Source organism: Malania oleifera, chromosome 8, assembly GCF_029873635.1.
Source record: "Malania oleifera isolate guangnan ecotype guangnan chromosome 8, ASM2987363v1, whole genome shotgun sequence".
Classification (NCBI taxonomy): Eukaryota; Viridiplantae; Streptophyta; class Magnoliopsida; order Santalales; family Ximeniaceae; genus Malania; species Malania oleifera.
This window is the reverse complement of record NC_080424.1, coordinates 86,314,615-86,458,793: the sequence shown is the minus strand read 5'-3', so window position 1 is coordinate 86,458,793 and position 144,179 is coordinate 86,314,615. Positions and strand designations below refer to the sequence as shown.

At 36.3% G+C, this 144,179-nt stretch overlaps 5 protein-coding genes across 8 annotated transcripts; 2 read left to right on the top strand and 3 right to left on the bottom strand.

The window, feature by feature from the left end:
* The first annotated feature begins 40,418 nt into the window (after positions 1-40,418).
* LOC131162793 (uncharacterized) lies at positions 40,419-40,904 on the top strand. The gene has a single exon (XM_058119392.1). The coding sequence runs from the start codon at positions 40,419-40,421 to the stop codon at positions 40,902-40,904; it is 486 nt and encodes a 161-aa protein (XP_057975375.1).
* Positions 40,905-54,832: 13,928 nt separating this feature from the next.
* LOC131161331 (cold-regulated protein 27) lies at positions 54,833-61,417 on the bottom strand. Its single transcript, XM_058117026.1, has 5 exons — positions 61,036-61,417; positions 60,009-60,209; positions 59,607-59,904; positions 55,521-55,633; positions 54,833-55,413 (listed from the first exon to the last, which is right to left on the bottom strand). Exons 1-5 carry the CDS (start codon positions 61,138-61,140, stop codon positions 55,324-55,326), a joined length of 807 nt encoding a protein of 268 aa, XP_057973009.1. The 5' UTR covers positions 61,141-61,417; the 3' UTR covers positions 54,833-55,323.
* Positions 61,418-63,089: 1,672 nt separating this feature from the next.
* On the bottom strand, positions 63,090-107,164 carry LOC131161330 (uncharacterized). Of its 4 annotated transcripts, none has more exons than XM_058117022.1 (13): positions 106,966-107,164; positions 106,526-106,803; positions 104,688-104,862; positions 103,789-103,872; positions 97,731-97,972; positions 96,386-96,614; positions 96,036-96,200; positions 95,824-95,955; positions 95,448-95,561; positions 85,038-85,088; positions 77,370-77,448; positions 75,199-75,255; positions 63,090-63,734 (listed from the first exon to the last, which is right to left on the bottom strand). In XM_058117022.1, the coding sequence occupies exons 2-13, from the start codon at positions 106,708-106,710 to the stop codon at positions 63,676-63,678; spliced, it is 1,572 nt and encodes a 523-aa protein (XP_057973005.1). In that variant the 5' UTR covers positions 106,711-106,803; positions 106,966-107,164; the 3' UTR covers positions 63,090-63,675. The 4 variants fall into 4 exon arrangements, with proteins under 4 accessions (XP_057973005.1, XP_057973008.1, XP_057973006.1 ...); XM_058117025.1 differs by having other exon boundaries at positions 63,090-63,360; positions 106,966-107,103; XM_058117023.1 differs by having other exon boundaries at positions 106,526-107,133.
* Positions 107,165-107,192: 28 nt separating this feature from the next.
* Positions 107,193-117,128, top strand: LOC131162792 (uncharacterized). Its single transcript, XM_058119391.1, has 6 exons — positions 107,193-107,269; positions 110,943-111,088; positions 111,173-111,651; positions 111,850-111,961; positions 115,789-116,064; positions 116,164-117,128. The coding sequence occupies exons 1-6, from the start codon at positions 107,193-107,195 to the stop codon at positions 117,126-117,128; spliced, it is 2,055 nt and encodes a 684-aa protein (XP_057975374.1).
* Positions 117,129-135,090: 17,962 nt separating this feature from the next.
* LOC131162791 (uncharacterized mitochondrial protein AtMg00810-like) lies at positions 135,091-135,582 on the bottom strand. The gene has a single exon (XM_058119390.1). It carries the CDS (start codon positions 135,580-135,582, stop codon positions 135,091-135,093), a length of 492 nt encoding a protein of 163 aa, XP_057975373.1.
* Positions 135,583-144,179: the final 8,597 nt, after the last annotated feature.

Sequence of the window (144,179 nt, the reverse complement as noted above, 5' to 3'; positions counted from 1 at the left end):
TTTATCAATATAAAATTAATAAATAACATAAACATTAAAATATTGAATTAAATTTACAAAATTTAATGATAATTTACAAAATTACTAATAAATTATGAAAATTAAATTATTGAAATAAATGAAATAATCTAAACTATAATAAGCTAATAAGTAGTAAATTACTTAAATTTATTTAATTACTAGACTATAATGATTAGGTGTTAAATTATTTAAAAATTTTAAAAGAAAATTATTTGAATGTTATTCTACAATTTTAAAAGAAAAATATTTTGATGCTAAATCAAGATAAATTAATAACTAAGATAAATATTAAATTGTTAAATTAAAATTACAAAATTAAAGAAAAATTTTACAAAATTACTATTAAATAATAAATTTTGGAAATTAAATTATTCAAATAAATGAAACAATTTATACTATAATAAGCTAATAAATAATAAATTACTATAATTTTATTTAGTTACTAAACTTACTATTTACTATTTACAAGAAATTTAAGATTAAGAGGGTAAATGGGAAAGGTTAGTAGGGAAAATGTATCTAAGGAGGGGCAATCTTGTAAATATATTGGGAAGAAGGGAGAATGGGAGATTTTAAGCAAATAAAAAAAAAAGAATATAAGTAACTTAAAACTTAAAATTTAAAACATTAAACCAGGCAACCAACTTTGCCTTTTTTCTTCTTTTTTTTTTTGTTGCTACTCGTGGACTCGTCTCGAGTCTCTCGGCTTGGTCATGTTGTGTTCACAACTCTGTGATAGGGAGATTGCAGCAATGGGAGGAGGTGCTCCTACTTGCTGCCACTTGGGAGATGGAGGTGGAGGGTGAAACCGAAGGCTAGAGGGAGAGGGTCGAAGGGTCGGAGTACTAGAGGGGAGCTGAAGGCTAGGGCTTTTCGGAGTTCAAAGGTGGAGGCAAGAGGCATCTGAACTCTATAGTTTTTTTTTTTTTTTTTTTGAAGTTTGAAGGTGGAAGATGGAAGAAGAAGAAGCCTTTTGTCAAGGACCTTGAGATATGTATCCTAATGCATGTTACAAGCTAATTTATAATATATATAATTTTTTTTGCATTATTGTGTAGATATTTTCATTGGTAACTGGTAGGGTCTTCAGCCACTTGATGAATTTATGGAATTGCTGGCTTGCATTTGCAGACCATCTCTGCAAGATCATTTTTTTCTTCGTCATGACTCAAGTAGTGAACTGAGATTTGACTCAAATCTCTCTAGTCTCCACTGCATACTAACGAGTTGCACAAAAAGAGCCAACAAATCACGTGGGATAAAACAAAACAAAGGTAGAGAACAATTTCCCTCTCTAATTTTATTTTTTCCCCCCTGATTTCCAAAAAATTTTAGAAGAACAATAGAAATTTTTGAAATTTCGTTTGAAATTCAAAATTTAAGTCCATGCTTATAGGATATCTTATGTTAAAATGTAAAAGTAATGTATTTAAATTTTATATTAAAGGTCTCGTATTCAAATCTTAAAAAGGGCAGTGGTAGAAACAATAATGAAAAAGACGATTTTGGATGAAAGGTCACATTTGCAATAGTTTCAATGGTGTTTTGAATACAAACTATTAACCTTAAGGTTTCATTAACTTGATTTTAATGATAATAAGTTATTTGGCATTAATAGTTTTGTGCCTAAATTATTTTTTATAGGATTAAGTCATTGAAGTTGAAGATATGAGAGAAGACTTAAAGGTGTAATGTGCTTTATGTGTAATGTGTTATATTGCAAGTAAAAATGTGGAGGTGGATCCTATTATTGTGTCTGAAGATAAGGAGATTGGAAAGGAGGTAAAGTTAGTTGTGGATAAAGGAAAACAGGCTTTAGAGGAGGGTAGTCCTCACCTGGTCCTCATTGACGAGGGACTACATGCGGGTGGGTCTAGCAACAATTCTCTGGAAATTGGGAAGAGCGAGATGGTACAACTTGAATGGCAAAGAGAGTGTAACACATTGGTGATGGATGAAGGTAGTAAGGGAGGAAAAGAAATCCCAGGGATTGTGTTGTGCATCAGTCAAGTGGAAAAGCGCAGGGTGAAGAGATACTTGGAAAGAATATGGTGATCGAGGAAGGGGAGATTGTTGAACCTACTTCTGACATAAGAGATACGAGGTTGGACCTTGAACAATTTTAGCTTGATCAGGAGAATGAGAGTAAAATACATGGTCTGGCTTTTGACAAATGCTATGATTCAGAAGGTGCTCCATTATTAGTACCTGACTCAAATTTTTCAGAGAAAGCAGCCTTAATATTGCCTGATGAGTTGTGGATGATACCACCACCACCATAAGAACCTGAATTTCCTGCAGCGCCCCAAACCTGATGGGCCCGGAGTGCTATCCTATCTACACATATCTCTGATACCATACAGTAGTAATCCGTAATCTCGCATTGGGTACCGGGTACACCTGTCCATATCTCAAATAAAACATGCAGCGAAAACATCTACATAAACTCCGAATACAATACCAGAGTTCTAGAACCATCATATCACATATACACATGTCTCCCTGGAGACCAAATGATACTACAGCCCAAGGTAACACAAAACATATCCATATACATATACATACTAGTGTCTCACTAGCACTATCTTCAAACCCCACTAACTAATCCTGCCTGGAGCTCTCTAAGTTCGACTCCCTAGATTTCCTTAAATGTTAAAAGATTATAGGAGTGAGACACCTCTCAGTAAGATGGAATAGATTATTGTCAGTGTGTGGCAACATGAGTTGTGGTGTAGCACAACTTATAACCTTTAAATAATTAACTTTAACTGGTAAATCATGTAAATTCGTTCTCATATATACATATATATTTGGAAACATACATGCTTTTCTACACAAACATACTTTATCATAATAGATTTCTCTGTGTATGTAAATCATCTGATATATCTATACATACATAAAACTTTCCTTGGGACATTCATATATCTCGTAATGTAATAATCTCACATGATCAAGTTGTGCAGCCCGTAGACCGGACTTAGCAATGGCTGACCTACCACACTAAGTCAAACATCAAATCTGTAAGTACGATTGCCCACCCAGCCTGATTCGGACCCACCCTACTCTTTGCAACAATTCACGGGCCCGCCCCAAGGGGTATCCTGCTCTCCACAACACTTCACGGGCCAATCGACTATCCATCACCAACACTCTATCTACGAAGTGTGGTTGCACTAACTGATCTATAAACCTAGCTTGGTCTGAACCTGTAGTGATTCCAAAAAAAAAAATTTAAATTAATTAAATAATAATTATTTTTAATTAAATTATATATATATATACATATATATATAAAAGTAATCCTGAAGCATCTCAATGCTTCATGAAGTTATTTCCTAAGAAGGATGAAGGATGCCATCTCTCTCTCTCTCTCCTCGATTTTCTCGGCCAAACGGGCGCCGATTGAAAAACAGAAGATACCTCTAGGTTCCATTCTCCATTATCGACATTTTTACTAGAGTGGATTTGTCATAAAAGTGATGTAGGCACCACTTCTGGGGTAAGATAACCCTCTCTCTCTCTCTCTCTCTCTCTCTCTCTCTCTCTCTCTCTCTCTCTCTCTCTCCTCAATTCCTCTTTAAATCTTTAGCCGAATTGACGATCGGACACCACCATGGGGTCCTAACTCTGATCCTCATCATTTTAATCAGACCAGATTTTTAATTTGGGTTTCCTAGGCACCACTCCAAGGGTAGGGTAGGATAGTGAAATTATATCTGTTAATTATTTTTAAAGTTTAATTAACTATTGGGAGTGTGTAGGCTTAGGAAATATTAAAATAGTTATTATTCTAGGAGTTGAATTGATTAATTTGAGGGAAATGTGGTTTCAGGATTTTGAGATCCAAGTGCCGCAGGTGTGGATTTAGGGTTTTAGGCAGGCTTCTCAGTATGGAGGTAAGGAAAATAAATTATAACAGTTATTTTTGGAAATTACTAGTTTAATAAATATGTGGAAAAAAGAATATGATACTTTGCCTGTGATTATTATGATACGAATATCAAGTTAAATTGTGTGGCATATGATTTATACTGGAAATGTATTTGAAATTGGGTTATGTGATTTGCATTAAGAATAATGAGACTATGATATATATATATATATATATATATATATTGAAATGTTTCATGTAGAAATAAAGATAAGGGAAAACCCAGTTATGTTTTATATATTGAATTGTGATGATATGAGATTTGAAATAATGAAAATGATGAATTGTGACATACCAATGTGTATTTTACTGGAAAGGGTTGGAATATGACATGTATATATAGGAATATTTTCTATGATAAATAAGAAAATAAGAAATATTGATATGTTTTATTGAGAAATGTTGAAATACGTGAAATGAGATATATACTATTATGAGAATGGAATGTGTACCGAAAGGATGAGAATGAAACAAAAAATGATGAGAATATTACTGATGTGATGAAATGAATGAATATACTAAAATGAGAATATTGAAATGTGAATACTAAAATGCGAATACTGAATTGTGAAAATGAGTTCCTACTGATCCCGATGGGGAGGTATGCTCAGTATGGAAATTATGTGTGTGTAGTTCTTACTGATGCCGATGGGGAGGTATGCTCAGTATGGAAATTGTGTGGGTGATGTTCCTACTGATGCTGTTGGGGAGGTATGTTCAATATGGGAACCATATTATGAAGTTCCTACTGATGCCGTTAAGAAGGAATGCTCAGTATGGAAAGTAAGTATGTGTTGAGAGTTAAAATTAGGTGATCTGTTGTATTATGTAAAGTACATATATGTGGATTTACGTATACATGGATATTTATTGAGTTAGAACACATTCTTGAGAATGAAAACTATTGAATATGCATTTGAGAAATGAAAGCTTATGAAATTTATAGAGTATGAATATAAGAAAGGAAAGAGTGTGAGTTTAATAACATAAATAATTTGGGTGAAGTAAAACTCTCCACCTGAGGGCTTGCTGAGTAAGGTGAGTGCCCTTATAAGTATTAATTGTAACCGCACCCGAGTTAATTGGGTAAGGTTACAAACGATATCAGAGCAAAGGGACGCTACATGTATGGGCGTGTAATCTCCCCTATCCTTGGGAACTTTCGCTGATAAATATGGGTTGCATGTGTATGAATTCGAGAAATGGAATAAAAGCTTATAAAAGTTTATATTTTATATCTATATGATTAAAAACACATATCGGTAATCGGTATATTATGATATAACTAAACTGATACTGCAACACACTGTAAATAATTTATTTTGTCTTATTGAGAGTTATCTCACCCAAATATCTAAACTTTTCAGGGAATCGAGATAGACCAGTAGATAGAGCTCCGAGATAGAGGGGAGCTAGTACCCTGATGACAAGGTAAGTGTTTTGAGTTGGAGAGTGTGTTTTGTGAAATCCACTAAAGTATTTTGTGTAGTTGTGGAGATGTATATATGTATGTACATATACATAGTACTCTGGTATTTGTATTCAAAATGGTATGTAAATATTGACTTCCACTGTTAGGAATGTGTATATATAATGAACTGATTACCCGGTATCCCACTCGGGTCGGGTCTTGTTGATATGGTATCTGAGTTTGTGACGTGACAGATAATTGTTTGTTGTTGTTGACTATTAAATATTAAAAAATGGTATGAAAATCAGGGTGTCACAGAACCCATCCTGCTCTCCACAACACTTCTTGGACCGGACACAGGGGGTTACACTATCTTATCTTGCTAGCTAGCTATGGTACCATGCTCTGATCATAATTAGTCCATCAGGGTTCTGATATCATATAGTACAATTTATAATATAATTGTTAACGTGATCTCATTTCATACTCATTATTTCATAAATCTGTGTAAATCATGTTTTCACAGTCACATCATATCATAACTCTCTTGGTATAAAATCGGCATAACATATCTTAACTTAACTTAAAGCCGTCATTTCACAACTATGCATAATTCTTTCATATCATGAATTCTATATAAATTTTATCATATAATAAATTCTGAAAATAAATCTATAATTTAGTAAATCATGTATAAATCTGTCATATCATAATTTTTTGTATAATCTATCATATCAAAATTCTGAAATAACTCTGTCATAATTTCATTACTTATGTCACAAAATTTGAGTAATATTTCATTATATAATAATATGCCTGGAAAACTATTTTATTCTGCTAAAAATATTGGTATAAACTTTCCTAGGGTTAACCCAAATTCAAATACTAGGTTTTTTTTTTCCCAAAACATACATACAATAAATTTCAAAATCTATCATTTCCCTATGCCTAAATACCCAGAAAAATCATATATACTATTCTTGTAATCTAATACTATAATTGAAACGGTTAAATTACTAAAAATGACTGACATAATCTATTCCCCTTACCTGGTTCCTGGAGTGGTGCCTAGAATCCCCAAACTACCAATCTGTTTCGGTTAAAATGACAAGGAACATTACTAGGCCTTAGAAATGATGTCTGATTGTGATTTTGGTTGAAGATTGGAGAGAAATTGAAGAGGGAGAGAGAGAGAGAGAGAGAGAGAGAGAGAGAGAGAGAGAGAGAGAGAGAGAGAGAAGAAGAAGAAGAAGAAGAAGAATTTAATTTTCTTACAAAAATGAGCTTAAACCCTTCATATATAAGTTGTTGCCCAAACAAAACCATCGACGGTTTTCCTAAAACCGTCAAAGGTTTGGTTTTTAACCAACCCAATTTTTACCGTTTTATCCTTACCGAGCCTCGGTAACTCAAAACCGTTGACGGTTTTCTCAAAGCTCACCAAACTGTTGACGTTTTGGTCTTACACCAAACCGATCTCCCCTTTTTCTGTATTATTTTTATTATTATCGTTTTTCTGGGTCTCTACATCCTCCGCTTCTTATATAAATTTCATCCTCGAAATTTGCTACTAACACTTATACCACTTTTGGAAAATTCACTGAAATTTTATTAATTGCCATCACTTGTAGCGGAGGAATACAGTGGTTACATAAACGACTCTGGGAGATTACAATAACCAAATTAAAACTCTCCCAAAACCACTTAACATAAAAATCATCACTGTAATGCCCTAACCTGGTTCTGCCAGGGAGCATTGCGTCTCTCCTCCTCCACCTAGACCATACAACAGTGGGGTAGACCTTATCAGACTAATGACTAGCCCCACAAACCAACACGTGTCCTTTTCAGTGTGTTTTGTCCTCACTCACACACTTCCTGAGAAAACTTCTCAGGTGGTCACCCATCCCAAGATTGCTCCAAGCCAAGCATGCTTAACTATGGAGTTCTTATGGGAAAGCTTCCGAAAAAAAAAGGTGCACCTTGTTGATATGGGTAGTAACATCTAATCTTTAAAGTATTTCATCCATAGGGTATCACATTCTCCCCTACTTATAGAACGCAACGTCCTCATTGCGAACCCACATTTCCAAACCTAGGCGATGTGAATCTCTTCACACTTCCGGCTGGGTGTTGGCTCTGATACCATTTGTAACGCCCCAACCTGGGTCTGCCATGGAGCACTGCGTCTCTCCTCCTCCACCTGGACCATACAACAGTGGGGTAGACCTTATCGGACTAATGACTGGCCCCACAAACCAACACGTGTCCTTTTCAGTGTGTTTTGTCCTCACTCACACACTTCCTGAGAAAACTTCCCAGGTAGTCACCCATCCCAAGATTGCTCCAAGCCAAGCATGCTTAACTATGGAGTTCTTATGGGAAAGCTCCTAAAAAGAAAGGTGCACCTTGTTGATATGGGTAGTAACATCTAATCTTTTAAGTCTTTCATCCATGGGGTATCACAATCACATTTAGATTTACAATCAATTGCACACAACTACTTAACCTGCACAAAACTTGCTTACATACAAACAAATACTTACCTGAAATATTACATTATTTGTCTAACTAGGGGCCTCGCTAACAAGTGTGGGTACCTCTGGCGCATTTCCTCCTCTAGTTCCCATGAAACTTCCTCAATTGCATGATTATGCCAAAGCACTTTTACCAGCGGAATCTTCTTGATGCGTAATTCCTGCTCTTTATGGTCTAAGATCCAAACCGGCACTTCATCATAAGATAGAGTATTTCTGAGCTCCAAGGACTCGTAGCTTATCACATGGGAAGGATCTGGGATGTACTTTTTCAACATAGATACATGGAACACATCATGGATCCTAGATGGTGCCGGGGGTAACGCTAACCAGTAGGCAACTAGACTGATTCTTTCCAGTATCTCAAACGACCCAATATACCAAAGGCTTAGCTTACCCTTCTGAGTTGTTTTAATTCTTTCCTGAATAAGTCAGATTTTCTTAGAAGTCTGTTATACAATTTCTAGCCCAAGAATTTGCCTTTCACCAACTTCGTCCTAGTATAGTAGAGTTCGGTACCTCCGACCGTATAATGCTTCATACGGTGCCATTTCAATACTGGCATGGTAGTTATTATTATAAGCAAACTCCACCAGTGTCAGATACTAGATCCAACTGCTCCCAAAGTCCAGCACACAGGCTCGTAACATATCTTTCAGTACCTAGATTGTCCTCTCTGTCTGTCCAACAATTTGGGGGTGGAAAACTGTACTAAATGTCAACTAGGATCCCAAGGCTCTCTGTAAACTCTTCCAGAACTGAGACGTGAACCGTGGGTCCCATTCTGATACAATAGATATTGGCACACCATGAAGTCTAACTACCTCCTGGATGTACAATTATGTCATTTTGTTCATGGAGTAGTTAACCCTAATTGGAAGGAAGTGGGCAATCTTTGTCAGCCGATCAACTACTACCCTCACGGTATTTTGCCCATGCAGTGCTAGTGGCAACCCTATGACGAAGTCCTTGGTGATATGCTCCCACTTCCATTCGAGAATGTGAAGTGGTTTCAATGGTCTTGCCAGTCTCTGATGCTCCACCTTTACTTACTGACTTGTCAAGCACTACTCTACATACCAAGCAATTTCTCTTTTCATATCACTCCACCAAAAGGATTTTCGCAGATCCCTATACATTTTAGTACTTCTTGGATGCATTGTATAAAGGGAACGGTGTGCCTCTTCCAGAATAGTTATTTTAATTTCAACATCATCAGGTACACATAGTTTGATACGAAACCTTAAAGCTCCATCATCTAAGATATTAAAATCTGTCTCTAGCCAGCTCTGTACTTTATCCACAATCTTTACTAATTATGCATCATTCATATTAGCAGTCTTAATCCTTTCCAGTAAAGTGGGCTGAACTACTAAACTCGTAAGGAATGCTTGATGGCTTCCTCCTACCAATTCCACACCAAGACTTTCTAGATCCATCTTGATTTGATGTTGGGTTACCATTGCTGATACTGAGGCATTCCCTGACATCCGGCTCACGGCATCGGCTACCATATTAGCTTTCCCTAGGTGGTAATTGATGGTTAATCATAGTCTTTTATTAGTTCCAGCCATCTCCTCTGTCTCATATTTAGTTCCTTCTATGTGAAAAGGTACTTAAGACTTTTGTGATATGTGAATATCTCACATCTTTCACCATATAAATAGTGCCACCAAATTTTCAACACAAAAACCATTGCATCCAATTCCCAATCATGCGTAGGGTAGTTCTTCTCATACTCCTTAAGTTGCCGAGAAGCATAAGCCACAACTTTTCCTTGTTGCATCAAAACACACCTTAGCCCTTTCTGTGGTGCATCACTATAAATCACAAATCCACCCTCTCCTAATGGAATAGTCAGAACTGGGGCAGTGACGAGGCGTTGTTTTAATTCCTAAAAATTCTACTCACAGTCATCAATCCATTCATACCTCACATTCTTCCTCATCAGCCGTGTTAGAGGACCTAATAATTTAGAAAATCCTTCCACAAACTGGCGATAGTACCCTACCAGACCCAAGAAACTTCTAACCTCCTAAACATTTTTCGGTCTCACCCATTTCACATGATGATACTCATCTCGAAGATCAATCTTAGAATGGACCCGTGTTTCCTAAAGTTGGTCAAATAAATCATCAGTGTGGGGAAGCAAGTATTTATTCTTAATTGTCACTTTATTTATCTCATGATAGTTGATACATATTCTCATCAACTCATCCTTCTTTTTAACAAACAATATCGGAGCTCCCCAAGGTGGCACGCTGGGCCCGATAAATCCCTTGTCTAATAATTCCTGCAACTGATCTTTTCATTCTTTCAACTCTGTTGGACCCATTCTGTAAGGAGCCTTAGAAAGCGGTGTCGTCCCTAGGAGTAGATCAATAATAAATTCAATCTCACGGTCTAGAGGCAACCCAGGTAAATCCTCTAGAAACACATCAGAGAATTCTCTTACAACTGGAATATTCTGAAACTTTAACCCTTCCTCTGGGACTTCCTTTATACAAGCTAAATACCCCTGGCATCCCTCCAGGAATAGCTTCCTTGCTTGTAGAGCTAATAAAATCTGTGGGGAAGAATTCACACTCGACCCAACAACCCTGTACTCTTACTCCCCAGGAAGTCTGAATACCACCCCATTTTTTATAACAATCAATATTGGCATAGTTGGCGGCTAGCCAGTCCATTCCAGGAGGTCTGAATACCACCTCTTTTTTTTTTTTTTTATAATAATCAATATTGGCATAGTTGGCGGCTAACCGGTCCATTCCAAAAATCATGTTGAACCCATGCATGTCGAATACCACTAGATTGAAAGGTAGAATTCTTCCTTGAATACCCACTGGAAAATCTCTAAGCACTTTTTTGCATTTTACTACTATTCCTGTCGGTGTGACAACAGATAACTCGGCGTCTAACAATTGAGTTTCTACCCCCACATAGTTGGATATATCCCTGAGATATAAATGAATGATTTGCACATAAATCAAACAACACCACAAATTTATTTAAAAACATAAAAAATTGTACTTGTCACCATGCCTCCAGCCGCCTCTATGTCTCCCTAGATTAGTGTATAAACCCGCGCCTGGGCGGTGTTCCTCTGGTGGCTACCTTAGGGTGCTTGGTCATTTCCCCTAAATTGTCTCAGAGCAGGCACAGTACTCAGGAATGTACAACATTCTCATGCTATATAACCAAGTATACCACACTGATAGCAGGCATTCATCCCAATTTGACATTCCCCCACATGTCTTTTGTTACATCTGGGGCAGGTAGGGTATGCTTGATTGCCATGGTACACTTGTCTTCCTATCTCCTGTCTCTGGCCCCCACTATTTATATCTCTCCTCCAAGGGCCCCAACTAGTACTTGCTTGAAAACCAGGAGGCGCGGGCCTCTTCCTTTGACTCTGCACCCTAGCGCCTCTCTGTAAGCTAGGCTCGATCACTGTAGCTTTATCTACCAATTCTAAAAACTTTTGGACCTGGAAAGCCACTACGTGTTCATAAAGTCCCTGCCTTATGCCTCCCTCAAATCTTCTCGCCTTCTTCTCCTCATCTAACACCATATAAGGGGCAAAAAGGGATAGCTCCACAAATTTAATTGCATATTGCTGGACTGTAAGGTACCCCTGGGTCAAATTCAAAAATTCCCCTACCTTTGCATTCTTAGTGGTAGTAGGAAAGTATCTATCAAAGAGGATTTCTTTAAAACCTTTCCATGTTAGAGCTGCAAGTTTTGGCCTTTGTTCTTCTAATAGTTTCACTGACCTTCACCGGCGCTTAGCCTCCCTAGTCATGTTAAAAGTAGCAAATAAGACTTTCTATTCCTCAATGCAAGGAAGAACTGCCAATATTTCTTCAATCTTATGGACCCAGTTTTTTGCAACAAATTTGTAATAACCCAAGAAATTAATCAAGGTCTCATCGACGAACATAGGGGATTCATCAACGAGGGTACATAAGGATCTCGTCGACGAGGTCACGTCTCGTTGACAAGAAGATACCGAGAGGGGGTTTTTGGCAGTCTGAAAATCATCGCCGAGGAGTTCAGGTTCGTTGACAAAATTCTTTAGGGACTCGTCGACGAGATGACGTGTATTGTCAACGAATCCGGCGCTATAAGTACATTTAAAAATGGATTTTCAGCACAAAAATAGCGTAAAACCCTTTCTCTCTCTTGGATTTTCATCCCTCTCCCCTTCTCTTTAGAAATTCAGCTTCGTTCTTCACTTGATTGATGATTTGAAGCTACCATGTCACTCTTGGGAAGATTCTTTCCAAATCTGCTAGAGTGGATCGTTGGCAGAGTCAACTTGAATTTCATCCCAAATTTAGGGTAAGGTATTTTATTCAATATTTGGTGTTCCAGCAGTTGTAGGAAATGTAGTAGTTAAAGAAATAATGATATTTTTAATCTAAGGGATGTTGTTTTCAGGGTGTTGAGTAGGGAACCCTGCGGGTGTAGGACCAGTCACAGTAAGGGACTTTAGTAAGAATCAGGTACGGGAAATATGTTATGCTAGTTAAATAGAGATTTTTACCACTATAATAAAGTATATGTTCATGGGTTTTCAGAGCAGGAATTTATACAACTTATAAATTATGTTTACTGAATTTTAATTGTGGCATGAGAATATTGATATAGTATAGAATTATATACAACTTCTTACAGAATCATGTTTTCCAATATTAATGCAGAAAGATGTTTTATAGTATTTTCAAGATCATGTTTACAGTATAAACAAACAGGGAAATGCTTTTACAGTTTTTCATAGTACCATGATTATACAATTTTACAGAACCATGACATACTGATTTACAATTTATTTCAAAAATACAGTTGATACAGATACAGTTTATTGCAACATCATGGTTAATACAATTAATATAAAATCATGGTAAAATAGATAGATTGTATATAGAAATGTATTATATAGTATCAGACCCTGATGGACCAAATTCAGTTGGCATAGCACGGTACCGTAGTTATATTTAGTTCAGAGGGAAACCACATTACTCAGATAGCATGTGGTATTCAGAAGTCGATCGTGTCTATGTTGTGGATAGACTCCCCTTCAGATAAGGGTTGAGCGGGCCGATCTGACTGTCGGAGTTCAGTTGACTTACCCTAGTCGGCCAGCCAGGTTAGGTCTCGCCTACGGCCCGCACAACCCTGTCATGAGGGGTTAAATCATGACATACAACTATCCATCTAGGGAAGTTTCCTTAGTTATTATGAGTATAAACAGATTTACAGAAACAGTGAATGTATCTTCGTATATTAGAAGTATTATGAATAAGAAATTTATAAAGACAGATATGTTAAGCAACGTAGATAGAAGCTATTTTGTATGTATTTTTACCCATATTCTCAGATTCAGTTATTCATGGTATAATTAAATCAGATATTCACATAAATGTAACTCATTTGCCATGCACTAGTAATAACATATTTCATCTTACTGGGCGTGGTCTCATCCTAGTGATTTAATATTTTTCAGGTGAACCAGTTAGGTGAGCAGATCAGGCTCACGGATAGAGGGGGCTACTGTACTGCCCCATCAGTAGGGTGAGTATTTTGAGTGGTTATTTTGTATAGCCCTAGTTTTAGTTGAGAGTATTTTTGGGGAATGGTTGTGTAAGTACAGTTTGGAGAAATCTTATACTCTGGTATTGTAAATATATATATATATATATATATATATATATATATCTGTGTGTGTGTGTGTGTGTGTGTGTGTGTGGATATGTTTTTACGTATATGGCTTCTCGCTGCTTAGGTTGATGGTTTGATTTAAATTAAAAGGTATCAGAGTAGTAGAATCTCATGGTATATATTATAACTATAAAAAAAAAAAAAAAAAGATCAGATTGTTACAGTTTGGTATCAGTGCCTAGGTTGCTAGGTTCTATGAACTTTAGAGTGTAGCGGAAGCAATACCAAAGTATAGGAAAGGATTTGAGGTTGTTCTGTAATCTGGGTACAGGATTTCCATGGTGGTTTCTATGTCTTTCTCGAGGTGACGATTTCAAGAAAGCCATAGTAAACTATTTTTGGGTCGTGTGTCTGGGTTACAGGATTTGATTTTGAAGTTTAGTATGAGGGAAGACAATTAGGTGTGAATATGGGATTTCAGTTAAATGGATTAGTATAGGTTTGCATAGGAGATAAGGTCTTTAAAGGGTGATCCTTGTTTTTCAGGATGAATCCAAGAAGCAGTGGCACGAACACTGGGGAAGATAGACCAAGACCTTCTAGTATAGGAGGTGGAGATACTGATGCAATATTGTGTAGTATCACCCAGTAGGTGATGGCTGAGATGGCCAGGAGCTCAGGGGAGCGTAGTTGCACGATCGAGCAGTTTACACGGATGAAGCCCCTATCTTTTGCTGGAGGAGATGACCCGATTATGGCTGAAAATTGGGTCCAGGATATTGAGGAGACGTTGGTTGTGCTTCCATGTACGGATGAACAAAAGGTGGTGTTTGCGGCGTGTAAATTGACAGGAGAGGCAAAGTTCTAGTGGAGATCAATGCAATTAATTGAGGAGCAGAGGCCGGTTCTAGTGCAGATGACGTGGGACTGATTCAAGGAGCTATTCTTCAACCGATATTTCACTGCTATTGTTCGGAGCGCGAAGGCAACAGAGTTTATGCACCTAGTACAGGGTCAGATGACGGTATCTCAGTATACAACTCGATTTATTGAGTTGTCATGATTTGCCCTACATTTAGCACCAAATGAAGAGAAAGAAGCAAGAAAGTTTGAAGAGGGTTTGAGGCAGAACTTGTTTGAGTAGGTGATTGGTTTTAGGGCTCAGACATTTGCGGAGGTCGTAGATAGGGCTGCGATTATTGAGAGTGGTATACAGAGAGGTATAGTAACTCAGAGTCAAAGAAAGAGACCTACGCCTCAGAATTTTCAGGCAGGGTCCAGTCGGGGGCCATGGAGAGGAGGTCGTGATAGGGGAGATCAAAGGTAGACGACAGGACCTTGTGAGAATCAGGGTATGCAAACCTACCCGATATGTCAGACATGTGGGAGACTGCATTTGGGGGAGTGCTGGGTAGGGAGAGATGTTTACTATCATTGTGGGAGACCCGGTGACATGGCACATGCATACCCAAGACCACCAGACCAGGTTCCAGCTCCCAGACCCTATCGGGGAGGATATTAGGCGCCTCGTGGAGGCCAACAGAGGAATGTGGCCCCGGTGAGGGTTTACGCTTTGACGTCGGGTGATGCTAAGACTGTCGCGGATGTGGTGGCAAGTACTTTTACTGTTCTATCACATCAAGTTATTATTTTATTTGATTCAGGTGCTACTCATTTATTTGTCTCTGCAACCTATGTCAAATTTTCTGGAAAGGAGACCAGTATTTAGACGTGGGATTGTCGGTAGCTACACCATCAGGGTTAGTGGTGCGTTGTCAAAGAATACTCAGGGGTTATCCCACTGAAATTCAGGGGAGAGTGTTACCAGTTGACCTGATTATATTAGATATGTGTGGGTTTGATGTATAACTGGGTATGAATTGGTTAGCAGTGAATCACGTAAGTATTGATTGTTATAAAAAAGAAGTAATTTTTAGACCCCCTGGCGAGCAAGAATTCAAATTTTTTGGTTCATGTGTACGTGCTTCGTCGTAGTTGGTATCATCCATGCAGACAAGCAGATTGCTCTTAGACGGAAGTCAGGGGTTTGTGGCTTTTATAAAGGAAGTGTCAGGAAATGAATCGAAACTTGACAGTACACCGGTAGTATGAGAATTTTTAGATGTTTTTCCAAAGGAGCTACCCAGGTTGCCTCTCGAACGCGAGGTGGATTTTGCTATAGATTTACCTCCAGGGACAGCGCCGATCTCTAAAATTCCTTACCATATGACTCCAGCTAAATTGGGAGAGCTAAAGGATCAGTTGTAAGACTTGCTAGATAAGGGATTTATATGACCTAGTGTATCGTCGTGAGGAGCTCCAGTGTTGTTCGTAAAGAAGAAAGACGGGTTTATGAGGATGTGTATTGATTACAGGGAGATAAACAAGGTAACTATTAAGAACAGATATCCTCTACCCCGTATAGACGATATATTTGATCAGCTCTAGGGTACACAAGTGTATTCCAAGATCGACCTCAGATCAGGTTATCATCAAGTGAGGTTAAAAGCAGGGGACGTTGCGAAGGCAGCCTTCAGGACCAGGTATGGGCACTATGAATTTCTCGTTACGCCATTTGGTTTGACGAATGCCCTAATTGTGTTCATGGACTTGATGAATATAGTCTTTCACCAGTGTTTAGATCAATTTGTAGTGGTTTTTATTGATGATATACTGGTTTACTTGAGGAGTTTTAAGGCTCATGAGGTGCATTTGAGACAAGTACTGCAGACGATCAAAGAGGAAAAACTCGATGCCAAGTTTAGCAAGTGTGAGTTCTAGCTTGAGAAGGTTGCGTTTTTGGGCCATGTGATCTCAAGAGATGGTATTTCAATGGATCCTAGCAAGATTGATTCGGTGGTGAATTGGGTCAGGTTGAAGAACGTACAGGAAGTTAGAAGTTTCTTGGGACTGACAAGTTATTATCGTCGTTTTTTTGAGGGGTTTTCAACCTTATTAGGACCTCTCACGCATTTAACCAGGAAAAATGCTAGATTTGTGTGGGATGAAGAATGCGAGCAGAGATTTCAGGAATTAAAGCAGCAGCTCATCACCGCACCAGTGCTGACGATTCCATCAGGAGGTGATGGTTATGTAATTTACAGTGACGCATCTTTGAAAGGGCTCGGTTGTATATTGATGAAGTATGGTAGGGTAGTAGCATATGTGTCCAGGCAGTTGAAAGAATATGAAAAGAACTACCCTACCCATGATCTGGAATTGGCTGCTGTGGTGCACACGCTGAAGATTTGGAGGCATTATTTGTATGGTGAGAGATATGAAATATTTTCTGATCATAAGAGTTTAAAGTATTTCTTTACGCAAAAAGAGTTGAATATGCGGCAAAGAAGATGGTCGGAACTTATCAAGGATTATGATTGCACCATCAACTACCACCCAAGTAAAGAAAATGTGATGGCTGATGCACTGAGTCGTAAATCAAGGGATATGGCACAGTTAGCAGTAGTAATACAACATCCAATTCAGATGGATTGGGAGAGACTTGGTGTGGAATTAGTGGAGGATGATCCTCAGGTATTTATAGATAGTCTAGTTATGCAGCCTACGCTATATGAAAAGATTAATGCCACTTAGGGTAATGATCCAAAATTAGCAAAAGTAATAGCTCGAGTACAGGATGGTCAGGGAGAGGAATTCAGCATTTCTGACGATGGGACTCTGAGATTCCGCACCAGATTGTGCGTGCCTGCAGATGATGATATTAGGATAACGATTCTAGAGGAGGCTCACAGATCTCTATACATAGTTCATCCATGTAGTACAAAAATGTATAGGGATCTAAGAGAGTATTTATGGTGGAGTGGTATGAAGAGAGAGATTGCAGAATTTGTGCAGCAGTGCTTGACGTGTCAGCAGGTTAAGACTGAACACTAGATGCCGGCTAGACAATTGCAGCCACTCTACATTCCTGAGTGGAAGTGGGACCACATATCCATGGATTTTGTTACTGGACTACCGCCAGCGCCGCATGGTCAGAATGCCATCTGGGTAGTGGTTGATTGGCTGACAAAAATAGCCCATTTTCTATCTATTAAAGTCGGCTACTCTATGAACAGATTGGAAGAAATGTACATTCAGGAGATTGTTCGACCCCATGGAGTACCGGTATCTATAGTTTTAGCCTGTGATCCACGCTTTACATCACGATTCTAGAAAAGCTTGCAGGAGGCTTTGGGGTCTCAGTTAGCATTCAGCACCGCTTTCCATCCTCAGACAGACAGTCAAACAGAGAGAATGATTTAGGTACTTGAGGATATGCTGTGAGCGTGTGTGTTAGATTTTGAGGGTAGCTGGACCCACTATTTGCCATTGGTGGAATTTGCCTACAACAACAACTATCAGGCTAGCATAGGCATTGCTCCTTATGAAGCGCTTTATGGTAGGAGATGTCGTTCTCCTATACTGGAGTGAGTTTGGTGAGAGGGGAGTTTTGGGGCCAGAAATAGTATAGCAGGCGTACGATAAAGTCCAACTTATTCAAGATAGAATCAGTGCAGCACAGAGTCGGCAGAAAAGCTATGCAGACACTCGCCGCCGAGAATTGAAATTTGAAGTGAGTGACCATGTATTTCTGAAAATAGCACCACTGAATGAAATCATGAGATTTAGGAAGAAGGGTAAGTTGAGCCCTAGGTTTATTGGTCCATTTGAGATACTTGAGAAAATTGGGCCAGTTGCCTATCAGCTAGCTTCACCACCCTCTCTATTCATAATTCTGACATATTTCATGTTTCTACAATAAGGAAATACGTTCCAGATCCTTCCCATATTATCAGCTATGCAAAATTAGAACTCAGTGATGTTTTAGCATATGAGGAAGCTCCAGTACAGATCTTGGATAGGAAAGAACAGGAATTGCGTAGTAAGAAGATACCACTAGTAAAGGTCATGATGAGGAATCACGGCTTCTTGGGAGCTTGAAGATGAGATCAGACAGAAATACCCCTACCTATTTAGTGGGATATAGCTATGATTTGTAAGCTAAAGCAATGGTAATTTTATTTTAACTTAGTCCATTGTAATTGTAATGTAGAGTATAAGATAGGTAGTATTTTTGGTTTTGGGAAAATTTTTATTTTATGATATAAATGTAATCTCCCAGAACTACCTATGTAACCACAGTATTCCTCCGCCATAAGTGAGGGCAGGTAATAAAATAAGTAAACCGTTTATCTTAAAGGATGAGGAATCATATGAATAGTAAATTTCGAGGAAGAAATTTTATAAGGAGAGGAGAATGTAATAAGCCAAGAAATTAATCGAGGTCTCGTCGATGAACACAGGGAATTCGTCGACAAGGGTACATGAGGATCTCGTCCGACGAGGGTACATGAGGATCTCGTCGACGAGAAGATACCGATTGGGGGGTTTTGGTAGTCTAAACATCGTCGCCGAAGAGTTCAGGTTCATCAACAAAATTCTTCAGGGACTCGTTGACGAGATGACGTGTCTTGTCGACGAATCCGGGGCTACAAGTACTCTTAAAAATGAATTTTCACCACAAAAACAGCGTAAAACCCTTTCTCTCTCTAGGATTTTCGTCCCTCTCCCCTTCTCTCTAGAAATTCGGCTCCGTTCTTTGCCAGATTGACGATCCGAAGCCGCCACGTCACTCCTGGGAAGATTCTTTCCAAATCTGTTGGAGTGGATCGTTGGCAGAGTCAACGTGAATTTCATCTCAAATTCAGGGTAAGGTCTCTTATTCAATATTTGGTGTTTCAGCAGTTGTAGGAAATGTAATAGTTGAAGAAATAATGATATTTTATTATGAGGGATGTTGTTTTTAGGGTGTTAGTGGGGAACTCTGCGGGTGTAGGACTAGTCACAGTAGGGGACTTTAGCAGGAATCAGGTAAAGGAAATATGTTATGCTAGTTAAATAAAGATTTTTACCAGTATAATATAGTATATGTTTATGGGTTTTTAGAGCAGGAATTTATACAGCTTATAAATTATGTTTAATGAATTTTAATTGTGTGGAGAATATTGATATAGTAAAGAATTATATACAGCATATAAAGTATATGTTCTTGTCGACGAATGTGGGGCTACAAGTACTCTTAAAAATGGATTTTCACCTCAAAAACGACGTAAAACCCTTTCTCTCTCTAGGATTTTCGTCCCTCTCCCCTTCTCTCTAGAAATTCGGCTCCGTTCTTCGCCAAATTGATGATCCGAAGCCGCCATGTCACTCCTAGGAAGATTCTCTCCAAATCTTCTGGAGTGGATCGTTGGCAGAGTCAACGTGAATTTCATCTCAAATTCAGGGTAAGGTCTTTTATTTAATATTTGGTGTTCCAGCAATTGTAGGAAATGTAGCAGTTGAAGAAATAATGATATTTTATTCTGAGGGATGTTGTTTTCAGGGTGTTAATGGGGAACCCTGCGGGTGTAGGACTAGTCACAGTATGGGACTTTAGCAGGAATCAGGTAAAGGAAATATGTTATGCTAGTTAAATAAAGATTTTTACCAGTATAATATAGTATATGTTCATGGGTTTTTAGAGCAGGAATTTATACAGCTTATAAATTATGTTTAATGAATTTTAATTGTGTGGCATGAGAATATTGATATAGTAAAGAATTATATACAACTTCTTACAGAATCATGTTTTCCAGTATTTGTGCAAAAAGATGTTTTACAGTATTTTTTGGATCATGTTTACAGTATAAACAGACAGGGAAATACTTTTACAGTTTTCCATAGTACCATGATTATACAGTTTTACAGAATCATGACATACAGATTTACAGTTTATTTCAGAAATACAGTTGATACAGATACAGTTTATTATAACATCATGGTTAATACAGTTAATATAGAATCATGGTAAAATAGATAGATCGTATATAGAAATGTATTATATAGTATCAGACCCTGATGGATTAGATTCAGTTAGCAGAGCACGGTACCGTAGCTATATTTAGTTCAAAGTACAACCACATTACTCAAATAGTATGTGGTATTCAGAAGTCGATTGTGCCTATGTTGTGGACATGCTCCCCTTCAGATAAAGGTTAAGGGGGGTGATCTAACTGTCGGAGTTCAGTTGACTTTCCTGGTCGACCAACCATGTTAGGTCCCGCCTACGAACCGCACAACCCTGTCATGAGGGGTTAAATCATGACATACAGCTATCCATCCAAGGAAGTTTCCTCAGTTATTATAAGTATAAACATATTTACAGAAACAGTGAATGTATCTACGTATATTAGAAGTATTATGAATAGAAAAATTATAAAGACAGATATGTTAAGGAATGTAGATAGAAGCTATTTTGTATGTATTTTTACCTGTATTCTTAGATTCAGTTATTCATGATATAATTAAATCAGATATTCACGTAAATGCAACTCATTTGCCACACATTAGTAATAGCATATTTCGTCTTACTAAGTGTTGTCTCATCCCAGTGATTTAATATTTTTCAGGTGAACCAGTTAGGCGAGCAGGTCAGGCGCGTAGATAGAAAGGACTATTGTACTGCCCCATCAGTAAGGTGAGTATTTTGAGTGGTTATTTTGTATAGCCCTAGTTTCAGTTGAGAGTATTTTTGGGGAATGGTTGTGTAAGTACAGTTTGGAGAATACTCTGATACTCTGGTATTGTAAATATATATATATATATATATATATATATATATATGTGTGTGTGTGTGTGTGTGTGTGTGTGTGTGTGTGTGTGTGTGTGGATATGTTTTTATGTATATGGCTTCCCGCTTCTTAGGTTGATGGTTTGATTTAAATTAAAAGGTATCAGAGCAATAGAATCTCATGGTATCTATTATAAGTAAAGAAAAATCAAGTCGTTACAAAATGGGTCAGCCCCTCCTGAGAAAGTAGGGGGATGCATACGAGTAAACTGCTTTATAGTACATCCCTGGCCAACTGGGGAGGCAATCCTGCTCCCTAGAGTTTCTCGCAATCTCCCCCATAACTTATTGGGCTATACTACGCAATACTGCATTTGAATCACTGCCACCCATGCTGGAAGGTCCCTCATCGTTACCACCACCAACCTTTTCATTGCTACTCCCAGGGTCCATCCTAAAAATAGAACGGAAATAGTCTTAGAACCCTAACATCACAATATGACTAATGCATTTTTCTAACTAAGAACTATAAGGTATCCTCCAACAACCAATCAACTTAACATCCTTATTCCCAATTTAAAATCCAGTCTTGCTGCTCAGAAACAAAAACCGATGATATTTTGCCATAGCTTTCCTAAAACCGTTGTTTCAAGAAAACCACAGAAATGGTCACAAAATTCTGCCTCCAAGCTGTGAGACAAAACCTCAAATTCCTATCTTGTCTTCCAATATTGTCTTACTAAAATCCTGATCTACCCATTTTCCACCCTCATCAAGATCCATTCCTATACTCTGGTATTATTATCCACTGAAGTCTACAAAACCTAGCAACCTAGGCTCTGATACCACATTGTAGAGCCCCGAACCCGGTGGGCCCAGAGTGCTATCCTATCTACACATATCTCTGATACCATATTGTAGTAACTCATAATCCCGCAATGGGTACCGGGTACACCTGTCCATATCTCAAATAAAACATGCAGCGGAAACATCTACATAAACTCCGAATACAATACCAGTGTTCTAGAACCATCATATCATATATATACACATGTCTCCCTGGAGACCAAATGATACTACAACCCAAGGTAATACAAAACATATCCATATACATATACATATACATACTAGTGTCTCACCAGCACTATCTTCAAACCTCACTAACTAATCCTGCATGGAGCTCTCTAAGCTCGGCTCCTTGGATTTCCTGAAATGTTAAAAGATTACAGGAGTGAGACACCTCTCAGTAAGACGAAATAGATTATTGTCAATGTGTGGCAATATGAGTTTTGGTGTAGCATAACTTATAACCTTTAAATAATTAACTTTAACTGGTAAATCATGTAAATATGTTCTCATATGTACATATATATTTGTAAACATACATGTTTTCCTACATAAACATACTTTATCATAATGGATTTCTTTGTGCTCGTAAATCGTCTGATATATCTATAAATATATAAAACTTTTCTTGGGACTTTCATATATCTCGTCATGTAATAACCCCACATAACTAGGTTGTGCAGCCCGTAGGCTGGACTTAGCAATGGCTGGCCTACCACGCTAAGTAAAACATAAAACCTGTAAGTTCGATTGCTCACACAACCTAGTCCAGACCCAGCCTGCTCTTCGCAACACTTCGCGGGCCGGCCCAGGAGGTATCCTGCTCTCCGCAACACTTCACGAGCATATCAACTATGTATCACCAACACTCTATCTAAGAAGTGTTGTTGCACTGACTAATCTGTACACCCAGCCTGGTATGAACCCATCTTGCTCTCCGCAACACTTTTCGGGCCAGACACAGGGGGTTACACTGTATTATCTTGCTAGCTAGCTACGATACCATGCTCTAATCATAATTAGTCCATCAGGGTTCTGATATCATATAGTACAATTTATAATATAACTGTTAACGTGATCTCATTTCATACTCATTATTTCATAAATCTGTGTAAATCATGTTTTCATTGTCACATCATATTTGTCAAATCATAATCGGTATAAAATCATCATATCATAACTCTCTCGGCATAACATATCATAACTCGACTTAAAGCTGTCATTTCATAACTCTGCATAATTCTTTCATATCATGAATTCTGTATAAATTTTGTCATATCATGAATTCTGAAAAATAAATATGTAATTTTGTAAATCATGTATAAATCTATCATATCATAATTTTTTTGTATAAATCTATCATATCAAAATTTTGAAATAACTCTGTCATAATTTCATTACTCATGCCACACAATTTGAGTAAATATTTCATTATATAATAATTTGCGTGAAAATCTATTTTATTTTTCTGAAAATATCGGTATAAACTTTCCTAGGGTTTACCCAAATTCAAATACCAAGTTTTTTTCCCAAAACATACATATAATAAATTTCAAATCTGTCATTTCCATATGTCTGAATGCCCAAAAAATCATATATACTATTCTTGTAATCTAATACTATAATTTAAAAGGTTAAATTACTGAAAATGACCGACAATATCTACGCCCCTTACTTGGTTCCTAGAGTGGTGCCTAGGATCCCCAAACTACGAATCTACTCCAGCTAAATTGACGAGGATTTTTGCCAGGCCTTAGAAATTATGTCTGATTGTGATTTCTATTGAAGATTAGAGAGAAAATGAAGAGGGGGGGGGGGGAGAGATGATTTGAAAACCAAAGAGAGAGAGAGAGAGAGAGACAGAGAGAGAGAGAGAGAGAGAGAGAGAAGAATTTAATTTTCCTACAAAAATGAGCTTAAATCCTTTATATATAAGTTGTTGCCCAAACAAAATCATTGACAATTTTCTTGACACCGTCGACGGTTTGGTTTTAAACCAACTTGATTTTTACCATTTTATCTTTACTGGACCTCAGTAACTCAAAATCGTCAACAATTTTCTCATAGCTCACCAAACTGTTGAGAGTTTGGTCCTACACCAAACTGATCTCCCCTTTTTCAGTATTATTTTTATTATTATCATTTTTCGAGGTCTCTATATTTCCTCTATAAGACCCGTCAATATGTAGCTTCAACCAACCTATATGAGGCCTTTCCAAGACAACTTTTCAAGGAGTTCTAACCTTCTGAGTTATCATTTTCACTTGAAACTCTTCCAATAAATTCTTTTCAAAAGAAAGCATAGAACCCTTCACGTCTTCTACAATTTTAATGAGCCAAGACCTCACCGATAACTAGACTGCATTTCTCGACTCATACCTATGTTCCATGCAAACTTTACAACTTCTGAGCCAAAGTCTCCAAGAAATTATATGTTATGCCCTGAACTCGCCAGGTGGGGCGCGGGGTGTGATAAGACCATTCACCATCTCTGATACCATATCTAACATACACGCAGCAGAAATAATATATAACTACCTGAAATGAAATACCAGAGTACTATATATTTACAACCCAAAAGAGTATAATAAATTCTCCATATTACATCACCCAAGAAAAAAAATAAAAACATAAAGTATATACATAACTGATCTTCCCACCACTCAAAATTACCAAAAAACCAACCCTGCCCCGGAGCCTTCTAAGCTCGATCACTTGAAGAACCTGAAAATGATAATAATATGTCGAGGTGAGACACCTCTCAGTAAGGAAGAAATAACTATAATAGTGTGTGGCAGAAGAGTTTTAATATATATATATACAAAATATCTCATCAATTATTCAACAACATCTAGCAAGGCGCATAAAGACTGTAGTCAAACAAACAATCCAATATTTATAGCGAAAGTTCCCAAGGATTGGGAAGAATACATGCCTATACATCTACCTTCTCTTTGCTTTGATACCATTTGTAATTGTACCCTTTGATTTAGGCATGGCTACAGCTGATACCAATCAAGGCATTCACCTTTCACAGTAAGCCCTTGGGCGGAGAGATTTACTTTGCCATAAATATTCATGCAATTAAATTCAAATATCAGTATTCACACACAATCCAATATCCATCACATTCCACATCAATCATCCACATAGGACACAATACCTTCCATTGACAACCACATAGGATTCACATATCACATAGGATATCACTCACTTCATTCACACCCACACAGGATCCATGTCCACACAGGATACACAACTACATAGGTTACCATTCCACACACAACCCTGTTCATAGTAAATCGGTAAAACGAACTCCACATTCCACTACCAATGTTTTACCCCCTTTATATAAATGACCATACAACGACCTCCTCATACCACTGCCAATGTTATATGGTGATTTATATCAGGTACGATATAATGATATCCTCATACCACTGCCAACGCTATATCGCAATTTACATAAACCACATTACACATCCAAGACATTCACAACATTATTCACCACCAGGCAGTATTTAAAAGCAGACAGTATTCTCAATCAAGCAGCATTTGCAATCAAGCATTCTCAACTAAACATTATTCACAAGCAATAGTATTCTCAACCAACAGTTATTAACAATGTGACGACCTGCTTAATTTCAACATATTTTTTTTTCATAATATAATAAAAACATAATCCCAAAACTCAGCAGATCATAATCCACCTGAACCCGTGGGTACCAGGAATACATCAGAAACACAATGCAGAAGCCTAAACAGCAGAAAACATACAATCATACACATCTCATTATATTATATATCACAATACTAGAGTTTCTACAATCACTCTATATATATATGTACACAATACACAACCCAAAAGATATCTAGGGCCATCCCACAAAATACATCCAACCCTATCAAAACACTTACCCTTTTGGAAGGGCAGACCAACCGTACTAAATAAGCAGGGCTTTACCCGCTCTCCTATCAGGGGCTCCTGAAATGTTTATAAAATTCGGGGTGAGACACCTCTCAGTAAGGGAAATAAACTAATACTATTGTGTGGCAACATGAGTATTCTGTGTTATACATATACCATACAAAACATATTCAGTAAACTGTTATGTCAAATTTGGGAAACCATATATATCATCAAAGCATGACAGAACATACTACATTTTCATAAACATATATCATCTCATATAATAATAGTACAAAAACGTTCTTGGTAGGTTAGCTGACTGTTGTCATGTATTACCCCCACATGACTGGGTTGCGTGGCCCGAAGCCGGGACCGGACAGTGGTTGGCCGACCACTGCCAAGTCAAAAGTACAGTCTGTAAGTCTGATGGGTCTGCCAAACCTGGTCCGTACACCAAGGGTGCTCACACACTTTTTAAAAACCACATCGACTATCCAATCTCACACCACTCCGTTTAGCGGCATTAGCACAAATATCATGATCATGATGGCCATGGACACATAACAACGGTACCGTGCAAGTGCTAGCCTAGACCAAGCTAACCAGGTTCTAATATCATATAATATATACTGAAACTATGATACATGAATATTTCATATCCTTAATTATCAATTCAATCATATCATTTTGCATATATACGTATATCATGAACATCATCGGCTTGTACGCCGATATTTCACATTTTACCATAGCTCGGCCCGTACGCCAGTAAATCATATCCATAGCACAGCTCGTATGCTGGCAAATCATTCACATAACTCGGCCCGTACGCCAGCAAATCATATCCATAACATAGCCCGTACACTAGCAAATCATTCACATAGCTTGGCCCAAACACCGGCAAATCATACACATAGCACAGCCCGTACACTGGCAAATCATATCAAAATCTCGGCCCGTACACCGGTTTTCCATTATAAAAATCTGTATCATTAACACATTTCCAGAAAACAGTATTTCATATTAACTTCTAATCATGCCACACAAAACAGGTTTTTCGTATATTTAACATACTATTATTTTCAGTAGTATTTTCCAAATATAAATCATATATAAATATATTTATTTCCCTGAAATCAAATGCTATAATAATATACATACATTTCATAAAAGAACTAGCTTAGTTTATCCCCTTACCTGATTCCTAAAAAGCCTCTAAGAAAATCTGTCCCGCACTCGCAGGGTTCCCTACTCAACACCCAGGAAACAACATTCCCCATAACTAAAGTTCAGTATTTCTACACGTATTACGCTTTCTACAATTGTCAAAAATCCAAATATTAAATAGAAAGTCTTACCCTGGATTTGGGATGGTTTCCAACTCAGCCCCACCGATGATCCGCTCCGGCAAACTTGCAAAGAACTTTCCAAGGAACGTCGTGGTGGCTTCAGATCGTCGAACCGGTAGAAAATCAGCCCAAGATCTTAGAGAGAAGGATGAAAAATTGAAGGATGAGAGAGAGAGAGAGAGAGAGATTTTGCGCAGGAAAATGGGCTGAAAATCACGTTTAACCCTATTTATACTACGGGATTCATCGACGAGCCACATCACCTCGTTGACGAGTCCTGTAGAAAGTTCGTTGATGAACTTCAACCCTCGTTGATGAATTTTAGGTTTCCACAAATCCTATCTGTGTATCTTCTCGTCGACGAATCCTATCTTCGTCGACGAGCTCCTCTTATACCCTCGTCGACGAGTCCCCTGTGTTCGTCGACGAGGAGCTGAAAAATTCCTTAAGATTATCCCATCCAAAATGCAACGTTGTCGACTGCCTCCTTCTATTCCTGCTTCCATTTTCCTTTCTTCTTATTATTTAAATATCGTTATTCTTTGGGTCATTACAATCTCCCCTCCTTATAAAATTTTGTCCTCAAAATTTATTATTCTTGTAACTCATCATCCCTTAACAGGAAAAGGGTTTACTTATTTTATTACTTACCCTCACTTATGGCGGAGGAATACCATGGTTACATTCCGAGTCCTTGGAGATTACATATACAAAAGAAAATTTTTCCCAAAACTAAAATGCTACACTAATTAAACATTACATGTACCTACAAAAGAAATATTACCTAACTACTTAAGTTTCTTGAAATAGTTGTGCGTACTTCTGCTTCATCTGCTCCTCGGACTCCCAAGAAGCCTCTTCAACTGTATGATTCCTCCACAAAACTTTTACCTGAGGAATCTTTTTGTTACGTAACTCTTGTACTTTCCTATCCAGAATCTGTACTAGTACCTCCTCACATAGTAGTGAATCACTGAGCTCTAATTCACCATAACTGATGATATAAGAAGGATCTGGGACGTATCTCCTCAATATAGCAACATAGAATACGTCGTGGATCCTAGACAACATAGGTGGCAAAGCTAGCCTGTAGGCAACCGGTCCGATTTTCTTTAGAATATCAAATGGACCGATAAACCTAGGACTAAGTTTACCCTTCTTCCCAAATCGCATAACCCCTTTCAACGGAGCTATCTTCAAAAGCACATGATTACCAACATCAAATTCCAGATCCCTGCGGCGATTATCAGCATAACTTTTCTATCGGCTCTGAGCTACACTGATTCTATCTCTGATAAGTCGAACCTTATCACGCGCTTGCTGAACAAGCTCTGCCCCACTACCCGCCGCTCGCCCACTTTATCCCAAAATAAAGGAGAACGACATCTCCTACCATATAGAGCCTCAAACGGTGTCATGCTAATGCTGATCTGATAACTGTTATTATAAGCAAATTACACCAGTGGCATAAACTGAGTCCAACTACCCCCAAAATCCAATACACATGCTCGGAGCATATCCTCTAATGTCTGTATCATCTTCTCAATCTGCCCATCTGACTGAGGATGGAATGTCATGCTAAACGATAACTGAGACCCTAGTGCTTCCTGCAGACTTTTCAAAAAACATGATGTGAAATGTGGGTCTCGATCTGACACAATCGATACTGGCACCCTATGAGAACGAACTATCTCTTAAATGTAGATCTCTGCCAAACGGTTAAGGGACTGGCTGATCTTGATAGGTAAAAAGTGGGCAGTCTTAGTCAAACGATCAATAATCACCTAGATGGCATTCTGGCCATGTAACGCCGTCGGTAGTCCTGACACGAAGTCCATGGATATATGATCCCACTTCCACTCTGGGATAAATAATGGTTGCAACTGCCCTGTTGGTCTCTAGTGCTCAACCTTTACCTGCTAGCACGTTAAACACTACACTACATACTCGACAATCTCTCTCTTCATACCACTCCACCAGTACGACTCTCGCAGATCCCTGTACATCTTCGTATTGCCGGGATGAACTATATACAAAGATCTGTGAGCCTCCTCTAAAATGGTCCTTCTGATATCCACATTGGCAGGAACATATAATCTGGTATGGAATCGTAAAGTTCCGTCATCTGCAATACAAAATTCCTCCCCCTGACCACTCTGTACTCTGTTTATCACCTCTGTTAATTCTGGGTCTTCCTTCTGAGCGAATTTAATTCATTCTTGCAGAGTAAGCTGTACTACTAGGCCGAAAATACACACTGGAGGATCACTTTCTACCAACTCTATGTCGAGTCTCTCCAGATCCATCATGATCAGATACTAGATCTCCATAGTCGCCAACGTTGATTCCCTAGATTTCTTGCTCAACGCATTAGCTACCATGTTTGCTTTCCCTAGGTGATAACTAATGGTACAATCAAAATCCTTAGTTAGCTCCAACCACCTTCTCGGCCTTATACTCAATTCCTTTTGAGGGAAAAAGTACTACAAACTTTTATGGTTGGAGAAGATCTCACACCGCTCGCCGTACATGTAATGCCTCTAAATCTTCAAGGCGTGTAATACTATAGCCAATTCAAGATCATGTGTAGGGTAGTTCTTTTCATATTCTTTCTACTCCCTGGACACATACGCCACCACACTGCCATGCTACATCAATACACAACCAAGTCCCTTCAAGGACGCATCACTATAGATAGTATACCCCTCACCCCCAGATGGGATGATCAGTACTGGCACTGTGAGTAGCCTCTGCTTCAGTTCCTCAAAACTCTGCTCACAGTTGTCATCCCATTCAAATTTGGCATTCTTCCTAGTTAGTTGTGTCAAAGGCCCTGATAACGCTGAGAATCCCTCAACGAAACGACGGTAATAACCGGCTAACCCCAAGAAACTCCTAATCTCCTGGACATTCCTTGGTCTAGCCCAATTCACTGCGGCCTCAACCTTACTAGGATTCACAGAAATATCGTCTCCAGATACAATATGCCCCAAGAACACGACCTTCTCTAGCCAGAATTCACATTTACTGAATTTGGCATACAACTTCTTTTCCCGAAGCGTCTGCAGAACCAACCTCAAGTGTGTCTCATGCTCCTCATAGCTCCTCGAATAGACCAGTACATCATCAATAAAAACAACAACAAACTGGTCTAGATATGGATGAAAAATCCTATTCATCAAATCCATAAATATAGTAGGAGCATTCGTCAAACCAAATGGCATAACAAGAAACTCGTAATGCCCATACTTGGTCCTGAAGGCCATCTTCAAGACGTCTTCTGCTTTCACTTTCACTTGATGATAGCCGGACCTGAGGTCAATTTTTGAATACACCCGTGTACCCTGGAGCTAGTCAAACAAATCGTCAATACGGGGTAGAGGATACTTGTTCTTGATTATCACTTTATTAATCTCGCTATAGTCTATACATATCCTCATAGACCCGTCTTTCTTCTTCACAAATAGAACTGGAGCTCCCCACAGAGATACATTGCGTCGTATGAAGCCCTTATCAAGTAGATCTTGCAACTGATCCTTCAATTCTGCCAACTCCACTGGTGCCACCCGGTAAGGTACTTTAGAAATCGATGTTATACCTGGAAGTAGATCAATAGGGAAATCTGCCTCACGATCGGGCAGCAAGCCTGGTAACTCATCTGGGAAAACATCTGTAAATTCCTTTACTACAGGCGTGCTAGCAAGTTTCAATTCATTCTCTATTATCTCCTTCACAACTGCCACAAACCCTTGACAACCACTCAGTAGTAGTATCCTGGCCTGCATAGCTAAAACTAGCTGAGGCGGGGATTGCACCTGCGATCCAACAAACCTGAATTCCGCTTTTCCCAAAGGTCTGAATATTACTTCCCGTGCTCGACAATCTATGCTGGCAAAATTAGCTGTTAGCCAATCCATGCCAAATATAACATCAAACTCATGCATGTCTAGTACTATCAAATCAGCAAAGAAAGTCTTCCTTTGGATAACAACTGGACAACCTCGGAGTATTTTACTGCATCTTACTATAGATCTAGTCAGTGTAGACACTAACAGTTCGGTATTCAACAACTGTGTTTCTGCCCCATATAGTTTAACACACCCCGAAGACATGAACGAGTGCATAGCTCCTCAATCAAACAATGCAATAACTTTAAAAGAAAGTATAATAACCATACCTATCACCACGTCACTTGCTGTCTCAGCCTCACCCGACGTCAGAGTAAACACCCTAGCTGGAGCCCTAATCCTTTGCTGGCCCCCACGTGGCACCTGATAACCTCCCCGGTATGGTCTGGGAGCTGGAACTACATCTGGTGGGGTAGGACAGTCTCGCACCATATGCCCCGATCTACTATAGTGATAGCACACCACCTCTCCTACTCGACACTCTCCCTAGTGTCTCCTACCACAAGTCTGATAGACTGGAGGACCCTGCCATGCCTACACCTCGCATCCTCCCGTCTCCTGTTTCTGCCCTCTGCCATGGTTACCTCTCCTCCATTGATTCTGTCTAGGACCCTGCTGGTAGCCCGTAGATGCAGATCTCTTCCTCTGTCCCTGCTCCTCTACATCGAGACACTCACCAATCTATGCCAAGGCCACCCTGTCGACTAAATCAGCAAAGTCTTGGATCCGTAGCACCACCACCTACTTAAATATACTCCGCCTCAAGCCTCTCTCAAACTGCCTCGCCTTCTTCACTTCATCGGGGATAATGTACGAGGAAAAATGAGAGAGCTCGATGAAACGCGCCGCATAATGCTAGATGGATAGCTGTCCCTGCTTCAGACTCAGGAACTCTTCTTCTTTAGCCTCCCTAATAGTAGCTAGAAAATATCTATCGAAGAACAATTCTTTAAACCGGTCCTATGTCATGGCTATCGGAATCCCCTCTGCTACTCCAACAGTCTCACCGCAATCCACCACCTCTCGCCCTCTCCCGTCTGTCTATAGGTGGCAAAGAGGACCCTCTGTTCCTCAATACACTGCAACACAGCCAAGACTTTCTCGGTCTGCTACATCCAGTTCTCAACAGCTGCAGGATCAACTCCACCTGAGAAAGCCAGAGGATCCATCTTTGTAAACTTCTCTATGGTGCACCCATGTCCTGCAAATGGACCACCCTGCTCCCTCAAGCTCCTAGTGATCTCAGCCATAACCTGCTAAGCCACGCTACGTAATATCGCGTCAGAGTCGGTTTCAGCTGCACCTGATGGCCCTGCTCCCTCACTGCCACTTGCATGGGCACTACTTCCTCTTGGATCCATCCTGAAAACAACAAACTCAACTTAGAAATCCTATCCTTATAATTTACCTGCTTAACCTAGCCTCTTATCTCAACATTCCCAACTTATTTCTAATCCTCAGTCCTACATTCTAGGAACACAACCCAACAATAGCTTACTATGATTTTCCTGAAATCGTCACCCCAGGAAAAACACAGAAACTACCACGAAAGTCCTGTCTCTAGACTGTAGAACAAAACTTTAAATCATTTCCTATACTCTGGTATTGTTTCCGCTGCATTCTAAAGTCTACCTAACCTAGCAACCTAAGCTCTGATACCAAACTGTGACGACCTGCTTAATTTCCATATATATATTTTTTTCATAATATAATAAAAACATAATCCCGAAACTCAGCAGATCATAATCCACCTGGACCTGTAGGTACCAGGGATACATCAGAAACACAATGCGGAAGCCTAAGCAGAACGAAACATACAATCATACACATCTCATTATATCATATATCACAAAACTAGAGTTTCTACAATCACTATATATATATCTAAACAATACACAACCCAAAAGATATCTAGGGTCATCCCACAAAATACATCCGACCCTATCAAGACACTTACCCTTCTAGAAGGGCAGACCAACCGTACTAGATCAGTGGGGCTTTACCCGCTCTCTTATCAGGGGCTCCTGAAATGTTTATAAAATTTGAGGTGAGACACCTCTCAGTAAGGGAAATAAACTAATACTAGTGTGTGGCAACATGAGTATTCCGTGTTATACATATATCATACAAAACATATTCAATAAACTGTTATGTCAAATCTGGGAAAACATATATATCATCAAAGCATGACAGAACATACTGCATTTTTATAAACATATATCATCTCATATAATAATAATACAAAAATGTTCCTAGTAGGTTAGTTGGCTGTTGTCATGTATTACCCCCACACGACTGGGTTGTGTGGCCCGAAGGTGGGACCTGACAATGGTTGGCCGACCACTGCCAAGTCAAAAGTACAGTCTGTAAGTCTGATGGGTCTGCCAGACCTGGTCTGTACACCAAGGGCACTCACACACTTCTTAAAAACCACATCGACCATCCAATCTCACACCACTCCATACAGCGGCGTTAACACAAATATCATGATCATGATGACCATGGACACATAGCAATGGTACCGTGCAAGTACTAGCCTAGACCAAGCCAATCAGGTTCTGATATCATATAATATATACTGAAACTGTGATACATGAATATTTCATATCCTTAATTATCAAGTCAATCAAATCATTTTGCATATATACGTATATCATGAAAATCATTGGCTTGTACGCCGGTATTTCACATTTTACCATAGTTCGGCCCGTACGCCGGCAAATCATATCCATAGCCCAGCCCGTATACTGGCAAATCATATCAAAATCTCGGCCCATACGCCGATTTTCCATTATAAAAATCCGTATCATTAACACATTCCCAGAAAACAGTATTTCATATTAACTTCTACTCATGCCACACAAAACAGGTTTTTCGTATATTTAACATACCATCATTTTCAGCAGTATTTCCCAAATATAAATCTTATATAAATATATTTATTTCCCTGAAATCAAATGTTATAATAATATACATACATTTTCATAAAAGAACTAGCGTAGATTATCCCCTTACCTGATTCCTGAAAAGCCCCTAAGAAAATATGTCCCGCACCCGCAGGGTTCCCTACTCAACACCCTGGAAACAACATTCCCCATAACTAAAGTTTAGTATTTCTACGCGTGCTATGCTTTCTACAACTATCAAAAATCCAAATATTGAGTAGAAAGCCTTACCCTGGATTTGGGATGGTTTCCAACTCAGCCCCACCGACGATCCATTCCAGCAGACTTGCAGAGAACTTTTCCAAGAGTATCGTGGTGGCCAGATCGTTGAACTGGTAGAAAATCGACCTGAGATCTTAGAAAGAAGGAGGAGAAACTGAAGGATGAGAGAGAGAGAGAGAGAGAGAGAGAGAGAGATTCTGCGCAGGAAAATGGGCTAAAAATCACGTTTAATCCTATTTATACTGCGGGATTCATCGACGAGCCACATCACCTCGTCGACGAGTCCTGTAAAAAGTTCATCGACGAACTTCAACCCTCGTCAACGAATTTTAGATTTCCATAAATCCTCTCTCGATATCTTCTCGTCGAAGAATCTTGTCTTCGTCGACGAGCTCCTCTTATACCCTCGTCGATGAGTCCCCTGTGTTCGTCGACGAGGAACTGAAAATTTCCTCGGGATTATCCCATCCAAAATACAACGTCGTTGACAAACGCGAAGAGTTCGTCGACGAAGTTGACTGTCTCCTTCTATTCCTACTTCCATTTTCCTTTCTTCTTATTATTTAAATACCATTATTCTTCAGGTCGTTACAAACAACCAGTTAATTATAAAGGATTTTCTCATGCCACACAGTTTTTCCCATATATATATATATATATATATTAATCAAAACCTTTATTTTTCAATTGCTAAACTAGTCAGAAAATTATACTATAAATATACGACTTTTATACTCAAAGGTAGCTGGCTCAAATTAAAATAAAGTCTAGTATAATTTATTTCCTCTTACCTGTTCCTCGAAATTTTGCCTAAACCGAATGGAAAACAAGACCCTGTATTCCAAAAATCCTAACTTAGTCGGTTCAACCCTAGAATGCCTAATATTATAATATTTCCTAGCCCATACTATTAAATAATTAATAAATCTAAAAAATAACTCCCTTACCCTAGTTTTGGATTGGTGCCCAATAACTCCAAATCAAGATTCTACTCTGGTTAACTTGGAGAGAATCGCTCTAGGAACCTCGTGGTGGTTTCAGATCGTCGAATCGAGCTACAATAGGGACAAAAACGAAGAGAGAAGGTGGGTCGGCCGTAACCTGGAGAGAGAAAGTGAGGGAGAGGAAATTTTCACGAAAAGAAGGTGTTCTAGGACCATTTATAGGCTGGCATTTGTCAACGAGTCAAAAGGGTTCCTCGACAAACCAAAGAAGGACATTCGTCGATGAGAACATCAGGTTCATCGATGAATCAAATAAAACCTAAAATTTTCTTGGTCTCGAGATCTCCTCATCGACGAAGCCCTGCTATGCTGCCCTAAAATTTTCTTTTATTTAATTTCCCTTTCCTTTTTATTTATTTTTATTTTATTTTTTGGATTCAGGTTACTACATTATAGTAGGTAATAAATCGATGATCGTACCTTTTTGGGTTGATTGTTTGGCACATCTAAACCATCTACTTATTTTTACCCTCCAAGGTTCATCATCAAAGTTTAGAATTCCCAAGACAGACGCTGCTTTCGTCCAAACCATACTTGCGATGGAACCCGTACTCAGAACATGATTGAGAGATTCCTCATTTTTTCCATGTAGCAGTTACAACAAGAGATCATATCAACTCCTAATTTCCTCACTCTCTCGTCTATAGGAATACATTGGAACATGGCTTCACACATAGACATCAATACTTTCTTAGGTAGAAGTTTATGCTAGACCCACTCCATCCATGGGTACTGCTCCCCTTTAATTATTATCACCTCCCAAGTTGAGGCATTTGAAAATTTTCCATTATGGAAGGCTTCCAAATAAACACATCAGGCCCCAATTTGTGCTATATAGACGACAACAAAATCTCATCTATTTTGGTGACCCTTACCAAATCTTTCAGCATATCAGTATTTCAATTCTCTTACTCCCAGCAATCTTGAATCTTAAACTCAGGATGCTAAACCATGCGAGAACACTACGTAAGGGGATCACTACTCATGAACCACTTATCAAACCAAAAAGAATTTTTTCCTTCTCTAACCTTCGCATAAACATTCTCATAGACTTTTGGAAAGATTTTTAAGATTGTCTTCCAAAATTGAAAGCCTGTAGGAGTATAATTGATAGAAGTCATGTGACTTGATTTAACATATTTAGCCTTAAAGAAACAGGTCCAGTAACAAAGCGAGGCAATCCCAACGGGTTGTACCCATCGTGTAAGACTGAATTTATGAGCACAAAAATGATGGTGTGGAACATGCGAGGTATAGGTACGTCAAAGAAACGCTTGAGGAATTTGGTTAGGAAATGTTCGATTTATATGTTGGCTATTTCGAAACCGTTCATGCAGGAGGACTCTATGTTTCGTTTCGCTCAATTTTTAGATTTCCCTAACTATTGTTCGAATGAAGCAATGGGAGGTAAAGTGTGGGTAATTTGGAATGAGCATGATGATTTTGAAATAGTGAGTATGTTGAATCAAATGATCACAGGATGGGTGGTCTTAAATGGGACAAAAGTGCTTGTCCCCTGTATTTATGTGAAATGCTCCTTTTATAAGCATAGGGGTATTTGGAAAGATTTAGAAGCCCTACAAGTACGGCCACATCTTTGGCTTATTGTGGGGGATTTTAACATTATTCGGGAGGAAGGGGAACGAATTGAGGGCAGCCTAGATCTTTGGCTGCTATAGAGGAGTTTAATAATTGTTTAAACAATTGTGGTGTTGTTGATTTAAATATCATGGTGGGCATATGTCTTAGTTTAATGGGCATGTTGGTCCAACTAGGAGATGGGTGAAGCTTGACCGAGCTCTTGTGAATGTGTTTATTAATTGTTTTCAAACTGCTAGGCTGGAATACTTAGCGAAGAAGACGTCAGATCACAAACCTATGCTAATACACTTCTCAAATCTCTCGACAAGATATGAGCCACCTCTTTCAGGTATCAAAATATGTGGAGTTTCCATGAAAAGTTTTTACCTTTTGTACGTCATATTTGGATGGAACTAGTTCAGGTTTCGGGCATGTGTAAGTTGGTTGCTAAGCTCAAAAAGGTTAAAGTCGCTTTAAAAAGGTGGAATATAGAGGTCTTTGGCCGGGTGGATGTTAATATCAAGGATTTAGAGAATCGATTGATAGAGTTGGAGGAGCAGTTTCAAAGGGGATATAGTCAGGAGGTGGAGATAGACTTCCTGATTACAAAATGTAAACTGGATTATTGGAAAAAAAAAAAAAAGGAAACTCATGCTGCTCAGCCTGTGAAGAAGCGATGGTTGGTGGATTCGATGGTTAATTCTAAGGTCTTAGAGGATGGTACGGTTCTGGCATTCCCCAATGAGATTGTTGGAAATGTAGGAACCCGAACCAAGAAAAAGAAAAGAAAATAAATAAAAGAGAAGGAAAAACAAGAAAAGAATGGAGACGATTTGGTTCAGCACCAAACCGTCAATGGTTTGAGGCCATCTCAGAAAACTGTTGACAGTTACAAAAACAGAGACCATTTTTAGTGCCAAATCATCGACGGTTTCGTCAAGCTCAGGAAAATCGTCGACAGTTTCCCGTGGGCCAACTTGCCTATAAATGAACTTAGGTCATTTTTCATTCAAAATTTCAAAACCTCTCTCTCTCTCTCTCTCTCTCTCTCTCTCTCTCTCTCTCTCTCTCTCTCTCTCTCTCTCTCTCTCTCTCTCTATGCTAAAGTTTCAGTTCCCTCTCTCTCATGCGCGTCTCTCTCGCTCCTAAAGTCTCCGAAGGCTCTGACTAGCCCTTCGATCATCTCCCTTGTCTTTCTCGGTTTCCCGGCGACCTTCTCCTCGCTGTATTCAGGAATAGGGAAATTGTTCCAAGGAGCGGGATAAGGAATTTTTTCAGGATCAAGTAAGAGGAATAGATTATGTCAGCTTTTTCTTAAATTTGAACCAATTAAACTCGAGTATATGAACTCATGTATGTTATATATGATTTTTTGAATGATTCGGGTATATGAAAGTTAGAGTTTTGATTATTATTAATATTTGGGGAAAAACCAAAGTAAGTAGGGTTGATCATGTCTTTTTTCTTATAAAACCAGTATTTTGAGTTGAATAAAATTATGGAGATGGTCAAACCTAATTTTCAGTGAAAATATATTTTTCCCAGGAAGTTTAGTATATTATGTTTTATCGATCAAAAATTGTGTGGCATGAGGTTAATCCAATTTATTGTGTAAGTGAATTTGCATATTACTATGGTACTATTCAGTGAAAAAATGTGATTTAAACAGTTTTATGGAATTATTGGAAATATGATATGACGGCTACATGTCGGGGTTTGATGTGACGGCTATATGTCAAGTTTGATGTGATGGTTGTATATTGGGTTTGATATGACGGCTGTATGCCGGGATTTTGATATGACGGTTGAATTTTGAGTTTTGATATGACAGATCTTATATGAAAATGTGAACGTGATGGATGTTATACCGAATTATGAAATAAGATTTGTATTACATTTTTTATTACTTAAATTGCATTATATGGTTTAAGAATCCTGAGGACCAAATGTGTTGAGCATACGGTGTCGTTGCTAATGATTGAGATAGTGCAACCACACTATTTTGGATAGAAGTTGGTATTGAAAAGTCGATTTAGCCACAGAAGGGTTGTGTACCCCCCCCCCCTAGAGTCTAGATTAGGCTAGGTAGGCAAATCGGACTTGCAGACATGAGGTTTGACTTAGCCTGGTGGTAGGCCAGCCAAGGCTAGGTCTAGTCTTCAGACCACACAACCCGATCATGGGGGTTTATACATGATAATGTTGTATGTCCAAAAGGGGGTTTGTTCTACGCATATATGTGAATTTATGTAAGTGTGGTTAGTTATCGAACCGTTTTATATTATGAAAGAAATGTGTATTTTTAACTGTATAGGTGTGAGTTATACTGTACAAATGTCATATCTGTTAGATAAAGTAAATTAAAGAATGTGTTAAAGTTCACTAAAACTCATGTTAGCCACACATTGATACTAATATATTCCGTCTTACTAAGAAGTGTCTCACTCCAGTAAATATATAAATTTTTCAGGACCTACAGGAAATAGAGTCTAGGAGCTCCGAGGTGGGACTTAGACGATCTAGCCGAGAGTGGGCTTGGTAGGATACTATTTTGTTATGTTTAGTTGTTTTCAAACATTCTGGGTTGTATAATGTTTTGAGAAAATTTTAGTAAGACTGGTTGAGAGTAGTACTCTGGTATGTATGGTTGTATAAGTATATTTTGCTTTCGTTGGCTGTTTGTTTATATTAATCAGGGATGTTGATATTCTAGTATTAGAGTTCTACAGGGATATTTAAGGAATATTAGCACTCTGGGCCCCACTGGGTTCGGGGCGCTACAGTTGTGGTATCAGAGCTTAGGTTGCTAGGTTCTGCAGACTTTAGAGGATAATACTATCAGAGTATAGGAATGAGTGGTGATGAGAGTAGGAATGGGTAGCCTAGGTACAGTAAATTGGATCAGGTATAGGGTGGATAGTGAATCAGAGTACGTGAGAGGTTGGGGTTTTGTCTAGTAGCCTAGAGACAAAATTCCCTTGACGATCTTCTGTGGTTTTCTTAAGGCGACGGTCTCAGAAAAATCATGACAAACCATCGACGATTTTGTTTCTGAGCGATAAGGCTAACCCTTGGATTGGGAAGTTGGAGGTCAAATGATTTATTTGTGCGGGAAAAGTTTATCAGGGAAGGTATAAGTATTTAGTATGGGATGTAGGGGAACTTTATCGTTATAGCTAATTAGTTGTACAAGTAGTGTTCCGCTAATAAAATTCTAAGAAATATATTCTTTGCCCTACTTTCAGGATGGATCCTAAAGATAAGGATATTGATGCTGGAAGAGATAATAATGTGGAGGATTTTAGTGAGGAAGATATCGATGCCTCGACATTACTACGAGGTTTAGCCTGGTAGGTTAGGGCAGAGATGAAACAGGACTATAGAGGGTAGGGCTACCCACCTGCAAACCAGGGCTGCACCATCGAGCAGTTCACCCGTATAGATCCGTCGGCATTTGCAAGAGGAGCGGACCTGATCATGACGAAGGATTGGGTCCAGGATATTGAGGAACTTCTAGTTGTTCTACATTGCACCGATGAGCAGAGGGTGCAATACACTACTTTCAAGTTGATTGGGGAGGGTAAGCGGTGGTGGAGAGCAGTGAAGTTGGTGGAGGATCAAAGGTCGGGACCTTCAGTTACTACCTGGAGCTATTTCAGGGAGATTTTCTCTGACAGATATTTCCCCGCTTCCACTAAGGAAGCTAAGTCGAAGGAGTTCCTAAATTTGACTCAGTGGCACTTGACCGTACAACAATACAGGACCAAGTTTGTGGAGCTATCTCGTTTCACCCCCTACATGGTCTCAGACGAGCCTAGAAAGGCCTGGAGGTTTGAGAGAAGACTGAGACAGAGCATATATAAGCAAGTTGTGGTGTTTCAGGTCCAGAGTTCCTTAGAGCTAGTTAATAAGGCCACAATATTGGAGACCAGTCTGCAGAAGAGTGCGGAGATAGCGACTTAGAGGAAGAGGCCCTTACCTCTTGAGTTTCAGACGGGCACCAATCAGGGTACATGGAGGAGTCCTGGTGACTACGCGGGTCAGCAATAGGAGGTGGGACCTTGAGCTCCTCAGGGAACTTCGTCATGCCCTCCTTGTCCCAGGTGTCATCATAGGCATTGGGGGCAAGTGCCGAGTTAGAGCAGCTAGATGTTATTGATGTGGTAGACCTGGCCACATAGCACGAGATTGTTGTGCATGGCTTAGTGATGCACCTGCACCTCATCAGTTCCAGGGACACAATTAGGCACCCCTAGGTGGCCATCAGAGGGGCACCGCCCAGGTGTGAGTATATTCGCTTACGCTGAGAGATGTAGAGGACGCCGACGATGTGGTGACATGTACTTTTTTTATTTTTTTCACATAAAGTTATTGTGTTGTTTGATTTAGGAGCAACACATTCATTCGTAGCTCGAGAGTTCGTTAAATTGTGAGGGATAGAGGCTCAACCACTAGGCGTCGATTTATTAGTGGCTACACCGACAGGGACCGTAGTAATGTGTAGGAGGGTACTTAAAATTTTTTCAATCAGTATTCAGGGAAAGACGCTGCCTACTAATCTTGTAGTTCTCGACATGCACAGATTTAAGGTGATTCTAGGGATGGAATGGCTAGCTTCCGATTATGCTAGTATCGACGGCTACAATAAAGAGGTAGTGTTTAGACCTCCAACGGAGTAGAAGTATAGATTTATGGGGTCACGTGTGTGCACCTCGCCATCGATTCTGTCAGCCACGTGGGCTAAAAGGTTACTCTTGAATGGGTGTCAGGGGTACCTAGCTTGGGTAAGGAAACACCGAAGGGGGAAGTTACGCTAGAGAATACTCCGATAGTAAAGGAATTTCCTGATGTATTTTCGAAAGATTTGTCAAGATTACCTCCTGAGCTTGAGGTGGAGTTCGCTATTGATCTATCTCCAAGAACGACGCCAATCTCTAAGGCTTCATACAGAATGATTCCAGTCAAATTGAAAGAATTAAAGGAGCAATTATAGGAGTTTTTGGATAAAGGGTTGATCAGGCCCAATGTATCTCCATCGGGAGCTCCCGTGTTGTTTGTTAAGAAGAACGACGGCTCAATAAGAATGTACATCGACTATCAGAAGATAAATAAAGTGACGGTAAAGAAGAAGTACCCTCTACCGCGTATCGACGATCTATTTGACCAACTTCAGGGAACACAGGTCTTCTCAAAGATCGATCTCTGATTCGGGTACCATTAGGTGAGAGTTAAGTCAAAGGATGTACTAAAAATTGCTTTTCGGACCCGATATGGCCATTATGAATTTTTAGTTATGCCATTCGAACTGACAAATGCGCCTGCTACATTCATGGACCTGATGAATAGGGTCTTCCAACAGTATCTGGATCAGTTTGTAGTGGTGTTCATTGATGACATACTGGTCTATTCAAGAAGTCCTAAGGAGCATGAGACACATTTGAGGTTGGTACTTCAGTTACTCAGAGAAAGGAAACTTTATGATAAATTCAAGAAATGCAAATTTTGGTTGGAACAAGTTGCATTTCTGGAACATGTAGTATCTAGGGAAGGTGTTTTAGTGGACCCAAGCAAGATAGAGGTGGTAGTTGATTGGGCGAGACCGAAAAATGTGCGTGAGGTCAGAAGTTTCTTGGGTCTGGTATGATACTATCGCTGGTTCGTAGAGGAATTTTCTAGACTGTCAAGTCCTCTCACACGGAAAACGAGGAAGGATGTGAAGTTTGAGTGGACTGGTGAGTACGAGAAAAGCTTTCAGGAATTGAAACAGCGACTGGTCACTGCCCCATTTTTTACTATTGATTATGCGTCAAAGATGTGTAATTAAGTGTTTTAATTCATGTATTAAGGATTATATTTTTAATTAAATGCCTAATTATTCTCAATATTTTAACATTGTGTTCTATTTATAATATTTGGGTTTTATTGAGTAATTTACAAATTTTTGGTATTTTTTTTTTGCAGGGCAACGATTGGAAGCTAAAACCGACATTACTTCGTAATCTGGGCGTAACTTTCTCGTCCAAACTTCAATCGAGACAATTCAAAATACTATGAAAATCTGAGAAAGTTCTCTACAATTTTTGTATTTTGAGCTTTGAGAGGTATGGGCTTTAGAATGGTCAAAATCGGGCTTGTACGTTGTGGAACCAAAAAGAAAAAGAAAAAAGAAGAAACAAGAAACAAGAAAAGAAAATAAAAAAAAATGAAGTGGGTCGGGTCTTGATGTGGCCTGCCCATGCAAAGATCAAAATGGGGTTTGTCTTTTTGGAGGTGGCTTGCTGTACTAGGCATGACGTGAGTAGGTGTTGGAGGAGGGATTGAAAGGTAAAAAAAAAAAAAAGTGGAAGAATGAAAAGGAAATAAGGAAGGTAGCGTGCAAGCCCGAGTGTGTGTGTGTCTTGGGCACTGGCACACTGGCTAAAGGGGGGGGGGGGGGAATGAAAAGGTGAGTAGGGGGTTTTAATCAAAAAAAGGGAGCTAGGGTGAAAAAGGGAGCTAGGGTAAAAAAGTGGTGGTAGGGTTTTAATTAGTTTAGAGGGTTGGCTTTTTGGAGAGGGGGGGGGGGGGGGAGTAGTAGCCGCAACAGAGGGGGGAAGGAGTAGCCGCAGCCGAGGGGGTCTTCCCGCTTGTGGGGCAGCCGTTAAGGGAAACACACAACTCACACACGGCCACTCCATCTCCATTGCTCTCTCTCTCTCTCTCTCTCTCTTCTATTAATTAATTATTATTATTTATTTTCATTTTGTCATTCAATACATGTTTTAATATTTAGTTTTGGTTAATCTTTACATTGAACACTTTTTTTTGGAGTTAATGTTGAATTTAAATTTTTGTTTAAGTTAGTTGGTGCATTTATTTATTTCATTGTTAAAGAATTTTTTTTAGTTCACTCTCTCTCTCTCTCTCTCTCTCTCTCTCTCTCTCTCTTTGTGTTATTTTAATAATTGTTAGAGTATTGTTAAATTCAGTTTATCTTTTTTTGAATTTAATGTCATTGTTAAGTTTAAGTTCTGTTTAGGTTAATTGTAGTACTAGGTTTTACTCTTTCTCTCTTTCTTTTTGTTTAGAATCTTGCATACTTGTTGGGTTAATATTTACTATTAGAATCAGTTTGTTTTCCTTTATTAAATCTTGCTTGAGTTATATTATTTGTTAAGTTTACTTTGCTGCGTTTATTTAAAAATTAATGCTGAATTTAAATAATTGTTCAACTAGTGTGTTTAGCTTATTTTATTGTTAAAGGACTTTTGTTTAGATTAATTTTCTTGTTTGATTTTGTCGTAGTTTATTTGGATGGTTGAATGGATTGTACTAGGTTAGCTTAGTTAGTTTATTTGTTTAATTGCATGGTAGTTATTCTCCTGTTTATGCATGTTATGTTCTTGTTTTAGGTTTTAATCTTTTTAATGGTTGTTTTAGTCAACCATTATGTTGACTCTACGAGTCCAATCCATTTTTGATAATGACAAATCACTTGGTATTTAATCTGTGCATGCAGTTTGTGAACAGGAACTACAGGAACTATATTAAGCATGCATGGAAAGATAACGAATCATGGAAGCCTTCAAGTAAAGCTAATAAATCTTGGCAAGATCCGTGGAAATCAAAGAGTACAAGAATCAAGATGCAAGCAGCAAAGTTCAAGAACCACTTGGGAATGGGTATTTAGAACTCATCTACTTACATTTTCATATGATTTAATTTGAAACTCAACATAACTTAGAAAGACTTTAGGATTCATGCATTTCATATATATATATATCTTTTGGGGACATTCATGGACTTAGAAATGTTGTTAAAATCTTGAAAAAAGGTTTTATAAAAGAGCGAAGAAAGAAAGCAAAGCAGATTTTTAAGTTAGAAAGGAAAAATTGAGAAAAAAGGGCACTTCGGTAGCCTAAACTCAACTTCAGTCGCCTGAAGAATTTCTTTGGTTGCCTGAAGATTAAGTTCGGTAGCCTGAAGAATTAATGGGAAACACAGAACCTGGCTGAGGCACTTCGGTCGCCTGAACTGAGGACCTCAAGCGCCTGAACTTGCCATTTCAGGAGCCTGAACCCCACTTCGGTTGCCTGAAGTCACGGGAAAGTTTTAAAATCAGATTTTTATTAAAAGGACTCGGGAGCTTTTTTTTTTATCCAATGGTTGAGATCAATTCTAAAGGTAAGACACTATATATTTTAAATATCTAAACCCTGGAACTAGGTTAGACACACAAGAAAGAGAAGAACACACCTTGTTGGAAGAACATTGAAAATTTGCTCCTATTGCTATACGATTGCCTATACTTCAATCTCTAATCTTTGAGCTTGGGCAAATCAACTCAGATTCTCAAAGGGAACTTGTTTACTCAACTATACTTCAATCTAGTATTGAGATTTGATCTTTCAAGTTATTATTCTTAAGAACTTCTCATCTCATCTCATTACGTGCTCTTGATTATCATTAGAAAAGTTTTCATCTTGAGTGTGCATATTCGTATAAAAATTGATTTTTGAAAGGATCATTACTTGAGAGAGCTTAATTAACTTGGTTGATTGATTTTTGATTCAAGAGTATATAAATATACATATCTATCATTCATTGAGCTTATTATTGAAAAACCTATTTTGATTAAAAGGTTGATCTTGAAAGTACATATACATATACATAGTTATTCTAAACAAGATCATTACTTGATTTAAATTGTGTGGTTGATTGAAAGGTTTGATTCAAGTGTGCGTTTTCTAAAGGAACTACATTTTAGTTATATTAACTCTTGATTAAATCTCCTTGGTACTTATAACTATACCTTTTATTGAGGGATATTTTCTGAAAAATAATATACTCAGTTTGTGATTGAATACCTGAAATAAAACTTTGTGATTTTGATTGATTTAATATTCAAGACAAAGTTTTTGCTAACAAGTTCACTTCAAATATATTTGTGCATTTTTGTAAAGTGAACCAAGAACCCTAGTATACTCCAAAACATTTTTAATATATCTTTACTTGGGAGTTTTGGTTAAATAGGGATTTGGTTGTTGAAGTATATCATACATAAAACGATTGTATCGTTTTCATACATTCATGAGCTTCAAGTTATATCATATGTTAATATATTAGGAAATTGAATTGTACTCACAAGCTTTTGTTAGAAGCATTATTTTGAGTGTTATTTTTCAGATTCTATTGTATATACGTTTCGATGTGTGAACTGGTGTGTGAGGAGAGAGTTGTATCTCTTGTAAGTAGCGAAGTAGGAGGGAGTTGTGCCTCTTGTAAGCAGCGGATTGTAAGGGAAGCTCCGTCCCAATTTAAGGAGTAGGGATTTAATGAATCCTTAAGTGGTTGCTCAAGGCGAGGACGTAGGCCAAGTCGGCTGAACCTCGTAAAACTGTGTTTGTCTTCTCTCTTCCCTTTACTCTTTATTTTTTATATTGCATGCATAGGTTGGATAATCTTACACTTAAGGAATTGAGTAACAAGAATTTATTGGTAAATATATAAGAAGGGTTTAAGTGGTAAATAAGTGTCAAAGATTTTTTAAATACCCAATTCACCCCCCCCCCTCTTGGGATTACACCTAATTCAACACATTCCATCAGGAGATGGTGGATTTGTGATCTACAATGACGCGTCTCATAAAGGGCTCGGATGTGTATTGATACAACAAGGAAGGGTTATTGCATATGCTTCTCGACAGCTTAAGGAGTAAGAGAAGACTTATCCTACGCATGACTTGGATCTGGCAGCAGTGGTTTTTGCATTAAAGATCTGGAGACACTCCCTATATGGTGAAAGGTGCGAGATCTTCACAAATCATACAAGTCTTAAGTACATTTTCATACAGAAAAAGTTAAATATGAGACAAAGGAGACGGCTTGAGTTGATAAAGGATTATAACTGTACCATCAATTACCACCTAGGGAAAGCTAACGTGGTAGTTGATGTTTTAAGTCGGAAGTCAGTGAATGCGTCAGTCTCGGCAGTAGTAGCTCAACAGCAGATCAGGATGGATCTAGAAAGGCTTGGCATGGAATTTGTGGAAAGTAACCATGAGGGTTCATTACTAGTCTGGTTGTTCAACTAACCCTGCAGGAAAGAATTAAATTTGTTCAGATGAAAGACACAAAGTAAAGAATTAAATTTGTTCAAATGAAAGACACAAAGTTAATGAAAATTGTGGAAAAAGTAAAAAGTGGTTTAGGAACAGGTTTCAATATCTCAAACGACAGAGGTCTAAGGTTTTACACCCGGCTATGTGTACCTAAAGATCCAGAGATTAAAAGGATAATTCTAGAGATGGCTCATCGCTCTCTCTATACTGTACATCCAGGGAGCACAAAGATGTATAGGGATCTATGAGAATCCTTCTCGTGGAACAATATGAAGAAAGAGATTTTTTGGTTTGTGGAACAGTGTTTGACATGCCAACAAGTGAAAGCAGAGCATCAGAGGCCAGCGAGACCACTGCAACCACTTTGTATTCCTGAGTGGAAGTGAGAGCATACTCTATGGACTTCGTAATAGGGTTGCCTTCAGCATTGCGTGGAAAAAATTCTATATGGGTGATAGTGGATCGTCTGACTAAGACATTGCACTTTGTTCCTATTAAAGTCAATTACTCCATGAATAGGCTGACAGAACTATATATGCAGGATATAGTCTGACTTCATGGCATCCCAGTATCCATTGTATCCGATTGGGATCCACAGTTTACATCCCAGTTTTTGAGAAGTTTACAGAAGGCCTTGGAATCTCAACTGAATTTCAGTACCGCATTTCACCCGCAAACTGATGGACAATCAGAGAGAATGATTCAGATATTAGAGGATATGCTGCAGGCGTGCGTGCTAGATTTCGGCGATACAGCTTTTTCCACTTGTGGAGTTCGCCTATAATAATAGCTATCAAGCTAGTATCGAGATGGCACTATATGAAGCATTGCATGGCCAAAGGTGCCGATCTCCGCTATATTGGAATGAGGTTGGTGAACGATAGATTTTGGGACCGGAGCTTATTCAGCAAACTTCCGAGAATATCAAATTAAATAGGGATAGAATTAAGACAACTCAGAGTTGGTAGAGGAATTATGCTGATACTCGTTGACGAGACCTAGAATTTGGGATAGGAGATAGGATATTTCTAAGGATTGCTCCAATGAAGGGAGTTATGAGGTTTGGAAAGAAGGGTAAGCTAAGCCCTAAGTACATCGGGTCATTCGAGATACTGAAGAAGGTTGGTCCAATTGCTTACACGATAGCATTACCCCCAACTTTGTCTAAAATCCACAACGTTTTTCATGTATCGGTGTTAAGAAAGTACATCCCAGACCCTTCGCACGTGTTAAGTTATGAATTCCTGGAAATCAGAGACACCTTATCCTATGAGGAGATACCAGTTTAAATTTTAGATCGGAAGGAACAAGAACTTCGTACTAAAAAGATTCCGTTAGTAAAGGTGCTCTGGAGTAACCACGCAGTGGAAGAAGCTTCATGGGAGTTTGAAGAGGAAAAACATCAGAAGTACCCGCAGCTATTTAGCGAGACCCAACCCAAGGCAGGTAGGTACGACGGTTCAGGTAAGAATTTACTTGTATATATATATATATACTGTGTTTTGTGCAGGTTATCTAGTTAAGCGTGAGTGTTTGTAATCCATAGATTTTGGGTTTAGTGTTTGAGTGGTATTAGGAGAATTTTGTGATCTACTTGTAATCTCCCAAGTACCGTTATTGTAACCACGACATTCCTCCTCCATAAGTGAGGGTAATTAATAAATTTGGGATAGGGATGCCATGTGGGTGGCTACCGGCTCTTCTTAGAGTCGGATGATCGAATCGGTAATTCCAGGAGTGAATATAAGTATGAGTTAACAAATTTCGAGGACGAAATTTTTATAAAGGGGGGAGGATGTAGGAACCCGAACCAAAAAAATAAAATAAAATAAATAAAAAAGAAGGAAAAGCAAGGAATGAATGGAGATGGTTTGATTTAGCACCAAACTGTCGATGATTTGAGGCCATCTCAGAAAACTGTCGACGGTTACAACAATCGAGACCATTTTAAGTGCCAAACCATCGACGGTTTCATCAAGCTCAAGAAAATTGTCGACAGTTTCTCGCGGGCCAGCTTGCCTATAAATAGAACTTAGGTCATTTTTCATTCAAACTTTCAAAATCTCTCTCTCTCTCTCTCTCTCTCTCTCTCTCTCTCTCTCTCTCTCTCTGCTAGGGTTTTGGTTCCCTCTCTCTCCCGCGTGTCTCTCTCACTCCTAAAGTCTCCCGAGGCTCCGACTAGCTCTCCGATCATCTCCCTTGTCTTTCTCAGCTTGCCGGCGGCCTTCTCCTCGTCATATTCAAGAATCGGGGAATTGTTCTAGGGAGCGGGATAAGTAGTTTTTCAGAAACAAGTAAGGGGAATAGATTATGTCAACTTTTTCTTAAATTTGAACTAATTAAACTCAAGTATATGAACTCATGTATATTATATATGATTTTTTGAATGATTCAGACATATAAAAGTTAGAGTTTTGATTATTATTAATATTTGGGGAAAAAACCAAAGTGAGTAGGGTTGATCATTTCCTTTTTCTTATAAAACCAGTATTTTGAGTTGAATAAAATTATGGAGATGGTCAGACCTAATCTTCAACGAAAATATATTTTTCCCAAGTAGTTTAGTATATTATGTTTTATAAGTCAAAAATTGTGTGGCATGAGGTTAATCCAGTTTATTGTATAAGTGAATCTGCGTATTACTATGGTACTATTCAGTGAAAAATGTGATTTAAACAGTTTTATGGAATTATTGGAAATGTGATATGACAGCTGTATGTCGGGATTTAATATAACGGTTGTATGTCGAGTTTGATGTGACGGTTGTATGTTGGGTTTGACATGACAATTGTATGCTGGGGTTTTGATAAGATGGTTGAATGCCGAGTTTTGATATGACAGATCTTATGTGAAAATGTGAACGTGACAAGTGTTATACCGAATTATGAAAATGAGATTTGTATTATAGTTTTTATTACGTAAATTGCATTATATGGTTTAAGAACCCTAAGGACCAGATGTGTTGAGAGTACGGTACCATTGCTAATGATTGAGATAGTGCAACCACACTATTCTAGATAGAAGTGTTGGTATTGAAAATTCGATTTGGCCACAGAAGGGTTGTGTACCCCTCGGAGTCTAGATCAGGCTAGGTAGGCAAATCAGACTTGCATGCATGAGGTTTGACTTAGCCTGGTGGTAGGTCAGCTAGGGTTAGGTCCAGTTTTTTGACCGCACAACTCGATCATGGGGGTTTATACATGATGTTGTATGTCCAAAAGGGGATTTCTTCTACGCATATATGTGAATTTATGTAAATGTGGTTAGTTATCGAACTGTTTTATATTATAAAAGAAATATGTATTTTCAACTGTATAGGTATGAGTTATACTGTACAAATGTCATATCTGTCAGATAAAGTATATTAAAGAATGTGTTAAAGTTCACTAAAACTCATGTTAGCCACACACTGATACTAATCTATTCCGTCTTACTGAGAAGTGTCTCACCCCAGTAAATATATAAATTTTTTGGGACCTATAGGAAACCGAGTCTAGGAGCTCCGAGGCGGGACCTAGACGATCTAGCCGAGAGTGGGCTTAGTAGGATACTATTTTGTTATGTTTAGTTTATTTTTAACATTCTAGGTTGTATAATGTTTTGGGAAATTTTTAGTTAGATTGGTTTAGAGTAGTACTTTGGTATGTATGGTTGTATAAGTATATTTTTCTTCTGTTGGCAATATGTTTATATTAATCATAGATGTTGATATTGTGGTATTAGAGTTTTACGAGTATATTTATGGAATATTAGCACTTCGGGCCCCACTGGATTCGAGGCGCTATAGGAAAATTTCCTTCCGCAAAACCCGTCAAGCGTAATAACCCTTTTCTTCTGGAAATGTTGATCTTGTTGGATAAAAAGAGAGCTAATTTCTCCTTATTGATTAATTGGCCAGACCAACTTCCATACAGATCCAACGTGTTCAAAAGCATCTTTAAAGATCTCCTTTCCCTATTAGCAAAAACAAGCAAGTCATCCGCATATTATAGATGAGAGATTAAAGGAGCTCCCCTCGGAAGATAAAAATTTCCAATCTTACCTTCCTCAAAAAAAATTTTAATAATCTAGAAAGAATTTCTTCCATCAAAATAAATAAATATGGAGATAGTGGATCAACTTGCCGAAGGCCTGTTGAGACTTGAAGAAACCCTTATACATACCATTCATCATGATTGAAAACTAAGGTGCTTTAACACATTCTTCCATTAAGTTACAAACATGACTAGAGAAGCCAAAACCCTCCAGACGTAAATCAAAAATCTCCAATCAACCATTTCATAAGCCTTTGTCATATCCTCTTTAATACTACATTTCCCCCTTTACTCTTTCTATTGATTGAGTGAACCATTTCTTGTGCCAAAGTAATATTTTCAGAAATACTTCTACCTGGGAGAAAAGCTCCTTGCTCTAGAGAGATAATTTTATTCAGGCAATGCGTCAATCGACCTACAATAATTTTTGAAAAAATTTTGTATGCGACAAAACAAAGGCTAATTGGTCTAAACTTTTCAAAGCTTATTGGATCATTCACCTTAGGGATAAGAACAAAATATGAAGACATGAAAAATCTAGGTAGAGGCGCTCCACTTTAAAATTCCTTGGCAACTTCCAGCAAATCCTCTTTAACAAAGTCCCAACAAGATTTATAAAATCCATATCCAAAACCATCAGGTCCTAGACTACTATCTTTTGGGATAGAATTTAGAGTTGTTTTCAGCTCTATTTCTGAAGTATCTTTGACCAAATACTCATTTTCTTCATCAGATATCTCCCTAGAGATAATCGACTCTATAAAGAGTTGGGATATCAGAATATTTGTATTGGAAGTGACTCATAATTGGTAGTGGGTTGGCTCACATCTAGAATTTGTTCTTCCGGCTACTTATGGGACTTTTGGGAATTGATAGAGGAGGAGCTACAAGGCCTTGAGTTCTCTATAAAGCACCAATTTAGAAAAGGTAATCAAGTGGCGGATAACTTGGCTCGTCAAGGCGAGGGAGACAATACGAATAGATATTTTGTAGGTGATGTGCTGTCAAGTAAAATGAGAGGTCTAATTCGTATGGATAAGATGAGTATTCCAAACCTTCGTTTTTAAATGTCATCATTTGGTTCTCCTATGTTTTCCTTAGGTTTTTGTTTGCAGGTAATTGTCATCAGTTTGCAGGTTCTTTGTTTTTGTTTGTGTTTGTTTTGTTTTGATTTAAATTAAAAAAAAAAAAAGTAATGTGTCATATCTTAGATATTTCAAAGGATATGAATGTCAAACACTAAGACTTTAACGTGAAAAAACACACAAAATGAAAAGGTTGTTTTGGGCTGCCTTGCTAGGAACGATCGACTGGGCAGGAGGGGGGGGGGGTCGACTTGGGGGTGATTGACCAATCTTGGTAGAAAGCTTGAGTGGTCAACTAGCCCAAGTGAGAGGTTAACTAGTCCTACTTTTTAGTCACTCTAATAGTTTATTTTCCTCTCTGAGGGTTAGTGTCTAATCAACTGGCCTATGACACAAGTACATCGGTGTGAATAGAGAACCAACTTCAATAGTTTCTTTCCAACTTTACATATACACCCTCTTCAATTTGTATAACCTTACCTTGAGAGGAATGACATGTTGTAAGTTTTTTTTTTTTTTTTTTTGTAATTGGTTGTCTTATCTCCATACAATAATAATAATAATAATAATAATAATAATAATAATAATAATAATAATAATAAGGGGTTACAATTGATTTCCTTGGTCTCCAAATAAGAGGAATGGTCGAACCTTAAAGTGATTTGCCTTGAGGGAGTAGACTTAGGCCGGTTGTCGAACCACTAAAAAAAACAAAAAATAAAAAAAAATTGTATTTCTCTATCCTTACTTTCCTTAATTTTAATTGCTTTATTTGTTTTTTTAAAATTTATTTAAAATTATTTTGAATTTGGTAATCATGTAATTAATTTTCATTAAACCCAATTATCTATGCTTTCACTTTTGTATGATATTTCCATTTGTGTGTGATAAGGTCTAATCTAAGCAATAATACGGTTGACTATTATTTTGAATGCCAATAAACAATATTTGGGGGATTATCTATATTGACAACTGAGCTAATCTTAGCAAAACGTTTTCGAAATATTGTGCAACTGTTTGAAATGCTTCAAACAAAGCATTACAATTGAGATTATTTTGCAATTATCTATGAGCTTAGCTTGCAATGCTCCACCTTGTGCTCAATGTACCATTTATGCTTAGTTTCGCATGGAGAGACGTGTGTTTGTATTGTTTTTGTTGTGCTTATGGGCTTATAGTTTGCTTGGATCCTTCTAGGGTTTTGTTAGTTTCTTAAAGTAGCATTTTTTTTGGTATTTCTTGATTTAGTTTGCTTGTTTGGACTGGGAAGAGGCTTCTTTTCTTCTCCAAATATTTATAGTTGCTTTAATAAATAGATTAGTATTAAACTTCTGTGACATTAATTTTGAACTACAACAAATTCTACCACTTTATAAAGTCAATTTCCTTTTTATGATTGTCGACGAGAACAACAATAGTATGGTTGATTAATTTGTATTTGATTAATTATAAAAAATAGAAATAAAAAACCCCTTTGCCTCCATTTTGAGCTTCCCATCCGCACTTATTGCTAACATTTTTCTCTATTCCACCATTGTGCAGCCATAGAAATCATAAGATTTTCATATTTGTTATTATCTACTTAAAATCAATACCTTAAAACACCTAAATAACACATTATGCCAGAGATCTTCTCCTTGCTACTGGCATGAACAATTTGCTTAGAGTTAATAACTATGAATCAAGCTTAAAATCGATCATTTGCAAGTATAAAAAACTATGCCCATAAGATATCCACATAAAAGATAACATGGCTATTTTTCCCTTAGCGATTTGACTCATAATTCCTTTTAATGTATAACGACTGTTATCAATTCCACTTAAAAATAACTTTTGAAATGCTTTACCAAATAAAAATATTAATAAACTCTTACACATGTATCGTATACATCATCATTATATATTTAATGGATGTCACCACTAAAGGTACATATAACCACCAAATAAATAGAGATGATACACCTAACACAAATACAACACCGGACACCTAAAATTTTTACACTACCTATCTTGGTCATTTCAATAACACATTAAAAATTCCTACCTAATAGGCTATGTAGTCAATATAGTGGTGAGTCTCGTCACAAACCCAACCAGTATCAAAATTGATGAACTTGAATTCAAACTCTTATAATTTTATTTTTGGACTCAAACTCGATTTGAGCATATTATAGTATTAAACAAATGTAAAAAAAATGTAGCATACATTACTATAAATATTATCTCACTTATATAATATAAAAAATAATAAAATTACAAAAGTTGATTAGGCTTGATTAAGTTCTTATTACAAAACCCAAGTTCTACTTGTCAAACTATCAAGCATATCAAACTTGAATAGAACTAAATCAAATTCTAAAGCAAGTCAAACCTGAACAGCTCATGAAATGACTTGGCACACACTCATGGCCTTGGTCAACTATCATTTGTGTCAAATTTGTCGTGTGATTGTAATAATTTTTTAATAAGGATAGTTTTCACATACATAGTAAACATGCACATAAGAGTAAATCAACAATGATGTAATTTCAAGTATGCATCTCTTTACCAATATATAAATTAGTCACAAAGAGAGGATTTACGAGTTTTAGGTTAGAAGCCAATTATTACAGGCATGAGAAACTTTATAAAAGCAGCAAGCCAAAACATTTTGCATCCAATGAAGCAGTAAGCTAACACAACTCAAAAAAAAAAAAATGTATAAACACAAAGCACGGGTTACAAAGCTGAATTTTGGTTGAAGCATACAATTGAGAAAGCGGGCAAGAGGGATTGCAGAGATAACTAGCACGGCGCTAACTCAAGAGTAGCACCTGTCAAGATACAACAACATATCCTTCTGAGATACACCACCAAATATCCAAATATACAAAAAAAGGGGCAGATGACCAGTTGTCATCCGCACCGTGCAACCTTCCCCCGCCCCTCTCTCTCTCTCTCTCTCTCTCTCTCTCTCTCTCTCTCTCTCTCTCTCTCTCTCTCTCTCATCTGCCAGATAAACAAATTAGCATGGGAATGGAAAATAGCAAATTCTTCCGACTCGAGCTCCTTTTTTCTGTGAATACCACATTTTGAAGCCAGAAGATCTCTCTCTCTCTCCCTCTCTAAGGATTTACATCCCAGCTACCAGCTGTTGACTATTTATTCCTCGCAAATCCAGATGGCTAGCCATTGCTATGAAGCCTTTTTCTTCTGGATGAAGAACGATTCGCAGGAAGATCTTCTGTAACAAGAGGCTTGCTCAGAGGAACAACCTGATAGAACACAGTAAAGGATACCAGAAGCAAGCTTAGCACACTCGATTAATGTATGTTGGGGTATAATAAATTTATGGTACTAACAAAACAATCATACACATTACCTGATCGTCGCTAGATGCATCAGCAACCACCGCCTTTGCCCTTTTAGCGCTGCTTACACTGCCAAGCTTCTCTCCTTCAATATCTTCCCCAATAAAGTTCTGATCAGATGCCTCTGCAGTAGATAAAGGGTCCAAATACTTGAGCAGCTAAAATAACGTTACTCAGCCTCTCTCTCTCTCTCTCAGAGTCACACACACAAAAAAGAACACAAAAAAAATGTATATATTTAACAGGACAAAAAAAAAGAGAGAAAAAATAAGCACTATAAGGGAGGGACATAAAATGAAAAAGTTTGTCCCCAAGGCAAAAGGCAGCACCATCTCTATAAATGACTCAAAACCTAATTCTCCCATGCCCTATTGGACAACGATCTGCCACCCCAAGTCCATTTTCCTTGAGCCATCAATATGCTTGCTTCACACCTCAATTTGGACACATGGACTGCTTTGGAATATAGAATCATCGCAAGATGCAGATACTGCTTCCCAAAGAGAGGTGATCAAATACCACAAATAGGAAATTTGGCAGCATATAGAAATTTAGTGCATTTGTTGAAATGGTGCTGTGATGAAAAATGTTGAGCCAGGCTTGAGGTGAGCTGATGCAACATTTTTCTTTTCCCACTAGAGACTTGAGCATTAAAGGGGAAAGATGAGACATGTTTCACTAGTTTTCGGAGATCTTGTTGCCCACAACAGCATAATTTGCTAAAGAAGTAAAAATCTGGGTTTGTGTTAATCTGGGAGGGGAAACATACTTGCATATATATTGATGAAATTTTAGGTCAAGGAAGAAGAAGGAAGCAAACAGGCGATTGAATTTCATTTGAAGATTTAAAAATTATGGATTCTCTCTTAAATTACTAAATCTAGATATTTGAGGAGTTTTAATTAATCTTATTTTATTTGGTATTTTAAGTACTTCAGGGTTATTTTGTGACTAATGTTGGGTGCACAAGTAGTTTGTATGTTGTGCCATAATGGGAAAGTTATAAGATTTGAATTCAGACTCGTTTTCTTCCCTCTCTCTCTCCCTTATGCAACCCTCTCCCTCCTCTCCTTCTCCCTCCCTCGTTGTTCTTCTCTCCACCTGTGTCTCACTTAATTCTCTGTCTGCTTTTTCCTTTTCTTTTTGCTGTATCAATCTGAATGGGAAAAAACCCTTATTTCTAACTCCTTATGTTTCCCCTTTAGCCAACCTATGTAATCATTTTAGCATTTTCTTTTTCTAAAAAAATTGTGTCAATACTCACAATTCCATGCATGGTGGCTCAGAATATCTTCACTCAAAACTCCATCATACATCATACTTTTTTCATAAAAAAGATAAGAAAGAGAGTAGACAAACTAGGCAAGGATATGAGATTCCAAAAAAATCGAAAAAAATAAGCAAACAAACAAACAAAAACAAAAGCAAAAACAATTTAGAAAGTAAAAAATTAATATTAACCAAGAAAACCCTTCTTCAAGCCCTTCCCATCATAGTTCACCAACTGCTTCAAATTTGTTAATTCCTTCTTACCCGTCTTTACCTTAAATTTACCACCATCAAGCTGGACATTGTTTCCTCCACAATCATACAATCGTAAATTCAGTTTATCCAATAGAATATGAGTTTGAAAATGCTTCCCAGAAGTCTCTTCAACAGGTGTGGGTAAAATTTCATTGTTGCCCATTTGCTTATTAACTATACCATCATGTTGCATATTAACTTTACCATCATTTTCAAAACAAAAATAGTTATCCCCTCCAATCCTTCCAAAGGAGGCAGCAGATACATTAAATCCCTAAGATGATCAGATTATAGCCATGCTGACCCTGAGTCTCGACCAACAGCAAACCCCCATCACGTTCAAAACTGCTAATTTCTTCACTATCATTGTCCAAAACATCCCTCCACTTCTTTTTTTCCTTCCACATACGATCCCTCTTGCTAGAAACACCCTTCTGATTTCTGAACAATTGGATCTTCCACTATATTTAAATTTCCAACTAAGTCTCACTTAAGAGCTCTTCTAGTTTTCTCACCAGAATAATCTCTATCATCTTCAAACATTTTCCCCATTCCAAAGTCCATCTGCAATTCCTCTCAACAAGGATAAACATTCTGACTTCTATAATTAACATAATTAACGTCCTTAAAATATAATTTTCCTCCAAACCAACAAGTTTCGATGAACCTTTATCTCCAGCAAACAACCCACTGAATATCCTCTCTAGTAGAGAAGACTTTCCCCCTAGGAAAACATAGTCATCAACCAACCCAAAAATTGCTGCTTTTAACCTCTTGGCCACCATGGACCTGCTTCAAAGAGGTCATGTTCCATTTCATTAGATAGGTCCAAGAAAGTTTCTTTAAACTGAACATTGACCTGCGCAATAACCTGGCCCAACAATGATTTAAAGAGAGCACCCCCCCCCCCCCCCGGCGGCGGGGGCGGGGTTCTTATAAAAAGTTTGGCCCAGGTCCAAAGAAATCATCAAGGACCCAGGCCCACACCATCCAGCCTTCATCGCCCCATCTTCCATGAAGGATACCTTAACCGCCTCTAGAATCTTCGTAACCCTAACCATCTTCAGCTGGTCTTTGTTTACTCCCTGCAATGAAAGAGCAGAAACTTCCCCTTGCATCTTCCCCCCATGACAAACACAAACATGATTAGGACCTGAAAACACACCATCCTCTGATGCAGTATTTTTCCGGATCTTCCCTTCTCCTATGCCTCCAATTCTCCCTGAGACCACTTCGAGTCCAAGACTGATTATTACAAATCTTGCAGATCCCTTTGCCATCAGGACCAAGAAGACTAGACTTCACCATAGCACTAATTCCTCCCTGAATCAAATCCACCCACATAACCTTCATATCCCTCGGAAACAAAAACAGAAAATCTCCTACCCTCTTGAACCATGCCCGAACTCTAGAAATTTCCCCACACTCACTGCACAAACCATCATCCAATAAGTCACAACACTATGAAACCTTTGAAAACCCATACCTGAACTCCCAAGGATCAACAAAAATCCATTAGAGAATAATTTTATGGAACTTACCATTAACCTTACCCACCTATTGCACACCTGATTCTTCTCGAGAACAAACAAAGACAAGAACCTTCCCACTTTATCCCATCTCAAACTGAAGGTCTTCCCTTTGGTCTAGATTAAGCAAACCCCTGGACTCATAATCTAGAATAGACATGGTGCACCGCAAGAGATAATATAGGATACTAGAGTTAGGGCAAGCTTCATGAAAGAGTGAAGGAGAGTTTACTGCAAAAGAGAGCAATATGACCATTAAAAATGTGTTTCCCCATCATACATCATATTTCCATCCACCAACCCAGCTTTCCTCCTCCTCTTTTGCACTCTCAAAACCAAAAAAATGTGTGTGTGTGTGTGTGTGTGTGTGTGTGTGAGAGAGAGAGAGAGATAGAGATTACACTCTCTTTATATATAAAATAAAATTTTAAAAAAAAAGAGAGAAAAAACTTCAAGATGTTTTTTCAATTGTCAGTAGCAGTGAAATCAAAATTTCACAAGGGCTGAGTTGTACCAACTGTTACCATAAGAACAGAAAGATGATCTAACGAGTATATCAGCAGAGTTGTAATGTTTAACAAATAGACGCAAAACTAACATAAAGATCAGAAAGATTTTCTTTTCCTTTTTGGGTGTGATTGGAGTTGATCAGAATGATCTAAAATCTTTATAACTCTCCAAAAAAATGGCAAAAAAAATAGAGCTAAATAAGTTCACAAACAACAAGGTTCAGAGCAGCACACTGAATAGGACAAAAAAATAATACAAAGAAACAACATAAATTGTATTTCATGATTCTTTTGTTTTAAGAGTCACCCAAACAAAAAAAAAAATAGAAGTATAGTTCGCTAATAAAAAATGGAAGAAAGAAAGCACTAGTGAAGGTACGTTACTGTGTAGCATAAAAGGTGAGAAAGCATTGTAAATAAATACACACAGTATTTCAACCAGCTGAAAGCTGTAGTAAAATAACAGACTATAAACAAATATAGAAGCAGGAATGAGAGAAAGCAAAACACGAGACAAAGTGTTGCAAATAGCTACCTGTATTGCTGCCAGCTGAATCTTGATGGCATATATGCAAGCCACCCGCAGGATAGTACTTTGAAACAGCATCTAATCCACTGCATGACGCCTTTTCTTCTCTCAAGTTGATTGCTTGACTTTTGGATCCAGTTCTCTCTTGGCGAGCAGGAGATGTTCCAATTTGCTTACCAGAAGATTTAAAATGCTGGACCCACGAACATGCCCGAAGTGCACGAGACCCAATTGGTTTGTCATGTTGAGGTTCAGTTTTATCAACATTGATATTCTGCCAGGTGTCATCTCGAAGAACTTTAAGCTGGTAACAAAGATAACGAAGCAAAACAAGCAACAAAAGCATAAATTTCAAAGAACAAATAAAACAGGAAAGGCAGCAGATCAAACAAGAGATTAAGCTCAGACCTGGCCAGATGAGGTACGTGTGTTCAAATGAGTTTTCCGAGATGATTGTGGATCTACAGGCTTCATTCCTCCTGAGCGCCAACCGAAAAGATCAACAGAATTATATAATTGATCAACAAATGATGCTTCCATGGATTTTAGGTACAATCGGTGCTTCTCATCTGTCCATTCAGTAGGCAGGGGTTCTGTCAATCGAGAGCCCTGACATACAATTAAATACCATTATCATTATGAGAGTGACAAGGCCTTAAGAAAGCAGATATATTTGAGAACAAAAGGAAAGATATACACTAGTCCTTTCTAGTTGACACAGAACTGCAGCATCTTATAATGACCATGAACCAGTAGACAAAACCATTTTAGTGTACTTGCTCAAACACTTCTTCAATTGTTTCCTTGTTACAGGGGCTAACAAATTGGTATTTGGAAAATCAAGAAATGTAGATTGAAAGAGATTACGGATTGGAAAACAAAACAAAACAAACAAAATCAAACAGAACAAAGAACAAACAAGGGAAGTGAAAAGGGAGAAAGTGCAGAAGAGAATAACAATGGAATTTCACTAATAAAATAAAAGCCATAAATACCTCAACAATATGCCGGCAGATTCCTCCAGGATTTCTAAAATTCTATCGGAAAACACCGGCCCTTAACCATTCAATACAATAACTGGCAGAGGTGCGTTTTGGAACCCCAATATGGGGCCTCATGTTTTATCTGTGAAAACCATACAGTTCCTAGATTTGAGTTAATCTTTAGTAGTACAAACTTCATTCGGGATGATTCAAGTTTTCTCATCAATAGAGATATACCGCCAATCCGAAACAATTGATATTATTCTAAAGAATACCCCTCGAACTAAAAATGATATCATTAACTCAAGCTCAAAACATTAAAAAAAAAAAAAAGGTAAGGAAAAAAACTGCCCTAGCCTTCCACTAAACCGTAACCAAACCATCAATAAAAACGCAGAAAATAGCAAAGATGTAACGAAGAATGAAGAAAACGAAAGAAGAAGAGGAATTACCAAGCTCGAAGCCTCTTCCTGATCAACGAGCCCAGTAGAACAGTCACGCGTTCGCCCCGACTTCCACGAAGCCGTCCGCTTCTCCCTCTGTCTGAAATCATCCATATCGACGGCAGAATCTTCACCGGAGTTGGATAAAATTCGCCGGGGTTCAGACAAGAAACCCTCGATGCCGTGCTTGGCCTTCCTCAAAACGCAACAAGCGTAGACAATGCGAGAGAGAGTCTGAGAGAGAGAGAGAATAAGAAAAAAGAGTTTTCCAGCTGTCTGCTCTTTTCCACGTGTAAGGGGACCATCTCGGTGCCACGTCACCGTTTCTTTGATAGTTCGGCCGAGCCGCGAAAGATATTTTTTGGGTAACTGAAGAAATATCTATGGCGTCGTTAGTAACGAACAGATATTTATATTTCAGAGCTGAATCTGACCATTTTGAGATATTTTTGGGATATTTTTAGGATATTTAGGATAAAATAAGTGTTTATTTAAATATAAATTTATTTTTTTAATGCTTATAAAACATTTAATAATTTAAATTTAAAATATCACGGTTCAAAATTAACTATTCTATAGATAATTCAATATTTTGAAGATGATTATTTTATTAACTATGTATTAATAATTTTTAAAAATGAGGGAATAATTTAGATCTTTTAATTGTAATTAGAAAACATTGAAAATCTTTTATTGAATAAAAATATTTTTAAAAAGTTTTTAAATATGAAAATGTAAAGTGACGACATGATTTTTTTTGACTTAAATATTTTTCTTATCATTATGCCCATAAACTAATAAAACGAAAAAATTGACATCTTTCCCTCAAACTATTTATAATAATAATAATAAGTGTTTAAAAAATATTCATTAAAATTATTTTTTAAATAATATTCTCATAAATAAAATTACCATATTTAAAGTTAGAAATTATAACAAAATCAAAAACTATTTATTCAAATACTTTTTTAAAAAAAAAAAAATAAGAAGAGCTTTTGCACAAATTGTTTGTAGTGTATTAATTTTTTCTCCATCACTTTGGTCCTACAAAATTTGATTAATTATAAAAATAAAAAACATAAATATCTCATTCAAATAAAAATCAATCTATCAATACAACACAAAGCCAAATATCTTATGTCACATCACAATAGCTTTCTAATTGATTTTACCTTTACAGTAACACCAACAAATCCTTCTCACACCATCCATATCTTCTAAAATGGGATAATCCTTACGTCAGTACTTACTTTTGATTTTTTTTTTTTTTAAATGTGTATATATATATATATATATAGTTAAATATAATTACACATAAATATTTTATAATTGATAATTGATAATTAATTTATAGTCATTTATAAATCATTTTAACATCCTAAATCTCTACATAAACTATTATACTTTAATTAAAAAATACTATCACTTCATCATATTTAACTTGTGGCTTATAATTGTTCATAATAAATTATTCAAAAAAAAGGCAACATTAAAGACAGAAAAAAAGATATTAAATTTCAAAAACATATTAGTTGTAGAATTAATTAATATTAGTTTTAAAGAATGAAAATGAAATTGGGCGATACCCAATTAATAACACAAAGATCTCTTGCCCATGAATATCAAGAGGCTAATAAAGTGATTGATGGATACTCTATATTTGGGCAAGCGTTTGCATTCAGATTTTTTGCTTATCTAGCTAATGCTGTTATTCCTCACGTGTGTTGTTTTGTTTTTTCTGTTTTTTCAGGCATAGTCCCATTTGAAACGTGTTCAAAATAAGTACTTTTTTTATGAAAATATTTTCTAAGTATTTATACGATAAGTAATGCTTGGTTTACATTTAAATTAGTACTTTAAAAAAATACTTTTTAAAACCTACTTTTTAAAAGAAAAATAAGTGCCTACATATTTTTTTTTTTTTAAATTATCTAAAGAAATACTCATAATAAATTATCTCAAATAAATATACTTTCCTAGTCCCACCATTATCACCCAAACAAATGCCACATTAACATCTTTACGAACACAACCCAAGCCAGTATTCAATTTCAAACCTCAACTGGTACAAAATTATACTAATATTCTATTAAATTTCACACAAATCCAAATTTCACATCTTCACCTAAGTCTTTACATAAAGCAACAGGAGGAGCAGTTGTCTCACCAAACTTGATGGCCATGCTCTGCACATAAAGAGCACAATGAAAGCATCGCATAGATCATTAAACTGTCCAACTATCACCCATAGACGATTTGATACAGGTACAAGCAAGTTTTATTGCACTGGAAACGTGTAAAAGCTTGATGAGGAATCAATCTTTCATTCTCGTCCTGCAGGCAAAAAATGAGTGCTCATTGAACCTTTGGTTCTCGACTAATTATATTTGATATTCTTACCAAAAATTGACATAGAAATTGAATAGAACAGATTTCTGGCTTTTCATTAGGCGCTTATACATCACATATGTGGGGGAAAAAGGAACAAATAATAGTGGTCAAGAATCATATCAGCTCTTAAGCCAGCCTTTTATTCATCCATATACAGCAATGATTGCCAGGCGCAGCCTTCGATATAAGTTTCTTCCACAGATCATGTGCATGTCAATTGTCAACTTCCTTTAGAAGGCGACAAACGGAGGCTGAAACTCAAGTTTCCAGCTGATCATTATCCATATTCACAGTTTCTTCCTGCATGTCGAGGCGACCTATATTTGCAGCAAGAGTGGTAAGACGTCAACCCATGCACAAAAATATTGCAAGTGCAGGTTTCTATACAGTATTATACTTAATTCATACAGAACACAGTTGAATCTTTTAAAACTTGCAACAGTTTTTGGCCCCACTAAATAAATGCCAATATAGGTCGCCTCCCTCCCCATTAAGTCATTACAATTTGAGAAAAACAAAATTAAATTCCAAGTTGGTGGTCTAATATTATTTATATATCCGCACACACAAATATACATACATTTGTATATATATGGCTCCTTCATGTTACATGCTTTGTGAAAGTAGAAACGATTGAAATATATTTTTCTTCATTATATTGTTCTTCTGTACAATCTAATATATAATACGATTATCTATTCTAAACAAGGAAACAATTTCCTATTGCATAATATCAAATCCCCCGTAATTACCCACTTTCCTAATTTGTATTTTATTTACAAAGATATTCGGGATTGATATTTTAACACTCCCCCTCAAGTTGGATCATAAATATTAATCATCTCTAACTTGCTAATAAGATCATCAAAGCTCTGTCGTCACAACCCTTTAGTGAGGATATCTGCAGTTTGTTCATTGGTTGGCACATAAGTCATACATATAATTCCTTCTTCAATTTTTTCTTTGATGAAGTGTCTGTCTACCTCCACATGTTTAGTCCTGTCATGTTGGACCGGATTAAGAGAGATGCTAATAGCTGTCTTATTGTCACTGTAGAGTTTGATAGGAAGGTTCACTGGTACCCGTAATTCCTCCAATAATTTTCGTAACCACAATCCTTCACAAATCCCTTGAGCGACTGCCCTGAATTCTAGGGGTGAGCATAATTCGGTGAAAACCGAATTAACCGGCCGAAATTGGCCGGTTCGGTTAGGGTAAAAATCCTCGTTCGGTCAGTTCAGTTATAATTCTACAAAATTTGGGTTAATCGGTTTCGGTTCGGTTAAGGGTAAAAAAAATTTCGGTTAACCGATTAACCGAATTACTAATTAATTAGATTTTAAATATAATTTATGAATATAAATTTTGCTTATGCAAGTGCATTAAGGAGTTTAATTAACCTATTTGGATTCTTTGTTCTATGGTAAAATATTATTTTCATTAATAAAATTAATAAATAAGGTATTTAATTAAGTTGGATTTGGTTTTAAAAAAAAAATTATAATTGTATTATATTTCTAGCAATTAATTTTAAATAATTTCGGTTAAAATCGGTTAACCGAATTACCCAAATGGGCAATTCGGTCGGGGTTGGTTCGGTGTCCTTCGTCAATTCGGTCGGTTCGGTTAATGGTATTATTTAACCAAATTTTTCGATTAATTTGGTTAATTACCCAAATTTAACCAAACCGACCGTTTGCTCACCCCTACTGAATTCAGCTTCAGTACTACTACGAGCCACCACATTCTGTTTTTTGCTTCTCCAAGTTACAAGATTTCCTCAGACGAATGTATCATATCCTGTGGTGGACCTTCTATCTTCCACTGATCCTGCCCAATCTGCATCTATAAAAATCTCTACTTCCTTACTCACATTTCTTAAAGAAGAGTCCTCTTCCCGGGGATCCCTTGAGATATCTAAGGATCTTGTACACAGCATCTAAGTGAACTTCCTCTGGTGAATGCATGTGTTGACTTACTACACTGACTGCAAATGCAATGTCTGGTCTAGTATGTGATAGGTAGATCAGTTTGTCAATCAATCTCTGATACCTCTCCTTTTTTACTGGTTTTCCACAATCTTCAACCCTCTTTACTGTTTCTATCAGGGTTTCGCTAGATTTGCATCGTAGCATGCCAGTTTCAACTAGGAGGTCAGTAACATACTTTCGCTGAGAAACACTAATTCCCTTTTTCGTTCTTGCCACTTCCATGCCCAAAAAATACTGCATCTGTCCCAAGTCTTTAACTTCAAATTCAGTAGTCAGAACCTTCTTCAATCTCTCCATTTCTACAGTATCATCACCAGTAAGAATTATATCATCGACATACACTATTAGGATTGTTCTCTTACCTCCTTCAGACTGTTGGAAGAATAGTGTATGGTCAGATTGTCCTTGTCGATACCCTTGATTCTTTAGTACCTTTGCAAATCTATCGAACCACACTCTAGGAGATTGTTTGAGGCCATATAACGATTTCTTTAATTTACACTCTGTTTTCTTCACCTATTCTACTGAATCCTAGTGGTATAGTCATGTAAACTTCCTCTTCTAATTCTCCATTTAAGAAAACATTTTTAATATCAAGTTGTTGTAGTGGCCAATCTAAATTGGCTGCCAGGGACAAGAGAACCCGAACTGTATATAAGTTTGCCATTAGTGCAAATGTCTCAGTATAGTCAATATCGTAGATTTGTATAAAGCCTTTTGCAACAAGTCTGACTTTATATCTTTCAACTGTTCCATCAGATTTACATTTCACTGTGAAGACCCATTTACAACCCACTTGCTTCTTCCCTTTCGGTAGATCTGTCAACTACCAAGTTCCATTTTTTTCTAGGGCTCGCATTTCTTCCATGACTGCCTCTCTCCATTCTGGTGTTTCTAGAGCTTCCTGAATGTTTTTTGGCATTTTCATCCTGTCAAGATTAGAGACAAACACACGATATCCTGTAAACAAGCTTTTATAAGACATGTATTTGGACCAAGGGTATTGAGTACATGACCTGATTTGTTTTCTGATTGCAATAGATAAATTGATATCATCAGGTGCAGAATTATCAGAGGAAGACTCAATTACCAAATCAGGATAAGGCGAGGGCTCATGATAATTCGGAGCCATCACCGGTTCCAACGCTCTTGGTGCTTCAGGTATGAGATTCTCCCTCTCCTTTGTTTTCGGCTTTCTTGATTAAACCAGTATGTCTGCGTTGTCTCCTACATCTCCCCCTGAAGTTAAGTGTTCAGTTGTGTTTGGCAAGTCAGGAAGTAATGTAATGGAGGACTTAATGGAAGACTCAATAGATGGGTCAGGGAATGAAGTAACTGGAGTAACCGCAGATTCTGTAGTAAAAGGATCAAAGAACCGATCTTCACTCCATTTCTCCCCCTGAAGAGAGGGCTTTGGGAAGTAAGGAGTGGTTTCAAAGAAAGTGACATCAAGACTAACGAACAGTCGTTTTGAGACCGGATCATAGCATTTGTAGCCTTTTTGGGTAGGTGAATAACCAAGGAAGACACATTTAATGGCACGAGAATCCAGTTTATCGCGATGGTGTGCATGGACATGAACAAAGGCAGTACAACCAAAAATTTTCAGTGGGAGACTGGAAGGGAGTCGAGAGGTAGGAAAGTGTTCCTGAAATTTCTGAAGAGGGGTAACGAATGAGAGTGCTCGACTTGATATTCGATTAATGAGATGTGTGGCTGTTAAGATGGCATCGCCCCAAAAATAATGTTTCATGTGGGTAATAAACATTAATGCCCGGGCTACTTCAAGTATATGTCTATTTTTTCGTTCAGCAACCCTATTTTGCTTAGGGGTATCCACACAAGAACTTTGATGAACAATCCCATTATCTTGAAGATAAGTTCCTAAGATGGTATTAAAATATTCCGTACCATTATCAGTACGGAGGATCTGAATATGAGTCTGGAACTGTGTATGAATCATGGTATGAAAATTGATGAAAATGGAGCGGACTTCAGTTTTGTCTTTCAATAAGTAGACCCAACAAAGACGAGTATGGTCATCAATAAAGGTCACAAACCATTTTGTATTGGTGCGATTTAGGGAACGTGAGGGACCCCATACATCACTGTGAAACATAGCAAATGGGCGAGATGATTTGTATATGGATGATGGAAAAGAAGTACGACGATGTTTAGCAAGCTCACATACTTCACATTGAAACTCAGAAGCCATTTTATTTGAACAAAGAGAAGGAAACAAACGTTTTAAATAGTGGAAATTAGGATGACCCATCCATAAATGTCATAACAAAAGTTCACTATTTCTAGAAGTAGATGTAGAATCACAAATTGCAGTATTACATAGTTCACTCAAACTTGCCTCCTCAAAGTAGTAGAGTCCCTCATACGCTTTAGCAGTGCCAATCATCTTCCCCGATGATAGGTCCTGAAAAACACAATGAGAGGAAACAAATTTAGCGGAACAACTCGAAACTTTTGTTAACTGACTGATAGATAACAAATTGCACGATAACTTGGGGACATGTAAGACCGATTGTACAGTTAAGGAAGCAAATAAGCGAATACTTTCTTTTCCAGCAACTAGTGAGAGAGAGCCATCTGCAATTTTTACCCTCAAATTCCCGGCATATGGTGAGTAGGATGAAAAATATTGATAAGACTCATACGATCGGATGCACCCGAATCAATTATCCAAGGACATTTGTAACAAGATGTGGTTTTTAAAGCTGACAGATGATTACCTCAGTGAGCCAGGGAACCAGAGGAAGACTGACCCGATGTTTGCATTAATGAAATCATCTTATATAACTGATCCAGCTGTTTAGGACTGAATGCACTGCTGGAGGGGGTATTGTTGTTCTCTCCTTGTGATCTTTCAGTTGATCCGTTAGTGCTGGCCTGGTACCCACGATTTTTTTGGTATTGTCTCGGTTTCCAATATGCCGGTTTTCCATGAATCTCCCCGCAGGATTTTTTGAATGACCTATTTTTCGGCAATGTTCGCACCATATTTTTCCTCTTTGCGGTCGTTGACTAGGCCCCCCTGGGCCTTTTAATATAAGAGCTGAGGCATCTGGCCCAACGTGTAGCCCATCTAATTTTTGGGCGGATACAAGTACAGCCGGGTCCAGCCCAGCAGATTCATTTTGAGGCCGCAGCATCACCCGCCTTCTGTTCTCTTCCCTCCAAACCTCTGCGAAGACTTCTCGGGTTGAAGGGAGAGGTCACCGACCAAGGATCCGTCCCCTCATGTCATCGAGCTCTCGATTCAGGCCAGCAAGAAACTCAAAGACCCTCTCGTTTTCAAGCCTCCTTCGGTATTGAGTGCTATCGCCGGAGCACTCCCACTCCTCATTGATGCTCAGATCGAGCTCCTGCCAGAGATGACTCATCTCCATGAAATACTCGGTAACACCTCTCTCGCCTTGCCTCATCTGCCACAATCAGGTCTTGATGTCGAAGATTTGTGAGTAGCTTTCGACATCGGAGTACGTCTTACGTATAGCTTCCCAGACTTCCTTCGCAGTCGGCAAGAACAAGTAAATTTTTCCGATTGATGGTTGCATCGAGTCGACGAGCCAAGCCGTGACCATGGAGTTTTCGGACCTCCATCTTTGCAAGGCTACAGTGTCGGAAGGGTCTGGCTTCCTCCGCTCACTAGTAAGATATCCAAGCTTCCCTTTTCCCTCAATCACCAGTTTCATGGACTGAGTCCATTCATGGATATTTTTTCCGTTTAGTTTTTCCAATAAGAGTGGAAAAACTGTGTTATCCAGTACATTCATTCCCCCACCGGATGTAACCTCTGAGTCAACAGTGGTGTTTGCAGAGGAGGTAGAGCCTCTGCTGTTAGCCATCGTTTAGCTGGGTTTAAGAAACCCTAGCTCTAATACCATGAAAGAAGAAATTATTGAAATATATTTTTCTTCATTATATTGTTCTTCTGTACAATCCAATATATAATACGATTACCTATTCTAAACAAGGAAACAATTTCCTATTGAATAATATCAAATCCCCCATAATTACCCACTTTCCTAATTTGTATTTTATTTTCAAAGATATTCGAGATTGATATTTTAACACATTGAACGTGTTCTTTCATTTTACATGCATTGAACACCTATAAGGCTATAATCTCAGTGGTGCAAGATAACATATTGGTGTTAGCACACCTAGCTAGATGGAAACTGCCTAACCTACCTAATTATGTTCATCTAATTGAGGTTGCATGTATACCAGGTGCATGAAATATATGTATATTTATTTATATATACATGTGGAAGTTGTTTTTGACGCTGCAATTTGATGTTGTGATCACGTGTTGATATCTTGGGATAAACTGATCTTGTATACATCCCCCACAGTCTATCAGCAAACATAACTCTCCCCCATAAAACCAAATAACTTATCTACACTTCCCAGGCAAAATCAATGTGCAGAAATAAATGGAATGAATTTCTGAACTATTATGGCAAAGAACATATACATTTGGAGAAAATGCCTACAACGGTACCCTATTCAGCAAGTTATTGGCATTGACTCCATTAAGCACAACCAACCAGATAAAAGTGTTACTTTTTTGGGGACTTTGGCCTTCCATATAGTTTTATAAAGCAGAAAAGAAGAATTCGAGCGGATCCAGAATTCACAAAAGGATTTGCACAAATACACCCTCAAAGGATCCAAAGACCAAGAATGACTATCTACTCCCATTGAGAGATCTCTAAAAGAAGAAAGCCCATTCATCTCCCTACCATTGGGAGATTTCTGAAAATGAAAATCTCAAGAAGGCAAAGGACTGCCCAAATCAAGAGCAAAAGAAGACATAATGCTATTCTACCCTGAGCTAAAACAAGTGAGATGAGGAAAAGAGGTGAACAAAACAACATTCCCCAACCAAAGGTCTTTCTTAAAATGAATACAAGAACCCCCTCCCAACACATACTTATTATGGGGAATGAAGATGGGATAAATCTAAGAGATAGATCTCCACGGACCTTCTGAAGAACATCCAGATCCCAAATTGGTATCCCACCCAATCTCATTCAGCCCAAAATTACTTTTAATTACTCCATACCAAAGGGAAAAATCTTCTTAAGAGGAACTTCCAAAGCCATTTAGCCAGGAGAATAGTATTCTAGACACAAAATTCCCAAGACCCAACCTACCCTACCTCCAATTTCGACCTAAGCATGGCATCCCAACTCACCAAATGGTTCCTATTACCCCCAGCCCCAGACCAAAGAAAGTCCCGCAATTTTCTCAATCTTAATTGCAATCCCCATATGAATCTTAAAAACAGACCAATAAAACAACAGGATACAAGAATGGCAAGCTTGAATAGGAGAAGTTCTACTCCCAAGAGGAAAAAAGAGCCCCTTTCCAGCCATCGAGGTGCTTGGACACCCTCTCTGCAACTGGCTCCCAAAAGTTCATTATAGCAACAAGACCACTCTTCCCCAAGTTAATTTTAAGCCTAAAAACCCTCTCAAAAATATGGAGAAGACTCAAAAAAGCTCATAAAAGAACTATGGTCATCTAAAAAGAAAATGGTGTCATTAGCAAATTGAAGGTGCAGAAACACCTTCCCACTTCCAAACCTTTCACCAAACCCTCCATTGCCCTATCAACCATCCTAGTCAAAACATTGGCCACTACAACAAACAAAAAGGAAGAGTGGATCACCTTGTCTAGTGCCCCTCGAGGCACTAAACCAACATTTGAGTTTGCCATTCACTATAACCAAAAGAAAACAAACAACCCCTTATCCAATGACGCCATCTCTTTGCAAACCCCTTTCTCACAAAAATATTATCTAAGAAGTTCCAACTAACTTTGTCATAAGCTTTTGCAAAATCCAACTTAAAAAATGAACTCCTTTTTCTTTCTCCTCCAAGTGTCCTCTACTACCTCATTAGCAATCAAAGTGGCATCCACTATTGTCTACACTAAATGCATTTTGAGCCTTAGAAATGATTTTATCAAGCACCACACTCAACCTATTGGCTAATACTTTAGTGATAATCTTATGTAGGTTGGATACTAGACTAATAGGTCTGTAATCCGCAATCTTGATAAACCTGCTCTTCTTCAACACCAAAGTAATGAAAGTGGAATTAATACTCTTAATCAGAATCCCAACAACAACAACAACAAGCCTCAAGTCTCACTAGTTGGGGTTGACTGCATAAATCTTTTTCCCTTAATTCACCCGATTGAGAGCATTTTCCTCCTCTACTTCATTCCAGATTATTTTAGGTCTACCTCTAGCCCATTTAATACTAGAAACAATAACTAACTCACTCCTCCTCACAAGTGCGCTGCAAGGCCTAAATTTCAAATGCCCAAATCATCTATGCCGCCCCTTCGTTATCTTGTTATTGACTGGTGCTATGCCTAGTTTATTACGTATATTTTGTTTTTAAATTTATCTTTTATGTTATACCACTCATCCACGTTAGCATTTGCACTTCAGCAACTTTTACTTTTTGTACATGTTTTTTAGTTGCCCAACATTCTAATTCGTAAAGCATGGCTACCTTATAACTGTCTTATAAAACTTTCCTTCTAATTTAAGGGTATTTTATAATCACACAACATGCCTGACGCACTCCTCCATTTTACCCAACCTGGTTTAACTCTTAAGTATTACATCCTCTTCAATTTCCCCTTCCATTTGCATAATAGATCCAAGACATCAATATCTACTAGTGCTATTAATTTCTAAATTATCAAGTTTAATCTTTTCTCCAAGACTCTTCCTTACATTATTGAAATTACATTTCATGTATCCTGTCTTATTCCTACTTATCCTAAAATCTTTAGACTCTAAAACGGTTCTCCAAAGTTCTAACTTAGATTCCACACTATTGCTATTTTTATCAATCAAGATAATCACCTGCAAACAACATACACCAAGGGATCTCGTTTTAAATATTCCTAGTAAGTACATCAATCACTAAAGCGAAAGGATGAGGACTTTGTGATTGGAAATTCTCTAGATTCCCTTCCAATGAATAATGTGCGTAATCTACTTTTTTACCTCCCTCCATATTCCCTTGCCTCCCCCATAATTAATAGAAGAAAATAATTATTTGTATTATTTCTCACCATTCTTCTTCTTCCTTTTTTACGTTTTAGGACTCATCCCCACCCTCACCTTATGGTTTGCAAGACTCACTAGTTCCAAACCCAGGTCATCAAGGGGTTTTTTAGGGTCTCTGTAACTAAAACCAAAAGCAACTCTCCCACAAAGACCCTCCCTTCAGTAAAAAACATCAAAAGTAGGAATAGATTGATTAGTAAAGGGAAGGATATGTTTTCAGACTTAGAGATTCCTGAAACCACCATTAGAGAGCCCATCACTTCAACATTTTTTTCCCTCCCAAAGAAGAAGTACCCGTGGTGTCTATTAGATTAAGATCATACTTGGGAGGGCGGCCCCGAGGGGAGGGGGTGGTGCAAAGACCCCTTATCAATCAATTGTGAGCATTGTGCTTAATAAAGTCGTCACCCACTGTGCAAATTCAAAGATCATGTTAGGACAATCTTCTTTGAGTTGTTCCTCCATGAAGGCGTATCCAGAACTATAAGATCCTTAGCATTAGTATCTAATCCACCCTCTCATAGCTGACATAAAATCCTCCCCTTCAAGATCAAAACCAGCTCTGGACTGATCGACCAACAAGCCTTTCTCTGAATCACACAAACTGCTCATTTCAAGAACTGCACTTCCCTCCCTGCCATCCCCTTATTTACTCATAGTAAAACCACCCATACCCCACCCCCCCCCCCCCAACCTTCACAATCACCCTCACCACCAATACTACCCAACTCATCTTGTTTGGAGAGGCCCAAACCTTCTTCTTTGGGTATCTCTAACAACTCTAGCTTCTCTGTTTTGGATGGGCCTAGGGCTACCACCTTAATGGGGCTAATCTCCTTGTCCTTCACAACCCATTTCAGGACACACCTACATGTCCAATTTCACAAAAACCCATGACTAGATGGCTCAACCTTGCCAAAGCCTAGAAGCCCATATGATGGTCAGAATTTTGAATCAAAATTCCCTTTTCCAAAAGGGTGCAAGAGATAAGGGTATGGATTAGGAAAGATTTGCTCCCAATCCCAACGATAGCAAAAACGACCAGCTTCCTGGAGATCCTCTACCCAATTGCTGAAGCTTTTTTGAGTACATTGGCCAAAGAACACCTCAAAGAAAGCCTTTGAAAACACTCACCCTACCCCTCTGCACCTTAGACCTTTGGATGTTTGTGGATCCACAATCAGGACACTGCGAAATAGGGTTCCTGATGCCAACAACCAGATCATGCCCAATTCATAACTCCATTAGAGCCACGAGGAAAGTCGCAATCTTTAACTCTGGTCTCCCTTGGACATTCATAAGCTTTGTCTTATCCCTCCTTTGAGATCCTTCTCTAGGCACAAAAATCTGCCCCTCCCATTCAACAACACTTCCATGCTAACACATCCTCCCACTACTTTGAGAATCAGAGACAACCCCGACCCACCCCAAGACCTCGACTTCCAGCGCAAACCCCCCCCCCCCCCCCCAAAAAAAAAGAGATTTTAAAAAATAAACAACTCCTTCAACAGTATGAGGATACAAACCTTCCTACAATTCCCGAAACGCAAAACACAGATGAATCAAGGTGATCCACGTTAAATACCTTTTCTTAAACCTTAAAAGTGGAGTAAACACCCATACCACTCCAAAAACTCAAACCCACAAGAAAAAGTTCTGATTTGAATACTTCTAGTAAAGGAAATTGACTTGGGAGTCAAAAATATTGCAAAAATGGTCACAAGGAAGGACAAGAAAGGAATCGAGAATCTAGTGAAATGTAGTGACCGGAGAGGTTCATCACAATCTAGTTCTTCTTGCACTGCTCCTTTGCTTGGAATTTATGTAATAAGCATTTTGGTCTTTAGAGAGAAAGTAGGGTTTGTTCGGAGTTGGTGGAGGATCTGGTCGCTTCATTCTCTGGTTTTGTAGAAGGAAATATGCACATGCTCTGTGGATTTGTGCAGTTTTCGCAGTTTTGTGGAGTTCATGGTTGGAACAAAATGCTTATATGTTTATGGGAAAAAAATTAAATTCATATTTTTTAGAGGAGAAAATTATCTAGTCAAAGCCTACCTAATCAAACTACTCTTCCTAAAGATCAATTATTCATTTTTCTTACTTATATAATAAAATGGCAACGCCATAGGTTAAATTGGATTCTTGTTATTCAAAACTATACTAACTTGGGACAATGGCCTTCATAGATGTTCTAGTCATCAAGTTGCATGGTTGGGGGATAATAGTTCATTAAAATTATTAACACTTGGGTTTTGTCAAGTAAAGATGGCGGTCCTTGCTTTTTAGTTCACATTAATTAGCAGTGGTGATCCTATATTTGTGATGGATTAGTTAAGTTCCTATTATTAGTTAAATTCCTACTATTCAAATTAAATAAGTTAAAGGTGATGACCCATTCTAGGTTCCATACTTTTAAAATGCTGGCTTAACCTTGGGTTGCTTGAGAAGAAATCATAATCATTTTAGCCCAAAAATTCTCATTGCCCAAAATAACATTTTTTTTTTTTTTAGATTTTTTACAATCACAAATAAAGACAAGGAATTTTAAAACAAACAAGCTTCACACAACCAAATTTAGGACTGTGTCAAACAACTAAAATATATACATGACAAGGAGATGCTCAACCAAATCACAAAAAAGTTAAACATATTGAAATAACTGAATAAAGTTCACCATACCAAGCAAGGAAATCAGGGAGGGAGCCTTCAAAGATCCATTTGAACTCATGTCTGTGCCTGCAAACATCATCCCAATAAGTGTCTCTCATATATTATCTTCAAACTTTTTTTTTATATAGAGCGGCTATTCCACATTTTAATTTTTCAAAGCTAGTTTAATAAAGGGCAAAAGATACTGCCTCCCCTGAGGTTTGGCAAAAAGACAATGAACCCCCCCCCCCCAGGCGGAGGTTTCAAAACTTCCAGAGACCTCCCCTAAGGTTTTAAGATTTCCAAGGACCTCCCTTGAGGTTTGCCAAAAAGACACAAACCTCCCCTTATATCTTGCAAAAAGACAAGTTTTTTAAGGGAAGGCCTATGTCTTTTTGGCAAACCTTAGGGGAGGTTTGTGGCATTTTTGAAACCTCAAGGAAGCTCTATGGCATTCTTGAAACCTTAGGGGAAGTATCTGTCTTTTTGCCAAACCTCAAGGGAGGTGGGTGTCTTTCGCCCTTTAATAAAAGCTAAAGCCCATCTTATATATGGAAAATCCATAATAGGACACTCAATTTCAGACGAACTAACCATGTTGTAAACTCATTATTCTGGTAAATTCAGGAGTAAAAAGAATGAAACAGAATATAAGATATGAACCCAAATAGGAGGCAAAATATGAAATACAAAGCTAATGCTCAAATAGGAGGGAAGAGAGAACAAGAAAAAGAAAGCATGTGTTCTGCCACAAGTTTTGTTTGATCTCATTCCACAAAGCCAATTCAAATCATCAAAACGTGACAACTAAGCCTAAAGAAAGCATGCTTTGTGGGAAAACTTAGGAGAAACTTGAAATTATTAAAATCCTTTGTTCTAAGCCATGTTCAAAAAACAGCTCTCCATACATTTGGTTGTACTATGTAGGAATCAAATGGAATGAAATTAAATTTATCATTTTATGTTAGCATTATCTTCATTAAAATTTCAATTCAAATGTACTCCCAACCCATTCCATTCGGCAAAGTCAAACATGAAGCAGTTTGTGGGATGCTTCTCCTGTCTTCTTTTACAGGAAGCAAAATCAAATTTAAGTGATTGTGAATACTATCTCTATAACGTCAGTATTAATTGAACACATAGTAAAGCATGTTAGTGATCCACAATAGATTTTGCATCAGTTTTACATTTCAGTTTTCCGGTAGACAAGTCGCATCAACAGTTTCCACATCACCCATTCATACTGCAAGAGCCCTTTCACTGGCAAAATAATGCCTTAAAAACATTTGATTGCACTTTCCAATTCATGACAGACTACAAGTTACATCAGCATGCATTCTTGAGCATAAGGTCAAGAGGCCTTGCGCAGATAATCTAAATCTCATAGATGGCCTTAGATGTTCACCAAACTCTTTTCTGCATAATATCTTAGTCTCATAGATAATCTTAGGTGTCCAAGATTTTTCTCCATAAAGCTTTGTTAACTTCCCATCCTAACTTTGCCATATATCTGTACTTATTGATCAATACAACTTTTATAGGCCATTTGCATGAAAAGCAAATTTTAACTTTCTGTAAAATTTTATCAGGTTATAAGACAGCTATGAGCCCCACCTTTGACATTGGTTCCAAGCAGGTAGAGGCTCCTATGGGCACGACAGGAAAGGTTGCCGCAAATTGGTCAACAAAAAAAAGCGACAGCTGTGAGGTCAACTATTCTTTATGGCAGAAAATTACTGACATTTGAAAAAAAAAATTGTTAAAAAAATGATTCTGAGCAAAATGAGGTTGTTAAGAAGGATGAGGGATTCAAGAGAAACTACAATAATCCCAATTGACATTAAGATAAGAAAAATTCTATGGCTATAAGCATGAGGGAACTAATGAATGCATTGATGCATAAGAGTTATTTGATTTAAATGCAGTGCTGAGAGGAAATGATGAAGGCTACAAAAGTGTGATTGGAGAATGCACAAAAAGACACAATAGCTAAGGTTTTAACAAAAGATGTAAATTTAATAGTAGGGAATGGGGAAAAGAATTCCTGTAAGCAACCAAAAATGCCAAGATCAAGGCTTGAGTTCAAGTCGCAAATTGATTACACAGATATCTTTCATCTACCAAGTCTAATTTCACATAAAAACCAATATGACCCGTCATAAAATTAAAACATGGACCATCAAACTCTTAAAGCGGCATACCTGAAGTTCCAATTGAATTTAGGATGTCAGATTTCTTGAAAGTGTATCCCATGAAATTAGCATCTTTTGATGTCAACATCTGCAACAATAGGCATTTTTAAACTTATAGCTTGTAATTAATATGAATAAAGTAATGAAAAAAAATGAAATTAAAAAAAAAATACAGGCCTCAAAAAATTAAGTTTACACGAAATGACTGTGTTTGATGGATATTATGCATGGTCAAATTACTTCTTAACAAGGAAATGGATTCCCTGATAAAATTTTATAGGAAATAGTTATAGCTATGAGAAACAAAAATAACCAAGCCTTATTTTTCAGCAGAATATCCCTCCACCACATGGGAAGGGGGAAAAGAGTTCAAAAAGAAAAGCACAAAACTAAACAGAACAGAACTTCCTTTCATATCATTAAATATCCAAATCTCTATTCAAAATTTGAAAATCATACTTGATCAGAGAACTATGTTTGTGCAACCAAATTGTAGTTGTAATATAGCAATTGTTTTCCGATGATAAATAAGATGACAATCAAGTTCTTGGGTGAGGTTAGAAACAGATTTGCTTTTGTCGTGCATAGTTTCTTAACCCTCTTCTCCCAGTCAGTCTCAAGCCCACATAAAGAAGTGCTTTAGATAGCTGACACCAGTTAAAACTCGTCACATCTCCATGATATGGATGATTACCAATTATTAGCAGAAGCTATCAAAAATGTGGTGCACTACCATTTGTGAGTGTAGCAAAAAATGGACAAGGGCAGGCTAGATTAGTGCTTCGAACCAAAATGCTTTCCAGGCACCAAAGTATGGTTCAAATATGCAAGGTTTTTTCACACCACTCTGGACATAGGCAAATAAAGCAGTCCCAGGATATTACAGTTAGGTCAGCAACTTAAAACATAGGAAAATTACTCATAAAAGCATGGAAATAGTTGACACAATGATTAAAGGAAAATTTATTATAATTTTTCTTAAGAAATTAAAATGGATGGGGGGAAATTCAGAGTTTCTTAACCCTCTTCTCCCAGTCAGTCTCAAGCCCACATAAAGAAGTGCTTTAGTTTGCTGACACCAGTTAAAACTCATCACATCTCCATGATATGGATGATTACCAATTATTAGCAGAAGGTACCAAAAATGTGATGCACTCTACCATTTGAGTGTAGCAAAAAATGGACAAGGGCAGGCTAGATGCTGTCCAGGCACCAAGGTATCGTATCAAACATGCAAGGTTTTTTCACACCACTCTGGAAATGGGCAGATAAAGCAGTCCAGGATACTAGAGTTAGGTCAGCAACTTAGAACATAGGAACATTACTCATAAAAGCATGGAAATAGTTGACACAATGATTAAACAAAAAATTATTATAATTTTCCTTAAGAAACTAAAATGGATGGGGGGAAATTCAGAGAAATTGAAAATTCAGGATTTAAAAAATTGTAGACAATGTAAGGACAAGAGAATAAATACCATCAATGCATAATATTATCAGTGCATACGCTACACAAGGAAGCTCCGCAGAAAAATTTAAAAGTCAATTTTTGGAATATGTGGATAATAAGATAGAAATATCAGCAGGTAAGAAAATCTTTATAGGAGCATATTTAAATGGTCATGCATGAAAGGATAATAAAAATTATGAGAGGTTCCATGGAGGACATGGACATGGAGAAAAAATTGATTGTTGTGATGAAACCTTGGATTTTGTTGTCATATGGCCTTATACCAATGAATGTGTACTTTTTAGAAGAGACAAGAACACTTAACCACCTTTAAGAGTGGACAAAATAAAGTCAAATAATTTTTTCTTAACCAAGAAGGTAGATCAATTATCACACAAGGAATGTACAGTTAGCCTCACTGGAAGTTATACAAACAATGTGGAGTTCAGATATACTCATAAGAAAATAAAAGAGACAAAAGGGAAATAATATATCAATATAAGAGAACTAGGTGGTGAAACTTAGGGGAAATACCTTTAAAGATAAAATGGTAAGAGTGGCGAAAATAGAATAGACACAAATACCCTTTGGAATAATATTGTTAGGTCTATTAGGGATATAGAGAAAGAGGTTCTTGCTGAATCTAAAATGATAAAGAGATTCAGTGGTAGGATGAGAATGTTAAAAAAGCAGTTAAACAAGAAGAATTTGTTTAAGATATGGAAACAATGGGAAAATATAGAAACTGAAGCTAAACTTACCAAAAAATTAAAAAAAAAAAAAAAAAAAGGCATATTCAGACATGCCAGGGCTAGAGAAAGAAAGAGTAGAAACCTAGGCAATACCAAAAGTACTAAAAATGAGGACAATGGTGTGTTAATCAAAGAAGATATAAAAGAAAATTTGCGAATTTATTTTAGTTAGACATTTAGTGGAAACCAAAAACATAGAATTGATGCAAGGGGAAAAGACTAAAAATTTGAGATTGTCTGCAAACTTAAGTAGAAAGTTAAAGCTAGATTTGAAAAGATGGACTGTATTACATCCTTCTTTGAACAGAAATTCTCACAAGATAACTATTTTATTTAACAAAGTTACAAGTAGTATGAACTAAGAAAATTCCAAATGAATGAAGGCCAAGATCTTAAATAGCTACATGCAAAAGTAAAGGAGATATTCCAAATCGCAATAATTATCATGAAATTACACTCATGGGTCAAATAATGCAAAAAATCATGGGTCATAGAATTTGAGGAAAGGAAATTGAAGAAAGGCTACGGTTAACAATGAGGATGCCAATTGGTTTAATTATTGGGAGATGAGATGAACCACAAAGGCTACATATCTATTAAGAAGATTAAAAAAAAAGGGGGGGGGGGGAAGAAGAGGGATTTGCACATGTTTTTTATTCTCATAGAAAAAACCGACAAACGGCACAAGAAGCGAATAGGAAGTAGGTATATTAATCTCATGAAGGATATGTATGATGGGACGATGACTAGTGAAAAAGGCTACAAGGGATAGTTTAGGGATTTTTTAATCATAATGAGTTTACAACAATAGTTCTATGTAAAGTCCTTATCTTTTTTTTGATGTTCAACAGAGTATGTCATTTGAGGATATTGTCTTCGTAGATGAAAGTATAGATGGAGTAGAATCAAAGTTGGAATTATGGAAAGAAGCTTCACAATATAGAGGTTTCGAGATAAGTAGAAGTAAGACAAAATACAAGAAATGCAATTTTAGACAATCTAGGGGCGATAAGGCAAAAAATATTAAACTTGACGGTAAGAAATTCCTCATAGAAGTAGATTTTGATACTTTGGATCAATTATACAAGTCAACAACAAATTGAAGAAGATTCAATGCACAAGGTTAAAGCATTTTCAATGTGTTTGGTGTGTCGTGTGATTGTAGAATACCTTTAGGACTAAAGTAAAGTTGATGATTTAAGAAAGTTGATGCGTGACCAATGTCTAACAATTTAATTCTCAATTCCAAATCCAATCTAACTAAAAAATAATATATATATATATATATATATATAGGGGCCTTTTATAGGTTTGCAATGCTTGGATGATATGGAAGCTAAATTAAGAATTCTAAATAAATAAAATTTTAATTTCCTGATGATAATATCGTATAATCTTGAAGATATCATCCTAATAAAATACCACAAATTAAAAAATCAAAATGAAAAAAAAAACCCATGCTCCTACATCAACCCCCCCAAGTGACAAAACAAACTCAACCTTGAGTTAGGGTGGGCACACACTCTAATATTACCCTCTTCATCTTCATCCTACAAGATACTCAAGTGATTTCACAATATGATCATCAGTGGAGGTCTTGCTAGGTGTAGGCTCGATGTCTAGATTTGCAATAGTATCTACTATAACACAACTATAGCAATCAATTGTAAAGACCCACTTTGAATCAAGTGGCTTTGTAAGGGCAGAAGGTGGCTCATGTGGAACAAACATTCCTACAAGTTACAAGTACCTTTCCAATACTTGCTCTTTTTCTCAGCATTCCAAACAAAGGCAGCATCTTGATCCATTGATTTCCGTTCAATGCATATGCCACAACAGATGTCCCATGCTGAATGATGCATTTCTACTCATCTTTATCAAAAGAGCATCAAGCAATCAATTTGAAACTCAATTGTGTATGAATCAACATCTTTACCCGGTCGGGTCGAGGCACACAACTTGCAGTACATCTCTCACTCTTGATTTGAATGAAATACTTCCTCCATCTATGCCACATAATATTTTTCTCAGTAATTGGTGCTTGCCTCAATGCTGATGAACAAGGCGATGCCACCAAGTGCATGTCAGACCCGCTGACCGTCAGACAAAGAACAGTCATACCAACCTTTCTTTTGGGCAGACATTGTGATAGGTAAAGATGTTTTTGACTTGGATGAACCAATCAAATAATAGCTCTGAGTCGCCTCCTCTACAAAATTTAAGCAAAGCGACCCTAATTCCATAGCCCAGATTTCTAGAAACTTGTGGCAGAGTAAGCAAAGTATTCTGTACATGAACAACACTGAGACTGCTATCCATTTCCACTTTAAACAGCTCCCATTTGTTTTTGTCTTTTTGATTCCCACCACTAAAGGAGAAGAGAGTACGAATCATGGACTTGAACAGCATGAATTCTCAAGCCACTTCAGTCAGCTTCTTCAATCAAGGTGGATCACGGACTTGTCATCTTCCTCTTTGAGCCTTTGCAGGTTGACATGGCAAACACCAATCTTGGGTAGTCTGCAGCATGGATGCCGAGCAACCATCACTTTCCAACGAAGAAGATGATAGAAGAGGGTTGATGATTGGTGGCAAATCGATTTTGGCAAAGGCAAACTCTGGTAAAGCTGTCAAGGACAATGATGGAAACTTGCAACATTGGAGGCTTGCTTTTCGTTGATTTTAGGAGCACTAAGGAGTAAGGGCTTGTCCTTCTGGAGGTTGCAGACAGGCATTAGGTCTTGATTTTTTTCCTGGAAGAACCAATTCTTGCTAAACAAAGTGCATGTGTAAAAAAATTGCAGCCTCCTTCAAACAGAACCAGGGTCATCTTCTTCATTCATGGTGGATCATGGACTTGTCATCTTCCTATTCAACCCTTTGCAGGTTGACATGACAACACTCTATGGGAGCACACAGCATGATTGCTGCGAGCAACTACAATGGCTTCAAATGACGTTTATGCATAGGCAATGAGAAGCTAAAGGTGCTGCTCTTGCAGCAAAGATTGTTGGTGACCAAATAATGACAAGCTCACAAGCAGCTAGCATTTTCCAACAAAAGGGATGACAGAGGAGGGTTGAGGACGGAGTCAATTTCGGCAAAGTTAAACTCTGCTAAAGCTGTCAATGGCAATAATGGAAACTTGCAACAATGGAGGCTCACTTTCGTTGATTTTAGGAGTACTGAGGAGAGATGTCTAGTCCTTCTGGAGGTTGTTTCGTTGTGTTTTTCAATGTTTTAAAAGGCAAAGGCATAAGGCGAGGCGTTTTAACCCTTAAGAGGCAAAGTGTAAGCCTTAAGGCATTGGGGCGTAAACCTTTTGAGAATTTGTTTTTAAGATAAAAACATGTAAATAAATTATATATTTTTTAAAAATAAGGAAAAATTAAGAAAATCATAAATATAATGTAAAAAAAAAAAAATTATATATGCTTTGCAAACTACTTGTTAGCCATTTAAAAATTGCTAACTTGAATACATGACATAAATCATGACAAAAAATAGCTATACTATAACAAAGTTCAAACTATATACAACTCTCAGCTATTTTGAAAAGGTTGAGGTTTAAGAGTTTTAGAAATCAACTCATATTATGATATTCCTTTTACAAAAACATGTAGTTAAATTTTTTTACCAATTCCAACTTGAGAATCACACACCCAAAAATGCGTAAGCCTCAAACAAAAAGGGCCAAAAGGGATGCCTTTAATAAAAATGCGTAAGCCTCAACATGTAATGCATTAGCCTTTTTAAAATTTGGTATTTTTAAAATGAGCTTCAAGGCATTTTAGGCATATCTTGGCTTGAGGCGAGCCTCGATTGAGCCTGTTAAAACACTGGTATTTTTTATCTGAATTTCCCAGACCACATTAAGGAGATGTCTTATTCTCCTGGCTGTATATTCTCACTCTATCAATGAAATTCTTCTTTTACTATATAAAAAAAATTGATACAAATAAAATACTATAGATAAAAAAATTAAAATAAAATAAAATCCTCCTTTCTCCTACATCAGAAGTTCTATAGGACAAGTGGACAACTATAAGATCAGCTCCATTATATAGGTCAAAATGCTGGGAAACTAAGAAAAAACATATCCTAAAAGTAAAGGTTGAAAATATGAGAATGTTAAGACAGATGATGAGTATAATTCTAAAAGATAAAGTAAGAAATGGACACATTCATGGTAAGGATAGTAGTTTAGAAGATAAAATAAGGGAAAAGCAGTAAATTTGGTTTGGGCCCTTCAATGTTCACCAAATAATAGATGAGTAAGAGAGTGTGTTTTAGTTGATGTTAGAGATAGGGGAAAGGAAGGGTACACATTGAATAACTTGGACCAAAAATAGCAAAGATTTGGTAGCATTCCAACGTTGTAAAGATATTGCCCTCAATACGAAATCATGGAAAAGGATTTATCAATCTAGTGGGACACTGGACTTAAAGCTTGGTTGTTGTTGTTGCTATTGTTGGGGAAAAAACACACACACACACACACACAAAGCCCTGGAGCTGCATCTCCCATCGGATAATTTAGATCTTCAGTTTTTGGTATCTAGGTGCACAGGTGGGGGAGTGTTCTAGTAGGGTGATCAATATACATCTCCTGTTAAATAATTTAGATCTACAGTTTTTGGAATCTAGGTGCACAAGTGGGGGAGTTCTCTAGTAGCGTGATCAATATGCACCTACTAGGTCTAATTTGTACAGATGCAGATTATAGTGGATCATAGGCATGCTTATGTCATAATTTGCGCAAATGCAGACATGAAACAAGGTGCAAGATGTCTCAGACTCAATGCTCAAAAAATATTTTAAAAAAAAACAAGCAGATGACGGCAAGGACCCAGGGCACACAACACTCAATATGTAAATATACCACATATATCCTTTTTAACATTTATTTTAACACTGTGTATCCAAAAAACACTCCAATACAGAAGTATAAATTTTTCCTCTTCTTTTATTTATGTGAAGAAATTTTCAATACCTCACTTTTATTGTATAAGTAGCCAAGTTTACTATATTAACCCCTTTTTTTTCAGAGGTATATATTATATTGTGGTTGTTTTTCATGAATTTTAGAAAAAAACAAAAAATTTATTACAATATCATAATTTTATGTAAAATACATAGTGAAGTATGAACTAAGTGTTTGAGAACAATGTGATATTAAAAATATACTTAAAATTATGGATGCAATCTGGATACATGTCCAAGGAGAGAGTCGGTGACCAACATGGACATGGCAGCCTCATAGAAATATCCATGCAACGCATCTTATGGCACACCCTGACCATGCATTTAAGACTCATGAAATAATTATAACAAATCCAACATCAAAGAATCAAACAGAAGTTCTCATCTACAGTGCATCATCGATACAAGATTTGCCCAATATCTAGGTACACAAAAAACCTCAGTAACTTAGTGAACTTTCATAGCAGATCACTCAAAATGAACAGCCATTACCTTGCGCCAAGGCCCCACTTTTGGTATAGTACATGGTGGACCACCCTCTACCTGAAAATACCAAAATAAAAAATAAAAAAATCAAAGATCAAACCATTAATTAAAGGAAACTCTTACCAAATCTAAAGTAAAGAAGGGGCCAACAAATTTCAACAATTTACCCAAAAACCAAAAATACAACACTAAGATGCAAGGTTCTAGTAATTTAAGCACAAAATACACTAAATTCATCATCCTTCGTCAAGAAAACAGATAAAAAAGAGTAAATATGCAAGCATGTACAGCTGTTATAAATATCAACATCATAAGCTCAATAGAGAATTTTTATAACAGTATTTTCAATGGCAATGTCCAATTAAATAGCAAGCAAAATTCTCTTGAGTTCTCTGAGCATAATACAAATCTAACTCTGATGGTTCCTAGAAGTCATTCATCATTCAAATTGATTCCAAACACGCTCACCCTCTAAATTCAAGCAAAATACAACCACTTAAATTTTTACATTGTGATATTGGATATCAAATGACAATGTTGCATATAATTGTGTCAAGAAGAAATAAATTTTGTTGACCTCACAAGACTTAGAATCTTATTTTGATGATAACAAATCAAAGGGACTTAACAAATTTGGTTAAGTGAAGTTTCAGGACTCAAGTGTGTTGATAAAAGATTAAGATCAAGTGCTTGAAAAGTCTAAGGAAAGCTTGTACTTAAAGCTAGAAGAACTTGATGAAGTATGTACTTAAGTCAATGAGCTATGATATGTACTTAAGTCAATGAGCTATGAAAGAAGTCAAAGCAAATACATGAAGACATTGAAAGCAAAGCAAATACATGAAGACATTGAGAGCAAAGCAAATACATGAAGACTAAGTGATTAGAAAGTCATAGTCCTTAAGAAGTCTCATGTAAGTACTTCAAACAAGTCAATATGTCAGTCTTTAAGAAGTCTCATGTAAGTACTTCAAACAATTCAATATTGATGCATGAAGCTCTTAGGAATTAATATTGACTTAGAGACCTATGTTTGAAAACCTCGGAAAATATTTTCAAAAGTCTTAATTCAATATAACAAGTATAAAAGCTAAAAAGAGTTTTGGAAACAAAATTTTTAAAAGCATATGTTTTGCACGATCAAGCGACTGATGCTTCACCATTAGGCGACTGACATTTTATGCTGATGAAAATTAAACTGACAGAATAGAATCAGGCGACTGACCTCTCAAGATCAGGTGACTAACCTCATTTTGTGTTTGAAAATACGCTGTACTTAAAAGGCACAGGCGACTAACCCCAATACTTCAGTCGACTGACCTTCGTGATTTTAAATTTATAATAGCAAGGGAAAGTTTCCAAAATTTGATTGCTTGGCCCCCAAACTTTCATAAAACTTAGGAAATACTCCAAGTAACTTGGGCAACACGAAAATTTACTTTAATACTCTATAAATACATGTTATTCACATGAATTAATTACAACTAGCAAGCACATACGAATTGAAAATTTAGAATACTACTGCTGAAATTCTGCTAATGCATCGTTGTATCATTGCTGACAAAGCCATAGTTTTTTTGATTGTTTTCTACTGAGAAATTCAAAATTAAATCAGAATTCCGGTAACAATCATCTGAGCTTTATCTTTCTATATTGATTATTGATTGAAGTATATTGTTCTTAAATTGTACTAATCTGCTCTCGTTGAGAGTTTTACTTGTACGCAAGTTGTTTCTTGTTTCTCTTAATTGTTTGACGATTCAGGATTGTTGAATCGTTGCCTAACGAGATGGGGTATTCTTGTTATAGAAGAGATTTGTTTTTGTTTGACGATTTAGGGTTGTTAAATCGTTGGCTAACGAGAAGGAGAATTCTTGTCAAAGAGGGATCTCCACCTAATAAGGAGAGGTTGTAACTTTGCCTGGTAAGAAAGTTGGAAAGGAAAATCCTCACAGCGGTTGCTTGGGCAAGGACATAGGCCGTTGGCCGAACTTGTAAAAAATACGATCTTTATCTCTTCTCCCTACTCTCTTTAATTTACTGCAAGCATATAATTTGCGTGTATGATTATTTAACACTTGCTAAACATTGGCAAAGCTGAATTTTTTTATCCATATTTGATATCAGCAAAACTTTTTTGTTTGGTTGTTGATTGGATATTGAGAGCTTACCAAAATCCTAATCTTAATTGGTATTTGAATCAAGGAATTAATTGATTGATAATATTCTGAATATAGAAGTTCTTGAAATATACCTGAGACATATCTAGAGAGTCTGAATATCTCATTGAAGTTATATTACAGGGAAATTGAGATTAATCTTTGTTTAATACGCAGCTGATAGAAATCTTATGTGATTACTTCATCTATTTTACAAGACACTTCAGATTGGTTTATTGGGACTATTCATTGAAGTTATTATAATTGTTGAGAAGAAAAATTGATTCTGAAATTCGGTTATGTATTGAAGTATTGGATTTAAATACTAAATTGTTGAGTATCATAACTAAGTTTAATCTTGTAAAATAAGCTATTTTGTTAAATCAAAATTGCAGAGTTCTTAAGATAAAATTATGAAACTAATATTGTCTTTGATATATATTAAAAGGAAAATCTGATCTGAAATTGTTATCCATTGAAGCACTAAAAGTTGTATAAGCAATATCATCTTTTGTTGGTTAATATAAATAAAGTGGTTGATAAGAATTTAGTTGTTGATTTGAAAGTGTGATTGCAATTAGCTTAAACTGAAAAAGGGTTATACTTAAAGAGTTTATAAAGAAATTTTAAAAACTCAATTCACCCCCCCTCTTGGGAGTACACCATACTTTTCAATTGGTATCAGAGACAAGTTGTAGCAAATTTTAATCTAGAAGCTACATAAAGATTCCTATAGCACACCTAGGTGTATCTCCCTTTGCCGAGTGCCAATCCTCATCTAGACCACCCATCTTCTGCGGTGTAAATTACACTTTTTGAAAACAAAGGATGAGAATATACTTACAAACTATGGATTGGAAAGCATGGAAAGTAGTCACACATGGTGACCTCATCCCCACTAAAACCGTGGATAATAAAGAAATAACTAGGGAAGAAAAAGAGATGACCGATAACAATTTTAAGATGCTGCAAGTAAATTCAAGTGCTATGAATGCACTATATTGTGCTCTAGATGTTAATGAGTTCAATAGAATTATGGGATGCAAATCAACTAAAGAAATTTGAGATAAACTTGAAGTAACTTATGAAGGAACGGTTGATGTAAGAGATAGTAGAATCGATATACTCACTAGCGAGTATGAAGCATTTAGAATGAACCCTGAAGAAACCATCACTAGTATGTACACTAGGTTTACCCATATTAAAAACTCTCTTAATGCATTAGGGAAAAACTACTCTACCTATGAAATGATTCGAAAAATTCTTAGAGGACTTCCACCTATTTGGGAACCTAATGCTACTACAATAACGAAAGGAAAAAATTTGAAAAATACCTCCCTAAATGAATTAATAGGATCCCTACTCATATATGAAATAGCAATAAACAAAAGAACTAGAGGAAAATCTAAAGTCAAGGAATCCATCGCTTTTAAAACCTGAAATGAAAGTTAGTGATGAAGACAAAGAGACAATGGATGTAAATGATGTAGCCCTCATAACCAAGAGACTTGCAAAAAATCTTAGAAAGAAGAATAAAAGAAGATTCCGGGACTCCAAATCAGATAAAGAAGAAACAAATAAAAAGGAAACAAAGAATGAACATCCTACATGCTATAATTGCAAGAAAGTAGGTCACATAAAACCGGATTGTCCACAGCTTAAGAAGGATTCTAAGAAAAAAAAGAAAAAGACAATGAAGGCCACTACATGGGGCAATATAAGTTTCAGTAGTTCAAAAAGTGAATCAAGCGACCAAGAGATTGCTAACGCTTGCTTTATGGCTTGGGATGATGATGAAGAACAAAGTTCTTCATCCAAATATTTTGATGATTCATGCAATGAATCCTATTCATCCGATGAATCTTGTGATGAGAGTACGTCATCTTATGAAGAACTACAAAGTGAACTATTCAAGGTTCATAAGATTTTAATTAAAGTAACTAAACAATACTCTTTATTGAAAAATAAGAATGAAGCTGTAATGAAAGAATTGGAATCTAAAAAACTTGCTAAAAGAGAAATGAACTTAAAAATTAAGAGATCGGAAAGCAAAAATGAAAAGGTAATGAAAGAACTAAATGATCTAAAATCTCAAACTGATATTGAAAAAGGAAAGGATCTAGTCATTGATGAGCTTGAAAGCAAAATAAATCAGATGACCAAAGAACTAGTAAGGCTACAAGCTAACTGCAAAGGAATAAAAGATTCAGAAATTCTTTGCCTTGAAAAGAAAATTGAGGATCAAAATAAAATAATTTATAACTTTACTAGAGGAAAAGAAAACTTTGATAAAATGGTTGGAATACAAAGAATGTCTTTGGATAAAGAAGGCATAGGATTCAATGGAGTTGAGAACACAAAGAAAAAGAACCTCTACATGGGATACTTTGCAAAAGCCTCCAAAGACCATGCTAGCACCTCCTCAAATGCTTACACACACACCACATGTTTCCTATGTAAGAAGAAGAGACACATAAAGTTTGAATGTCCATTAAAGAGAAAGGGTGTGCAAACTAAACAGGTTTGGAGAGTAAAAGAAACATCACTTGTTAAACCATTAAAACCCAAGAAAGTATGGGTACCAAGATGAAAGCCTGGTTCACAAACCAAGGATTCCATAGATCTTAGGAATAGTCATTCCCTTTTTAAGAATTAAAGAAAGCTAAACTTGTACTAAAATAAAAAGGATGGGAATTCCTCCATAGCCTACAGAGTTTAAGGTGGTCAATTCAAATATAAGAAAAGATTTAGCGATGACTATAAGTGTGCTCAGATAGTAAATAATAGTTAAAATGTAAATTACAAATTGAAATGTCTACTATAATAGAGACTCTGAAAAGCCAAGTGAAATGAGGAATCTAATGCAAACTTAACTATGCATATCATGATAAATGATTCACTATATCAGCTATAGCTAAAGGAATGAGATAGCATAACCCAAAAAGTTCATCCCCCATGGACAAAAGTTAGAATAACCTTAGTTGAATTGTTAAAAGAAAGGTTATAAATACTTAAGGTTAAAAATCTAAGAGCACAGCATATGCTACTCTTTGCATAAACTTGAGATTTGGAAGATTAAGTTAAAAGAGTCTTAGTAATGTTGCAGATCCTAAGTTATTTTGAGACCTTGTTGTGTAATCAAAAGATTCAAAGTAAAAATTTGTAGTTCCGCTGGTTAAGAATTGAATAAAGAAATAGGATATACATACTTAAGCAAGTACAAGTGCAATGAAATTCTTTTTATGTACTTAAGTAGTCTTTCTAAGATGATATAACTGGGTAAATTAATGACTAGATCAGAAGCTGCTTCTAATAAATTAAGGAAGTTCACAAAGTAAATTAATACAAGAGTATTGACAAAGATTGATATGAGATATGATAATCTTAAAGATGAGTTTCTGAAATTATTGATGACTATTATATGAACATGGCATTGTTGGCCACAGTCAAAGGTTGGATTGCACAAGGCTTAACTTAAAAAGCATTAAATTCAAAGAGTCTTTTGCATCAACAGCTAGAGTCTGGAAAGAAATATGAAATTTCGGTATTCATATGCAAAAGAGAGAGAATCTGAAGTAATCTAGGCCTACTGCATAGTAGAGAAGTATTTTGAATAAGGAACAAGAATAAGTTTTTGAAGAAAGCAAGTCAAAAACATTGATGTATAGTCGACTAACATTTTACCCTCAGTCAATTGATTGCTCTTTGACTTACTAAACTTTTCAGCATCAGGTTCATCAGTCAACTAACTCTCTGAGCCTCAGTTGATTGACTCGCCACTGAGTTGTGAAATTTTAGGAAAATATAGAGGTTAGTCAACTGCCCTTTCGAGCATAGTCGATTGACACGCGGCTGCATTGATACCAACTAAAAGCCCAAATTTTTCCACCTCAGTCTACTAACCATATTTCTCCTCTCTTCAAAACCTTTCTCTCCCGACCACAAGTGTTCCTACACACAAAATCCTCCAAAAAGTTATTACTTAAAATATTTTGGCAAGAGTAGGATCACGCGATCATGTTTCATGTCTTGATTATTTTATACTATAATGCCTACTAAAGGGAAAGAAACTTGATTTGTCAAGTTTGATTCTTAAATGGATAATTTTGCAAGAAGAAGCACGTCGAGTGATTATCCCGTATGAAGGGATTCTAACTCTTATTTTTGAACACCTTGGTGTAGCTAGACCATCCACACTGTTATAAATCGAACCCTTTATGATTTGTTTTTCTCTACCACGATTAGACAAATGGGTTATGAAAAACATGACCAAAGGTGGTTTCCCAAAGAAGGTAGAAGGCAGAGACAAGCTCCTGCACAATCACCAGCTCTCTTCCCGTAGTTGACACTCCTTGTTTTATGGCTTATCAGCAAGAAATGGCTGCTTCATCTTCTTCCCATGGCAAGCTCAGGAGAAACTGATAAGGAAGAAGAAGACGAAGAGGATGATGATAAGGAAGGAACTAGATTTGATAAAAATGCAGATGCATAAATATTTTTCTTAAAACAAACACTAATCTAGGTTGAAATGTTTGACACTGCTATTTTGTCTTGCTTAGCTCTTTTATTTGTTTCTCTTGACCATCTTAGTTCGCATGCTGAATGATGGATGACCATGTTTTGATTGAAATATATGCTAGCTTATGGACCTTGTTATTGCGATTTAAATGCGAAACTTTTTGATCCTTAGTACCTTTGCATAATATTTTTTTTGTTTTATCCTTTTGTTGATATAAAAAGGGGGAGAAAATTTAGCAAAACTAAATGTAAGCAAACTGAGCATGAGCATGACTTGATAAAGTTAAAAGCATGATTGATAATTATAATTGCTAATGATGATTGATAATGATGATAGCTTCACATGATATTTACACTCATACTATACATGGTTTCATAGTTTGTATTTCAAGAATGAAATTCTGAATCTATTAAATATGAAATACATTTCATTCAGGGGGAGTTAGATTTGTTAAGTGATGATATAATGATTTATATTCATTAATGGAAATTATTGAAAATTCTAATATACAATTGTTCGTATTTTCTCATGCTATCTTGAGACTTATTGTCTATCTTTTTATGCATGATGAATGCAAAGTTCTGTTTTGTGTCTTCACTGGATCTATACTTTTGCTTATGATTGCTCATTGCCTTGGTATTTATATGTTTTTTTCTTGATATCTTACTCTTTTTTCTTTTTCTTTTTATTGATGTCAAAAGGGAGAGAATTTTAGGGCAAAAATTGAGCATGACACTACATACCTAAGCAAGTATATTGCTAACTATGAGCATGATATTGATCTTAAATTATGACATGACATGATATTGACATTGATTTCTATAAAATACACCGAGTTAATATGCATCCATGATATATGTACTTTTCAAATACTGTTGAGTTGATGCTTATTGCAAGGGGGCGCCTTTTTAAGGCTTACTCATTTTTACTCCTTGTTTGTCATCATCAAAAAATGGGAGATTGTTGGTCTCACAAGGCTTAGAATCTTATTTTGATGATAACAAATCAATGGGACTCTACATATTTGGTTAAGTGAAGTTTCAGGACTCTAGTGTGTTGATTAAAGATCAAGTTCAAGTGCTTGAAAAGTCAATTGAAAGCTTGTACTTAAAGCTAGAAGAACTTGATGAAGTATGTACTTAAGTCAATGAGCTATGAAAGAAGTCAAAGCAAATACATGAAGACATTGAGAGCAAAGCAAATACATGAAGACTTAGTGATTAGAAAGTCATAGTCCTTAAGAAATCTCATGTAAGTACTTCAAACAATTCAATATTGATGCATGAAGCTCTTAGGAATTAATATTGACTTAGAGACCTATGTTTGAAAACCTCAGAAAATATTTTCAAAAGTCTTAATTCAATATAACAAGTATAAAAGCTAAAAAGAGTTTTGGAAACAAAGTTTTTAAAAGCATATCTTTTGCAAGATCAGGCGACTGACATTTTATGCTAATGAAAATTAAACTGACAGAATAGAATCAGGCGACTGACCTCTTAGGATCAGGCGATTGACCCCATTTTGTGTTTGAAAATACGCTGTACTTAAAAGGCACAGGTGACTGACCCCGATATTTCAGTCAACTGACCTTCGTGGTTTTAAATTTATAACAGCAAGGAAAAGTTTCCAAAATTTGATTGCTTGGCCCCCAAACTTTCAGAAAACTTGGGAAATACTCTAAGTAACTTGGGCAACACAAAAATTTACTCTATTACTCTATAAATACATGTTATTCACATGAATTAATTACAACTAACAAGCACATATGAATTGAAAATTTAGAATACTACTGCTGAAATTTTGCTGAAGCATTGTTGTGCTATTGCTGACAAAGCCACGGTTTTTCTGATTGTTTTCTACTGCGAATTTCAAAATTAAATCAGAATTCCAGTAACAATCGTATGAGCTTCATCTTTCTATATTGATTATTGATTGAAGTATATTGTTCTTAAATTGTACTAATATGCTCTTGTTGAGAGTTTTACTTGTACGCAAGTTGTTTCTTGTTTCTCTTATTGTTTGACGATTCAGGATTGTTGAATCATTGCCTAACGAGATGGGGTATTCTTGTTAGAGAAGAGATTTGTTTTTGTTTGACGAATCAGGGTTGTTGAATCGTTGGCTAACGAGAAGGGGAATTCTTGTTAGAGAGGGATCTCCACCTAATAAGGAGAGATTGTAACTTTGTCTGGTAAGAAAGTTGGAAAGGAAAATCTTCACAGCGGTTGCTTGGGCAAGGACATAGGCTGCTGGCCGAATCTTGTAAAAAATACGGTCTTTAGATCTTCTCCCTGCTCTCTTTAATTTACTGCAAGCATATAATTTGCGTGTATGATTATTTAACACCTGCTAAATATTGGGAGTCGCTGAATTTTTTTATCCATATTTGATATTAGAAAAACTATTTTGTTTGGTTGTTGATTGGATATTGAGAGCTTACCAAAATCCTAATCTTAATTGGTATTTGAATCAAGGAATTAATTGATTGATAATATTTTGAAGATTGAAGTTCTTGAAATATACCAGAGACATATCTTGAGAATTTGAATATCTCATTGAAGTTATATTACAGTGAAATTGAGATCAATCTTTGTTTAATACGAAGCTGATAGAAATCTTATGTGATTACTTCATCTATTTTACAAGACACTTCAGATTGGTTTATTGGGACTATTCATTGAAGTTATTATTATTGTTGAGAAGAAAAATTGATTCTGAAATTTGGTTATGTATTGAAGTATTGAATTTAAATACTAAATTGCTGAGTATCATAACTAAGTTTAATCTTGTGAAATAAGCTATTCTGTTAAAGCAAAATTGCAGAGTTCTTAAGATAAAATTCTGAAACTAATATTGTCTTTGATATATATTAAAAGGAAAATCTGATCTGAAATTGTTATCCATTGAAGCACTAAAAGTTGTATAAGAAACATCATCTTTTGTTGGTTAATATAAATAAAGTGGTTGATAAGAATTCAGTTGTTGATTTGAAAGTGTGATTGCAATTAACTTAAACTGAAAAAGGGTTATACTTAAAGAGTTATAAAGAAATTTTAAAAACCCAATTCAACCCCCTCCCCTCGCTTGGGAGTACACCGTACTTTTCAAATTTAAATATTGGCTGCATTCTTTTTCCATTTTTTCGCCCATTCAGAGACAGGCTGTCAAATCCTTTCCTTGTTAGATTTCGAGAACAAATGTAAAATTAAGGTTTTGCTCGAGTGGGTAGATCATCATCATCCTTATCACCATCCACAACATGATACTTGCAGAGTTCTTATTAACAACAAACTTATGGAGATAGCTCACATTTATTTTAATGGCACACATTTCCCTATTTGATTTATTTTTTATATTTTTATCGTTTCTATGAGGAGCATTAGTTCTGTGATATGTTCATTCTGACATTGTTTCAGTTTCTGTATTGAATTTAAATAGTTAAAAATAATAATTAAAAGCTCTAACTTTCTAATATTCCCAAAATGCAGTCATGAGATGTAAAACTTTCTGAAGCACATCTTATCAGGCTTATCCTCGCAAAGAACGGATTGTAGAAGTTATCCAAATAAAGCCTTAGAATATTAGGGAAATATAGTATTGAATGGAAGAAAATGGTTAAACCAGATTCATGAAGCAAACTTAAAGTTTGGAGATGATATCATGCATCTTTCACATGTCCTTTTCACAAATCCAAACTATATATTCAAAGTAAGATGAATCAACAATGGGCATACTCACTTCAGTGAACTTCTCAAAATTCTGTGTGTCTAACTCCCCATTGACAGTAGGTTTGTAAGCAGCTTCCATTTCATATAGCATGTCCCACTGAATGCCTTTAAACCATGGATGTGCCTGAAATAATATATACTTACATGAGAACAATGACTAGCTAAAACCTAGAAAAATAAATAGATTAATGAGTTTCACTACAAATACATGGTGCAACAGACTGCATCTTGCGAGCTAATAAAGTGATATAAGAAGTAAAACTCTCCGCTAAATTTGTTACTCATGTTTGACACCAATTATCTCGTGAACAATTAGAAAACAGAACAGGAATACTGGTCTTTCATCTATTACTAGTTGTGGTAGTATTTCTAGGAAAGATAGCTACCTTTATTTCTTCTACACCTCTTGTCCCCGCCCTTTTTTCAACATCGCATAGCAAATTACAGATCAGATCCTTAGCCTCATCAGATATTTTTGGTTCCTCAGGGAATTTCAAGCATGTTTTCCAATTGACTATCTGATACAAAACAGAAAATTTGTCTGTACAGATGTAGGGAATACTGCTTAAATAACTTGAAATTGCAAACATGTTTTCACCTTGCGGCATGTCATCCTCGGATCTTCAGAACAAAAGGGAGGATAACCTATAAGCATCTCATACATGATTGCCCCCAATGACCACCAGTCACATTCCATTCCATAACCTCTTTTTAGCAACACTTCAGGAGCCATATAATCAAGAGTTCCAACAGTAGAATAAGCCTGCAGAAAATAGGTTTTTCTCGATAACTCACAACTGGTAGTAGTTACTGCCTAAGTAAGCACACATGAAAAATAAAAGACGTAGTAAATGACAACAATTCCACCTAGACAAGTTCATTTACACGATTTATTGGCAAACTGCAGCACACAACAGGGAAATTTGAGAAGGAAGATAAAGCTAATACCAATGCACGGCGATTACGCTTCCATTGTTGCAAACATTCTTTAGGCATTGACCAGGGGGCTCTGTCACAGCTTGAATTTTCTTCAGTCCCATTCAAGGATTGGCTCGTAAAATCTTCATTTTCCAGTAAAATGCTTGAATATTTATTGTCCAGGGTTTTACACAAGCCGAAATCAGAGAGCTTCAAATGTCCATTCTTGTCCAATATCAGGTTATCTGGTTTTATGTCCCTATAAATAAATAGAACCTCAATGTAAGAGAAATATTAAGTCTAATATGAATATATAGCGGTTGAAAGGACCCAGGTCATCTCTCTCACACAATCCACACTCATGTGTCTGTAGAAGATCTCATAGGCAGTGAGACAAATCACCCCACCCCCCCCCCCCCCCCCCCCCTCCAATTTTCTCTCCCATGTGAAAGTCTAATTGCCAGGAGGAATCCTCCTTTTTCCTCTAAATTTATTTAAATTTTTGCTCATGTTTCTTCATCATGGCATTCATCATATCAATGTTTTAAAGAGAAGAGGATGATCATTCAGTTGTTTGATATCAGAAAAAGAAGGCGGCACTATTACTTAATATAGTAGTGTAGATTAAAAGGGTTCAGGTACTATTTACTTGAGACAGAAAAGTCCTAGTGCTTCAACAAAGAAGCAACTGCTTAGTTTCCCACTCCAATGCAGCCAAATTAAAAAATAGCTTTTAAGGACTCTGCAGTGCCCAAATCAAGTGGCAAAAATTTGATGGAAAGATCACTGCAAAAGCACCACCATGATGTCCGTTTGGGAGGTAAAACAGTAGATAGTTATATGAATGTACAAGAACCATAGTTTTTTGTAGCAACTGATGAACTTCAAGCACTGCCATGTTTTTTAACTTTGTCATCCTCAGCATAGGTCGTTTTAAAGACATTTGTACCCCTCCACAAGTCGGATCACAACTAGCCAATCTGAGCTTCCGCCAGGTTGGAGCTGTTAGCAAAAAATATACCACACTTAAGCCCACCTCAGCGCTTCCTAGCCCAAGTTCAGGCTCAGAAATGGAGCTCTGAGCTAAGCCAGTAGGCACCTAATACAAAAAAAACCTTTATTCATCTCACCCCAAGAATAAATAAACTAGGTCGTCAAAATGTGACCTCGACTGGCAATGCATAAGTAGATGATCAGTTTAAAACTGTGACCCACACAACAGGAAAAGGCTGGGCATTAAATTACAACTTATATCGAAGGCCGTAATTAGAAATAATAAACAAAAACAAAAATATAGCATAGATCAGCAGTCTATGTATTTATATATGCACATTTATGTATGTGAAATCAGATTATATGATGATTATTGCAATACCTGTGAACATAGCTATGTTGGTGAATTGAATGAATAGCTAAAATGCTCTCCGCAATGTAAAATCGAGCAACATCTTCGGAAAGAATATCTCTTCTCATCAACAAAGTCATTATGTCACCACCAGGTAAATACTCCATGATAAGATACAAAAAAACAGAATCTTGGAATGAATAGAAAAGTTTTACAATGCACCGACTGTCAACCTCCACGAGCAAGTTTCTCTCAGAACGAACATGCTCAACCTGAAATAGTTTGGAAAAAGGAAAGCATAGGTATGATATTAATCATGATACCAAGAAGTGTAAGGAGTTAAAAAGAACTAAAAAAAGTGAGTAAGCACCAACAATGCATCAATTCATAATTCTTTTCAAGGCTTGAGCAATCGTTACATCGACATAATCTAAAAAACCATTCATACTGACAAAAAAAGAAAAGTAATATTCTGCAAATTTAAAATTCCCACACTATATAAATATGTAGTTCATTATGAAATCCAACTGACGCAAACTATGTCCTCAGTTGGTCCCACTAAAAGGATCCTGGGAAACCAGGTGGTCTAAGCTTTAGTGTCAATAGTCAAACCTGCACATTTGTGCTAGAAAACCTGAGACTTCATTGCACATGCATTCAACATATAAAATAGAGAAATTAATTGTTTAACATAACCTCCCTGCAAAACAGAAAGTAATTTACAATGTTTTTCATGGTTGAGGCTATGATTAGGCATTACTTACACAATTTTTATTTTATTTTTTGGTTTTGAATATACTTAGATGCATGACATGGACAGCAAGCATCGTTTTGATGTTTAGATGCTAATGTCAATAAAGAAATGTATCTGCATGCCATCATGGATTCAAGGGGCTTGGAAAATTAAGGTCTTCAGCCACCTACAGGACTGCTCATTTTAGAACAAGCTTGGCCCAGGCACACATAAAAACCCAAAGTTTACTCAAAAACTTTGCAACTTGTTCAAGGTCAGGGGCTATAATTGCGCCTTTGTGAGGCATCGCAGCCTTGCACCAAACTACACCTTTAATGACCCACAACCTACCTCATGCTTCATCTCATCCCTCGAGAAATGTGTTTAATTGATGGGAGCAAGGCCAGTTGGGGTGCAGAATTCCAAATACATCTCAAGTAGGCAAGACTGGGTTCATTTTGACTTTTGTTTTTTATATGTTATGGTGTTAAATGCATATCCTATGCATATAAACACAAAGTGTGTGCCCATCACCTATAAAATCAAGTCAAACGAACTGCCATCCTTAAGATGGACATATATATGCAAGCAGGGGAATTACCAATCTGCCAAGTTTGTGGCCAGGGCTCAGCCATTGTCAATCCAACTTTTTGAAAAGCAACCAGCACGTAAATGTGCACATGCAAAGGTTCTGGCCAAATAGAAAATTTGTTTATACTGACCAATCTCAAATTTAAATAATCTAATTATAAAAAGATTGAAGGTTTAGGTACCATGTCCTATCATGCAACCTATATTACAATGAATCAGGTACAGATATCAATCTATAAGTTAGACTAGCCAATTTTGCTTAAATTTTCCAAGTGCTTGTAGGAGTAACATGGGCTGTGTTCCATACCCTAATGCCCAAAATGGAATTCAAAGAAAAATAAAAGATCCAAGTGTCAAAAATGCAAAACAAATCAGCTCAACCCAGTTCAAATTACCCTTGTTTGTTTCCACTAAGCAGGGGGAAAGATTAAGCTCAAGTTACAGGTGTCTTGAATCAAAACAAGTTAAGACACCATGAAAAGAATAGTTATGAGACAAAGGGAATGCCCAGTTGATGGCTAAAAGGGGGTGCTTGTTTGCACTTAACAGCCCCTAAATTGAGGTAGAACTCTTAATGGCTCAAAATCAAGTGAACCGGACCTGTTTGACAATGTCTCTTAATGGCCGCTTAAACACCCCCCCCCCCCCACCTTTTTCTATGTGAATTTTTATCTAAATTGTTCAGAGCCTACTACTGGAAAAAATTGTCATCATTCCCATATTCATCTATGCTCCAGGTTTAGTTGGGTTTATGGGCTCCATGGGCTGGTGGAACTGAGGTTAGCCATCGTCCTCTTCTTCCTTGCCAACATCTGCCATAATGTCCAATCTGATCATTGAATTGCAACTTTCCATTTCAGCTTGTAAATCCTGTTAATATCTGTGTACAAATTTTTAAGCCTTCAATATAGATCTGTTGATTTGGAATCTCTATGCCTTGTCATTTGATTGGTGTGATTTCTCAACCATGAGAGTTTCAGAGATGTTGCTGGTGTTGAATTTTTGGACTCTCCCTCTCTCTCTCTCTCTCTCTCTCTCTCTCACATACACACATATCTCTGTGTGTATAAATAATCAAGACGAAGAGGAGACCTGGTAGTAGTTTGTTACATCTCCATATGCAGAAGGCACTGTCCCATGGGAGTTCTTTATAAAGCCCTGATAACAGTTTCTCTGCTAAACTTTGTTTTGAAACAAGCTCATTTGATAATTTTGTGCTTGCTTATTGAGAAACTGAAGGAAAAAGTATGGAAGAACACTTATGCCTTGACTTACAATTTGTGTTTTGTTATTTAGAATTTGAGAGACAAGTAAGGTCAATTATTTGCTTGTTTTATCTTAATTTGGGTTTGGTCACAAAGAAAATAAAAATTTTTTGGGCATTGAGCATTGTTTTGTCCTGAATAAAATGAAAGAAAAAAAGAAAAGATAACAAATGCAAATAGGTCTGTAACTTATCCCTTCTCCATCACATTTTAAATTTTATTGAGAGGTTGAAGCAGAAAATATAAAAATAGATGTTTAAACAGTTAAATAACCAAATGAAAGAAAACTAATTTAGAACTTGATTCATATCATTCAAGATTTAATTTTACCAAACAACCTCAAACAAATCATTTGGTTAGAGAGAAGTGGAGAGGAGCCGGGAAAAAAAAACAGAGTTTCTCTCAATTTCTCTCATTGGGTTCAGTTAAAATGAAGAGAAGAGAAAAGAAGGTGGAGGCAAAAAAAAAAAAAGGTGAATATTGAGTTACTCTTTTTCTTCCCCCAAAATGAGAGAGAAATGAAGAGCAACTACTCAAAAAGAACACCCTAAAGATAATTTTAAAAAGAAGCCCTGTGGAGGTATTCATGTAAAAGACAATAGACCTCCATTTCTTTTCCCATATTTCTCTCCAGTCTCTCTCTTATTCAACCAGAGAGAAACTGGTTTTCTTGTCTTCTCTTTTCTCCAAGTTACCAAACGGGCTGTAAGAGATAAGAGCAACTGTTTTTGTTATCTTGGTTTTCACCTCTCAGGAGAAAAAGAAGAGTTCTAAGGATGGTTGTACTGTTGGCACCACTAAAGTGAGGGAAGTCATAGTTGGCAAGATAAAAAGACTTTAAAATTCCTGATAACTTACAAGTGCACCCAATTGGTAGGAAGTCAGTCCAGATTTAGATCAAGCACTGGCAGGAACAAGTGGACCAAGGCCAGAGACGGGCTAACCTTAAATGAGTATAGGTAGAGAAAGAAAACAATGATGTCCTATTGAGGCATAGTGTCCAAGATATACTCTCAGGATGAAGAATGGCATGGAAAAAAGGGACTAGTCAGTTGAGAGGTATAACAATGCTGGCATGCAGGTAAGTAAATTTGGTGAAAAAAAAAAGGTGACGTTAGTTATGTTGAGGATCTTTTGAATGGGTTGAAGATGGATTCAATAAAAAAGGTTAGAGAGGAAAACTCTATTAAGGAGAAGAAGAAATTTGGTGATTGTTTGATGATGAGAATCTGTCAGAGTGGTTTTGCTTGCGGAGAGTTACTTATGAATGAGGTTAATGATCAAGTTGGGTATGGATCAGAGTTTTCTCATTTATTGAGTGAACTATTTGCCTCCATCTCTATTGGAGGGTTTAGAGGGTGTTTTTTCTTTTTCGAGGAAGATGAAAAGGCAAGGAAAGATAGACTAATTGAGCAGAATAAGGCTGGTATTTTGCCCACTCCTGATCCTGTCTGGGTGAACATAACGAGAAGAATATAGAGGCTCATGAATTGCTGGATAAGTTGGGTTTGTGGATACATGATCCGGGAGGCAAGTCCATTTGGATGGTGTACAAGTAAGGCGAAGAAGGAACAAGGGAAATTAGTGATTTTGCAACTTGTAACGCTCTATTAACTATGATGCAAAGGTCTGAAAAGGGGTTTTGATTAACAAATCTGCTTTAGTTTTCCTTTCCATGTTTCTTGTCCTCAATTGATTGTACCTCCTTTCTTAGTATATCTTATTTTTTATCTAAAAAAAATATTGACAAATAGATACAGTAGAAAGGTACATAATTCACCTATCATGGCCAAATTAATTGGAGTAAATTTAAGCCGAGCAAAGTTAACGTAACCTAATGGCCATGCAGCAAATATATTTGTAAATAAAATCATGCTCCAATGAAGCGCTTTATAAATAACACTTTCTACAAACATCCACTACCTCTCCTTCTGCTAAGGCATTCATTTCCACATTTCTGGGACCATGGCAAAGCTTCATTTGGCCTCTACATCCATCCACACCCCTTTTTTCGCTACTGTAGTAAGCCTATGGCCTTCACATATTTATATCTAGAAAATGTTGTCCTAAAAAAGTTCAATCTATACAAACTTACAGATCATGATTATCACAACAAAAAAATCAAAAATTTCTTTCATAAGTATTCTTTCCCAAGTCTCAACCAATATTTTTTTGCATAGATTCAGTGAAGGCGTCAACTGTCAAGTGTCAATTAAAATTTAAGGTCCTATCCTTTATCTGCTCTATGTTTGAAACCCTCATCAAAGTAGAATGTTTTTTATCTTTCTTTCAAGCATATTTAAGGTTCAGGGATTTTGCATTCTCTTCGGTGCAGAATCATCAAAGATCCAAAAAGAATACTTGTTAAAGCTTGATATACATTGTTGGCCCACAAACTAATAGCTTAAGTTTCTAGGAAAAGTAATAATCTGACATGGTATTAGAGCTGGTTAACAAGAGGTCCTGAGTCTCATCTTGTTGCCCGCATTTATTTTGTGGTGTTTAAAAAATTATTATATTCCATGTAATGGGTGTTATTTGTCACGTGTTTGCCTCTCCACATGCTGTCGGGCTGCATGTGCGGAGGAGTATTAAGCTTTTAGTCTTAGGTAAAGTGGTAATCTAACAATACTGTTTATTGTTCGTCTTAAATTTAGTTTAATCATTGTACTCCAAAGCATTCATTAATTGTCTGGTCAGTAGGGCTGGACAGGCTGATAACTCTTAACAAACTGGTTGCTTGGAGAAGGGTTTCAGACTAGAAATCATGTTTTTCTCAGTAGCACTACCACAAAGGAATTCTATGAGAAGGTTACTGCTGCTTTTCAGTCTCCAAGAATTTTTACTACCTGGGAGCAGGAATTTCCCTGGTTTTCTGCTCCTGGACAAAATCCAGCTGGTACCATCAGCAAGTTCACTTGGATGTTGGATCACTACAGTTATCATCCAGTCAAACTTTTTTGTTGATAGAGCAAGTTCCTGTCAACATTGAGGTTCTTTTTCATGAAATTGTGTTATATATTCAACGCAGACGTGCGGGAGTTAGAAGATATGACAGGTTGTTTGGCTAACTGATTATAAGGCCCCGCTAGCCTTTGTTTTGTATTCCCATTTCTGCTAATATATAATTCTACATTTTGCTATCAAAGAAAAAAGAGAATTTGAGGTTTCCTTCAAACCTTAGCTTTTTTAAATGCTTCTTTATATTTGTCTCCAATTCCCTTCATTTTTTCAGTACAAACATAACTATTGCAAGCCATTTGTAACTTCATATTCAGTAAATAATTAATAAAGTGAATCAATTCATACAAATTTTGCTTATAAAAAATGGATAAAAAATATATCTATTTTTCTTCCTTTGAGTAAGGCTAAAGCATAGAATTCCTTGAAACTATCAATGAAATTTCTGACATGAATAAGGAATTTAAGCAAGCCTCCCAAATTCAAAGGATTCCATTAACAAAGCAAAGGTATTTTTTAAAAATTTATAGGGCATCACCTGTCCACGGTTAAGCATCTCTGATTTCTTCAACTTTTTCATAGCAAAAATCTCCCCCGTACTTTTAGCACGACATAGCCATACCTGCACATGTTAACTAATCATATATGAATATCACTCGATAAAAAGAACAGTGAACGGACACAAGACATCTTTGAAATAGCAATTGCAATAAACTAATAAAGTCATAACAGACAAAATAATAACAGAAAAAACAGTATTTCATATGAAGATTGGGGCATCTTCTGGTTTAGGACACCATCTTTAAAAGGAAATGGAATCTAAATGGAAATAACTTTATTATCACTAACAGTACTTGCTCAAAACAACAACACTTCAACAAAGCAGAACTAAACATAGGCTTTGAAACATTATAGCCCAAATGTTTCATACAGCACTTCAGTGCCTGCCATGCAGCTGCAGATACATTAAATAGATTTGACAAAATCAACTTTTAAGTGAGGATCCCTTATTCAGTTGAGGATGAAGCAACTGCATAATTTAAATAATAATAAATAATAAATAAATAAATAAACCCACATGCCTTATGCATGTCCAATTTAAAAGTTCAGGTTCAATTGATTCAATATAACAATGAATCTTTCCTATTTCATAAGCTGATAATACTCAAGAAAAATGATTCAATTTAAATTGAATATGCTGTGCAGAAAGTCTCTGCTTGCCTATCAAGACTAAAATAGTTGCCAAATTAAATAAGTATTTTCAATTCAGTGAGTCCATTCCTTCATCGCCATGAAATTAAATAGTTGCCAAATTAAGTAATTTTATTAAGTCTATTCCTCCATACAATTTTACAAAAGAAATTTCACTGCAATTCATCAAAGGAAAATTCCCCAAATAATGCCAGAACAGGTCTCAATTACTAAATTTTTTTATACCTCACCAAATGCACCTTTGCCAATTATAGTTAATTGTTCAAAATCATCAATTCCAACTTTATGTCTCTGCAATCTCATATATTCAGTTTCTTTGCGCTCCAAATTTCGCAACATCATCTCTTGGTCCTCATTCGATATCTGAGCTTCCTGTGCCCTCCTCTGAAGTGTTCTGCGTCTGAAAAAGTGTAATAAGAAAATGTGTTACCACATAATTCCAAATTGGAAAATTTCTTTTTCGCGCTAATTTGCACTTGTGATAGAGGCTGTAAAAATTTTTTTGGGGGGGGGGGGGGGGGGGGGGGCTTAAACAGTGTAATAGGAAAATGTGTTACCACATAATTCCAAATTCAAAATTTTCTTTTTCGCGCTAATTTGAACTTGTGATAGCTTTCAAAACCAAGCCTTCAATGAGTGCTGGATACACACAAACATTTCTTCGTGTTTCATTGCATTTGCTGAGAAATGTAGGAAAAAATGGAACCAAAGAAAGCACAATAACTCCAGTCAACTAAGCTCACTACTGCTAGCAAGCTTATGGTCTGTTTGGTATCGTTGTTGTTTCCTGTTTTCTGTTTTTGTTTCTCTACAGTGAAAAATAGATTATAAAAACATATTTATTTTTGTTGTCAGTTTTCAATTTGTATTGCTGATTTTAAGTTGTTTGTCAAAAAACTGAAAATCAGATTTTATGATTTCTAGCTATTTTGGCAATTTGTTGCCAAAAATTTTAATATCCAGAAATTTTTTTTTTTTTGAATTAAATTATTCATTTTACACTTCTAAATAAAAATCAAAGTTAAATGATCATATAAATTTAAAATATAATTAAAATAAAAATACACAAATTTTAAAAAATAATAATAAAGTCAATTACAAAATACTTTTACTATTTTTCAATTGTCATGTCTAATAAAATTTTTATTGTAAAATAAATTTTGAAAGTAAAACAATTAAGTTAAATAATTATAATAAATTTTATTTTTATTATAGTAATTTTTTTAATGTGTATTATTTGTAATTTCATTATTTTAATCATATTTTTATAATATTTTGATTTAGAGATGAAAATGAGCATTTTTTTAATTGGATTTTTAATTTGTATTTTATAAATATTAACCAAACAGGTTGTTAATTTCTAGTTTTTAGATTTTGTGTCAGATTTTTTATTTTCGTTTCTCTAACTTTTTAGAGTGATACCAAACGGCCCTTAGTTAAGTCAATTTTTCCGAAACAAAATGACATAAAACTAAGATCAATAATTTCTATCTCTCTTCGCAAATTCTAATCAACAACAAAGAAAGAAGCCGTACTCTACCAGCCAGGCAATTAGAAATCAATATCAAAAAATTACATTGCTAAATCCAAAGGGCTTTGAGCGTACTTTACTTTCAAATCAATCATGCCACTGAACGATGCCCAACAGAATCAGGGGAAAACGGAGAAATATAAATATCACATCGAAAATAAATGCAGCAATAAACATACACTATACATAAACCAGGTGCACCAAAATAAAGAGAGGGGTAATCTAACCAGCTAGGTTATTAGACATCAATATTAATAAACTACATCTTTGAATCCTGCTTGAACACTCTCAGAAGAAACATGCTGATCAATCATGCCTATCAGAACCAGGGGGGGGAAGGAAATATAAAATGCATAAAGCTAGCAGCCAAACAGAAAAAACATACACCATAGATGCATCATGCACCAGGACCACGAGCACTTTTTATCGACATTAATAAAATTTCCACCGCTACTGTAGTATTGCAAGCATCACAATTTACACACTTAGACGAAGAATCTACATCTAAAGAAAATAAATAACACGAAAATACCTCTCCTTGCGATCCTGCAATCCTTGAAGATAGTTCTTGTAATGATTCTCTATGAACTGCTTCGCCGCGGCAGCCTTCTGCCTCGTCACGGGTGACGAAACAGAGACGTCCTGAGCCAAATCGAAGCACCGATCGGGCTTCGTGCTCAGAGCGCCGAGCTTCACGGTGCCGTCTCCAGCGTCCATCTGCGCCACCGAATCGTTTCCGCCTAGGGCTTCAGATACACTCAATTAAATCGCAGAAGCTTGAAGGAAGAGTTCAACGGCGACGAGAAGAACCTGAGAAGAGAGATGAGGAGGAGTGAGAGGGACATGAAGACGGGTTTGAAGGGGTATGAATTGTCACTTGTAAGACTCGGAGCTGTCTTGCTTGTGAGTTGAGCAGAGAACAGTTCTATGTGCTTCGGTGTTAAATTTAACAATTTCGAATTTTAAATTTGCCTTTTTTGGGGGAATGGAGTGATAGCGACGGCAGCATATTCCTCCGGCTGAACTTCGACCGTGGACCGGCGAAAGAAATCTGCTCTGTGACCTTTGAAGGAGGAGGGAGAGAGAGAGAGAGAGAGAGGGTGGAGAGCGGTTCTGCGACTCCGTCTTTAAGGTGTCGGCGGGAATCCAAATAGCGGAGAAACGGATGGTTACCGCACGCGCCAAAGAAGAGCGTGGATATGCGAGCCGCGATGAGCTGCCAAGCTGGCAGCGTCCGTCGGTTGGTATTTAAGATTCAAGCTGTTCACAATTATGGGTGAGAAAGCCATGTTTGGAGAGACTTTTTTGTCGAGTTTAATGAATTTTTAATTAATTCAAAAGGTCATAAATTCACTTAAAATGTAAAGCTTCTAGAAATGCATATCAGCCCCTTTTTATTTGGGAATATTTTATTTTTAATTTCCCAATAATTATAAAAATATTTTAATTTTACAATTTACATAAAATGAGAAATTTTTTATTTTTCAAAATTTTACGTATGCATCAGAAATTTAAAAATTGTAATTCAAAAAAATAAAAATTAGGGAAATTTTATTTTTTTATTTTAATTACGCAATAATGCATTAAATTCATGTAACATCAAATTTGATGATTTAAATTAATATGTTTTATCCTAAAAGTCAAAGCAATAACATGTGACTATTAATATATTTTAATAATTATAATGTCTTATTTTAAATTTAAAAATAATTATTTAATCAATTAAAGAAGCACGCACACCCATAAAAAAAATTATTAATAATCACTAATTCCAAAAATTTAAATGACATGCAAACCTATGTGCTTTGTCAATATAATTATAATTCTTTTTACATTCTTTTAATCACAGAAAAAATATATATAAATTGATTAAGTAATCATTATTTACTCACAAAATCAAAAAGAAAAATCACTACTCTAAAAACAATAATAATTTAACATTTTATCCATTATAACAATTTTTAAAAAATTGAATTTTACTTTTAAGAGTCCTTATAAGTTTTGATGGATAATTGAACACGGTGGCATTTACCAACATTCACATGGTGGTCCACGTCACCATTGGGTCAACCTGGCTGGCATCCATAAGCCAAAATTTCCGGACCGCAATCCTGAGGGAAGCTTGAAAAATGAGAAGGCAAATTTTTAAAGTGGGTGGACCGGGTTGGGAAGTGAAACGTGCGAGGAGACTGTGCGCCCCACCGAAACGCGAGACGGGAGGCATAAGGCTCGCGATCCGGGGAGGAGCCTCCTCTGCACGTGGCAGGCCGAGGCCTGAGGGGCTGAGACTAGGAGGCTTAGAGCGTGCCACGTGAGCCTGACTTTAGATCTGTTTCACAATTTTCACGATCGTCATGCAAATTTTAAGCAATAAAAGAAATAATAAATAAACAAAGGAATACGGTCCACACACTGGGCTTTTTTATATGCATATATTTTATTACTTTTAAATTATTTTTAGTTTAAAATTTATTAAAGACTAATATAACTAAGAAAAAAATAAAAGTTGTTTAAACATAAATTTTTTTAATTGATATTGGAAATAAAGCCCTAAACCCCCATTTGGAATGTCTAAAAAAGTAAAAATTTATTAATAAAAATACTAAAATTAAGTATTTGCATCAATAATTAAATGAGTTTTTCGGAGTGGGAGTAGGTAAGGTTTATTACAAGCAAATCACATAATCAGAAAAACCGTCTGAGTAGATAAGACAGTTCAAGTTAGTCGCGTGCAAACCATGTAACCTCTCAAATAAAAACAAGTCAAGTTAGTCATATACAAACCACATGACCATAAAGGCATCCCTAAGTGGGGGCAAGTCAAGTTTGTTATGTATAGACCACGAGCATGTCAGATCTATCATATGCAACTCGTGTGACCACAAGGGTTTTTCCCAATTAGGGAGCAGGTTTAGTAAAACCACCCAGGTAGGACAAATAGAAATGGATAGCTCCATCCAATGCAGCTCAATCAAAAAATAGGCAATTTAGTCCTATCATCCATGTAAGATATAGGAGAGTTGCCTATAATTAGATGGTTATATGCCATATAGCAAAGGCTACATAGTATTTGAAATCTCTCTCTCTCTCTCTCTCTCTCTCTCTCTCTCTCTCTCTCTCTCTCTCTCCCCCCCCCCCTCTTCCCCCAAAATTTACTCATCTAAAGTAATTATCTAACTTAAGCATCGAAGAGATTCTCGAAGGTCATCAAGACCTCCAAAGAAGCTATATATGTAGCCTTATTTTGCATATATTAAAAGTGGTTATAAAGTGCAACCATTCATCTATGAGAAAAATCATTAAAGTGGTAGATCATTGTTAGGCATCTACATTTAACTCTTTAAAAATATTATTATTTCATTTTCCAGTAACAAGTGTTGAAGCCAATTAGTGAAATTGCCCCCCCGAAGGTTGACATAACAAGTGATTTGAGTGGTTGGTGGATACTTGTGGTTACTTCTAAGATCTATCAAAATGGAATAAGGCTCTTGAAAGTCCCAATGGCTTTTGAGGGATCTCTTCTAATTAGTAGATTGATATGAGAATTAAGAAAAGGAAATACTTACTTTTGAGAGAGAGAGAGAGAGAGAGAGAGAGAGAGAGAGAGAGAGAGAGAGAGAGAGAGAGTTATGAGCATCATTGTGTGTACTTACCCTAAGGGGGAGAGTTCCTCGTGTTCTTATAGTCCTTCCCTGTGTGGTTCACTCCCGTGGAAAGATGTGTAAGACATTAATTGCCTCAAATGAAATTATAATCATATTTGTTGAGGTAATATGAAAGGTCTTTAAATAAAATATTGTTATCATAATTGTAATTATGTTTTCTGATTAATGATCTCAAAATTTTGTAAAGTTATAATGACATATCGGAATATGAGAAGTCTATAATTATGATACATTATTAATCACTTGATGGAAGTGATTATAAAAGAGAAGTTAGGGAGTTAGGGGCTGGTCCTATCTCAACCTATGATGCTTATGCTAAATATATCCATCAAATTAAGTTGAAGCATGAGGAAAGAAACACGGTCTGAAAATATATATATATATATATATATATATATATATATATATTTGGAGGCTATGGATCAAGGTATGCATTATTTTAATGTTCATAATTGTAAAATTATGAGTTTTAAAGATCTTAAAATTATGATGTATGAATAATGTTTATCATGTTTAAACTTACATGTGGTATCAGAGCCAAGTTGTAGAAACTCATGATTTTCGATTATGATTAAAGGTTCATGTTTCGTTAAATGTTAGTTCATGAATCAAGGCATAGTAACCTTCTATTTTTCTAAGATATAATGGTGTAAGTATGGTACATCTTGGTTAATAAAATTTGACAACGCAGTACATCTCCAAACTTATTTTATGTGCACTATATTTAATTTTATTCTACCATGATACTTCTTAAAATCTATGTAATAATAATGATGATGTAGAATGTCTGATGTGATAGTAAATATATATAATGTTAATGTATGCTAATATGAATCAAGAAGTATTTTATCAACATGTTTACGTTACTCACAATATTTTAACATTATGATGTTCTAAAGTATTTTAATTTTAATCGCCAAAGTGACTAAATCATTAATTAAAGTACTCATATATTTGATGCTAGAATGATATAAAATTATTATAAGACATCAAGAATCACCCAAAGGTCGATTATTTGTTCTTATAATATAAGGATAATGTTTTGGTAATACTATTATGTATTATTATTTTATCTATTTATCCAAAGATAATAGATACTTATAATGAGTACATATAATGTTACCAAAGTAATGTTAAAATTCAAAATTTAATTAGCATCATTTTAAAGCTCTTTACATTAGTGTTTTTCCCAAAGGAAAACATTAATATATTTATGTTTGTGATCTTATAAATGCTTCATTCAAAGCATTAAATATGGTTAATTTTTGCAATATCTGTGTCTAGATCATTACACTTGCATGCTTCATCTGTTCCAATGTTTAATGGGTTGAATTTTGCTGATTGGAGTGAACAAGTTCAATTTCACCTCAGTGTATTGAATATTTATTTGGCACTCTTAAGTGATCAGTTTGCTGCTATTACTGATTCTAGTAATTTTAAAGAAATAACCTATTATAATAATTGGGAAAGATCAAATAGGTTAAGTTTGATATTTATGCGAATGAGTGTTGCAGATAACATCAAGACAGCTATTCCCAAAACTGAAAGTGTTAAAGAGTTTTTAAAGTTTGTGGGGGAGCGTTCCCAAATAGCAGATAAGTCTCTTGCTGGGATATTTATGGGTACGTTAACCACCATGAAGTTTGATGATTCACGTACTATGCATGAGCATGTTGTTGAAATAAAAAATATTGTAGCAAAACTTAAGACTTTGGGAATGGATGTGAATAAAAATTTCCTTGTACAGTTCATTTTAAACTCATTACCGACTGAGTATGGACCGTTTCAAATGAACTATAACCCCATGAAAGATAAATGGAATGTGCATGAATTGCACAGTATGTTAGTTCAAGAGGAAACACGACTGAACAATGAAGGAATTTACTCTATTGATTATGTGAACAATCAAGGAGCTAAAAAGAAAGTAAAGAAGTATGGAAAGGGGAAAGGATCTTTAAAGGATAATGAATCCACTTCTCATATCCAGAAGAAGGTATCAAGTAAGGACAAGTATCAATTCTATGGGAAACCTGGACATTACTAGAAGTACTGCTTGAAATGGAAAACTTGGTTCGAAAGGAAAGGTAAGCCTAGTGCTTATGTATGTTTCGAATCAAATTTAGTTGAAATTCCTTATAATATTTGGTGGATTGATTATGGATGTACAATTCATGTTTCTAATTTGATGCAGGGATTTCTTACAATCCGGAACATAAACCCAAATGAAAAGTTTATCTTCATGGGGAACAAAATAAAAGTGTCAATTGAAGCTGTCGGGACTTATCTTTTAATCCTAGACACTGGTTATTGTTTAGATTTATATGAGACTTTTTATATTCCTAGTATTTCTAGGAATTTAGTTTCATTATCTAAATTGGATGTTTCTGGATACACTTGTAATTTTAATAAAGGATGTTTCAGTTTATTTAAGGATACCTATATGGTTGGTTGTGGTATGCTCTGTGATGGATTATATAAGTTAAAAACTTGATAATCATTATGTTGAAACACTTTTAACCTCGCATCATAGTATTGGTACTAAATGAAGTTTAGTGAATGAATGATTTGCTTACTTGTGGCATAAACGATTAGGTCATATTTCCAAAGAAAGACTGGAAAGATTAGTAAAGAGTGAAATACTTCCAAATTTGGATTTCACTGACCTTGACATTTGTGTAGATTGTATCAAAGGAAAGCATACAAGACACACAAAGAAAGGAGCCACAAGGAGCACTCAGCTTCTAGAAATTATACACATTGATATATGTGGACCCTTTGACGTAAATACCTTCAGTAATGATAGATATTTCATCACCTTTATCGATGATTTTTCACGTTACGAATATGTTTACTTGCTACATGATAAATATCAAGCGATAAATGCTTTGGAGATTTCTGTAAATGAAGTTGAAAGGCAATTAGATAGAAAGGAGAAAATTGTTAGATCTGATAAAGAAGGTGTGACGCCCCAATTTTTGTACAAAATTTTTTTTTTAATAATAAATAGATATTTTACATGTCATCGACAACATCCACAAATCAGTCACGTCAACAACCCTATTACCATTCGTACAACTCGACCCGCATTTAGTACTGGATAAAAAGTCATTTTATTTATACAATCTAACAACGGAAGACAGTATATTTATATCATCCAGAATACAATATCCAGAGTATTAACATACATATTTACACAATACTATCTCATGCCCAAAAACAATATAACCCTAGGGAATCACACCTCCCTAGTCCAAACTCACCCTGTATATCAGGGTTCTAGCTCCCTATGATCACGGAGCTCTATCACTTGGCTTATACCTGTTCGCTGAAAAATTTAGATAATTTGAATGAGACACATCTCAGTAAGAAGGAATAAATTATTTATAGTGTGTGGTCATATGAGTTCAGTTATAATATGCTTTACTTCTCAAAACAACATTTCATCTGAGAAAATACACTAATAAATATATTCTCATAATCATATAGATATACAACACAAGCTTTTATAACCTTTAAAATCATTTCTCAAAATCAATCATTCCAACACATTTTTACATGCGAAGTTCCTGAGAATAGGGAAGATTACCCGCCCATACAGGTATCTTCCCTCTGCCCTAACATGTTATGTAGTCAGGTATGGCCACATTTGATACCTATCAGGGCACTCACCTTACTCAGTAAGCCCTCAGGCAGAGAGTTTCACTTCGCCTAAATTATTTATTTTATAAAACACATACTCTTTCATTTCTCATAATCATTTCCCATTTTAACTCATTACATATCTATGTATACATAAATTCACATTTATGTACTTTACATAATACATTAGATCACATAATTTCAATTCTCAGCACATTCACAATTTTCATACCGAGCATACCTCCCCAATGGCATCAGTAGGAATCTCACAACACAGTTTCCATACTGATCATACCTCCCCAACGACATCAGAACTTCACACACACAATCCCCCCACTGAGCATACTTCCCCAACGACATCAGTAGGAACTTCACACACACACACAGTTTCCATACTGAGCATACCTCCCCAACGACATTAGTAGGAACTTCACACACACACACGCAGTCTTCATACTAAGTATACCTCCCCAATGGCATCAGTAGGAACGTCACACACATACACAGTCTCCATACTGAGCATACCTCCCTAACGGCATCAGTAGGAACTTCACACACACACACACACAGTCTCCATACTGAACATACCTCCCCAACGGCATTAGTAGGAACTTCACACACACACATACAGTTTCCATACTGAGCATACCTCCCCAACAGCATCAGTAGGAACTTCACACACACACACACACACACACACACACAGTCTCCATACTGAGCATACCTCCCCAACGGCATCAATAGGAAAGGAATACCACCCACCCGCAATTATTGTGCAGTATTGGCATATCATTAATCATATTTCAGTATATTTCAATTCAATTTAATATAAATATTATCATCATTTTCTGTGCACATTTCATCATCTCATAATAATATATATTATATTTCACATATTTCCACATTTCCCAAAATACTCATATCAGTAATTTGTATAAACTCATTTTTCATGCAAATAATTTCTACTCACGTATAAATATCACATCAATCATTCTCATTTCAATATTTTCTCAGAAGATACACATAATTATATTTCACATTTTTCAACACATGTCATGTGCCACACAATTTTCATCTAATACTCATAATATGTTAATTTCACACTACAAAGCATCACAATTTAATATTACTCAAATGCCACACAATTTATCTAATATTTATATCATAATAATTTTTAGGCAAAATACCATATGTTCATTTTCACATATTAATTCACACAGTAATTCTAAATATATAGTTATAATTTATTCCCCTTACCTGGCTTACTAAGAGACTCGTGAACACCCCCAATCCTACGCCCTTGGCGCCCAAAATTCAACTCCTCCAATTTGCATCTTCCCTAGATTAACTAATTTATTTCTCCAAAATAATACTCATATAACCTTCCCTAAGCTCCATATACCTCAAATTAATATTTAAACTAACATTTAACAGCCCCACTTAATTTTTTAAATTTTACCTGCGAATCCCAAAATTACACCCGCGGCGCTCACCCGGGTCCTAAATTTCAGAAATCTTACTTTAACCTCACATGCTCAACATTTTAGCATTTATAAATTAATCATAATTAATTAAAAATAAGCCCCTTAATAACCCCTGTACCCCAAATTTGGGATTTTGCCCATGACGACTCCACTAGAATTCTGTCCCGTTAGACTTGTAGAGAATCATCCCTAGATTCTCGTGGTGGTATTCGTTTGTCAATTGAACTTATAATTTGCAAGAAATTAAAGAAAAAGAGAAAATTAACTTACCCCAAGAGATACGTCTACGCCGCTCCTACCACCGATCCGCTCCGGTAGAAATGACGGCAGCAGAGAATAGAGCTCAACGGTATTTTCTGATTCTTGATCGGGCGAGAATCTGTCCCAAAACTGAAGAGAGAGTGAGAGAGAACGAGAGGAGAGAAAGAGACTATGCAGGAAACCTACGTAGAAGGAAACTAAAAGGAAAAAAAAGAGGGGGGGGCTCTCTGCCATTTGAGATGCTTGCTGAAGCTTAAAAGCTTCAAGAAGCTTTGTTTTTTTTTTTTTTTAATTTGATATATATATATATTAATATTATAACTTTTGCTTATATATATACATATATATATAATCTATATTATATTATTATTATTTATTTATATATATATATATATATATATATATATATTGGAATCACCCCACTAATCCCATATAGTCCTATCTGGGGTTGTTACAGGAGGTGAATATTATGGAAGGTATAACGAAACTAGACAACTACCTAGTCCATTTGCTAAATTCCTTGAAAAACGTGGTATTTGTGCTCAATACACAATGTCAGGTACACCAGAACATAATGGTGTATCAGAAAGGCGTAATAGGACTTTGATGGATATGGTTAGGAGCATGATAAGCAGAAAGTCTTTACCCAATTCATTGTGGATGTATGCTTTAAAAACTACCATGTATGTATTAAATTGTGTTCCTAGTAAGATAGTTCCAAAGACACCATTTTGAGCTTTGGACAGGCAGGAAACCAAGTTTACGACACCTGCATATTTGGAGTTGTAAGGCAGAAGTTAAAGTTTATAATCCACAAGAAAAGAAGCTGGATGCAAGAACAATCAATGGTAATTTCATTGGTTATCCAGAAAAATTGAAAGGGTATATATTTTATTATCCTAGTCATATCACAAGAATAGTTGAAACTGGAAATGCTAGGTTCATTGAGAATGATGAAACTAGTGGGAGTATGGTTCCATTAAATGTGGAAATTAAGGAAATTACAACTCCCACTATTCAAAGTAAACCTATTATAGAAAAATCACAAGAGGTTGCGTTAAGATGATCTCAAAGAGAAAAGAAATCTGCTATCTCAGATGATTATGTGGTTTATCTTCAAGATTCAGATTTTGACTTAGGAATTGAAGATGATCTAGTTTCATTTTCACAGGCCATTAGCTGTGATAATTCTGATAAATGGATGGATGCCATGAAAGAAGAGTTAAAGTCTACGGAACAAAATGAAGTCTGGGATCTTGCAGAATTGCCAGAAGATTGCAAGAGATTTGGATGTAAATGGGTTTTTAAAACCAAACGAGACTCTCGTGGTAACCTTGAACATTACAAGGCCAGACTTGTTGCTAAAGGCTTTACTCAGAAAAATTGTATTGATTATAAAGAGACTTTTTCACCAGTCTCTAAGAAAGATTCTTTCAGAATTATTATGGCATTAGTAGCTCATTACGTTTTAGAGTTACATCAAATGGATGTGAAAACTGCATTTCTAAATGGGAAATTAGATGAAGATGTTTATATGGATCAACCATTGGGTTTTACAGTTGAAGGGAAAGAAAATTTGGTGTGTAAACTTAAGAATTCAATATACGGACTTAAACAAGCATCCCAACAATGGTATCTTAAGTTTAATAATACCATTGGTTCCTTTGGATTTAAAGAAAACACAGTTGATCGGTGTATATATCTGAAGATTAGTGGGAGTAAGTTTATATTCCTGATTCTGTATGTTGATGATATTTTGCTTGCAACTAATGATCTTGGCCTGTTACATAACACTAAAGAATATCTCTCTAAAAACTTTGAAATGAAAGATATAGGAGAGGCAAAGTATGTGACCGGAATGGAAATATTTCGAGATCGGTCCCAAGGACTAGTTGGTTTGTCTCATAAAGGTTATATAAATAAAGTTTTAGAGAGATTTAACATGGACAGATGCTCAGCTTCACCTATTCCAATTCAAAAAGGAGACAAGTTCAGTCTCATGCAATGTCCTAAAAATGATCTGGAACGGAAGCAAATGAATGATGTTCCTTATGCATCTGTTGTTGGGAGCTTGATGTATGCTTAAATGTGCACAAGGCCTGACATTAGTTTTGCAGTTGGAATGCTCGATAGATATTAAAGTAATCCAGGAATAATTCACTAGAAGGCTGCATAGAATGTTCTAAGATACTTGCAACGAATGAAAGATTACAAGCTTATGTATCGAAGGTTTGATCATCTGGAGGTGGTTGGATATTCAGATTCTAATTTTGATGGATGTGTGGATACAAGAAAGTCCACATTTGGCTATGTATGCTTGCTAGACGGAGGAGCAATTTCATGAAAGAGTGCGAAGCAGTCAATAATTGTTGCATCCACTATGGAAGCTGAATTTATAGCTTGCTTTAAGACTACAGTTTAGGCTAATTGGTTGCAAAACTTTATTTAGGACTTGGAATAGTCGACAGTATCACCAAGCCGCTGAAAATTTATTGTGATAATTCCGCAGTTGTCTTCTTCTATAAGAATGATAAGTATTCCAACGGTGCTGAGCATATGGAATTAAAATACTTTGTTGTTAAAGAAGACGTACAGAAACAAAAAGTATTAATTGAACATTTTAGCACCCTTTGTATGATAGCTGATCCTTTGACGAAAGGATTGCCGCCCAAAACATTTATTGGTCATGTTGAAAAGATGAGCATCATTGAATCTTAATGTATGTTGTTTAATCGATATTTGAGCTCGATAATGAAAATGTTTATGTTATTTCTGTTTTCTATTTTGTATACATAATTGTTATGGAATAATGATAACAAGATTAAATTTGGACCTAATGTATGCCTCTCAACTAAAAGATCATTGTGTGTAGTGGAACTTGTATTGTAGTGCATGGAAGGAACTATGTTAATAAAGATGATATGGAACCGCCATGACTCCTACAAGTTTTCTATATATTAATGATAACTAATGTATACGCATTATGATAAACTACGTTACATAATTTCACTTGAGCCAAGTGAGAGAATGTAAGACATTAATTGTCTCAAATGAAATTATAATCATATTTGTTGAGGTAATATGAAAGGTTTTTAAATAAAATATTGTTATCATAATTGTAATTATGTTTTCTGATTAATGATCTCAGAATTTTGTAAAACTATAATGACATCTCGAAATATGAGAAGTCTATAATTATGATATAATTATGATACAGTATTGATCACTTGATGGCAGTGATTATAAAATAGAGGTTAGGAGTTGGTCCTATCTCAACCTATGATGTTTATGCTAAATATATCCATCAAATTAAGTTGAAGTATAAGGAAGAGCAAGGGTTGTGAGATAGAAACACAGTCTAAAATATATATATATATATATATATATATATATTTGGAGGCTATGGATCAAGGTATGTTATGTTTTAACGTTAATAATTGTAAAATTATGAGTTTCGAAGGTCTTAAAATTATGATGTATGAATAATGTTTATTGTAATGACCCGAAAAATAAAATAATTAGGAAATACAATAAATAAAATGGATTAATGGGTAATAAGGAAAAAGGAAAGAAATTAGAAGAGGAATAGCAGGCCTTGTTGACGAATGTCTTGTCCTCGTCGACGAGTGTCCTTCTAAAGCTCGTCGACGAATCCAGTTCCTCGTCAGCGGAGGAATCCCGAGAGAGAGTATATTTTTGAACTCTGAATTTCATCAACAAAGGTATTTTCTCGTCGACGAAGTCTCTATAGCGCCTCGTCAACGAACCCACGTGTCTCATCTACGAAGCCCTGCCTATAAATTGAAGTTTTTTTCATTTCAGCGAGGAAACTCGGGAAACTTCAACTTCTCTCTCTAAAATACGATTTTCCCAACCTTCTCTCTTCGATTTTGGGCCGGATTTGACTCGGTTTGATGTTTCAAAACCACCATGAGGTTCATAGGATCGTTCTCTATGAGGCTATAGGAGCTAATCGTTGGATTGAGGGGTTTGGGAAACATCCCAAAATCAGGGTAAGTAAGTTATTTTGGGATTTTCTTAAGAAATAATGTTATTTGGACCCTAGGAAGTAGTAAATAGGTGTTTTATTAAGATTTGAGTTAATTGGAATTTATTTTAATTAAGTTAGGATTTTTTATTCAGGGTCCAAGTGAACGCTGCGGGTATCGATTTGGGGATCCTGCCAGTGTAGTTTGAAAGTCAGCTAAGGGGGAAATTTATGTATTAAATCAAGTTTTTCATGAATTAAAAAGAATTATGTGTTATTTATATATATATGTTTATATGTGGGTTTAAAATGCCAGCCATGAAATTTATGTTTTCTGAACCTAGGATTGTTTGTATGGCTATATATATGTGAAAGTAAATGAACGAAAGTGAAAAGTGATTTCTGAGGAATTATATAAGAAATGAAATGTATTTTCAGCATATAAATGTTAAATGTGGGTTGACTTATTTTACAGGAATATGTATGAATTTTTATTGTTAAATTGTGTGACATGAGATTCTGTGCAAATATATGTTAAATGTATAAGATGCAGGCTAAGTAAGTAAAATATTGAGAATAAAATATGTTATGGACTATGTTGCTTGTATATATTAAATGCAACCATGTAAATGTAAGACAGCTGAAAGATAGTCATGTTAGCAGATTCTAACGCATTTCTATGTGGACTAACAAATGATGGCTAAAGACCAGTTGCAGTACGAAGGAATGAAATGAAAATGTTATGCAATGAATGACAATGGAATGACCATGAAATAAAATGACAAATGTGAACGAAGTAAATGGGAAAGAGTCACTTAAAGTGAAACGAAATGCAATGTTTAAGCTATGAACATGAATAGATGTGTATGAATGAATAATGACAGAAAGGAATACGGTATTATGATATTAGAAGTATCTATGTATGTAAAACATGTTACGATTGGGCGAGGCAAATTCTTCACCTGAGGGCCTACTGAGAAAGGCGAGTGCACTAGTAGCTTCAGATGTGGCAGTAGCTGCATAACGTACTAGGGCAAATGGAACCTATTTGTATGGGTGGGTAGATTTACCTATCCTTAGGGCCTTTACTGGTAAACTACTGTTGAATGCATGAGTACGAGATCAAGTTAATACTCGAGGGCTTACTGAGTAAGGTGAGTGCCCTTGTATGCTTTAGTTGTGACTTCATGGTTGCCTAAGTATCAGAGAAAAGGGGTGCTACTTGTATGGGTGGGTAATCACCCATATCCTCGGGTAATCTCATGGGTTAAATATTTGCATGTAATTTTTTAGGTTCAGAAAACGATTTCAATGTTATGATAATGATTTGTAAATGCAATTAAAATGATATATATTTACCTCATGTGGCCACACGCTGTTTTAATATGTATGTTTCTTCCCTTACTGAGGCGTGTCTCACCCGTATATGAATGTTTCTTTTCAGGACATCCTCGAGGTCGAGCTTAAGAGCTCGAGGGTATTTTAGCATTTTTTAGTACTATAAAAGACAGGGTATATGTTGATACTATTTCGAGGATGTAAATATTTATGTTTTTTTTTATGCTGATATGTTTTAAGGATGTTGTGAGAGAAATGGTTGTGAATATACTGAAATGTGTTGGAGATGTATGTATCTATGAAAAATGCAGGTGATGGATAAATTTTTTGGATTTCTAGATAAATTATAGCAAACTCTAGTATTATGGAATGTTGGTATTGTAGAACTATGTTTATATAGATTATGATTATGTTTTCTGCTGCGTACGTTATGGATTATGATTTATCAAGATATTATCAGGTATAACGCAGCGGACTCGGGTTTAAGGGTTTAGGGCATTACATTTATCATGTTTAAACTTACAAGATGTAGCTAGCTGTCATTTATCTATGGTCATTCCATCCCTAACATGGGTGATTTGTGAGTTAATAACTGTTCATGTGTTGACCGAACCTTGTGTTGGACATTGTTCACTTGCCTCGGTTGATCAAAGTATTAGTTATAATTCACCATGGTCGACTGAACCAATTGAGTAATCGATCGGCCTTTTTGCCTGGTCGACCAAACCCATGAAGGGTTCAAAATCGCCCAAGGATGGTTGACCATCGTACTTCTCTGGTCAACCGAACCTTGTTTAGAAACTCAAATGTTGACCTTATAGGTCATATCCCATTTTGATTATAACAAATACTATGATATTTAATGGTTAATAAGTTTGTGTACAGGACCAATCAGAAGTATCATATGGTGCACGCACATTGACTTAAAGAAGAAAAAGACCCTAAATATCATTTTGTGTTGTAATTCATTATTATTCAATTTGGGTCTGTAATAGTAACATAGGAACATGGTCTGTAATAATTAATGCCTTACCTGCATAGTAGGATGGATAAGCTCAAGACCACAGATGAACCATAGGGAACACCCTTCGGTCGACCAAAACTGACGCCAGATTTTTGGGATTAATTTGCAAATATCTTAGACTGACCTTAGGACCCACAAATCTGCATGAAAAAGTTCCCTATTGCATTAAAAATAAACATCATATGAATAGGGTGAATGTAGAAGGGAGTTGGAACCAAAATGCATTAAAAATGCATGTTCGGTCGACCGAACTTTCACAATGTAAATCTTTCGGTCGACCGAACCGGTCAAGTGGTCAACATTTTGACCATAGCTCAGTCGATCGCACTGTACCAAGTTCATATGACTTGGTCGACTGAACTCCCACCAAGTCAATGTTTGACTCATCAGTCGACTGACCAAATTTAAATGGGCAACGCCCTGGTTGACCGAACTTCATAGTTCAAAATCACTTGGTCGACCGAACCACGCGGAAATGGAAAATTGCCCTTGGGACACTACGCCCGGTCAACCGAACTCTCAGTTCAAATTTCTCCAAGTCAACCAAACTTGGTCACTTGATCAACAGAACATCACGTCCGGTCAGCCGGTGCTCTCGGGTTGGACAATTATTTTTACCGCGGTTAAATTTTTTAAATAGGGTTAATGATGTTAAAATGTTTTTAAATAATCCTAATAATACCCTACATGTCCTGAACGATTCTATTTTTGGGGAACTCTATATATACCCCTTCATTTGCAAAAATTAGCATGAGATTAGCAATAATAATTAGCAAATATCCTCTGATTTTCAAAAAGCCAAAATCTCATATTCAAGTCATATACTACTCTTCTTACTCTTTCATATTGCAAATACTTATTTGTAAGAGTATTCTTGTGTTTTATCTCATCAAGCTTAAAACTCTCTCTTGTTTGTTCTAATTGAGATTTATTTTTTTTAGAGAGTAAGCTTCTAGTTTTTCTAGGGGGCTTCGTAAATAAGCCTTTCATAGAAAAATTTCTTAGGGCTTCTGAGTTTTGCATTTTCATTGCAATACTCAAGAGTTCATATTGTATTTTGTTGTGAAATAATATTTTACAAATCGATTTCAAATATCTTTTGTGGTTCATTTTAAGAAAAATATTTGTTGAAGGTATTTGAAGTATGCTTGATGATAAATACTATTTTACAAACCGATTTCAAATATCTCTTGTGATTTATCCTGAGAAAAATATTTTGAGATATTTGTTAGCGTGCTGAAGATCTTTGTTGCTATAACTTTTGATTGAGATTATCATTTTATTACAAAGATCAAATAAATATTTTATAAATCATTTTTGAATATCTCTTGAAGTTTATATTGAGAAAAATTATTTGTTGAGATATTTGAAGTATGCTTGTGATCTTTGTTTGTGCATTGTGATTGAAATCATTATTTTACACAAAGATCATATCATTTACACTTTCACGCACTGATTGCAATATTTGCATAATTATTTGAGAGTAAGCACTTAGACTACACTGAACTTATCAAATCTTATCTTTTGGTAGTGTATTGATTATATTGTGCGTATTATAGTACATATCTGCTTGTGAAGAAGTGTATTTCCATGTACAATAATTTCATATAATTTGTTGTATTCCAAGTGTGGGCTTGTAGAGGGAGACTCGCCCTGTGGAATAGTCCTGAACTAGCTTAGACCCGGTTATGAAAGTTAGGTGCGCCATCCTGGTAAGGCGTGTTGGTTAAGGTCAACCCCTTTAATTGACCTGATTGTAACCGGTGCCGCTCCACCCATTTAAGTGAGCCGTAGTGGAATCCTTGTGCAGGTGTAGCCAAGTTGGTGACGTAGGCAATTTGGCCAAACTTCGATAACATATTACGCATATTGTTTACTTTTTTCGCACTTTACTTTTACTGCACGTGTATGTTTATTTATTGATTGCATAGACTGACCCTAGGTTATGTAATACTATTGTTAAACCAATTGACCTAGGCAACAATTTTTAAATACCCAATTCACCCCTCCTCTTGGGATTGCACCAAAGTTAACATCAAATTTACACAGGTTGGTCAACCGACCCTTGAACTTGGTCGACCGAACCTCTCGGGTTGCCAAATTTTTACCACAATAAACCAAGGTTAATTTTAATTAATCTTTTTCAAAATTCCCTTTGTGTCCCCAATGACTATAATTTTTAGGAATACTACAAATACCCCTTTATTTGTCTTGGTTAGAGATGGGATCAACATTTTTTATTAGCAAATTTTCTCTGAAAATCTTTTTGCGCTAAAATCTCTCATACTCCCACATTTTTATAAGCTCATTGTTAAAACTCTTTCTTATACTCTTTTGATTGAATATTTTTTAGAAAGAATGGATTTGTTTTATTCATCTTCATTTGGAAAGTCATTGCAACTTGAAGATTGAATAAACACTCAAATCTTGTGTGCATTTATATATATATATATATATATATATATATATATATCATTTTTAAAGCTTACTACTCTCACTTACTTGCATTGATTGATATCGATTTTTGAGAGTTAGCTTAGTTATTCCCATTGTATTTGATTGATAAATATCATTTGGGAAGAATTCTTATTTGCCTTTGAGTCTTGGCATCCTCATTACCATATTCGAAAGTTTGCTTGTGCTTTTGATATAAAACGTTTTAGCAAGCTTAGATCCTAATCTCTATTGTGCTTAATAGTGAAAATATATTTGTTGAGATATTTGATTGGGGTTTCAACGTTCCTTTGATTGTTCATAAATTAAAATATTATATTGAATCAAAGAACTCACTCTCTCGCACATATATTCACATAGTATTGAGAGCTGATATATAACTTGACCAATCTCACTTGAACATAAATACTTATCATCTGTGAGTGCATTGGTTGTGTTGTGCATATTGGTACATATTTTCTTATTGGAGAAGCACATGAATTGTACAAAAAATTTGTATCGATTATTGTATTCCAGGCGTGGCCTAAAAAGGGTGTACTCTGCCCTGTGAAGGAGTGGATTGTAAAGGTTAGGGTCAGCCCTGTTGATGTGACCTGGGGTTTCTCTTGCCCAGTAAGGAGAGGAAGGTTGTAATCGGGGCCGCTCCACCCGTAAGGGGACATTTAGTGGAATCCTCTTGTAATGACCTGAATAATAATGAGATTTAAATAATAAAGAGGAAGGGAAATGGAGACCGTAACAATAGAAGGAAGTCGACTTCGTCGACGAACGCGCACTTTGGAAAGAATAACCAAGGGGAATCATCAGGGCTTCATCGACGAATACTGGGGATTCATCAATGAAGGTATTAGAAAATTCGTCGAAGAATATAAGGTATTCGTCGACGAGGGTATAAGAGAATTCGTCAACGAAGAAATATCGAGAGAGGTTTGAGCCGACTGAATTTCGTCGACGAATTTATTAAAGGATTCGTCGACGAATGACATGGCTCGTCGACGAATCCCATGCTCTATAAATATCAAAATCTGGATTTTTAACTTACTAATGAAGCTAACTCTCTCCTCTCTCTCTCTCCCCTTCGGTTCTCTCTCTCTCTCTCACTCTCTTCAATTTCGAGTTAAATTTTCACCGGATTGACAGTTTGAAGCCACCACGACGCTCTTGGGGAAGTTCTCTCCAAATCTGCCAGAGCGGATCGTTGGTAAAAGCAAGTTGGAAATCATCCCTGAGTTAAGGTAAGGCTTTTTAAGCCAAATTTGGTCTTGCGATATTTATAGGAAATGATATACACATGGAAATACTGAAATTTAATACTAGAGTTTTCATTTTCAGGGTATTGGTCAGGAAATCTTGCGGGTGTTAGACTAGATTATTTTGGTGGCTTTCTCAGTAGTCAGGTAAGGGGATAAACTAAGTTAGTTCTTTTGAGAAAATGTATATATATATATATAGCATTTGATTTCAGGAAAGTAAATATGTTTACATATATATATGATTTATATTTGGGAAAATGCTGTTGAAAATGATGGTATGTTGAATATGTGAAAAATCTGTTAGTGTGGCATAAGTATAAAATGTTACGAAATATTGTTTTCTGGAATGGGATTATGATATGGATTTTTATAATGGAAAAAAATCGGCGTATGGGCCGTGCTATGATATGTTTGCCGGTGTACGGGCCGTGCTATGATGTGAATTGCTAGCGTACGAGCTGTGCTATGATTTGTCGTTGTACGGGTTGAGCTATGATAAAATGTGTAATACAGACGTACAGGCCGATGATTTTCATGAAATATTTATATATGCAAAATGATATGATTGATATGATAATTAATGATATGAGATATCCATGTATCATAGTTTTAATATATGTTATATGATATCATAACCTGGTTGGCTTGGTCTAGGCTAACACTTGTACGGTATTGTTGCTATGTGTCCATGGTCTTCGTGATCATGATATTTGTGTTAACGCTGCTGTACGGAGTGGTGTGAGATTGGATGGTCGATGTGGTTTTTAAGAAGTGTGTGATCGCCCCTAGTGTACGGACCAGGTCAGGCAGACCCATCAGACTTACAGACTGTACTTTTGACTTGGCAGTAGTCAGCCAACCATTGTTAGGTCCCGCTTTCGGGCCACACAACCCAGTCATGTAGGGGTAATACATGACAACAACTAGCTAACCTACCAGGAATGTTTTTATGTTATTATTATTTTATGCGATGAAATATGATTATGAAAATGCAATAAGTTCTGCCATGATTTGATATATATATATATATATATATATATATATATATATATATTCCCAGATTTGACAAAACAGTTACTGAATATGTTTGGTATGGCATATATAGAACATAGAATACTCATGTTGCCACACACTGGTATTAGTTTATTTCCCTTACTGAGAGGTGTCTCACCCCTAAATTTTATAAACTTTTCAGGAGCCCCAGATAGGAGAGCGGGAAAAGCCTCGCTGAATTAGAGTTGTTGTCTGCCCTTTTTGAAGGGTAAGTTTTAGTAGGGACAGTTAGATTTTGTGGGAAGTGTCCCTAGAATTTGCTTCTTTTGGGATTTATATACTGAAATACAGTGGATGTAGTGACTCTAATATTTGTAATAATGTGATGGATGTCTTTGTATTTATGATATTGTGAATATATGTTTTCCGCTGCTTAGGCTTTCGTTATGTGTTCTGATGTATCCCTGGTACCAACGGGTCCAGGTAGATTATGATCTGCTAATTTGGGATTTGTGATATTGAATATATATATATGGAAAATGAAGCAGGTCATCACACCTCTTACTTGTGAGCTTGAAGCGGGGATGTAGGCAATATTGGCTGAACCTCGATAACATATCGTGTGTCGCTCTCTCTTTCCCTTATCTCTTTACTTTCGGTATATGTATGCTTACACTTAAATTATTGTGAATGTTTTATTTGGTTTGAATTTCTATATACATATCTACTTGGGAATTACTAAGTTTGCTATAATTGTTATATCTTCTGCTCAGTGTTAAATTGTTGGGTGATTGGTATTTGCGTAGACAAATCCTAGGTTGTGAAATACTGCTTGTGATTAAGATTTAACTTAGGGAGAATTTTAAATTTCCAATTCACCTCCCTTTTGGGATTACACCAATTCCAACAATATTGATGAGCAATTTCAAATATTTTATTTTTGAGCATTGTATAATATTATGTGTATATGTGTTTATAAATTATAACTTTATTGCTAAAATATTTTTTAAAAAAAATTGTAATTTTAAAATGTCAAATCTATTCTTCAAAATTTAATAATAAAACGGTAATTTGCCATTTAATCATTGGTACCAATTTCAGTCACAATGCCCCCATCAAGGTGTATATCGATCCATCTCTAGAAACTAGAAAAAATTATGAAATTGAATATAAATTCTTTTAAAAATTCTAAAGCCAAAGATTTTTTTTAAAAGAATAAAGTACTCTAATCACTAGATAGGAAAGTTGTTGAGTAGGTGTGGACTAATAACGAGGTAGACTACTCTGACTTGAGAGTATTTGGGCCAGCCTATGTGCACATTCTTGGATAAGAGAGATCAAAGCTTGAGGCAAAGTCTAGACGGTGCATCTTTCTAGGATATCAGAAAGGTGTGGAAGGGTTTAAACTGTGGGATCCGGTCGCAAATAAGGTGGTGATCAGTAGAGGCATGGTTTTCGATGAGAAAGTCATGTTGCGGCGAACTCAGAAAGAAGAAGAGAAACAAGTGCTAGAAAACTGCAGCAGCAATGAACATGTGGTGCAGGTGGAGTTAGAGACTCAGGATAGAAATACAGAGAGTTCTTACTCGAGAGATTAGTAGTCGGTGCGGGTGGATTTAGAGACTCAGGGCAAAGATTATGATGTTCAGAATGCAGGAAGCTCTAGCTTTGGAGACTAGCAACATCGCAGTATAGCTGTAGATAGACCTAGACACATTGTCAAGCCACCACTCAGGTATGGATTTGATGATTTGGTGTCTTATGCGCTTATCACTAGTAACGGGGATCCTACTACATTTCAAGAGGCAGTGCACAATCAGGAGAAAAGTAGTTGGATGGACGCTATGGTGGAGGAGATGGAATCATTGCATAAGAACCAGACATGAGACTTGGTGGAGCTTCCAGCTGGGAAGAGAGTGATTGGATGCAAGTGGGTGTACAAGAAGAAAGAAGCAATTTCAGAAAAGAGAGAGAGAGAGAAGTTCAAGGTTCATTTGGTAGTGAAGGGATACTCACAAAGAAAGGGAGTTGGTTATGATGAAATCTTCTCCCCTGTGGTCAGACACACTTCCATCAGGGTAGTGTTGGGATTGGTGGCGCAATACGACATGCATTTGGAGCAGATGGATATAAAAACGGTGTTCCTTCATGGTGATTTGGAGGATTTGATTTACATGACATAGTAAGAAAGGTATTGCAAACTTGGACAGGAGCACTTGGTTTATAAACTGAAGAAGTCACTTTACGAGCTGGAGTAGTCTCTGAGGTAGTGGTACAAACGGTTTGACACCTATATTATCTGTATTGGCTACAAAAGGTGTGAGTATGACTGTTTCATCTATGTGAGGAGTCATGAGGATGGTTCTCTCATATTTCTGTTGTTTTATGTCGATGACATTCTGATTGCTGTTAAGTATGTGACTGAGGTAAATCAGTTGAAGACTCTATTAAGTAAAGAGTTTAATATGAAAGACTTGGGTGTGGCCAAAACGATACTTGGGGTGGATATTCGTGGGGATAGAACTGCAGGGAGATTGTGGTTATCTCATGATGGTTATGTGGAGAAGGTGTTGGAGAGGTTTGGCATGGCTAACGCTAAATCGGTGAGGACACCGTTAGCGAGTCATTTTAGGTTGTCTACTGCATAGTGCCCAAAGACGGATGATGAGGTTCGTGATATGTTGAAGGTCCCATATGCCAATGCAGTGGGGTGTCTGATGTATGCCATGGTTTGTACAAGGCCGGATCTAGCACATGTTGTCTGCATGGTGAGCCAGTTCTTTTAGAATCCGAGTCGATAGCAGTGGGATGCAATCAAGTGGATTCTCAAATACTTGAGGGGTACAACCAGATATAACATCATGTTCAGTAGACAACAGAGTAATCCATCAGTGGTAGGGTATGTGGATGTTGACTGCGCAGGAGACTTAGATGACAAAAGGTTTACCACAAGGTACGTAATCACCTTTTGTGGGAGGACCTATTTGTTGGAGGTCTATGGTGCAGTTGCTCGTTGCTTTATCTACTACTGAATGAGAGTACATGGCAATAGCTGAAGTTGCTAGGAAAGCGTTGCGACTTACATGATTGGTCAAGGAGTTGGGTATCCAATAAGGTGGAATTCGACTACAGTGTGATAGTCAAAGTGGCATATACTTGGTGAAGAACGAGGTGTATCATGCGAGGACAAAGCACGTTGATGTGTGGTTTCACAAGATTAGGGAACTGGTTGCTTTAGGTGAACTTCTACTTGATAAAGTTCACATATCTGATAATATAGCAGATATGTTGATAGTGCTTGTCACAACGGACAAGTTCAAGAATTCCTTGGACTTGATCAATCCCTCTAGGTGCTAGACGGGAGGTGGTTCCAATCTTTTGTCCCGGGTGGAGCTGCAGGTTATGCTTTCATATTTCTCCTAAGTTTTGCTAAGGTGAAGATTGTTGGATATGTGGCTCATATTAAGTGGAATGCATGCACCAGAAAAGCATGGTGAAGCAAAGAACAAGGAAGGAAGTTGCGAGAAGAAACCGTCAACGGATAGGTCGGCAGTTGCATCGTCAGTTTGCTCTCAGTAGTTAACCATCGACAGTTTCCCTACAAACCTAGGTTTTAGTCTTCAGGAATTGGCCTTAGTATTAAATCGTCGATGGTTTGCTTGAAACTGTCGACAATATTGTTCGTCACAGATCAGTAGATTGGGGGATTTGGAGGATTTTCCTTCGGGAATTGTTACAGGAGTGTTTTAGATACATTTAAAGTCTTTTGTACGCATGGGGTTGATATATAAACTATATTTGTAACTTTTAATGTAACCTTGATGAATTGATAATGAAAATCAGCCGCTTGCTCCCATGGACGTAGGCACATTATCGAACCATGTAAATTCTTGTGTTTTTTATTTATAACTTTCCTTTATTCTTTTTGTGAGTGATTGATTGTTTTCGTATATTCATCGTTGGTTACTTGCATTACTTGTTCCGATTTAATTTGTGGTTTGTGCTGCACATTGGCCTTCAGGCCACTTTGCACAATAAAATATCATTGATTATAATAAAAAAAATACATAATAATTTTGAATTATCTCATGTTAACTGTGCAATTGAAGCGATAATGAGAAACAATAATCATGACTAAAACTTCTTTTGAGAATTTTTTTTTAAAGATTATGCTCCGTGATACGTGTAATATCAATTCAACATTTTCTACATGTGAATTAAAGGTTCACTAACATTTTAATTATAAATAGGATGACAAATAAAATTTCATCACATTAGCAAGTACAAGTACTTAATTGTGCTAATTATATATTTATATATATATGGATTAAAATAGATTTTGTTTAGTAGAATAGGGATGAAGTTATGATTTGATTACTATAAATTTTTTTCTAATTCAAAATTAACAGAATGTCGCAATGGATTTGGAAGTCCTAAAAAGCTTTTGTTTGCTTATGCACATACACACAATACAATTAAATATTTCAAAATCAAATATGAGTAAGCTTGAGTTATATTTAAATTAATTTAAATTTAAAAAATTGATATTTTATTAAATTTGATTTTGTAAATTAAAATATTTATATTTGAAGTCATGTATAAGAATTTATATTTTTTAAAATTATGAGTGTAGGCATGGACATGTACACACAATGCCGCCACGATACATAATGCATATATACAAATTCAATAAATCTTAATATATCAGAATGACACAAAAAGGAATATACTAAATAAACATATATAATACAATGTTTAAAATATTAAGTATGATAAATTTTGATTTCTATTGTTTAAATGTATGAAATTAGATGAAAAATTATAATGAAAATATGAATGCATTTTACTCACGCTTCAATTAAATGCATCATATTCATTCTTTTAAATTTTATAAAAAGCATATATATATATATATATATATATATATATATATATATATATTATAAGCTTATTCTTTTGACAATTGTCAATAATTTTAAAACTATTTTTCAATAGTATTTTTAATACTATCAAATGCATGTAAAGAAAGATCCAAAATGTTAGTTGTATGAATACATTCAATTGAATTTGACCCAACTTTAAATCTCTAAGCCCTATATTTTTATGCTCTTTAACTTCTAAAGAGCCTTGAGGCCCAATTTTCCCCACCCAAGGTCTTCGGTCATTTCCATTTTCTCTTCTATTTCCATGGCCAAATTTTAATGCTTTCCTTTATTTCATTTCCACGAATTTCATTTTCATTGAGAAATTTTCATTAAAAAAAAAACACTCTTAAACATATGCATATTGACTTGCTTAGGCCATTTTTTACAAAAGTCCAAAAAAGGGTTGATTGAGTCCTTTAATTTCAAGGCTATTTTAGGAAAATTCTTCACAAAATTGGTTTTGATAGGTTATTATTTATTCTTTGAATATTAAAAAATGCAAAAAAAAAAAAAAAATCATTTTTATCATTTTTTTTTTCCTTTTTCTTGGTTTTGTTAATTTATTTGACCTCAATTTAGGGTTCCTCATGGTTAGGGATGGCAGAATGGGTCAAACTTGGCAGGTGACTCGTGACCCGCTCGTTTAAATCGGATTCGGGTTTAACATAAGGTGACTTGTTTATAAACTGGTCAATCTAAGTCCAACCCGTTTAATAAATAGGTTAGGCGGGTTTAGGTCAGGCACCTATATACTATTTTCTATATTTTATATTTTTTTGTTAAGATATTAATAAATAAAATAAAAGAGTGCTATTTTGTAAACTATATCACTTTATATAAAATATTTTAAAAAATTTAAAATAAATTAATTATATTTTTAAATAGATTTTTAATAGATACCTGTTTATCAAACGAGCGAATTTGAATTTATATGTTAATCATCCATTAATAAACAGGTCAACTCGAATCCAAACCCGTTTACAACCCGCTCAAACTCCACCCACTAACATATTTTGCCACCACTACTCATGGTCCGTGGCTCTCATTTTCTTACCAATTTCTCACTCCCTCATCTCCATCTCTTCCCAAGACTCATCTATACATTTGTGTGAAGAATGGAACTAAATTTGAAAATGTTTACAACGCATACAAATTCAATTTTGGGACTGCCATGTGGCAATTAAGGCAATTAATGTTGTACCTCCTCCTTTTTCAGTGTAGGTGACCTATCATTGGATGAGACTGCCCTTATTAGACATAATAATTTACATTATAACAGAGGCAAATAAGAAAAATTGACAAATTTAAATGCATACAAAACAAAAAGTAATGGTTGAAATCCTACTTAACCATATGGAAGAGATAACGAATTGTATATATAAAATAATTATATTTGTGTAATCAAAATACAAAATTCAAAATATATTTATATATATCTACAGCTATATCAATTGGATATTGTGCAACCGAAATTGATTTAGCAAATATCATGAAGAATCTTCGATTCTCCCTTATCACCCCCTGCAAGGTGAGCGTGGCAGAAGGGATAACGTCGAGCTTCTTTGAAAGAGAAAAAACTGAGACATGGTGACACCTTTGGTCAATGAATCGGCAAGCTGCAAATGTGAGAGGACAAAATCAATTTTCAAAGTGTCATTAACAACAAGTTCACGAACAAAATGGTAGTCGATCGTAATATGAATTGATCTAGGGCGAGTAACCAGATTGACTACCATAAAAATTGCACTTTGATTGTCACAAAGCATTTTTGTAACGACTCAGAAAATATTGATATTCAAATATTAAAGAGAGAGGAAATGGATACAGAAACAGAAGGAGTTCGTCGACGACATTGCATTTCGGAGAATAAAAGAAATTCAAGAAATTACAAGGACTCGTCGATGAATACAGGGATTCGTCGACGAGTGGTTAAGAAATTTCGTCGACGAACACAGGATTTCGTCGACGAGAAAATACCGAGAGGGATTATGAAGTAGCATGAATTTCGTCGATAAATACAGGGTCTCGTCGATGAAATCTGTGAAGGACTCGTCGACGAACACAGGGTCTCATCGACGAAATCCACTGTTCTATAAATAGTTGAAATCCGGGATTTTTATCATTTTCCTCCGAGCTCTCTCTCTCCTCTCTCTCTCTCTACGACTCTCTCTCTCCCTTCTCTCTTCATTTTCGGCCCCACCAGTCGCCAGATCGACAATCTGAGGCTACCACGACGCTCCTGGTGGAATTCCCTACAAGTTCGCCAAAGTGGATCATCGAGAAAATGAAGTTGGATTTCATCCCAAATTCTGAGTAAGGTTTTTTATTGAGTTTTTGACTTTCTAACAGTTATAGAAAATGATGTAAGCTAGGAAATACTGATGTTTTGTTCTGGGGGATTGCGTTTTTCGGATGTCGGGTTAGGAATCCTGCGGGTATACAGCCAGATTTTTATAAGGGCTTTTCAAAATTGAGGTAAGGAAAATATGCTACGCTAGGAGTTTTTGTAATAATATTAGAGATTTTATAAATGCATAACTACCCCATTTTGCTATACAGAATTTTCAGAATATGAGTTTGAAATAGTATTTGTTTTAGAATATGAGTTTAAATGTTTGTGTGGCCTAAGTAGATTTTTATGAGATGATGAAATTCATACAGTTATTATGATATATCATATTATACTGAATTGAGGGACGGCGGTACGTAACGCCTCAATCTCAGTGAGAGATTATACAGATGAGGATATACATGAACAGAGAAATTTACTTGCATATACAGTTTTTATACGAGTAGTTTTATGATCAGTATTTTACATTACAGTTTATTACAGAACAGTATATATATATATACAGTACTATAACATTTTATGTTTTTCTTGTTACCATAACATACAGAACACACAGATAGAGTAAATATACAGAATACATAGATAGATAAACAGAGGTAGCATCAAGATGCTACAAATACAGTATTTACAGTACAGAAACATAGAGTTATGGTAATTTTAGAAACATAACGAAAAATAGTAAAAGAGTATATATGTATATATGTATATAGTATCAGATCCCTGAGGAAAGTTACACAGACAGATACAGATTACAGAGCACGGTACCGTTGCTAGATACAGATAGAGTGCAACTATATATCTCAGATAGTATGTGGGTACCGTTATGTCGTGCTCGGAGAGTATACCAGCTCCCCAATACACTGGGTTGAAAGGGACGGTATTAACGAGGTAGTAGCCAGTCCCGAGCTTAGGAGAGGATGCAGTTTGGCCGGGCTAAGGTAGTGTAGAGTATGATGACCTATCTAGAGGGCCGACCAGATAGAGTCCCGCCTACATGCCACATAACCCTGTCATGAGGGGTCAAATCATGATGTATAGAGTTCCAGGGATACAGAATAGTTATATGTATGAAAACAGTTGTATAGCATATGATGAAAATAGTATGATATATTACCAGTATGAAAAGTAGAAAACAGATGATACAATATGTTTTAAATAAAGAAAGAAAGATATGCTTGAAAGATATGATTTATAGATGATTTATTGCATTACAGTCCAGTCATTATTTTAAAAGTATCCTTAACTTAGTTGCCACACTAGTAATAGCATATTTTCACTTACTAAGCGTCGACTCACCCCTTTATCCTAACATTTTTCAGGTGAGCCAGATAGGCGAGCAGATCAGGCTCGCGGATAGAGAGAGTGTTTGGTCACCCTGGTTATAGGGTGAATTTTTGGCAAAATTGGGTATGTTTTTGGGATAGATGATACTAGAGTGGCATTTTTGTATGGTCTGTATATTCTAGAATCTGGTATTGTACAGTTTATATATAAATGGTTTCATGATATATGTTTCCGTTGCATAGGAACGTTTATTGTATATATATATAAAAAAAAATGATAAGAAATTTGAGGTCGTTACAATTTTGGGTGGCACTGAGAGTGTAACACGAAGGTCTTGGAGCAATTGAGTAATCTAGACAATATCTGCAATTGCAATGGCTAAGGAGCGATATTATGCTTCTCCACTTGAACGAGAGATAGGGCGTTGTTTCTTAGAGGATCAAGAGACTAAATTGGCACCAAAAAAGATAGCATAACTCATAGTGGAGCGGTGTGTATCAGGACATCCAGCCCAATCCGCATCAGAGTAAGCTAGAAGATCACGACTAGACTGTTTATGGAGTTGAAGTCCATGATGAGGAGTGCCTTTAACATAACGCAAAATACGTTTGAGGGCACGAAAGTGGTCCTCGGTGGGAGCGTGCATGAATTGGAAAATAGAATTCACATTGAAGGACAGATCAGGTTTGGCGATGGTCAAGTACTGAAGAGCACCGGCAAAAGAACGAAACATAGTAGGGTCGAAGAACAACTTTTTTTTGGTTGAGAGGTGTTGATCAACAACAAAGGGTGTATAGATAGGCTTTGCATCAATCATTGAAGCACGCTGCAAGAGATTAAGAGCATACTTTGTTTGGTTGAGAAACAAACCTTTCTCATTAGATTGAACTTCAACGCCGAGAAAATAATGAAGATCACCCAAATCCTTCATGGAGAATTCCTTGGAGAGCCGAGTAATAAGGGTTTAAACCATAGAAGGATTACTTCCAGTTATGACCATGTCATCAACATAAAGGAGTAGATAAACAATTCCAAGTGAGGAGTGATAGACAAACAACGAGGAATCTGCGTGACTAGAAATAAACCCAAGTTTAAGCAGAAAAGAGCTAAAGTGATGAAACCAAGTTTGAGGGGTTTGTTTCAAGCAATAAAGAGCACGCTTCAGGTGACACACATGCCGAGGGAACTGTGGATTTGTGTAGCCCAACGGTTGTTCCATGTACACTTCTTCATTGAGAAAATCATGGAGAAAAGAATTTTTAACATCTAACTAATGTAAACGCCATCCAGAAGTAACAGCCAAGGACAAAATAATTCTGACCATAGCAGGGCACACAACAGGCCTAAAAGTATCACCAAAATCAAGACCATGAATTTGAGAAAATCCTTTAGCGACAAGACGAACCTTATGGCGCTTAATAGACCCATCAGAGCGAAGTTTGGTTTTAAAAAGCCAGCGACATCCAACGACATTATGATTTTGAGGACAAGGAACAAAAACCTATGTATCATTTTTCTTCAAAGCTTGAATTTCATCCTCTATAGTTGAGAGCCATTCCGGATGTTTTGTAGCAAATAAAACCCCTAGGCTCTTTGAGAGCTAGAAGTGCTTGAAAAGCATAAGAAGAAGACAAAATAGTCATAGCATGATATAACTGTGGTTTGAATATACTAGCTTTACTTCTAGTAATTATCAGGTGTCTAGAAGTGGTCACATGAGAAACCGAAGACACAGGTGGAGGAAGAGGTGAGTCTGGAGCTGCAAAATTCAAGAGAGGTTCCACATGAAGAGGAACCTGGGGATCAGGGGAAGGATCGGAGGATAGATGCGAAGAGTCACTACAAGGCAAACATGATGAACTCAAAAATGAATGAGAAGAACCAACATTAGAAGAACTAGACACACAATTCTGACAATCGGAAAACTAGGTGTAGTCAATGTTGGACTGCAGATTTTGCATAGAGTCACCATGATAGGGAAAATTATTCTCATAAAACTGCACATGTTGAGAAACATAGACACGATGTGTCTTGCGGTCTAGGCACCTAAACCCTTTGTGAAGGGTACTATAACCTAAAAAGACACAAGGAGCATATTTTGGAGACAAATTATTAGGTGAGTAATCTCTCAAAAAAGGAAAGCAAAGACACCCAAAAGTGCGAAGCATAGAGTAATCTGGTTGCTTACCAAACAAAAGCTCATAAGTGATGGGGATCAACATGCCTTATGTATCCCTTTTACTGATATGATGACACATAGACGACCTTCCAATGTCCACTCCTTTGCTGACATGGTGACACGTGGATGACCTCCAGATGTCCACTATCATTTATATCTGTTTTGCAGGAACACATGAGATTAATTGAAGATCTTCTACTTCTTTGATGGAAGACTTTTTTTATGTGAAGACTTTGTTATTGTGTTAATTTATATTTTTTGTGGATATGTTATTTCAAGATTGTTAGGTGCTTGAAGACCCAAGTGAAGTATTGAAGTAAAGTCCAACTCAAAACCCATGTGGGCCCTATATGGCTCCAATGGGTCCCACACGATTTTGCCCTTCCTTTTGGAATGTGTTTAAATTTCAAATATAAATTGCAATAATGCAAGACAACTAAGCTTGACTTGTGTTATTATGAGTTGGAGTTCCTTGTTTTTTAGTAAGTATTAATTGTGTTAGGTTAATAGTTGTTGAAAGTTGTTCAGAGTTGTTGTTGAAAGTTATTGAGAGTTGTTGTTGAAAGTTATTGAGAGTTGTTGTTTAAAGTTGTTTATAGTTGTTGAGTGTTTAAAGCTTTGTCTCCCAGGCTATGCCTATAAATAGCCTTCGTATTGTAAGAACAAGAGACATGAAGTTGAAATTGAATATTAAAGTAGCATCTCTTTGCTTGAGCTTGTAAAGCTTGTTCCTCTTCTTATAAGTGAGTAGTGTGAGGCTACAACGTTCTCTCCGAAGATCAAGTGGTGAGAGACCACTAAACTATCCAATGACTCTATCAACTCCTCCTCCATCTAATACTCTCACGGCCCCCATCAACACCACACGGCCAGCACCTTCATACACTCACACGACGATCATCATCTACACTTCATTGCTGCGTTCATCTTGTGATTCAAATCTTGTACAAAGGACCTACGGTGTGATCTAACTAAGTGTGGAACAACGTCAAGTCATCCAAACCAATCTCTTGGTAACTTCAAGACTTGTGTTTGAATCCTTTGTTATATTTTGTGAACCCTTTCTAGTAGATTAAAATCACATCTTTGAATAGCCCATTTGATCTATAGATTGCAATATTGGTACTTGCTAGTTAAAATCAATTGTATGAATATTAGTTTGTTAACATAGAAATTTAATTCTTGAATCTTTGAAATAACAACTTTTCGACATATAACTTGATTTCTTTATGAAAGAACCAATTTGGACTTAATTTCTGGACAAGTCATACACCTTTTGAAAATCCTTGAACATGTGAAATAAAGCATGATTTATTGTGTTTATGTTCGGATAATTAATTTCTTAAATTAAAGTGTTTAAGTATATGTACTTGTGTAAGGGTTGAATCGTAGGACATAGGTCGACAATTCCCGTCCTACATCAATAAGGAGTTTTTCCATCAAGTGACGGTGAAGGGAGTCGGTTAATGAGGAAGATGGCAATAGAGAAGGCTTCAACCCACAAAGAGAGCGGTACATGCCCATGGAATATACGGATAAGGCCAACATATGTGACATGACAGTGCTTGTATTCGGCAATGCCGTTTTGACTAAGAGTGTGAGGACATGCCAGACGGAGCACAATACCACAAGAGCACAGATGAGAGCCAAATTTATTATTAGTAAATTCAGTTCCACCATCGCACTCAAAATATTTTATTTTCACTAAAAATTGCTTCTCAATGTACTGTTGTAAATGGATGAAAGTATAAAAAAAATCAAACTTTTGTTTTAATGGTAATATCCAATTAAATATGATACAATCATCAATGAATACTGCATAGTATCTATATCCAGTAAAAGAAAGAACTAGTGAGGGGCCCCATAAGTCACAGTGTAAACGATCAAAAGGCATGGCACAACGTTCATCATTTAGAGAAAAAGGTAAACGATGGCTTTTGCCAAGTCTACAACCAACACAAATTTTAGAATCAATGTTCAACAATTTATTACTACAAGAAATAGATCCTAATCTAGAAAGAGAAGCAATAGTGCGATAATGTGGATGACCAAGACAAGCATGTTATAAACGAACAAAGGCTCACAGTGAAGAGGATGTGGTGGACACAAAGGTATGATGACGTTGATCCAACACGTGGAGACCATTTTCACATCTTCCAACTCCTAGTACCGTTCTTGTGACCCGATCCTGTATGTTAAAACCAGAGGAAGAAAAGGTAACAAAATAATTATTGTCTTCAGTAAGCTGACTAATCGAAATAAAATTTTTCTTAATATCAGGAACAACTAAGACATTTGATAGAAGAAGGGAACTAGACGGAACAAAAGATGAAATGGAACCAGTAAGAGAGATTACTAAAGACTGACCATTTCCAACCATGACACGTTCATTACTAGAGTAGATAGTCGGTTGATCCACACCCTCGATGTCACTGGCCATGTGGGATATTGCACCAGAGTTAGGGAACCATTCAAAGCCATTTAGATCTTGAATCGAGCATGTGGAAAAAGCTTCAGCAAGATTGGTCGATTGCTTCTTCTTGAGTTTCAAGAAAGTCCAACAAGGTTTAGCCAAGTGTCCCTCCTTGTCACACAATTGATAGTAAACAGAGGAGGTAAATGATGACTTCGAATTGGCAGAAGTTGTAGAAGAAGAGGAAGACCGATTTTTTCCTTTCTTGGCCCCTACCGCTTTGGAAGCCTACTACACATAATAAGCAAAGTTGGAAGATGAGTGGGAAACAGATCTTTCAAAAATCTCATAACTCAAAGCTTTCGGAACAACCTCGACAAAGGAGAGCAGCGGAAGCTGTAACATCATGGTGGTAGAAAAGATCTTGTAGTCGGTCCCAATGCTCATAAATACCAGTGGACTTTATCTGTGTCATCAATGGGACGACCAATAGCAACTAGTTAATTACAAAGACCTTTGAAGGTACGAGAAAACTCAGCAATGGACTGAGAGCCATGTTGCATCAGTTGGAGCTCATCCTTGAGTTGCATTTCTCGAGTCTTCAACTGGTGGGAGAATGAGACTTCAAGAGCACCCCAAGTCTCATGAGAATGATGTAAATCCAGTACCTCACTCATAGAATCCTCTGTAAGAGAAGAGTAGAGTAAACTAAGTAACGTCTTATCGATATGCAGCCAAGAAGTGTACCCCGGATTTGGCTTTGTGGTTCCACCAGAGACACTAATCATGGTCGGGGGAGCCACGATGGTACCATCCAAATAACCAAAAAGTTCTTGGCTGGAAAACAGAGGAACAAACTGATTTTTCCACAATAGATAATTGGAGGAAGTCAGTTTAATGGTGAGCATATGCACCATGGTGTCGAATGAAAGAGTAGGAGAGGAAGAAACCGAATCAATTGTGGTAGAATCAAATAAAAAACCATTCTCTGATACCATAAAGATGTTTAACAAAACAAAGAATAATGGCTAAAATCCTCCTTGACCATATGGAGGAGATAACGTCTTGTATATATAGAATAATTACACTTGTGTGTTCCTATAAAATATGAAAGAATCAAAAAACAAAATTCAAAATATATTTACATATATATACAACTATATCAATCGGATATTGTGGAACCTAAATTGATTTAGAAAATATCATGGAGAATCTTTGATTCCCCGTTATCCAAATGTATGATCTTGTAGTTTGGCACTTGAGCAAATTGGGAACATAAAATTAGAGCATGCATGGATTGTGTGAGAGGAGGTTATGTAAGAGGAAGTCTAGTTAGGCAAAATAATTATAACATGTGTCAGAGAGTAACCACATGCCAAAATTTGGGAATTGACATACAAATAGGCATACAAGATTTTGGTATAGACCAATTTTTTGGCGCTAATTAATAGTCTAAAAACTACCTAATTTTGGCATCTCAAACATTTTAAGAGGGTTATTAGGAAATGTATAAGGAACCCAAAAAAGTGTGAAGGGAGAACTTGAAGAGTTTTAGATAGAACATTAAGAGGGTGCAAAAAGCAATAAGAGGTTAATAAGAAAGCAATGGGGAATAGGGTATAGAATTTTGGACCCAACCGTATCAAGTACTCGTAGAACATAGTGATTAGACCCCAAGCTAAAATTCCCTAAATTAGAACTTAGAGGTTGAAATGGTTAGTGTGTAGTTTTGTCTATAATAGGTTCACAAAATTAGAATAAACTAGTAGAGGCTAGAACTTAGAATCTTTGACTTGGTGTTGATCTAAGAGAGAAAGAGAGGATCAAAGACCTCTATGTACTAGTTAACAAGAAAAGGAGGGTGATTGGTCGGGAATTGACAAAGGTGATGGTTGGAGCAAAGGTTAAGGTGTTGTCGACCTAAGCAGGCGGAGGGTCTTATTCTTTAAAGTCGACCAATATTTTTTTTTTTCTAGCTAAGTTGCTAAGTCTAGCAATCTTACTAGTCCCCAAAGTTGAGTAGGCTTCTTCCCTAGTACTGCTTAGCGCTTTTTAAAAAAAAAAAATTAAATATATACCCTTCAAAACGTGGTAATCAGAAAGAGTACGTTTTGACTTTGATTTCAACTTTTTCATTCCGTTGCTATTCAATCATGGTTCATTAATCCAAACACACATTGATGCATGACCATTGATTTATACATATGCAATAATTATTTATACTTATATTATATTATATCCTATGAATATTAATTGCAGACTTTACCCTTTTTTATGGTTTGGATGTCTATTGGATGGATTCACTTATTATTATTAACAAGACTCATTTGTTGATATAACCAAAACTCAACTGTTAATATAAAAATTTTCTACTTGTTGATATAAGTAGAGCTCATCTATTTATAAAGCAGAGTTTGTGCATTAATATGATTAGAACTCATTTATCTTCCGAGTAAAACTCATTTGTCAATATGAATACAACTTGTCTGTCTTATGAACAAGATTCATATATCTTTTCAGCATAGCTTATCTATTGATATGAGTAAAACTCATTTATATTATATCTCATATATTGTATGAGCAAAACTCATCTATTAGCATGAGCAAGGCTTATTTGTCTTTCAAGTAAACCCATTTGTTAATATAAGTAAGACTCATCTACCTTATAACCAAAACTCATCTATTGAAATAAGCAAAGGTCATCTGTTGAAATGAGCAAAGCTTATATATTTAATGAGCAAAACTCGTATGTATTATAAACACAGTTTGTATATCTCTCATGAGTAAAACTTGCCTATCTTATAAGTAGAGCTCATCTGTTAATATGAGTAAGACTCATTCGTCTTATAAAACTCATATGTTGGTGTGAGCAAAGTTCATCTATTTTTTGAGTAAGCTCATCTTGATTTATGAGCATGACTCATTTATTGAGCCCCTTTAGACACAATAATTTACATTATAATAAGGAGCAAATTGGGAAAATTGGAAAATTAAATGCAAAATAAAATGCATAATCTTGTAGTTTGGCGCTTGAGCAAATTGGGAACATAAAATCGGAGCATGCATGGGTGGTGCGAGAGGAGGTTATGTGTAAGGGGAAGTCTTGTTAGGAGAAAGAATTATAACATGTGTTGGAGAATAGCTACACACCAAAATTTGGGAATTAACATAATGCAAATAGGTGTACAAGGTTTTAGTATAGACCAATTCTTTGGTGCTAATTGTCTAAAAACTACCTAATTAAAGGGCCTCTCGGACATTTTGAGAAGTTTATTGGGAAAAGCTAGATGGAACCAAAAAAAAAAAACACAGAGTTAAAGGGAAAACCTGAAGAGTTTTAGGGATTGTTTGGAACTACTTATGTAAAAGTGTTTTTCAAAAAAAAAAAAAAAGTATTGAATTTAATAACTCCTAAAAATAAGTGCTGAACTGGAAAAATGTTGCAAAATTTTAAGTCGTGTTTGATTATATTTAAAATAAAAGGTATTTAGATTCTTTACTTTTAGGGCAAAAGACACTAACCTCCCCTAAGGTTTAGCAAAATGACAATGACCTTCCATAAGGTTTCAAAAATTCCAAAGATCTCTCCTGAAGTTTTAAAAATCCCAAGGACCTCCTCTAAAGTTTGTTAAAAAGACACAAACCTCCCCTAGACAAGTCTTTTTAGGGAAAGTTTGTGTCTTTTTTACAAACCTCATGAGAGGTTTTTGACATTTTTGAAACCTTATGAGAGGTCTGTGACAGTTTTGAAACCTTAAGAGGGGTCTCTGTTTTTTCGCCAAACCTCAAGGGAGGTGAATGTTTTTTGCCCCTACTTTTATTATGGGATACTATTTGATTATTTTAAAACATATTTTAAATTCCAAATATTAATATTTTTAATTAAGAATTTCATTATAAATATTTTAATTATTTATAATTAAAATTTACATATTTACTATTAAAAAGAATATAAGATTATTATTTTTAATTAATAATAACGTCACGCCCTGAACCCTGAAATGGGACCCAGGGGTGAATTTAAGTAACCTAACCTATCCTTGTATCAATTAAAACATTAAATGATACCACATACAAAGAGGGTTCGACCCCGTGGGGTGAACGAAAGCCCTACATACATACATACAATCCTCCATACTCATCAAAATACGCAGCGAAATACGGTCTTTCTATACATAATACTGTACCATACCAGAGTCTATACCATACAAGGTTATACATTCCCACAATACTATACATACTACAGGTGTCTACAAAATCCATCACGACAACCCGGTTACAAAACTCGTACCTATCAGGTACTAGCAGTAGCTAAACACACCCCTCGCTTCCGGATGCTAGGATGCTAGTTTCGGCTACCCGAAGGACTTGAAAAACATTTGTATATATTTGGGGTGAGACACCTCTCAGTAAGAGAGAAAACAGGTTATATCAATGTGTGGCATACCGGTGTCATTTTCATACTTCATAACACATACATACGATACAGTTTGAAACACATACGTACAATTTCAAAACAAGTTCCATACATTCCTATACAATTCCATACAGTTCCAGTATTTTCACAAAACCATTCTAGTTCATACGATACTCAAATACATACATACATACATATGGTCAGTGTCGTCACACTACTCACAACTGCACAAGTCACCTAGTCTCACAGCGGTTACGTTCCAACACATTAAACTACGAAGGTTTCCGACTCAGGCACAATAGTGAATCCGTTACTACACATGCAATTACACAAGGTCACCTGGTCTAACCCCGATTATATTATCATGTGCAAACTACGTGCGTCAACCTAGGCCCACTGTGGTCCGTTGCTACATTCGGTGACCAACCGAATCATACTGGTGATATTTCGCACCCCGGATATAGAGCCGGCCACTCTTGCCCACGTTAGTAAGCCGTTACAGGGCATAGCGTACGGTAG

What these genes read in the sequence shown, in the direction of transcription:
- LOC131162793 (XM_058119392.1), top strand. Translation starts at nt 40,419, where the DNA reads ATGACGAAGGATTGGGTCCAGGATATTGAGGAACTTCTAGTTGTTCTA.
- LOC131161331 (XM_058117026.1), bottom strand. Translation starts at nt 61,140, where the DNA reads ATGGATGATTTCAGACAGAGGGAGAAGCGGACGGCTTCGTGGAAGTCG. An exon ending in CACGTACCTCATCTGGCCAG is followed by an intron (nt 59,905 to 60,008) that starts GTCTGAGCTTAA and finishes CTTTGTTACCAG; the next exon opens with CTTAAAGTTCTTCGAGATGA. An exon ending in ATGCATCTAGCGACGATCAG is followed by an intron (nt 55,414 to 55,520) that starts GTAATGTGTATG and finishes GTGTTCTATCAG; the next exon opens with GTTGTTCCTCTGAGCAAGCC.
- LOC131161330 (XM_058117022.1), bottom strand. Translation starts at nt 106,710, where the DNA reads ATGGACGCTGGAGACGGCACCGTGAAGCTCGGCGCTCTGAGCACGAAG. An exon ending in CAACATAGCTATGTTCACAG is followed by an intron (nt 96,615 to 97,730) that starts GTATTGCAATAA and finishes ATTTATTTATAG; the next exon opens with GGACATAAAACCAGATAACC. An exon ending in CGAGGATGACATGCCGCAAG is followed by an intron (nt 95,956 to 96,035) that starts GTGAAAACATGT and finishes GTTTTGTATCAG; the next exon opens with ATAGTCAATTGGAAAACATG.
- LOC131162792 (XM_058119391.1), top strand. Translation starts at nt 107,193, where the DNA reads ATGCGAGCCGCGATGAGCTGCCAAGCTGGCAGCGTCCGTCGGTTGGTA. An exon ending in TGCTGCTATTACTGATTCTA is followed by an intron (nt 111,089 to 111,172) that starts GTAATTTTAAAG and finishes TGAGTGTTGCAG; the next exon opens with ATAACATCAAGACAGCTATT. An exon ending in TACAACTCCCACTATTCAAA is followed by an intron (nt 116,065 to 116,163) that starts GTAAACCTATTA and finishes TTTATCTTCAAG; the next exon opens with ATTCAGATTTTGACTTAGGA.
- LOC131162791 (XM_058119390.1), bottom strand. Translation starts at nt 135,582, where the DNA reads ATGAAGGATTTGGGTGATCTTCATTATTTTCTCGGCGTTGAAGTTCAA.